Source organism: Pagrus major, chromosome 22 (genome assembly GCF_040436345.1).
Source record: "Pagrus major chromosome 22, Pma_NU_1.0".
Taxonomy (NCBI): Eukaryota; Metazoa; Chordata; class Actinopteri; order Spariformes; family Sparidae; genus Pagrus; species Pagrus major.
Window position 1 is genome coordinate 25365445 of NC_133236.1, and position 140431 is coordinate 25505875.

The following is a 140431-nucleotide window of genomic DNA, read 5'->3' on the forward strand; positions in this document are numbered from 1 at the left end:
CGATACCCTGCTAACGCATTTTACTTTTAGGAGCAGCAATATATATATTTATTTATTTTTTGTTTTACGTCAAAGTGCATCACGCCACCCCTGCCGAGCCATTACAGTCAACATCACCTGACAACATTCAGAAAAGTGCTCACATTGGTACTTGTAGAAAGGGGGGGAATACAAAGCTGACCTTTGTGCAGCCTGTGCAAATTGTGCCCTATACTCTGTCACACTCTGTGGATCAGATGAGTCATAGCCAAACAGCCTGGGGTGATTGAAGATGCGGTAGTCATAGCGATGGGAGTGTTCGCCGAGCCTCCTTCACAGGGAGCATCAGCCATTGGTCACCAACGACCCAAAAAGGGTCTCATCAGAACTCGTCCTCGGAGCTGTCAGCCAGCAGCATGGCCTGGTCCTGACGGCTGGTTCCGGGCTCTCGAGGTTGCTGCGGAGAAAAAGGTACACTTAATACTCAATACGAGGTCGATTCCTCAGCAGAAAGTGGGAAAAAAAGTAATAAGAAGTGGTATTGACCTCTGGCTGTCTGACCTTCCTCCTCTGGTGTTTGAAGCTGTTTCTCCTTTTGCGGTGAATCATCCTGATGCTGTAGAGGGCGCCGACGATTAGCAGGGCCCCAGTGATGCCAATGCCCACAGGGGCCAGCATCCCAGACACGTAACCCGCCTGCCGAGGGTGGATACGCAAAGGTCAAACCTGAGCAGAGTCGTAAACACGTCTAATCCAGGTAAATCCATTTAATCTCTCTTGAACCCCAAACTTGGTAACTGTAGTTTTTTTTTAGTAAATGTCGGAGGAGTAAATGGTTCATTTGTCATGGACTACTTTCTGCTGCGGAGAGACACAGATTGGGAGCTCTGGCGATTATTTATGGCAGCAGGATGGGGTGGGTGTGATTGAGTCAAAATAAACAACAGTGCCTATTTATGTGATAATGAAGGAACATGTCATCCAGTGCAACAATGTGGCTCACTGATGTGTTTTTCAGATATTTTGGACAACAATGGAGCTGTTCGGCACGGATGAACAAGATATATCAGGCTCAGGATACAGAGGAAATACCTGTTCTTTGGATCAGTCTATTAATTTGCTTATTTTCATGGGATTAGTCGGCAATTAAAAATATTGTCAGCTCTATTCTAAACACCATTTAGGGGAAAGAGTGAAAGAAATAGACATTTCTTGATGGACCACCAAGACTTTTCAAGGACAGCAGAGGGCAGTCTTACCTTCTCTCTGATCAGCTCTACCCAGCTCCGCACTGGAAGAAAGAAACAAAGACTTAGAAAGGAAACATCCGACCAAATTAAGCAGCTTATATGTTTCTGTGTTTGCGGCAAGTGAAGGTAGGAGTAGTAGTTTTCTTTAATTCTGAGGCAAAACAATGTGCTCATACTCAGCCCCTGGTTGCGTTGAACCCAGACAGGAGGTGGAGGGATGAGGCTGTACGGAGGCTGCGTCGAGGAGGTTTTAGGTGTCTCCGTTAGATCCTCTTCGCTCTCGTCCTCCACCGATTCCTCAGAGTTCTCATCGTCCTCATCTTCGTCCGTCTCCTCTGCGGGGGAACAAAGCAAAAATGATCCACTCAGCAGCACGAGAAGGGAAAAGATCACATTTACGATTAAGAATGAAAATGTAAAGTAATCCTAATTAAAATCAAATCATTTTTTCCGTTGGCGGTGAAATTCGCCTTACCCTCAGACTCCATCTCCTCTAACCCTGATGTGGACTTGTGCGCCGGATGATGGGTTGCCATGGTTACCGTTGTCATAGCATGCTGGAGGGAAGAGAAGGAGGGGCCGGTGGTGGGCAAGTCCTCCTCGATGTTCGGTGTCCTCGCGGCACCTACATGTCCCGAATCGCACGGCGCGAGGAGACAGCAAGAAAAGTGAAGGTTTTCACATACTGTGTACAACTGCAGCTGCGACTCACAGCTCATTTAATATGTAATAATGTGTGGGAGGTTTGTGATTTGTGCACAGAGAGTGGAGCTCCTGTTGGCGTGGACTTTGGCTTTTTCACTTTCAAGATCTATTACATGCACACGAACCTTAAGTGCCCTAGAGTGCCCTTCCAAAACATGATGACTGCCCTCTCTTCACTGTAAATATGTTATGACTTTCTGTGCACTGGTGCCCTTTTAATTTTTTCGCCCCTGTCCCTCAAACATCCTGATTCTGTCAATGAGTTAGCCAGACTAGACATATTTAACTTCGCAACCCCTCTGCCACTGCTCTCCCTCCGCTACCAGCAGATGAAGAGGGGATTGCCTTTCTGCTCATTGTTGAAGGGGGAATCATCCCTCCTCACATCACCTCTCTTACCTCTCTCAGAATGATCCTCCAGCTCAGTTCCGGCTTGCCGCGGTGAAACAGATGGACCCGACGAGCCGATTGGCTCCAGCAGCTCGGCACCAGACGTCTGCCAAGTCGAAGTCCAGTCTGGCATGAGCAGGGGCGGGGCACGCGAGGGCCCGTCGCTGTCCGTCTCCACCGTGTCCAGCTGGTCCAGGTCCACCTCTGACGGAGGCATGGCAGCGGGAGGCTGAGCGCTGCCGGGCACCAGCGTCACCGCTGCTTCTGCCGGTGCCCCCTCTGATGTGACATCTTCAAAAGGCTCGAAGATGAGAGGGAGAGCCTCTGATGACATGGTGCCCTCTGTGGCTTCATCCTGAGACAGCGGGACCACAGTGTCCACTGTAATCAACAGGAGAGCAGGGAGAAGACGAGGGTCAGGATGTGAAGCATGGTGTCTCGTTTTTAAAGGGCAGATTGCACTCAGAAAATGTTGTTTTTGTGATGGTGTGGGGAATTAAACATTTTTTAGATTCAGAAATACATGTATGGATCAAAGCATGTCAGGAAGTCAGATAAAGGCTGATTCTCTTTGCCTAAAGTGTTGTCAGGATTAGCTGACAGTCATTGTCTTGCAAAACAGCAAAGGTCACTGCTCTGGGGAAGGCAACGTTCAGCTTGGGTCTTCTCGCCATGCTGCATGTATTAAAGAGATCTGATTCACAACAGCGAGTCTGTAATTCTTCAGAGAATTAGCAACTCTCAAAACTTCAACAAGGAGAATTTCCATTACATCACGCTCGGCTCAATTCAGAGACTAAACTAGGCCAAACGAATGAGGACAAGTTCAGGGTCTTGCAGTTTTCTTCACACAAAGCTCTGCTGACAGCTCAAAATGTATATGTTTTCTATTGCAAAGCAGCAACCGTAGTCAGCACTTAGCGCTTTATGACAGGCTGCATTGAACCAGGTGCCTCTTTGGACATGCAGTTTTCTCATTAAGGAGCATCTTGCACTCTCTGGGAGCCGAGTTCACGGCGCAGCTAAGGCGCCATGAAAAGGGGGATTGTTTGAAAAATGGTTCTCTCTAGATAAGAGCTACCACAGAGGGGGCTGTCGCAGGGAAAAAAAACTGTCACTGGGTATCTCAGGCATTTCCTTTAGTCCAAAGCATTTCTAAAGTAGGCTGGAAAATGCTTATAAAGACTGCAATCCTTTTACATAATACAGTGTTGGGAATTGGGTTTTTTTCCGTGTCAGCTTCCATTCTATTGGGAGGAAGCTTCATCAAACAGACATCCCCCAAATGAACGTCGGGAACACATATTGGCTCAGACAGACTCCTTTAATCCATTTCCCTCTCCTGCCTCGCTGAATAATAACCTGCCTGTTTCTTTACAATAGCCGAGATGGGGGAGAGTGGAGGGTGGGAAAGAAAAGAGAAGAGGTTTTTACGGAGGGGTTGAATCCTCCCAAGACTTGTACAACACACCCCGCCACCAGCCAGTTTCCTGGCAGTTGTGTGTGTTCATTTTTTTTTTTTTTGTTCTCTCAGGCTCGAGTCAGGAATAGAAAGTAATTAGACTGCCACGGGTCCCAGCTGGGGTTCAAAGTGGAGCGTGGAAAAAGCGGGCGCCTTCTTTGCCAATCATCAAAGGCAATCTCTGCCACTAGACGTGTCGCTTTCATTTCCGCCTGACTTTTTTAATGAAGCCTCCCGAAACCCTGCAAACCCCAGCAAGGCAGGAAAATAAAATGTTGTGGAGGGAATTCTTACGGGGTGACAACGACTCCTTACCCTTGCTTTTAGGTGGGATTTTGTGTGTCTAAAGTTTGGGACACAATGAATTCATGACTAAGGAGGGGATTACAGAAAGTTCTCCCACATTTTCCATCACGCTTTTTCTCATTTTTCTGAACCTACCTCCACCGGGCCTCGCCGCCTCAGTCCACAGGCTCTCTGGTCCGTCCTCTCTGGGCATCAGGTTTGGTCCGATTTCAGGCAGCAGGGGGTCTGGGAGGGAGGATGTTGTTGCTCCATCGTGGCTCCAGACTGACAAAGGCGTGGAGGTCCGAGGGGAGAGGAAGACCAAGGGAGGGATGGGACTGTGGGAGGTCAGTTTCTGGATCGGTTCTCCAGGTTCTGTAGAGGACGGTAAGCTCGTCCCTAGGAGAGAATCACCATAGCCAGGTAGTCTTGTTCGGTCCTCCCCACCTTGGACTCTGCTGTCCCTGGCTGTGATGCTGAGCTGTGAAAATCCCTCTGGAGGCGACCTTGTGGTACTCACACCTACATCCAACTGCTTCCTCCCACCTGTGGGCTCCTTTTCACCGTCTGGATCAACAGGCAGCTCTGAAGCAGCCTCCGACTGTCTGTGAGCGTCTCCCATCTCAGATGCGCTCCCGACCTTCTTTACCTCGCTCCTCTGGCTGCGTGCCTCTCCGCCCGCCTCGCTCGGCCCAGATCTTCCATCAAGGCTGTCCCCGTTTTCTGTCTGCGTCACTGGATCTGTCCCCTCAGGCCGTCCTCCTCCTCCTCCTCCTCCTTCTCCTCCTCCTGCACCTACATTCAATATCACATGTTGTGTCTCTGAGGGTTCAGACTTTACATCTGTGCTGTGCGTTGACCCAACAGTTGTTACTGCGCTGGCGCACTGCCCGCCACAGTCCTGCGTGGGGTTGAGGCCTAGGAGGCGGACGGGGGTCCCATAGACGGAGAGTAGACAGGTCCAGGCCAGGAGGAGGCGATGGAGCGTCCCAAACATCAGCATCTCTTCAGTTACGGCTCAGTGCCTGCAAGAGTGGATGCAAATGACAGATGCTAACAGGCTTAACTGAGGTGTGAACAGTCCAACATGTGGACAGAGACACAAAGCAGAGGTGGCACGGTCTGGGTGGGAAGATGAGGTGACAGGACACATTACACAAAGTGCACAGCCGCAGATTAAAGTGTCAGGATGCGCGGGGAGAACTTCATATAGTCGGCTGTGATAACCACAGAGAACAGGATTAACTGTGCAGTCCTTTGCCCGCCTTCGCTTTGATGCTGCGCTGGCGCCGTTTTGAATAATTCGGAGAAGAAATTCCTTTTCATCTCAGACTCTTCTGTTCGTTTTTTGTATAAATAGAAGGAGATGCTAGGCACAGGGAGAGAGAGGGAGAGGGAGAGAGTCTGACACAGCAATCCTTAGCACCCCTCCGCACTTCACCTATAAATAGCAGCAGGTTTTCTATCCTCTAGGATCCTCTACAGATGGATCCATGAATGTTACATCCTCCCGCTGCACAGGCCTGCGTCTCCCTAAGAAAAGAGGGGGGACATTTTCACACACATGATGGGATTTAAAGCAAACAACTGGTGTGTTTGGCTTCACGTGATGTGGCAGCAGCGATCAGCCAGCGTGGTGGAGAATGGAGACAGACGACATGTGTGCTGTTGACAGGGTGACACCCTTTCACACTGCCTGAGTCAGACAATCATCCAGCCCTGATGATGATGATGATGATGATGCTGCACAGTCCAGCAGTGTCACAATACACCCCACTCCTCCTCCTCCTCCTCCTCCTCCTCCTCCTCCTCCTCCTCCTCCTCCTCCTCAGCTGGTGTGCACCCCTCAGTCCACAACACAATCCCTCGAGCATTCACACTGTAAACAAAATGCATCGTTCAATCACATTTTCTCCCCAAAAAAAACCAGACTGACCACACTGGAGCCTGATCACAAGCCTGACACCGACTCCAAAAACGCGCCCCCTCTCCTCCTCCTCCTCCTCCTCCTCATCCTCCCCCTTTTAAAACATCTTTAAAAAATCTTTCTATCGCATCGTCACGAAAAATGAACACAAGGTGACGATTATAAAAACCAAGCTGCTCTCACCTCCCAGAGTTCATGACGGATCGCCGTGCCTGGAGGACGCAGGGAGCTTCTCTCGCGGCTCGCACGGATCCAAATTGGAGGAGAGTGTGGTGGAGAAAGCAGGATGAGGAGAGGCTTGTTGTTGTGCAGCTCAGCGTCACCGACTCAAAGTCTCTCAGTCTTCTCTACGTATGTCCGCCTGCTTCACGAGCGCTGCCACCAAATGCCTGAAAAAACTGCAGGATTCAGTCAAACAGACATCTGCTGCTGACTTTTGAGCACATCTAGTCCTACTTTTTTTTTCCTGCACCCTTTTATTTTTTGTCTTTCGCTTTCCCCCCCTCGTCTCTCTCCCAGGGGGTCATGTGAGGCTCGTGGTGGTGCTGAATGGACAGCTCCTTCACCTCATGTCAGGGGTCGCCTGCTGCTCACTGAAGAAAAGCAGCAGAGTCACAGAAAAGTCAAATGTTCCTCATATACCAGGAAAACACGTCAGTTGCACGTGCTTATTAAATGTAATGCACCTGATAATGTAACGCATGAACATATTCACACTGTGCAACATCCCTGTGTGTATTACAGCTATGGGTGAAATTGTCCTCTTTGGTCATATCTTTAAGTAAAATGCAAATAGTGCATATAGTGTATATTGTCTTATTATTATTATTATTATTATTATTATCTTATTATCTATTATTACTTTTTCACGGTTCTTTTCTCGCTGCCTATATTTACATAATGTATTAATTATTTTAATATATAATAAATAATAATTTTATAATTATAAATAATAATATATAATGTATTAATTATTTAAATTTAATTTAGTTATCTTAATTGTTATCTTCAGTGTACCATATTATAATGTCTCTGTTGATGTATTATGTCTCTTCTGCAGTGTCTGTTCAATATGCACATTTTATAACTGTAATTAATTATTGAGTTTGTAAATTAGAATTTTCTACAATTACAAACTTATTTATGTATTTATTGCAACCCTTTTCCTTACAACTTTTGGAAGAACTTATTATCCTGTTTCATTTTCAGTGGAAGTCAAACTGATAAAGCTCTTCACTGCTGGTCTGTCCTTGAACACAGGGATCTTCAGTGCTTTAACAAACTAGATATATAAAAAAAAGATATGTACAATACACAACACAGCACAGCAATATATTTGCAATACTATAAATAAAAATAAGAAGTACTTTAAGCTAATTAAAATGAACTTTTCTGTACTTGTAGGCTATTTCTTTGTGAGCGCATTTTGATCAGGCAGCGCTGTGTGACGTCATCGCGTTTCTGAGGACCCAACCCAGCCCAACAGGAAGACAACAGACTTTTTCTTCATCCTTTTGATACGATGCAAATCTGCGGCTGTCAGCGCTAAGTATTGACAGTTTTTTGCGCCTAAAGGCGAGCACATTCATAAAATGCCCTTATTTGATGGGTTGGGAAGTGGAGGAGAGAAGACTGCGATCGTCATCGACTTAGGAGCAGCGTTCACAAAGTGAGTTAGCGTACCTTTTTTAACAGAGCTATTCGGGTTAGCATTATGCTAGCGTAAACTTAGAGTGTTATTTTTTATTTTTTAATGTGTCCTGGTGCTTCAGGTCTAATACAGGGGTTAAACCTCACCTACACATGATACATATTTGTGTATTCTGATAAAAAAAAAAAAATGCTGTAGCGGTGTTAGCTAATAAGCCACCCAGCCAATGCTGACTGGATATGTTTAGCTAGCCTTAATACCAATTTAGAGCTAAGATCAAATCCAATAAGTAACATTAACGTGAAAGAAAAACAACTGCACTGAACGCCGTTAGCATCTTAGCGAGCTACACTGCCAAATACCACTAATAATACGTTTCTGAAAACCCTACATGTTAGTATTTGGGTACATTTCAGACAATGAATGTGCTAATTTAAAGCTAAAGGTAGCTAGCTAAACTTTATCAGCACTTTATCAATAACGTGCAGGTATTAAGCAGCGTTATATTATGTAGATGGGAATTACATGACGTGAAGATTTAACTGCAAACAGCTAAATGAACATTGAATATACACTTGGTTTCATCAGACGACAGCAGATTGATATCATTTGTCTGTTGTTGGATGGACATTCACCTCCATGTTGACAGTTGTTTGTGTGACCTAAATAGTTGTATTTAAGAAGTAGGTAATCTGAAAGCTGTCTGGTACTAAAAGTCACATCACCATAATGATACCGTACATACCTCCACACATTTAGGGCAGTTACAGTGCTGCACAGTTTGTCATTACGCTGGACTTTTAGTCAAACTACTGTGCAGTAAAGACAAGACACCGGCCTGAAGCAAGTCACATGAAGATCAAGAGGACTGGTCTCTTCTCTTTTGATAATGATGTCTTTGTCTTCAGTAGCCATCCCACAACATTTGACACAGAGCTGTACTGTGATCTTATTCATATGCAACTTACTGAAGGAATTTTAATAAAACAATTTGAGCCTTTCTTCCCTCAAATCACAAACATGTGAACGCCATATTGGTGTGCATCATGTTTGCATGTTATGTGTGCACAAGGCTTCCTAATATTATGTATATGAGCCTAAAAAAAAATTGCTTTTTTTGCACATCGTGTATCAGCTCACCTAACAGTTTCCTTGTCTTGCAGATGCGGCTTTGCAGGGGAAACGGGGCCCAGGTTCATAATTCCGAGCGAGATCCGGAAACCGGGACAGCAACAGGTGAGACATCGCTGTCCTCTGCTGACGGATGTTTGGAAATTGCAATGTACATGTTGATGAGATCTGTAATGTCTCTCTTTCAGGCCATCAAAGTGGTTCAGTACAACATCAACACAGAAGAGCTTTATGTCATCCTCAAAGAGTTTATCCATATACTGTACTTCAGGTGAGACTCTGCTGCATTCATTATTTATTGTAAGAAAGCATTCAGCGTCTTTTTACAAAACATTAACATGGGAGTGGTCCAGCTTTGTCTAATTAAAGTTTGACACAATCAGGCACCTGCTGGTGAACCCTCGCGACAGAAGAGTGGTCATCATCGAGTCCATCCTCTGCCCGTCTCACTTCAGGGAGACGCTCACCAAGGTTTTCTTCAAACAGTTTGAGGTAAAAAACAAACAAACAAGCAGATCAGCTATCAAGTTTAGCTCTGTGCTCATAAAACTGGCAGTCAAAATGTGATTTACTCAGCAACTTTAGTTACAAGCTTAATAGTAAGTGTAAGCTACAGTGTGTACTGCGTGTTTTAAGTGTTATTATTTGACTGTGTTTTCCAGGTGCCCTCTGTGCTGTTTGCCCCAAGTCACCTCATGGCCATCATGACTTTGGGCATCAACTCCGCTCTGGTGATGGACTGTGGCTACACAGAGACTCTGGTCCTCCCTGTATCCTTTCACTGTCACCCTGGACCCTTAAAGGAAAACTCCCAACTCTTTAGGACATGGATTTATTTGCCTTCTTACCAGGAATTAAGTGAGACAGTTGATCAGTTAAATCTCTGTTAGTAATGCGGAGACACATTTAGCCTGGCACAAAAACTGGGAGCAGGGAGAAACAAACTAACCCCAATCAAAGGAGAGAAAGACAGTCTTAAACTGCGGTCACTAGCTTGACAGAATTCTTGCTTAAGTCTACTGCATTTAAAATGACTGTCTCTCCATTAATAGACCACTGACGTGTTCTGTAATTGATATTTCTGAATGTGTCAATGCAAAACAAAGGTTTTGGTGTGTTAGCTTTGCGACTGAGATTTGTTACCACCTTAACTGTGAAATCAGGTTTATGAGTGCACTCCTATTCTGCCAGCTTGGGAGGCGTTGCCTTTGGGAGGGAAAGCTATCCATAAGTAAGTAGCTCGAACAGATGTAAGAGCAGGGTGTGACTTTGCAAGTTGGTGTGCTGTAAAAAGAAACACTTCTATTTCCTGCTTGGCTCTGTGTTGATTGAAAGTGTTTTGGTTTTTGTTTTTTTACCATAAACTGTGTGTCTTTTGTTTCTTGTAGAGAATTAGATGGACTTCTTGTGGAACAGTGCACTGTGGACACAGACACCACCACTGGGCAGAGTGTACCAGCTGCCATTGGTAATTACAGAAAAATACCCCTGTGTGTCTTTGTCTTTTTAAATGGATAAACTCGGATAGAGACTGCTGATTTGTTTTGTAGGGCAGGGAGCAGGAAAACACAATGACTTTGACCCATTATGCATCATTTAGTATTCATAAGAAGAACTTGTTTCTCTGAGACAATCTGAGTGAACAGCATTCTCAATCTGTGAATTATACATATGCACGCAGTCTATTTTAGACTTTCTCTCCACACTTTTTCTCGACGGAGAAAACCAGACTGAGTCATCGTGTTGAGCTGCAGCCGAGTGAGCGCAGATACACACACATGCATCAATAATTAAGACAAGCCAGGCCCACTCACTTGACTGGACTGTTGAACGAACTGCATTTCTGCAGGAATGGCTGAGGTCTCTGTAATCAACCCTTTGTACTGTGCAGGGTTCAGGGAGGAAAAATGTCAGCTCAGAATCTGAAGTACATACAGGATTTGTGTATGAAAGTGGTGACAAATTCCTCTCGCAAGTTTCTTTTGCGGCAGTGTTCCAACACAAAGCAGTCATATTCGACTGTTCATTTGCTGCAGCGTCAGCTCACACATTCTCCAACTGCTGATTCAGCCTCGTCATAAATCCAAGTTGGAAGTGAATTCAGAGAAATAGCTGATTTATGCACAAGTGAGTCGAAGAAAATTAGATTCCACTTAATTTATATCTCTTTTTCATCTCTTTTTCTCCAGGGACCATCCCAGAGGAGACTGTGGAGGATATCAAGGGTGGGTTTGATTGAGTTGTGTCTGTTTTTTTTAATTTATTTTTTGAATTTCAAATCTGCACGTCCCGCTCGACTCCCATGAGAGTAATAGATCAGCTTCATTGTTTATTCCCTTCAAAGGCGGCGTTCCAAAAAGAAAACAAAAGAAAAGAGTCCAAACTTAACTATTATAGCAGCAAAACTGAAAATGAGGATATATATTCTACGTAGTCAACATCATTTGCAGGCTGCATTCCTTTGGGTTGATACACAAATGTAACTGTCTTTAGTTTGGTTGATGCTTATTGGTTTTGTTTTGTCCTTCCAGTCAGAACATGTTTTGTCAGTGACCTGCAGAGAGGCCTCAAGATCCAGGAAGCCAAGTTTAACCTGGATGGTACAGCTGAGGTCAGTGTCACATTGTTTTTATTCTATTTTTTACTAATCACCTCGTCTGCAAATCTATTTTTTGCATTAAGTGTTGGATTTATTTATACTTCCTCCTCCTTGTGAATATGTTTTTGCAGCGTCCAGCTCCTCCTCCAGATGTTGATTACCCTCTGGATGGTGAGAAAATCCTGCACGTCAAAGGAGCAATCAGGTAGTTCATCACAGATGCAGATAATTAGATGTTATTATTTAACAAACTTTGTATTTTTTTTTTTTTTTTTTATTCAGTGCATTCACATTTTACTCTGTCACTGTAGTCTCTCTGTAAAATGAAACTGCCTATTTTGTAACCCTTCTGTACGACGATACATTTTTCCTTTAACTTGCTTGCTGTCTAAACTGTGTCCTTGTTTTTTTTGTCACAAAGTTGTCACTCATTAGATTTTGTGGGTTTTTTGGGGTTTTTTTTCAGGGATTCTGTGATGGAGATACTGTTTGAACAGGACAATGAAGAGAAGAGTGTGGCCTCTCTGATACTTGATGCTCTGGTCAAGGTAGAGAAAAGTTATTCTTCAATGTGTGAGGGCAAGATGTTATGTTTATGATCAATCACTTTCTGGATGAAAGCAGTAGAAATGGGTTAAGGTCTTTCTTGAACAAAAAAAATAAGAGTCCCCTACTTTTACCTGTGGAAAAAACAAAATCTAACCATCCAGTTTTTGTTGGTTTGCTGGTTGCACCTCAAAAAAGTGATGGAAGTAGTTGTGATGAAAAAGAGAGCATGAGAGAGAAGCTCAAGTCATCCACACTCCACTTAGCTATGTATCGTGTAAGTTAGGGCTGCCAATAACGAAAGTGACGTCTTCAAATTGCTTCTTTTGTCCAGCAAAATAAAAAACCCAAAGAGCTTTAATTTACTGTTATAAATGACAAAGAAAAGCAGCAAATCGTCACATTTTAGAAGCTGGAACCTGCAAATGTCTGGATTGTTGGATGGCTGCACTGGAATCCTAATTCTTTTACACAAATACCACAAAATCCAAGGTCTTAATTGACTTATTGATGTTATTACAGAATCTTGACACCTCTTCAATTTACTAAAATAAAAATAAAAAATGGTTGGTTGACATAATTGAATTCGTATTTAAGTAATCTTCCCTTTTTGAAAGGTATTAGTTTACTCCTAATTATTCTGCGGTAAAGCTTCATTATCTTTGGCAGCAGGAATGAAGTGACCCAGCTTTGTGCTCCACGTAGGAGCAGCAGCAGACATTACACATCCTCAGACTGTAGCAGCGATATGTTTAAACCCCCTGCCTGTGCAGTACTCAGGATATATGGATATTGATATATGGTTAGTCTCAACCACTTTGATCCTACAGTGTGTATTTTAAGTGATTGAATTTGTGTGCATGTGTTTCCCTGCAGTGCCCCATTGATGCTCGTAAGGTGCTCTCCGAGAACCTGGTGGTGATCGGAGGCACAGCCATGCTGCCGGGCTTCCTGCACCGGTTGCTGGCAGAGATACGCCTCCTGGTGGAGAAACCCAAGTACAGCACCGTGTTGGCCAGCAAGACCTTGCGTATACACGCTCCACCTGCCAAGCCCAACTGCACCGCCTGGCTCGGAGGTCAGAGCTGAGATTTTGTTTAAATATTTAACTCTACCTGCTGAACTGAAGAAAAAAGATTTTTGAAAGAATATTCTCATATGAATTTAACGGCCCTCTCTGTAATAATACCGTCCTCTGCTCCACAGGTGCCATCTTCGGGGCGCTGCAGGACATCCTGGGCAGCAGGTCGGTGTCACGAGATTACTACAACCAGACGGGCCGCATCCCAGACTGGTGCTGCTTGAGCTCCCCTCCGCCTGAATCTCTTTACGAAGCAGGAAAGACCCCTCCTCCGCTCATGAAGAGAGCCTTCTCCACTGAGAAGTAGAAAAGCACTGTAACATAATTCAAACAATGTACTCTCCTTTACTCTACCTGATAGAACAGTTCAGTAATCTCAAATCTAACATCTTGTGAATGTGTGAAGTACAGACAGCGTCAGGTGTTTGTAATGTTAACTAGTCACACTCATGTTTTGTATGCACTGTTTTTGGACTGTCTGATGGTCAGGTGAGCTGGTTTCTGACCAAACGAGAACAGATGTCAGGATTTTAGGTGGTCACGTTGATATTCCACAAGCATTACAGGGTTCGAATAGTTCCTGTCCGTGTCCTCTGTCTCATGAGACGTCTCACTGAACCGGCTCACTTTCGTTCAATTTTGTTCTGGATTTTGTTGACACGGAAAAACACATCAGCAGAAAAGTTTCCGACGAATACCCAGTTAAGCTTCAGTCATCCATTAATCAGCAATGACAGAAAACTTTTTGGAGAAAACAGACGTTTTTCCAGTGATGTAATATAAAGTTTGGCGATCTGACTGTGTGGATTTAAACCGTAATGTCCCCTGGGGGTTTTAAAAGAGGAAAAAGTTTAATTTATTTATTGTTTGGACTTAATGAAGAGCCCTGAACACTAAAACAGTCATTTCAGCTAATTCACAGCTTTTTCTACGTACATCCACACAGTTCTGAGAAGCGGTCTCATCGAGAGAAGTAATTGAAATCATCTGTGTGTGTCGACCATTGTTATTGTTGTTGTATACAGACTTTAAAACATCAATATCATTGTGTTCTGTAACCATAAAATTCAACTATTACAACCAATAAATATTCAGAAGTCAATCAGACGTGCTGTTTCTGTCTTTTTTTATCCAACAATGGCGTATATTTAAAAAGAGAAAGAAGGTAATTTAAGTATTTTACAAAGAAAATGCTGATCGTCAGACGGGTGTTTCTGTTTGAAGAAAGCTTGAACACGAATCCGGTGACTGACTTGTGTGTTCTGCCATCCTGCGTTGCTGCCATTAATGTGGAACAGAACATTACATTAAAAAAGAAGTGAAGGTAAATGTAGAAAATGTTTTATTTCACGGGACAGCTTGCGTTCAAACGCACAGATATTGTAGGGAGATGTGTATAGACGCCAGCCTAAACTATGAACTACATTCTCATTTCATAACTCTGACTCATTTGTGACCTTGCAACCGCAGCTCGCTGACACAGATCCTGGCGGTGAGAACTGTAAAAACACTCAACTCACTCTTACTCATTTTCAAATAAGTCGAAGGTCAAGACACATATAGGGCTGCAGCTAACGACTATTTTCATTATCAAATCATCTGGCCATTATTTTCAAATGTCAAGTTGCTTCTTTTGTCCAATTAACAGTCCAAAACCCAACGACTCTTCGTATAGTATCATATATGACAAAGAAAAAGCAGCAAATCCTCACGTTTAAGAAACTGGAACCGGCAAATGTTTCACTGAAATGATTCATCAATTATCAAGTAAGGTGGTGATTAATTTTCTTTGGATCATTAATCAACTAAACACTCCAGCTCTAAAAGATAACACCGTACCCTTTATCCTTGAGTTGTGCCACGGGTTTAACCAAAATCTTCTCTTGAGTCCGACTATAAATCTTTACAGTGAAGTGTTTTATCAGGCCTCCCTTTTATTCTGAATATAAAACATTTCGGAGAGAAAAAACCGGGATGGCTGCCAGCAGCGTCCCCCTGGCTGTAAATACAAATAACACAGTGAAATGCAAACATCTCACCTTCAAACCAACAGAGCGCTGTGTTCATTTGTTTACACCAGCTTTACCTGAGTTTACATGAAAAAATCAAGGCACAGTAAGTCGCAGGCACCTTCAGTGGATCTAGAACACAAACCAGACACATTTCTCATGTTCTGCCTTCATCAGTCGGTGATATTGCGCCCCGGCTTTTTACGTTTGTGTTTATTTGTGCATTGGTTTTTGTAAATGTGGTGATGGCCAGGGTGTAAGTTATTCCAACGTTTAGATAACTTATACAAGAACCCCCCCCAACACGCTGTTAATGTGTGTGTGTGTGTGTGTGTGTGTCTGTGTGTGTCTCTAAATGGAGTTGCATCTGTTTGGCCTTTTGGGTCACATTCATCGCTCAGCTACTGTGGGCTTGGGAACCGGCAGCGTTACCCACAATGCACCTGCTGCAAAAAAACAAGTGTGGGAAATCAGATGGAGTTTGGATTTTAAAAACACAGGAGTAAAAATAGGCACAAATACTGAGCGGAGGAGAAGCTGTAGATGAAGCTGGAGGTGTGTGTCTGAATAATTGCGGCTTCCAGGCCAAAGTCTGTCTACGTTTCAGTTTCATCTGTTTCTGTTTTGATGTAGGGTCAAAAAATAAAGATGCGTCTGTTGAGCCCTCAACACCAGAGGGATTTTGAAGAAAATAAGCTTTGTTACCCAATTTCTGTCCTCAGATGATCCTTTTCTGTACATATAACTAAAGAAAGCCGCAGCCTCGCCCTCAACAGAAGACATAGAGCTGTATTGTCCCACCTGCTGCCTCTGCTCCAGCTGGGTGAAAACCTCATCCTCCCTCGATGGGGACTGGGACTGGAGCATCAGTGTGGTTCCCAGAGACAGGAAGCAGCAGCTGTCCGTCTGACCTCTGGCTATCCTACTGGGAGTCTGAGCGAGAGGGGAAACCCCCGGTAAGTGGGTGAGCCCTGCCTCTGAGGAGCGATGGCGCACCATTCATCGAGAGACCGGGAAGTACGGAAACAGTTCACACGCCCAAATCTGTCTAAGTGTTCACTTTTACTGATGAATTGTGACTTTTAATTATTAATACCCACTCGATTAAAAGATGTTTGATAGGTTTGGGTGTGCAAACTCTTCTAGGACTGGCTGGGCACATATTTGTTGTCTTTTTATGTTCTAGGTTACTGGGAATATTGCAGAAAAAGGTGCAATATGTAAGAATTTACCAGTTTAAGTATTTTTTAGTCAAAAGGCTTAAGTCCAAATGATGTAACAAGTCACTGGTGTTTAATGCACAGTATGTAATTTCTGCCACTAGGGGTCTCTTAATTAAAATCAAACAAAAGCTATAAGTAGCGTAGGATCATGGGAGTTGCAGCCACCATTGGCGATGAAAATCTATTAACAAGAAGGTAAGGTGTAAAAGTTTTATTCAGGCTGTTTTTGGTCACGTTTCACAGAGGTTACAGCGACAAGCGATTAAATAAAATGCAGTTACCTCGAGTAAACGTGTGTATTTCTCTTGGTTTCAACATTGTTGGAGACATTTGGGGTAATGTTAGTACGCAGCTTAACAAAATATGTAACAAACATGTTTCATACTTTATCTTTAAAGTCTTTTATGACACACCTGTGTTGATAAATGACATGTACAAGGTGACATGAGCGTCAAGCTGCTCCACCATCACAGCCTGCAAATGTGGTGAAAGGAGAGGGATCATCCATCTTGGTTATCTCCTCCATAGAGGCCGTTTTTCAACACACACACCAGCCCAATTATCCCATAAATCACACTGGCTGTGAAAAACACATCTGAGGCCCTGCTAATAAATGTAGGGTCGCCTCGGTGCTTGTCATTCACGCCCTGCAGAACGAGCAAACAAGAATTGTGACTGGTACCACTGCACCTGCAAGTCATTTTGGGACGTAAACATAATCAGGATTCAGTAGCGGCGTATTAGCTGTGACAGCATGTACAAACCACAAGAAAGCCAGGCAGCTATTATGTAACAGGATGGCTAAATTTATACAGCAGTTGTTTACAGGAGTCCTAGCAGACGTATACTGATGGTAACAGATATGGTATCTGTTGTAAACACACGATTGTGCATAAACATGCCAAGAGCAGGAATGAAGGAGGGAACATCAGAGACATTCTTGCAGCATCGGTGTTGATAACCTCAGATCTGAGGTTTGTGCCAAGACCAGACAGGCAACTCTCCGAGGGCCCGAGTGCACAAACAACACAGAGGAGCCAAACTGCTTAAACCAGGAACCGGATCCAGGAGTGGACCCGAAGCAGCTGTGTGTTGGCTGCAGAGATACAAGGAGCCCCTCACACCGTGGCCTCGCAGGACTGCATCATCATTACAGGACAAAGGAACGATTGGACCACCAAAGCACCGTATCATGGTGTAGTCGTGTCTCTGAGCTCCTGAACAACAAAACAGTAATGCTTGTGTACTTCATTTTGTGATGCATGCTGTACAGTTTTATATTTTTTTTATGATGACCATTAGTTTTTATTCATTTCTGCATCATTGCTGGCGGACCCTGCCACCTTGCATCCGTGTTCTGGGAACCTTATCGTCCCTAGTTTGAATTTCTTCTCCAAAACTATACAGACTGCCCCTTTAAATCAAAATTACTAGTATTTCCAGTTCCTGCTGCTTTCTACCTCTACTCCACTTCATGTAAGAGGAAACATTAGTAGTACAGATTAATATTGTAAAAACATGAATAACAAATAAATTAGGATGTATTTTTTTTATTATGTGAATGTAAAACTTTATTGATCTGGTGTTTCATTCACAAGCTACCAAGCGTTTTATAAATGCATTAAAATATGTGGGTGACATAAATCAACGTGTGTGTGTGTGTGTGTGTGTGTGTGTGTGTGTTAAAGAGAGAGACATGTGTTGATGACGTCATCAAGTCGTCAGGGTTTCCTATTGATCATCACTCTCAGCTGTATTTGGCGCGCGCTCTCCATCCCACAGCTCGCGCGGTCACAGCGGGCCAGGTCGGCAGCTCGAGGGCTGTTTCACTTCTCACTGAAGAGAGGAGAGAAGAGGGGAGAAGAGGAGAGAAGAGGAGACTAGAGGACAGGAGAGGAGAAGAGAGGAGGTAACTTCTCTTCGGCATCATGCAGACTTTTATCGGAGCCTCGCACCTCTTATTGGCTCTTCTGCTGCAACTCATACCTGCGCAGGTAATTCAACACTTTTCAAAACAACGACTTTTTCTAATGTGGCTGCTGTAAAAACGCATTTCCAGTTAAATGTAGCATTTTTCTTAGTTTCAGTCATTTATTACCGAGGTATTTCAACTTATTATTGATCAAATGTGACTTTTATTTTGAAATTCTGTTTAGAAGACAGCATTAAGGTTTTCCTTTTTAGGAGAGGACTGTCTCTTCTCAGCTAGCAGGACTCAGGACACATCTCCACACTCTTTTACACACTATCTGTATTTTGACTGGCTGAGCTCCATCATGATACCATCATGTATTCAGAGGGTTTGGGGGGACGGCCGTGTTCACAGTGCAGCCAGCCTCAGATGCAGCTGCTGCATATTACTGATCCAGGTTCAGACAGACAGAGAGGTGTGCACTGAAGATGTATCAGCAGCCTGATTTAGACAAAGTTGGCTGACTGACAGCTCCAGGTCCGTGCTCCCATGTGTGTGAAGAGGCTGTAATCCTCCTCATCCTTCTGGTTTCTTCTTGGTGTAACAGCATCTGAACGCAGGATAGGCAGATTGTATTTCAGTATCATCACACAGTGAATATACAGTGCAGTTTGGATTAAACATTAAAAAAAGAGATGTTTTTAATGTAAAGTGCAAACTAAAAATCTTATCACATGACAAGAGATGTGAGATGAGTTAAAAGTCACCTAAAAAACATGTATAATAGATTCATATCTTGTGTTTTACATTGTGTTGGAAAGTACATTAAGTACTGTACTTAAAGGAGCAGTATGTAGTTTTGGAGATGAAATTTGAATCAGAAGAGAAAGATCTTCTTTGACTGCTTAACTAAATAAACAAACTCTCTTTCTTTTCATGACTGGATAAACAAACTGACCTTAAAAAGGACGACACAACTTCAAACTGTTTTACTTTGTTTATATGTGGCGGACCCTGCCACCTTTCAAGCTTCAAACAGCATTCTGGGGACCTTATTATCCTCTGAGAACAGCTTGTTTATTCAGTCATGGAAAAAATAAATATGTCCTAGTTTGTATTATTACCTCACTGATGTTGTAAATATAAAAATTCTGAGTTTGAATTTCTCCAAAACTACGAATTGCCCCTTTAAATGAAATTACTTTTCCAGATCCTGCTGATTTCTACCTCTCCTCCACTTCATGTCACAGGAAACATTAGTTACTTTGCAGATTCAGATTAATAATGTAAAACACGAATAACAAATAAAATTAGGATGTATTTTATATTATGTGAATGTCAAACTTCATTGATCTGGTGTTCATTCACAAGCTACCAAGCATTTTATAAATTCATTAAAATGAGCTCCACCTTTAATGCATCAATTATTACAATCCAATTACACAATGTGTAGCTTGTATTCTGCATAATGACTAGTAAATTGAAATTAAAAGCACATTTTGAATGCAGGACTCTCACTTGTAGCTGCAGACAACTCCCCCCCACACACACACACACTAGCGTTGCTAAGAAATATTATTTTTGGCGCCACTGTTGCAAAGACGACCAGATCGTTTATGTTTTCCTCAGAGAAGCAACTACCAACAGCACAGGACAAAATGTGAGTGTATTCATTCAGTTAGACTTTAATGGAGACGTGAGAGCAGACGAGGCTTATAAGGAACTAATCTAAACTCAGAGGATGTCATTATTCTACCCTACATTACATCGTGCAATCAGCATTTAACATTTAATGAAACGTTAAAGCCAAAAACCTGTCTATTGCCTATTTAAGTGAAAGATCTGAGTACTTCTCCTTCCACTGGTACCACTGATTTTACAGTTTGAAGCAACACGGCGACGGATAAAGAACGGAAATGTTGCAACTTGTACTTTAAAGGTTGGTGCTTAGAAAAGAATAGACAGTTTAAATACAAGTTGTTAGAATCGATTCAAAGCTATGAAACAAAACCAATCCGTAGTTTGTAATATAACATGGATTGTCTGCTGGGCACTGTGTCGAGGTGTGTGTCAACCTGACGAGATGTCGTGAGCCCAAAACTCATTACACACACAGAAATGAATGATGGAGCAGGATTCGGCAGCCTTTTCTTTTTTCATGTACCGTTGGCTGTGGCTTCTGTACACAAGCACCTATTGATTCGAGGAATATGTGGATTTAGCCTCCAGAATCAGGAGAAGTGTATCTAGAGTTAGATAAAGATGTCCATCCATTAACAACTGGTAAACATCTATTTCTGTTTCTATGTGAGTGGAGGATCCAATCTGGACCCAGCAGGCGTTTTGATTTACGAGGCTCCGATGAGACTTTGGTGGCTTTGAGTGCAGTTAAACAGCAGACCTACTGTTTTTATTTTGTCAAGTATGAACCAAAACATAACAGTGACATTTAAAAACCATAGTTAGAAAAATAAGGAGGAAGGGTGGGGAAAGGTTGGGAGTTTTTTCAGCATCATAATAACCGGTGTGCATTGGCTTGGAGGCTTTTTTTAAAGGTCCACTTTTGCGGTTTCGGGATGGCCGCCAACCCGACCTGACAATGATGAGTTGGGAATGAGACTCAAAAATCAACTTTTCTTTCAAAGTGGACCTTTAGGTTCTAAAATTAGAGGAGAGAAGGAACAATGAGAGAGGAAATAAGAAAGAAACACAAGTTTTTCATGTTGAATGCTTTTTTTATATTGTTCTTTTTTTTGTTTGTTCCAGTTTTAGATGTTATCATGTCCAACTTCAGGCCTCCCCGTCACAACACTGTACTGTTCGTGCATGCCTGCATGTTTGACATTAATTACAGCTCTTGTGATGCATCTGGTTCTAATGTTGGATGAAGCAGCAGATGTAAAAAATCCCCCAATAAAACATGTGACATTTTGAAGACAGTTTTCCCATCAAAGTTCGCAGAGTGAGGCGGGGGGAGCAGCAGAGAGGTGAGGAGTCAGAAAAAGGAGATTGTTGATATTCAAAAGAAGCAGAGAGCCAAGATCAACTTTGCACTTGTGTTTCTGCTCAATTTGGTGTTCACAGATCGGGAACGTAGCCATTGTGAGCTTGGAAGGCTGGGTTGTGAGAACTTCACAAAAATTCATGCTGTGTCACGATACTGTTCAGTACTGCCTTTGTTTTATCTGTTTATTGTGTGTAAAAACTCCCATGAGGAAAGGGAGCAGCTATTCTTCGCTGTTATTCTTTGCATACTTTAACAGTTATGCTCTTTGTTAAAATAAACCTTCTAGTGTGTCAGAAAAATTGAGACATCGAGTGCATTTTTGGTATCGGTTGGCTCATTTTACTGCTTTTTGCTGACCTGCAAACAGTGACACAATGGTAGACTCAAGAATTCATGCAGCATCATTGTTTTTCCTGGACCCTTGTGTGTGTGCACTACTCTCATTTGAACACAAGAGGGCGCTCTACAACTGCTCAATGAACCCACTATTATTGTGACCACCTGCAGAACATCATGCTCTCTTCTCACCTCTATCAGTTTCCTAATTATTATCTGCTGGGTCTGTTTAACATTGCTGTAAATACTTTCATCAAATGAAATTAACGGTGGATCAATGCATTTTTTATGTACTTTGCAGATTTCACACCCTCCAGAAGAGGCTCACACAAGAAGTAAGGGCTTTTACACTCGATCACATCCCACTGAACCGGTTTAAAGACGTAAGATTCAACTTGTCTTGTAGTAATGCGGGTCCAGGAGGTGCTGGAGAAGAGCATGTGTCGGCCCATGGAGCAGTTGGTGGATGTGGGGCAGGAGTACCCTGGAGAAGTGGAGTACATCTACAGGCCTCTGTGCGTCCCACTTTGGCGGTGCTCTGGTTGCTGCGGGGACGAGAACATGGAGTGCCAACCTACCCTCGAACGCAACATCACTCTGCAGGTGTTGCAGGTGTTGCAAGACGTAACTGATCAGAAATAACTAAGGAAAGTTGTTAGAAATGCACTTTGTTCTCTTTTTCCTCTGCTCCTCAGGTGTTGAGGATTCATTCCTCGATATATATGCGTGTGGAGCTCACATTTGTGGAACATCAGACATGTGAATGCAGGTAAATCACTGAATATTTCTAATAAAAACTAAATGTTAACAGAGACAGCTCACTGTCTGTTGTTTGTCCTTTCCCCCCCGTTTTAGAGCCCGTGAGAATCTCCTAAATAATAAAAGGTCAGTGGATGAACATTTTATCTACCAGACAAGAACGCATCAATATCTTCATTGCACTTTGCTCTTCCCTGCACAGCAGCGGCGAGTCTATCACAAACAGACCTCGGAGGAGGAAACACAAGAAGACAGCGAAAGGCTGCAGCAAGTAAGAGATTGATTGCCGCCCTGTGGCAGACACACACACACACACACACAAACACACACAGTTTCACAATGTTTGGACATTTACAGCGACATTCATCACCGTTTCCTCCACATTGTCAGACTACCAAGGACAGATGAGATTAAACAGTATCACAATATATTGTCTGCTCTGTAGCTCTTCTCGTTGGCAGGCCTGCAGTCGGAGAGCACACGGTGTACATGTAGCACACTAATCCAAGGCTGCTCAGTTCCAGCCAAGGACTGCCAGTGTAAACATGTTGTCTAAACATAACCAGATTGACTTATCAAGAGTAACCAAAAAAAAAAAAAACGGATCAGCGGAGAAGTCACATTAAAGACACTATGCATATTTTAGATATGATCCCAAGCAGATTTTTAAAAGACGTTTTCCCCACTGTTGGTCCTTTTATTGAGTTGGTTATTAACGGTTCTTTGATCTCTGGCAACTTCCCCAGCATGCATTATTCAACCAATTCTGAAAAAATCTGATCACGAAATAACTATAGGCCAATTTCAAACTGGTCTCTTCTATTCAAAGCACTACAGGAAGTTATTGCAACCCAGTTAACTGATTTTATGTTCCCAATCAGGTTTTAGAGCCCATGATAACTGAAACAGCCCTTGTGAAGGTCTCTAACGATCTTCCTTTAGCTGCTGAAGGAGGCGACTGCTCCGTTCTTGTGCTTCTACATTTGACTTCTGCATCTGAGACTGTTGACCAAACCATTGTTCTGCCCCGTCTGGAGACCCTTGTCGGGCATTCTTGGTCATCTTAGCAACCTCCAGTTCCTTTCTCGGGAGTCCACTCTGGGCCTTCCTCTAAGTCAGATCACCCAGAACCATTGATTAGATAATCTTCCTGCCTGCCCTTGCAACATTAAATGTTGGATGTTGCATAACCTTTTAAAAGTGTATAATGACAAATCGGAGGTCATTGTCTTCGATAATCGTGCGACTGGAGAGTAAGTACAACACCAGCAACAGAGCTCAGAGTTCAACTCTGGCCTTAATATTGAATCTGACCAGGAGATTAATCCCAGTGAGGTTGGTATGTTGTTTGTCTGTGGGCTTCACTCTTTTCTTTCTCTTTGCTTTGGCAAGGAAAATTGTTGTGTAACCGACAGTGAAGGTGTTGCCATGCCCAAAATAAATAATGAATAGAGAGGGGGATTCATTATGAGGTTTAAAAGTTGAAAGCAGCATCCAGATTTGTAGAGCGTTATGAAGTGGTTCTGCTAAAAGGGTCGCTCGACAGACGTTACACATGAAGATTACTCATCCGTATATTAAATACTACTCAGCCTGTGAAAACGGCTGTATAATATCTCCTGTTTGTGGCTTTAGAGGGAGCTTTCTAATGTCTGTGGAAAATAACCAGGATGATATCATTTGGGTTATGGGCATTACGTTTGGGCTTGGAGACTGCAGCAGAAAGCCGGTGTGGGGGCTGGGGACATGGAGTCATGGTCATCTACGAGGCAGGGACACTATCCAGCTGATATACACCAGCAATTCTAGGACACCGGGCTCAAAACAACACAAATGCCCATATGTGCACTGAAACAGTTGCAGCACTATAATCTTTGCTCTTTTCGGCACCGGTCTTGAAAAGATGCATTTTTTAAAAGTGCTTCCAGTGTACGTGGTGTCAGACAAAATCTTTTTGTGCAACCGTGCGTTCTAAAAACACAAGGCTGAGATGTGCAAATGTGGTACGAGCAGTCCCAGTTAAGCAAATATATTGGGAAATCTTTGGTTATAATCGTTTTGGTACAAACAGGAAACTTTTTATGTCACTATCTCTCCACCATGAATCATTCTGACTTTTTCTCTCACAATTTTGACTTTCTATCTCATTATTGACTTTTTATCTCATAATTTCAATTTTTAATATCATAATTTTACCTTTATATCCCAGAATTTTCTTTACTTTTTTCTAATAATTTACTTTTATCTCATTATTTTGACTTTCTATATCAAATGATGACTTTTCTATCTCATAAATTCACCTTTTTATTTTATAATTTTGACTTTTTATTTTATAATTTAAATTTTTAATCTCATAATTATGACTTTGTATATCATAGTAATGACTTTCTTCTCAAAATTATGTCATATTTAATACTTTTTATGTCATAATTAAGATTTTGTATCATATAATTATGACTTTTTATCTCATAATTAAGACTTTGTATCATATAATTATGACTTTTTATCTCATAATTAAGACTTTTTATCTCATCATTTCGACTCAGTCTAAGTTTTCATCTTATTTTTTCTGTTATCTGGTGGAAATGCGCTCCATAGTTCAGTAACAATTGCAGTGATACGTCTGTTAACATACATATGGGCATGTGAGTATTGCTCTCAGTGAACCTGAATCGTTTCTGCGTCAAAGCTCCTCAGCATCAGTATTGGAGGCGTCACTAGTGGCTCAGTCATTGAAGCACATAAACCTTTCGCTCTTGGGGAACGAGGAACAATGGATGATTTGAAGTTGGGGGGATCAGTGCTAGGTCAAGTGTTTAAAGCAGTGACTAAAGGCTCTCACCATCTCCTCCGATAAGAAGAGCGAGGGGACATCTTAGTCTTAAAAGAATTGGAAAGAAATCAATTCGCTGTGTCAGCCTGTGAAGTTAAAAGAAAGACATTGGACCTGAGGTCATTGTGGGCTGCATTTGCTGGTGGTCTGCAGGTTTCCCCCCATTACCACAACTGTCTAGGAACCCGTGCGGCCACGTTGTTGTGGCTGTTGTCTGATCAAACGTAACGCTGCATCATAACCTGTCTCGGCTCCTATTGATTTGTAAACGGGGCCCCTCCACCCCGTCTTTAGTGGCCAACGGACCACACAGTTGCAGAGTTTTTAATTTCTTCCAGCAGATTCAGGAGTCACAAATTGTATGATGGCAGTACTGAACATAAACTGAGCTGGAGCACAACTTCCTACATAAACCCAGAGGGAATAAACATCCACTTTGATGGTTTCACGGTGGCCTCGGTGTTGTGAAAGGGAAGTTTTAGGATTTTATTTTCGGTGAAGGACATTTTGCCTCTTCACTCTGCAGTGAGGAAATGTCTCTCTCACACAGAGGCTCAGTCTTAAGGGACCTATGACCCCACTGTGCCCTGTAAGCCTGTTCAGTAATCCATCCATGTAGCTGTTGAAATTATCATTTGGGTGGTGATTTGAAGTGCTGAGGCTGCATTTTCACACACATTAGTGGGTCTCATAACTTTTACTTGAAATTTGGGGAGAAAGAGGTGTTCAAAGTGTACAAATTAACCCCCAAATCATCCAAATAATGTTAGAAAAGAGGTTGTAGTGAGTGACTTTTCAAATGGTGTCTCAAGATCATATTTAAAGCCAGTTTCAGGCAACGCGTCTCTGCTTAGAAACAGGATGGAAACCAAGATTTTGTCATTTTTTAAATGGGATTTCAGCAAATAGATGTTATGTAAGTGCTGTTAAATATGTAACAGGTACCTCTGATTGTTTCTCCAATGTTTTGATCTAATTTAATGATGCATTTTGAACAAGACTCTCTACGTGATGCCACACTGAGAGCAAATAATGATGTCCAGTAACCATTTCTTCCTATGTGGTGTCTGAATCTGGTTTGTTTGCTGTTAAATATAGTTTTCCTGTGGTTAAATAGCCACAAATCTACTGATGGAGGGAAAAAAACACTAATAAGAGCAGCAAAATGGAAAAGAGGCTCATGAATAATGTATAATCAATATGTAATAATTAACACCAAATGCTCTGCTGGCTTCCCGCTGGGTTGGCAGATTTGAAATTCAAATGAAATTTGGTGAAGTCAAGCAATGTTGGTTACAAAATGGACACAGATATATTTCACTGACAGTGTCTTTAATCGTTTATTTTCGTCTTTTCAGGTGCCAGTTCCCTCAAAACAAGATTCACTGATTCACACATCTGTCCAGAGCTTCATCGGAGGGGTGACAACAAACAGCACATCTGTGGATTGATCATCGAACTATTCATCTTCTGTCCAGTACATCTTTCCTCCTCCAAGTGCATCAACCAACCATCAGACTCTACATATTTTATTTTTCTGATATATCATCAAAGCACAGAGACTTTCACCACGACTTCATCTTCATCGTGACTTTTACAGGTCGACTCGTTATTAGAATTAAGAAACCAACTCCTTGCCGATACACATCTAGAAACTGAAAGCACGCGTGTGTGTGACTTCCTGTAAAGTATTATTTACTCGTGACGAGTTCATGAAATAAAATTCACTCCAACTACAACCAACCTCTGTGTTAATTCAGGCCTGGATGTAGGGGTACACACGAGCACACTGTGCAGCACATTGTTAACGAAGCACAAGGGGTTACTGTTATCCGCTTGTTTGTATTACGTTCACATCCTTTCCCTGACATGTGAGATGATAGAGCTGTGGTTGGATCCAACAGCAAAGATTCCTCTCCTGTAGTATCTCTCTTTAACAGGATTATGAGCCTGTTCAGACAAGACATTCAAGGGAAATGACTTAATCATAGGTGAAAACCCCCTATTCTGCTTTTTTGTTGTGAGCGCCATCAGATACTGTAACTACTGTAACTACTATTTTTTGAGAAAAGTACCCTGTGTACCCTAAGCAATACTTTGTGGCTGCACCTTCCTCATCCTCCATTTCATAGCAAGCATGGGGAGCAAAGTAGTGTTAGTTGAAGGAGCAGCATGCCTGCACGTGAGAACGTTTTGTTCTCATGGGCAGTGTTGTGTTTACTTCCTCAAACATGCAGCCCAGAGCGTAGGTTAGCTGTAGGCCAACCAGCCTGTTATGTAACACACAAGAACTAGAAACCACACACGTCACACAGAGTTCCCCGACAGTACATCTGAGATGACTGCATACTGTCCTGCACACACACACACACACACACACACACACACACACACACACACACCCTCTGACTGACTGCACGCCTGAACACAATGTCCTCAACTTGCCACACATTTAGCCGCGGTCACGTTTTTCAGCTGCTGGTTGGCGCCGGCCAATCAGAAGGCAGGAAGCTCTACCAAGTGGGCGGGCGTAGAGGCCAAAAGAATGTGACGTAGAATGGTACTCCAGTCGTGACCACGCCCCTAAAACTACCAAATATGGTCGAGCGTCTGTAACGAATATCCTTGCTCCTCGCGTTGTTCGGAACTATTATCCGTAGGTGAGCGGAACCGGACCGACCGACGGTGTTTACGCGTGTGTGTGTGTTTTTATATGTTGTCGCCCGCGGAGGACAGTTAAAAGTGCGAGCGGTACCGGCCGTTGCCACCGTGCTCCGCATGTGACCGGGGGAACAGGGGAGGGGCGGGCGGTCTCGTGCATTGTACCGTGGAACAGCGAGTTCCAGGCAGCGTCGCCGAGCAGCAGCAACCGCCACAGCGCGGAGGAGAGGTCGGCGAGACGGCAGCAGCACTTTACACGCTCCTACCCCCCCTCAGCTTTGAGGACAGCGACGCTGGAATACCACTGAAAAAGTACGTGTATTTATTTTATTTTTTTATATATATGTTTCTGAAATAATTCAGTTTCTGTACCGAGTGTGTACTTCGTGTCAGTTTAGGTGGCTCCGCTTCCCACCCTTGTTTAGTAAACGTTAGCATTAGCACGTAGCGCACCGTGCTAACTTTATTTATATTCTTTAGCTCAGTGTTCGCTCGCTTTTAGCAAGTCAGGCCGTCACGTATTAAGTGTTTAGACATTCAGCTACTTCGGGTAACTAATGTTGCCTTTTCACGACATGTACATGTAATATTCGTGGCACTTTTTAACACTCGTCAGCTTCATACGAGCACTAACCGCGTTTAGGAAGGTTAGCTATATTTGCATTTTAAGCTAATTTGATACTCCAGTATCCTACTTTATGACTGCTGTGAGTTTTAGTAACACAACGCCATATTCTGCAGGGTTGGGAGGCTTACATTAAAAGGCTATTCAGATACAGTTACTTATTGCCTGTTAGAAAATGTAGTCAGTAACGTAATCCAAGTATCACAGTATTAAAGTGTTGTAACTTTATTGCTTTCCGTTGTTTTTGGATTACCTCAATACCATACACATGCACATAAGGACTGGAAAAGATATATTAATAAGATTACTTTTACTCAGTCTTACTATCAAGTGTGTCTTCTGTGAGAATACACACCTGTGTATTTGTTTTCGTTAGAGACCAGAGTGATGTTTTGTGAGACTCGTGAGAAGTTGTCATATTTGCACATGTGCATGGTTACAGACTAGTATTTCACTATTCTGCAATTGTAATCCTGTAAGCAATCCCCTTTTTTGAATGTATCTGTGATATAATTATATCCCTTTTTTGTAATTTAACTGGAATACTGGTCCCTTTTCTGTAGTCTAATTACATAATCCTGTTACATATATTCCGTTATTCCCCAAGCCTTATGTAAAAAGGGTAGTTTGAATTGCAGCCTTTGATTTGCTAATGTAGTTGCTGTGAGACTTTGTCAAGCCAAGGACATTGTCAGTACAACAGGAAAAGAGATGAGTACCAAGAGGAAGGCAGAGAGTCACTCGAGGACAGCGAACAGACCTCGCATCATGAAGTCTGGAGGATCCCGGGCTGATTCAGAGAGAGACTCTGGATTCTCAGGTACGAGCTCGCTCTTATCACAATGTTAAGTGCTTAGATTATAATGCATCACTTTATTGAACCCCATTTACTCTTTTTCCTGGTCTATAGATGCTAGCTCAGAGCATATGAGCACAATGGACACAACAGACTCTGAGGATTCACCCCGCCTTGCGGTAAAGCAGGGAAAGAAGACCTCTGGCTCTGGTCCCCAGCCCTCTCAGCTGGCTGTGGTTGGAGGCTCCTACTCCAACCTCTCTCCCATGATCATCATGAACAACGTCCTCCTGAAGCAGGTAGACAACTTCTGCACGGTGAAAACCTTAACGCTGTAACATAAACCTGAGCTAATACCATTTTCTGTGTGCATGAACTTGATCTCTACTTCCACTTAGGTTCAACCCTCAACCTTTAAACCCCAGGTGGTGTTAGGGTCACAACAGAAAGGTTGTGGTCCAGATTTATTGCATCTGCGTCTGTCACGTACCAGTCACAGCTGTCTTGAACATGTCACCAGAAAAAGACTGAACATTCACATAGGGTCGAGACTACTTGCTGACCAGCAGCAGAAACCTAAAAGTAAAGTATTAGTAGCTAGAAGTGAAATTCAGACTCATTCATTAAATATTCATAAAAGTGGGAAAACCAGATTAGACAATGATAACCAAGAACACTGTGTTCAGTAGTGGGTTATTAAAGTTTTTATGACAAAGATTTTGATCTCAAACATGTTGTACAGCACACCAGTGGGCGTGATCTGTTAATCAGTAAACTCTGTGACAGCTGTGTAGTCTGTGTTTCACCTTTTTTATTTTCATTGAGCCAGTGAAATAGCTCATTTCCATCACAGCTTGTCAATGCAACGTGCAGTGCTCTTCCTATTTAAATATTATATTTATAATACTGACAGACACGATGATATGGGCCTTACCTGAGTCTGCAGTTGGTCTTAATGAATAGACTACACATCAGTGCACGTGATCCCAACCTCCTGCAGACTGGTTAAACGTGGGTGGCCAGACATCTCTTTGAGCAATGAAAATAATAATTTAGTGATATTGACGAACAAAGTGATTTCAGTGCCTCCAGAGATGAAGAGAGAACGTGCATGTGTGGGCAAGACACTGATACTGGTGATTATGTATTGTAATTATTATGATTTAACAGTGAAGTGTATAGAATTACACTGCAGACTGGAGTCTCTGGTAATGTAGACAATCAGAGACTGACACGTGACAGCTGACTCATGAATGGGTTAAGTGCATGTTGAATGCGTGGTCAGCATCATATGCCAATCCCCAAAAGGAGAATTAGTTGTCATAGAACAACTGTTCATGTTGCTATGTGACCATGACAAACAGTGTGGGAGGTGATGCTGAAAATATAACTGGTGGGGAATCAACAGAAAAATTAATGATATTGTTTGATCATTTTAGTAACTTGTCAAGTACAAATAACGAATGTGTTCACGTCAATATGTTTAGTAATTGTTCGCTGATTGTTAAGTAATCAATTTTAGCAGGATTTTCTGATTTGTGCAAATTTGTGGTTTGCGTTTGCCACTATTTCATAGTCTAATGTTTAATTGGTACTGTGTGTTCAGTGTTTTTGTTCTCACTTTGTATGTTGTGGCGTGTCACAGTTTTTAATTCATTTACATTGCGTCTCATTGTAAACAGCTAACAGGAAACACAAATGTTAAACAGGGAAGTGCTAATTAGGGATCTGCTTTTAAAGCTCTTAATTTTGACTCTGTGCCATTGCAGCCTGGAGATAATCCTCCTGCCCTGAAGCCCTGGGGGTTTAGTCCCACAGTGGAGGTGGTTCAGCCTGTGGTCCAGCAGCCTCAGGTGGTCTTCCTCCAGCCTGTGGTCTCTCGTCAAGCTTCTCCTGCTTCAAAAGAGGCCTCCTCTAGACACCGACGCCCTAAGAATTATCTACCAATCCTGAAATCCTACCCCAAGATTGCTCCACATCCTGGAGACAGCTCCAGTTCCTCAGGGAGAGGAACTGGTTCTTCTTCTTCCTCCTCCTCCTCCTCCTCAGGGTCAGAGAGAGGCAGCAGCTCGACCTCCAACCACCGGGAACACTGTCAGAGAGAGAAGCAGCAGAGAAGTCTGTGTGTCAGTGCCAGTAGCTCTGGCTCAACCACTCCCAGTCTTCCTGCTAGCCCCAGCCCCATGTCTCCTCTGCTCCAGAGCCGACTTTCTCTCCACACAACAGAAGCCAGTGCTAGCAGTAGTCCTGCCAGGGAGAGGCCTTCATCAACTGTCAGGCAATCAAAGTGTACCACCTCCCTGTCGTCTACTCACACGACCGGCTCCAAAAATGAAACGCTCCCCGTTGTTCCCTGGGGGGGTACCCAAGAGAGCAGCTCAGCAGGAGAACAAAACAGCAGCGACGGCGACAGTGATATAAAGAGGAAGCGCTTCTGCAACACTTACAACATCCTGAGCAAATCTGGCCTGCTAGACATCGCACTCCGGACAAAGGAGCTCCACCGGCAGAACCGACGCACACAGAGCGACCTGGACCAGCTAAAAGAACACACAGACCTCTTCCTTCAGGCTGTGTTTAGCGGCGATACCAGCATCTGTGTGAAGCTGCAGGCCAAGCTTCAGGAGGAAGACAAAGAGAAAGATAGAGAGAGAGCTGCTCAGACGAGTTTAAAGGCAGATTAGACCTAGACTAGTGCTGGACAGTAATCTGTTAGACTGAGATGGGGAGAGGAAGGCCAGGGTTGGGGGTTGGAGCAGGACGGATGGACCGAAAGTAATGTGCTCCACAATACACACCCCCACCCTAGAATCTCACACAGAGTATGCTGTGGCCTACATTTTGGCTGCCAGCTGCCTTAGGGCACTGACACACCAATCCGACCACAAAGATTGGGTGCAGATAAAGACTTTGTGTTGCCTCGCATTTTCTGTTAAAAGTTGCACGTGAACTCATCAGAAGACTAAAGCCTGAGGCCAGTTGACCGCCGGCATGCACAAATGTTCTACACCTGTGTGAGAGGAAATATTTTAGTCAGAGGTCTGTATTTGTAATCGAGGGAACGTCATGGCAAGAGAAGACAAGAAAACTACCCCACAGTCTTTCAGAATCTGTGAAAAATCCAATCAGGTGCACAGATTCTGAATTGGGAATGTTGGTGTATCCCCTTTTAAAAAAAAAAGTTTGAATAGATATTGTTCATTTTGCTTTAATGCTCCTTGAATGTTGTTAGCCTTCGGTCTTCAGCTTGTTGAAAAAGAACAAAATCACAAGTTTGTATGTTCAGTTGGTTCTTGTTCTAATTGCGTCTGTCGATGATACAATAAGCTCATTCAAACAGCCCCAGGTAGGGTTAGGGTTAGTGCTGTCAGTGAAGACACACTGCAGAAAGTATGGGCGGTGGCTGGCCACACACTTAGAGTGCTGCCCAGTCACAAGCTGTCGGCTTGGTGCATCTGGGACCTAAGGTCAAACGAGGCCACTGACCACAGCTCACTGTTAGACTCAATCTCTTCCACTGAAACTGCTACTCTGCTGCACGAAAATCTTTTGCCTGTCCGCAATCAAAACCCAAAAGCCCCCAGTTGGATCTAAGGCACAAAGGCATAAACCAACACGCAACTGTTTTTTTTTTTATTTTTTTTATTTGGTAAATGCACAATACAGGCTCAGAATCTGAACGCTTGATTAAAGCCCCTTAGACTGGATATTTAAAGTTGAACAGTACATGGCAAGGTGTTTTCATCTAAAACTGGAAATCATCTGTATGCTACTTCTAACAACCAGCTGTCTCCCTGCATGAATTAGGATGATCTTTCTGTTGTTACAACACTTTTTGATCATAGTAGCTCTCTAAGATGTGTTCCACTGATCCTGATGTGCTGTCAGACATCCCGTTGACAGTCACAGTGTGTACACAGTCCAAATTATTTTATACAGCAGGTACACTTATGTAACGTGGATGATTTATGACAGGCTTAAAGAGATGCTGTCATGTCACAGTGAATGTGTCCAGGGCCTCTTGCCAGTCAGCATCTTTAAATAGACGAACATATGCCTCAAGTGACTTTTTAGTTTAAAACTCGGTGTGAAAGATTCGGCACAGCCCGTTAACGGTTTCTAGTTTTGCATTCCCATCATGTTGATGGCAGCTAAAGTTCAGTGCAAACCGGCTGGAGGTAAAGCTCTTAACAGCCATTTAGATGCTTCCCCCAAAACATCCGAGGGTAAAGAGTGCTTCCTGTAGCTCAACCATATTTAACAGTGACTTGTGTGAGTTCTATCAGTTGTTTTTGTGAGTGTTTTTTTTTTTTATATATATACACATGGATGTAATTAAATGTGGCAATATTATCTAACTTAAGTGCAGACTTTTTCTGTTGTTAAATTCATTTCTATTTTCATTTGTATAAATTGTTCATTGTATGAACCTTTTTTTTAGACAACCATCAAGTCAGGTTTGATGAAGGCCAGTTGTTGTGCATCAACTTTGGGCCTCACAAGTCCAGATTAATAATATTTTGGGATATTTATAAATTATGGCCTTAATATCCAAACCCAGTGTTTGTCACAGGGTGTGTCTGAAGTGATTTCTGGGCAGAGATGAATGGCAGCTATGATGGCAGACTGCAAAAGTCTTTTTGTTTTAAGTTACAGTACTTGAAGAGCATTGTGAGGCACACTACCACTACCGGTGTCTACTATTCCTGCAGTACAGTGGTTCTCAAACTGTGGTGCAGTGGGGGTGTGGATGAGAGGGTGAAATAGTCTGCTGAAGCTATCGCGCTGACCTTTTATTTCACTAAAGTTGCACTTGGATAATTTTTTATGAGTTGCTTCCCCTAGCATTGTTACTGACTATGGTAAAATTGTGGGGTGGGGTCACGACAGAAAAAGTTTGAGAACCACTTCTATGACACAGCGATGCTTAATATTAATATTGTCAAATGTTTTTTTCTTTTCTTTTTTTTACTTCTATTATTTTCCTCTATAAACATGTTTTTGTATATTCTGTCTTTAACTCTATAATAATATCAGATGTGATGATAATGTACTTGCTGTGCTTATGTTAACTTAAAACGCCTCATGAGGAACATCTCAATTAAGGGATCATTTATTGTCTACTTTAGCAGTTTCTGACCATGTGAACATTAATAGTTAATTTTTAAAAAAAGTTTCTGTGCACTTGTGAGGGTCATGTGTTCTGTGATAAAATGTATGAAAGTGTTTGTCACACAAACTCAGACGTTTGGGTTCCTTTGTGAATAATTTGTGGGTGTTTTGCTGCATATCTTAGCTTTTGAAGGGACTGCGGAGCGGTGGATATTTTGACTCTAAAGAAGACATAGCAGATGATAAGATAGTCTGATTAAACATTAAACACTGTAAGTTATATTAGTCTGTTTCAACTTGGGGGCATTGTTGGATTGTATCTGACTCAGACGGCTTGGAACAATTTAGTTTTCCTGACAATGGAGTCTGCCGTTCCAAGAATTTTCTATTTGTAGGAAAGTTATGTAAGAGATGAATTTGTTTTTTAAACTTGCTTTGACTCCAAGTTAAATTCTTGACTTGTGTAATTCTGTCTTCTGCTTTCCCTGCATCTTGAACAAGCCCCTTGTGTCACCCCACTTTAATGAGTGCAATTAAGGCTAACAAGGGCAGCCAAACCGCCTCCGTCTGCAGAAAAACTTTGCAAAATATCAAGTATTAGTTTCTAATCCATCAGATGCTCAAAGGACCCACTGTTAATTGACAACGGCACCTTCATATGTTTTTTGTGTTTGTGTGTTTATGACGCATGTTCTCCAGATGTCGAACGTAGAAGCTGCAGTAGCAATTGGACATGTCATGACCATGCATCTCTTACAAAGTGTGTAACCTTATGACAAGGTTTTTTAAAAGCCATGGTTGGCTCAGTGCAGAACAAGTTTTGATGCATGGAAAAGAAAACCTAATCTTTTCATATTGTTGTAATATTTGTGCTGTTGTCATTGTAATAGACCAGACATCTGTTTTTCATACCATGCGTCCTTAATGAAGGCCTTATTAAGACACTGAACCAGGACAGCAGCAAGACTGCTGGCACTGTTTTTGTCTTTTGCCTTGACTAAAAACAAATGCCGGTGAGTTTGGGCTCTTTTCTACAGCAGAGTCAAGACTGTACAAATGCAAGTCAATCAGTCAGACACACAAACAGATGCTGTATTCTTGATATCGTTCTCAACGGGTCGCTGTAGAGTCTGAAATTCGATCTTGCTGTTCTGCTACTGGTTCACTGCCAGTGGAAAAAATGATGGTGCTGTAACATCAAAAGGGTCAGCGATGTTTTGGCTGATCATAGCACAACAACGGTGACCATGTTCAACCTTCTTTAAGAGCTTTCTTTGTTCGCTTCCATCAGCTTCTACCACAGCACATTTGTTTATTGAAGCGCAGGAATTCGACTTTGTTTACATGGATCTGCACTGCTGTGGCGACTCTTTCCTGGCTCCTGTCCACATGATTGACTATTGACTGAACTGCTGCAACAAAAAAAATCTCTGGACGCTCTTCTATATGCTACATGCTGTGCAATAGATTGTGAATCCTGTCGTCGTGATCATGATTATGTGTGACCACAATTTTTTCTATTTCATCTTTCAAAACAATAGAAGTTAATCAAAAAAGAGGAACGGGTTTTTTTTGTTCATTCAGTCGGACTTGTGTAATTTTAAAACACTGGATTTTGAGTGTTTCATTTAATGTTGGCAGCTTTGTCTCCTCAGTGCATTTCAGACTGCCTTCTTTCAATTTTAAAGATGCTGAACATTTCTTGTGATTGTTTTATCAAAATGTTTCAGTCACGCACCAGCAGTTGATGAACAAAACGATCATTGGGGCGAATAATTCCTTCAGCAGAATTCGGCATACTGAATGTAATGTGGCTCACTGGCAATCTGTTTTTTATTCTGAAAATTGTCAATGCAGAAAGTTGTTGAAATCCTCGTGGGACTTTCCAGTAGAGGATTCACCAAAACAGTAGTTTCCTGCCTTGCAGTTTTAAATGTCTGGAGACATGGAACTTGCTATAAACAATGATGCTTCAGCTTTACCAATCAAAGATCAATAACTAAGATTGAGGAAGGGTTCGTTGTAACTTGCTTTTTAGGGCTCTTTTTGTACATTTTAAGTTTAGAGACTCATTGCTTGTGTAATAAATGTCATTCCAAAGAAAATGTACTTTTTGCGTATGATGTTTTATTTCTCATTTCTACTGTGACATCTGTGTTTCTTACAGCACAAAAGGACAATATGAACACACGTGAATATGAATCCAATGCTTGGATTTTACGAACACGAGAGATTACACTCCAGGAGTCATAAAGCCTATTATGCATGTATTCCTCTGAAGTCATTGCGGAAGTTTAAGCTTCATCTCCAGGCATTTTATAAATACCGACTTCATTTGATTCAAAACGACGGAGCTCTGGATTGCAAAGTATTGACACCTGCTGCAGACGCACTGTATACTGATGAGTTAACATACTGAGGATTTTGATCTCTCCAGTGCACCTGCCCTCAATGAAGCATTAATTAAGAGACGCCACCAAGTGGAAACACAAATTCAGTTTTGAAAAATTTGATTTTTGGCTATTTTGCTTCCGTAACATGTCTTATTTCAGACTAGTGGAAAGAGAAAAAAAACATATTTAGGTGTTTATTTTAGTTCATTTATGCAAATTAGTTCATTATAGTTGCACATTAAATAATTTTGTTAATGTAAGTAATCTAGTTTCACGGTGATATCTATAAGGTAGATCCACCAGTTTCTCAAAATGAGTTTATTCTCAACTTTTGTAGCAATTACATCCATTTTTATTTATACATGTTTTATTTTTTTATACATTTTTATTTATACTTTTCCATTTCGCTCTATAATCTGAAGGTTATAACAGACGAGTTTGGTTAATTATCATCCATAGCCTGATTTCTATAACATTTTATCCCTGAAAACATGGATTTTATTTATTTATTTATTTATTTTCATGGCTGTTGACAGTATTTTCTGATTTATAGAGTGATGAAAAGTGATATCTACAGTTCCCTCTGCAAAAAAATGTATAACACACATCAAGAATTTCAATCAGACTGTTTCTACTACTCAAATTAATGCATTTTTAATTTGATAATGCATTATTTGCATATTTAAACACTATCAGAAAACTTGTAATACAAATAATAATTACAAAATAAAAAATAAAAACTCTACAGCAGGAAAGTGAAGTGAAGTGTGATTTCACACTTTAGCCGTTTTTAATCTTGAATTTCCAGGTATTTCGGGATGGTTGGATATTTATTTATTTATTTATTTATTTATTTATTTATTTATTTATTTATTTATTTATCAATCAAAGGATCAAAATGCCTCCATATCTTTCAGAGTCCAGTCTGGCCTTACAGTGTAGTTCACCCATTCGGCCACAAGATGGCGTCCATGACACAGGATCCCCAGTGTGGGAAACGCGGAAGTGTCCTAACATTGTTCCCTCAGAGACACCGTACAACAAACCTGCTGCTGCTCTGTTTTGGGACAATTATCCAGCTGCTCTCAGCTCTATTACACAACTGTTACAAGGTAAGCGAGTTCGTTTGACGTTATTTAAGATTTTATATTACTAAATACACGCACGGTGTACGGGCAGCGGCCAGGCTGTGACACCGGGCAGCTAACATCAGCCTGCTAGCCCCGGTAGCTAGTTTGGTAAGTGCTAACCCTGCTAGCTAAGTTAGCAGCGCAGCCTGTCATCTGTCTGTTTTTATCCAACAACTGTTCACACTGACGCAGTGCTGCCGTGCTTCAGCTCCAAGTGACACACGTACTTATTTGGTATTTCACTCGTAGCGACTCACTTTCAACTAGCAAAAGTGAGATGTGTTAATTTGACGTCTTGTGCTGTTGTTTGACCGCAGATTGTGCGATGGTTTTGACTCAAAGATGACCTGCCCCGTCCGCTCATGAACCGACTGACAATCTCACATTTAGTAGGTCAAATCTGAGGTGAGGATTGTCTTCATTAGACTTAAATCTTGGCAAATCAGTGTGGGTTTGATGGATCAGTGTTCTTCATTGTTTGTCCCACAGGCTCCACACAGGGTGATGCTTTCTGATGAGCTTGACTCCAAACCAGAGGTAATCTGTTGTGACCTGGAGTCAGACATGAGCTTCATATCCTGACTGTGCTTGTGTTGAGGCTCTTTTCTTCTTCTTCTTCTTCTTCTTCTTCTTCTTCTTCTTCTCAGCTGCTGGTGCAGTTTGTGCAGAACGCGTCCATCCCTCTGGTTCAGGGTCTGGAGGACTCGGAGTCCAAACACTCCTGCCTGCCTCTGCTGACCCCGGCTGAGAGCTCACTGTGCAGCCCGCTGGAGCTCACAGGTTGTCCCCGTCCACCACCACAGGCCAAAACACCCTTCAGTAGCACTCACAGCTTATTCATTGTCACTGTGACTGCATGTCACTCAAAACCACAAGTGTGTTTGTCACCTCCACTGTCAACAAGATACAAGATACCTAAGACTGTCTTGTTAATGGTATAGCAATCCTAGACCATAATAACAGCTTTATCACTCATGTCTGTGTAGTTATAGAAGCGTACATAACCCTAACTAGGAGTGGGACAAAGTATTGATACGACAATATATCGCATCGCTTCCTCTTCTGATACACTGCGGCCAAATATTGATATTTTTCTGATTCTCCTGACAGCATGACTCACTACTTCATAACTTCTGCAAACTTACTTACATGTAGTACTTATGTACAGGGATTGAAAAGATTTAAGTGAGCCATAGTATCCTTCTTTTAAACATTTTAACTCCAGAACTGTTCAGCTGTTAAAAAGCCATGAACAGTTGAATTTTTATTTGTATTTAGTGCCAAAAAGCCACAAATCTGAACTGTCAGAGTGAAGAACTGTTCAACATTAAAGGCCTCTAGTGAGGAAAGGCTTCATCTCTGCAACACACGTTCTGAATCTTTATAACTCCACAGATTTTTGTAATAATATGAAAACGATGGGGTCACTTATTTTGATTAACCTACAGTACAGAATTTTATCACCGGACCGTGCCGCTTCCATCGGCTTCAGGAGCTTCATAAAACTTTACCGGTTTCGTTCACTCTCACTGCTCTCAGCCACTGATGGTAGGCAGCTCAGTGAAAAAGCTCTAAAAAAATGTGCCACATTTTTTAAATTCAAGTGCAGCAGTCCACAACAAAACTATTAATTGTACTCTAAATTTGTGGATATTCTTCTCAATGCCCTGATGATTAGGATCACGGTTCCCTTTAGACTTGGATCACTGTTGCATTGTATTCAACCCTGTAATAATAAAACGAGCTCTGACAAGCTCCACCTGACTGACTGGATGGACAGATACCCCACCTATGACGTGTGCTTGTGCATTATTCCCTTTAATGCCATCTTAAAAAGGAAAACATTTGACAGTACATAACAACCTACCAAACATGACTTTAAACTAATTGTACCTGCCCAACAGTGTAAACCATAGTCTTATTTGGGGTATTAATGTACAGATAACATGTCTTTCTCCTCAGATGGAGGCCTGAGCCATGAGCCTCAGAGTTCTCCCTCCCTGTCAGAGTTCGGAGGCGTGTCGGAGCGAAGCCCGTTGGTGGTCCAGACGCACGCTCATCCACGGGCCTCACCCAGCCCCCCACCCATCCTCCATGACCTACAACAGTCAGATAGCACTTCCTACGTCCTGCTGAACCTTGCAAAAGGTAAATAAACAGTCCGAAATATATAGCCACCTTGAATAGTGTTTAGCACTTTTCCCTATTTTGTTACAGTTGAAGGATAACTTCACCCAAAAATGAAATGTTAAATGTCATTATCTTTTCATCCCCTTTCCGATGGAAAGTCGGGTGAAGTTTCGTAAGCCACAAAACATTTCTGGAGCTTCACAGCAAAACAGCGTTGCAGTGAAACAACTGAAGTAGATGAGGACCTGTTTAAAAACATTAAAAAACAGGCAGCCTGGTGTAATTCAAGTCCACGGAAGCCCCCAGGTCCTAAACTGATTCGAAAAAACTTTATTTCCACCTCATTCCTGTATGATGAATCACTCCCTGGTGGATTTCAAACATCATTAAGACAGAAGTTTAACATTAAAGCTCTAAATTTCCATCTTGCGTCTGTACTTTGTGTCCTGCACGGCTCTCGACTCTACGCGCGGCGCTGAAAAGAAACGAGGTGACACATTTTCATGAAGAAAAAAAATGAGGGGAGAATTATTTTGGCTGGGAGAAATGATCCTTGGCAGGCACATTCTCTTGGTTCATCAGCCCTTGGCAGCCGAGCCAAAAAATTAATTTTGGTTCCCTGACGTACACCTTTTGTGCAGTGTGCTGTGCTCTGCCTGCGACTCAGTGAGCTATGTGACGAGTAGAAAAGACTTTTCAGTCCACAGAATCACTTTTGTTACACTAAATTTACATCAGGATTAAAGTGAGATAGTTTTTTGGTAGCATTTATGTCTGTTTTCACCACGTCTGTTCGCCTGCATCCTCTCAGCCTTTCAGAATCTAACTTTAAAACCAAAATTGAGTGTGATGTGAGGACAATAATGACTTCAGAATCATGACCTAGAGAGGCTCAGGCCACGGACGATCTTGCAGAATAGTACATTGACAACTAATGTCTCGTTTCATGGTGATTCACCTCCTGCCTTTTGTTCCCTCTCAGGCATCACAGCCTCCTCAGAGTCGCTGATCTTCGCCGCAGATGGAGCCGGGGAGGACGACGACGAGGGGGTCTCGTCGGGTGACTACGGGATAGATGGCAGTGCTCCCTGGTATCTGCGCGTACAGGAGCTGGCACATGACAGCCTGATTGCCGCCACGCGGGCACAGCTTGCCAGAGATGCCAAGGCCAGCCAGGACGCCAGAGCTGCAAGTGTCACTAACGGTAAAGTCACTTTGTCCTGTCAACACAAGCAGAAACCGTTATAGAGATCTTTTATTCTGGAAAGTAACAACAAACAAACAGGCTCTCTGTGAGCAGTTGCAAGTGGCCTGTGTGTGACCGCTATCTGTGATGTAGTGATGAAAACGAGCCTGTGCACAGGAAGCGGCACATTTTTATGATAAGATAACATCCTGGTCTACTTTCAGCAGGCATCAAAGACATAAAGAAGAGAAATGAGGTCAGCGATGAGATGAAAATGTGGTGCAATCAGCACCGACGGAAACTGTGTTCAGCGTCTCATCAGAAGTCTCTCAATCAAAATAAATTTGTAGCTTCGTCTTCTGTCTGACGGCAAATATTCCGTTGTAAATGACACATTATCGTCAAACACTGATGATGTTTCACTTTGCGTTGTGCTGTGCCTGTCAGGATTTAATGTGCATTTAGTAAAATATGGTGAATGACATAATAATCAGCCTGCCAGCTCCGCCAAAGCTCATTAACAAGTTATATCTTGTGTGTTTATTCTAGGGGTCGACTGATACGGCTTTTTCAGGCAGGTGTTACCAATCAGATGTTGTTGTGTGCGAGGATGCTGCATCAGAGCCAAAGTAAAACATTTTTAAATGAGCTTATTTTATCAGCAATCTGATGAAAAAAAATGCAGAAAATCAGTTTGATAATCGGTCGGGGCCATCAATCTGTCTACAGCTAGTTTATTCTGCACAATAACCAACTGCTCCGAGTCATGAAACAGTCTGATAACCTAAATTGTGGCCCTATATTCAGTTAGATAAGAAGTTTGACAACTATAATTACAGCTAGGTTTAAAAAATCCATCTTCATTTGAATGAGCCTATAGTGATTCATAACATCAGAAGAATCTTTAAACGGGCTCTATGTAACCATTGTGAGAAATGTACGTGTATTAATCATTTATTCATCGACTCTCTGGTCTTTTTCATTTACTTACTCCTTCAGTGTCACGACATCTTGGTGGGTCACGAATTTTAGTACGCTGAAATCGCAGTAAAGGGCTCAACAATAAGGATTGCCCGGGTCAAGGGTCGACTGAAATTCAACGTCGGACCAGTAAATCGAGCAACTCACTCGGCCGATCTGTCATAAAAAAGAATCAAACTGGGAGTTTTTTTCCAGAGCTGATGATGAAAGAAGAGGAATCTAACTTCCTTCTCATCTCCTGCTGAGACTTGTAAATGTGCAGCACCGGTCCGGGACTTGATAGAGAGCGGTGGTGTGTAAAGACGTTTATGAGGTGAAGTAGAAGCAAATCCTGGAAACTCCAACTCCTACCATGTTTATAGTGAGATCAAACATGATAATTCCCTTTTAGCGTTTGTTGTTATTTGACAAGCGCCATTAAATAAAACGTTGAAAGGCAAGTGAAGAGAAAACCCTGAGCTCTCCAAACACTGTGGTGCTGCGATGTTTGCTATCAAAATAAAGTATGCAGGAGTTGTTTACTGCAGCTTCTTCACTCGCTAAAATCACTTCTTAATCTGTAGCTCGCCAGAAGTTATCCGTGCCTTCATCTCGTCCTCCTCCTCACCATGAAGCTCTCATCTCTGATCTAAGACAGACGCTGCCTTCCTACAGCACACAGCGGCGTAGCAATCTGTTGACCCACACCAGGAGTCAGGAGTTTCATCACAGCCCATTTTTGACTCCTCTCCACAGGCCGCCTGTTAGATAAAGAGTCTACCCGTGACATTCAAGGCACCGCGGCTCCGAGCTACTCCTCTGATCTTTGAACTCCCTCCGAGACGAATTGCAGCTGGAGGTCGCGGTTAGGAAAGTGATACGAGAGTGAGCTCTCATTCCGACGCGGATCCATTTTCCACGGTTTATGAGCTTCTTACTTAAATGCTGCTTCATTGTACGTGCTCTTTTTTTTATTTTATTGTATTCGCTGTCACACCGTCGTGGTTGAATTCCCAGCGTGCTGAAGAACGAAGCCTCAGTGTTTCCTGTCTTGAAGCGAAGGCAGTTCTTTTACTTGAGCACTTTTGAAAAGCGGCTTACCTCAGGTGATCGTGTGGCCTAGTTTGGATTCAGATTCAGGTGTTCTCTCATTACCTCCTTGTGACTTCTCCACATTTATCATTGGCCTTGTTATATTTCTATTAGGGCCAAGCGAGGACAGTTAGCAGAGAGAAGGGAAAAAAAATGTTTAGACTATGTGGATCCAGCCTTGACTGTCTTTGATATGATCTCCCATGACTAAGAAGAAGTGCTTTACACATTAAAAAAATAAGTCTTCTTCTGAGCCAGTGTAGCTGTTGAAATACTTTGTAGGCTGTTAGATAACATTCGACTGTTTCAGTGTGGGGCTAAAGCTCCTCTATCTGAGCCGGTGTAATGGCTGCCCTCCCACTTGCTTGCATTAGATTAGACGCGTTTCCTTCAGCAGCAGGGTATCAGTTATGGGTGCATTACTGCTGGCATGCTGTAAGCTAAATTGGACCTGTTAGAGGCATTCAAAGCGGGGAGTCCGAGTGATTGCATTCAGGGCTGTTTTCTTACGGCTGTAGTTGTCAGCAGGTCTCAGTCGGTACCTGATGATTGGCTGCTATACAGCCGGGCTCCAGCGGCCGGGCCGCCTCGGCACTCCCGGATTGTTTTGCTGCTCAACCCAGCCTCACTTCGCTCTTTTGGTTGCCTAGGTGACCACACACACGGCCTGACAGCAGACGGGGACAAGCCGCCTCGGACCAGCCGCCCCCTCTCCAAGCAAATCCTCCGCTGCTCGTTTGAGGGCTGCTGCAGGACGTTCACGTGGCCGGCTCATCTCAAATACCACCTCAAAACACACAGGTAACGCACAGTATGCACAGGTAACACACAGGTAACACAAGTAACACACAGTACACACAGGTAACGCAAGGAACACACAGGTAACGCACAGTACACACAGGTAACGCACAGTACACACAGGTAACACACAGTACGCACAGCGGCGGGAGATAATGGACCCAGGCAGCAGAAGCATCAGGATTAAACCCTGTGCAAATCCTGCCTAATGTGGACAAATTGAAAATAATGATGAAACCTTGCTTCTAACTATTTATACAAGTAATTACACAGTGTGGCTTTAGGTATTATATGTGCAGTCAAGTCTTAGCTGTTAATAGAAAAATACCAAGCCATTAATTATTATTATTAATAACAATTATAGTGATATATATCTCTGTATTCTTGAACTGTCAGACTTCTAGATGGGAAGAGGTGCGGTTTCTGTTCTCATTAAAAATTCATCTTCATCTAGTAAAACTTAAAGGATAAGTTCCCCTAAAAATTGAAAAGATAGTCATTCTCTACTCACCCTGATGCCGATGCAAAGTCGGGCGAAGTTTTCGTTGTCCACAAAACATTTCTGGAGCTTCATAACCAAACAGCATTGGATCGTTATCCTAAACGACTGAGGTAGATGGGGACTTGTTTTAAAACATAACAACAACAACAAAACAAACATAAAATGGCTCCATGCAGCTCGTCTGCTGCAATTCAAGAGCCCTGAGATCTGGCTGGTGTGAAAAGACAATGCACCTGCTTCAGGAGGGGTGAATGCTAATGCTCCTAGCTTAGCAGCTACAGTGAAGATTTAAGGTTACAATGGTTTTAAATCACGTCTTCTCAAATCAATTAGGGATCGTCAGGTGTCTAGAGACAAACGCCATTTTATTTTATTCATTTTTCCATCAGTTGTTTGTTTGGAGCCATTTTCTGTTGTTTTTTTGTTATATTTTATTTATTTATTCAAGTCCCCAGCTTCTGCAGTTGTTCAGCAGAATGCGCAGCACTGTTTTTCTGTGAAGCTCCAGGAATGTTTTATGGACTACGATACCTCACCTGACTTTCTATCGGGAAAGGGGTGAGGAGATAAATACTGAAGTTTCATTTTTGTGTGAACTTAGCTTCCAAGTGGAAACTGTAAGTGGCACAGTTAGCGCGTTGCTGTTCTTCTTCGAGACAGATGTGCTGGATCAAAGCTATACAGATGTTTTCCAGCTTACTCTGATCGCACAGTGTGTTTTCCACAGGTTGTTTGTGGTGGAGGCAGACAGAGCAGCCAAACAGGAGAAACACCAGCTGAGCCTTAGAAAGAAGTGTGCACTCATACTGCAGGAGCTCTCTTAACATCAGTGCAGGAAATCTATTTGCAGTCGCCCCGTCTGACCCCGTGGTGGGCTGCTGCAAAAAAGAAGTGTGTGCGCAGGAGACATCGAGCCTTGTTTTTGTTTGATTTCCTCGCCCTCCCAGGAATGACCGTATGTTCAGGTGCGGCGCCGAGGGCTGCGGCAAGAGCTTCTACGTGCTCCAGAGGCTGCAGGTTCACATGAGGACTCACAACGGCGAGAAGCCCTTCATCTGCAAGGAGAAGAACTGTGGCAAGAAGTTCACCACGGCTGGAAACTTGAAGAACCACAGGCGCACACACACAGGTGGGGGGGAAGCAGGAGATAGCCGCGTTAATAAAAGCCCAAACACGCTGGAAGCAATAACTGACTCAGGCCATTTGACTCCGCTCGTTTAGTGCTTCCTTGGTGCATCCAAGGCTGGAGATTGAAGAGTCAGCAGCGCTGGCGCCTCCATTTCACCGCTGCGAAGAGTAACCGTGCTCTGTCATATTTTATTTAGGGTGACATTAACATTTTGATGGTCCGTTCAACGGTCTGCTTCTCCTATCTAGGGACCAGTTAGCAGCCGACTAAGCTATACGCTGTTTTTGTTGCCCATATGTCTGGTAGAGAGGCTTTCTGTGAGCTGTAATATCCACTTAGTTGGATGAAATTTTATTACATTTTTTTAGCTTTTTGCATCAAAGTGGGACAGCTCCGCTCCAAAACAACAACAAAAAAGCTGCGTTCTCTACTTCCAGAGTGTTTTAGGCCGTTCAAATCACTTTCAGTAACGAGTTTTACTACTTTCAAGTCTTTGTGTTGCGAAGTTCAACCATATGTATGTGTGCGTGTGCGTGGTGGGTGGCCGCTTCCAGGAGAGAAGCCTTTTCTGTGCGAAGCAGATGGTTGTGGGCGATCCTTTGCAGAGTATTCCAGTCTCCGAAAACACATGCTCGTACATTCTGGTGAGTGAGTTTACAGCTGCACACCTGAGCGTTTGTTTTACTTTGTAATTGGTGTGCTACAGATATAATATATCCTCATGTGCCTTCTTTTTTTTGAAGGGATGCGTAAGTTTTGTGTCTGTGCTCCCCCCCCAGGTGAGAAGCCTCACCACTGTGGGATCTGCGGGAAGACTTTCTCTCAGTCGGGCAGCAGAAACGTCCACATGAGGAAGAGGCACGGCGAGGAGGGGCTCAGTAGTGAAAGCAGAGAAACAGGTCTTTCTCTCTTTTCTATCTGCCTCACACACACACACACACACAGTGCAGTAGGTGGTTATGCTAATCCTCGGATTATGTAGCTTCAAGCAGCCCATACATTTTAAAAAGTGCATAGAGATGGTGTTGGTTTAAGTTACATTTAGGAGCGTTTCTTGAATAATTGATGCCCTTCAGCACTTAAAAATTTATCATTCGAATTTTTAGTCTTGAGGGGCCGGCAGCTGAATTGTTCTACAGTGCACATATCGGTGAAAAAGCAGAGACAGCACAACCGTACCCGCAGATAAAGGCCTGCTAGGCGTCTTATGATGGGGTCAGAATCGTCTGAAAAGTATGTAATCACCAGGTAAAAATGGCACGGTAACTCAAATTGCCTCGCTCAAATTTCTTTCCAGCCTTCACCTTGCAAATTACCGAGATAAATGAGTGGATACTTGAGTTCGTCTTCCACCGCAGCTGTTTGAAATTCACTCAAGTTTTTGCTCCTTCTTCTGTTCTCGGTATCGGTTTCAGCACCTCTTCAGATTCTCAACGAGCCCTTTACATTCCAACATATGGTCTAATTGTACAAAATTAGATTAAATTAGGTGGATTTTCAGCCGTGGAACAATGACAGCAGACAGTGCGTTTGCCTCCTGGTCACATTTTTTCTGTAGCGGTGGGAAGCACCGCAGCTGAATCACCACAGAGGAAACGCTGCCAAAGCTCTAATTATAAACAGCACATTTATTCGGGTCAGTCTCCCCAAAGAGGCTGGTCTTTTGTAAAAAGAGGAGCATAGGAAGACGCCGCTTCACAGCAGAGGGGTAGTTTCTGTGTTATTTATACTAACTAGATGAATTATTAACGCGGCCGTGTTGGAATAAATACAGGCCTAAAAAAAAACAGGCAGAAAAATTTATAAGAGTCAAAAGGTAACGTAGGAAGTTAGAGATGTGCAGGTTTCACTTGAGACATAGATTTTTTTCTTTTTAACTTACAGTCAGACTGTTAGCTGCCAGTCCTTTTAAAGATGGTGGATTAAACGCAGCGTGTTCATTGTTTTGCGGCTGACAGGAGAGGCCCTGACACAAAGCAGCCTGCTGGAGGCAGACGGCGAGAACATGACATCAACCGTGGAGCCCATGAATCTTCACCACGCCATGCTCAGATCACCAGGTAGGTGTGAGCGCACGTATGACAGGAAACCCAACATATACGGTGTGGACAGAAGACATGTGGCAATACAGTAACCCTGCTGTAAAGAAAATGCTTTAGTGCAGCTCGCAATGTTAATGTCAGAGCTGCTGAGTCAACTCGTGGTGTTGCTAATGTCCTGTTAAGTGTTTTTCAGTCATTGTTACTCAGTCCAGCTTTCTTGTGTTCCTCTTGTTGTCACGACTTTGTTTCAGATTCTCCAACGTAGAAGCGACAACTCAGACAGCAGCTTTCAGGCCTCTTTGTACCGTAGCTGTGTTGTTTTTAATGCCGATTGTCAGGGTTGAAACAAACAGCTTGTAGGTAGCTTGCTGTATTTAATGATTCGAATTGGAATAGAAGACATTTGTGACTTTTTCTTCTTTTACAACACTTCTTTGTTTAGCAATATCATTTCAGAACCTTGCAAACAAGCTTATAAATTACGACTTTTCACAGAGTATACCTCGCACCAGCTCATATGTGCATATGGTATCGTGATGCTGTTTATTCTCTTTAGATGTTCATCTCCGACTCTGTAAACAGTCTGATTAACAAACCCCTCCCCATCTGTCCTGCCTCGTGTCTTCTCGGTTGGGCTCCTGCTGTTCATCCCAGATACGCTGCTAAAATTGTTGGTTCCAACCCAACTATGATTTACTAAACTCTTAGACCATCACTAATAGCATTTTAAGAACTGGAGCGCTCACGACTGTTGTAACATTCAATAATTGGTCCCATTCTGTCAGATTACCAGGGCTTCAAAGTAAATCTTATGAATCTTTTGATGTTACATTGGGCTGGGCGATGTGGCCTTAAAATAATATTACAATATGTTTTTGGGCATATTGTGATAAATATCTTGATATTTTAAAATCTCCTTAAAAGCAAAATATATAAGTGAAATATCACAATACGTCTGACCACATACCTCGATATCAATATGGCCTCAATATCGTAGGGACGACTATCGGCATTGCCTTTTATTGAAATCATAATTTTCTATTGAAAATGAGCTGCTTCTCCAACAGTTGATGTATTTTTCAGTTGTTTCTTTTATTATAATTTTTTAATGTATTGTTTTTGCTTTTTGCCTGATATAAGTTATTATTTGTGTGACTGCATTTTGTGTAAACTTCATAAATAATTTCTTAACCAAACACTGGAGAACTGCGCTGGTAAAGTCTTAACAAATAGCAAATACAGACCTTTACTTAACTGGCATTTACTGTTGTGTTGTGTCATTTTGTCCACACTGGTTGTAGCACACACTTAAAGTTAGATGTGTATTTAATATTGGTGTATTGTTATTATGTATGTCATATTGTGGTAACATGTTTGTTGTAAAACATGTATCTATTGGTCCCCATGTGTCCATGTGTAAGGCCTTTAGATAATATTCAGCCCTCTTTGACTCTGAATACTTCTTATATAAACAGTGTCACATACTGTACAGTACGTCCTTCACGTTCTCCAAAACCGACCTGTCAGCATTAAAACCAAAAGGCATAACCAGGCGAAGTCTTGCAGAAACCCAAGGACAAATATATTAGTAGTTTTCCCTGAAGGGTCTTTGATGTTTTGATGACTATAGCTAAATGTAGGTACTCACAGAAGTCTCACTATTAGCTCGCATCCATTCATGTTACTTGTCTTTGTGTCTGTCCCTCCAGGCTCTGCAGACTCGGTGGTAGTCCTCTCTCAGCCACATGAATTGGTGACCATGACGACCGAAGGCCATGCATATGGAGAAGATGTGGTGGCGCTGCTGTAGTCAGCCACGAAAACAATATCACACACTGCCTATTTCAGCGCTACACTGGCAGTCACAGTGGACTTCACATAGACATCTACTTGTAAATAATTTAACCTCTGACTTTCTCCCCTGTAGATATCTGTAATTAGCGATCGATAATGGTTTTATTTTGACAAGTGAGAAATGGCAAAGTTTGTACAAACAACCTTTTTTCCTCAAGTTTTTGAAAGCAAATACTCCCAAAGAAAATACTGAGACGGGTTTAAGAGTTTATGAAAATATAATGGCCACGCATCGCTATGCGCAGTATCATTGTAAACACAAGTCTGGGATTGAAATTCAGTTGTGATGTTCACCGATGAAAATGAGTCTCACTGATGGGATCGACTGTCACACTGATATGAACTGGGCACACGTCCATTATCCTCGTTACTAATCACATTGCAAACTGCTACATCACACTGCTGCATGTAAACGCTGGTCTTGCACAGCAGAACCAGCCTAACAAGCCAGACCACCCTGTTCATCAGAGTAAAACACACAAACTAATCCAATCCAAACTAATTGTTTGCCCAGTGTAGCCCACAGCTGCATTAACTCGGCGTGTTATTGGTAACATCTTTCACTCAAATGTCAACCTCCAGTGTTCTCTGAGTAAGGCACACATTGCTCATCTACAACTCAATATATTAACATTTGAGAAAAATAGCTTTTTAAAAACAAAATTAAAGAATTACTCATGAGGTTGAATCTGCCATTATGAAACAAACAGCAGATGTCTGGGGACGTTAGATAAGGTGGCGCACACTGCTTCGTGTTTGTCTTTGAGCATCGCCTGAATCAGCAGTGTTTGTTCCTCCCTTCTCCTCAGTGGATCTTCAGGTTGTGGAAGTGGTCCAACGTGGCGCCCAAAGCCCAGCTTGACTCCACGTTGTTCACTTTCTTGGTCAACTAGGAGCGAAAAACAAGACCCAACACCAAAATCACTCAAATGCCTTTTGTATTTATTGAAATAAAAAAGTAACAGAATTTTTTGTGTCAATGTACTTTTTTAATTAACTTTTTTATATCGGAGCACTTTCTAGTAGTTTTTCTTCCGATGCTTCATTCACCACCTTTTGAAAAATGTTCCCTCCCGTCCTGTTTACTGTACGAGCGAGGCCACGAACCCTGTTGATTATGTTGTATAGAGCCGCCTCACCTGCAGCACCGTGCTCTCCTTGAAGCCGAACCCGTCCTTGAGCAGACAGGTGATGTAGGTCAGGTCCATGCACAGGAAAGAACTGATGGGAGGGTACTTGGTCATCTTATTGCACACTGAGCGGACAAAAGGGGAAATCATGTCTATTAGGTTGGATAATCAGTCATCTGTATTCAGCTGAGAGGGTGAGGGCAGGATTTTCAGATAGCAGCGAGGACGCACGTCCAGACTATTGAGATGCGCAGTGCGTCTCAAGTAGAGGGAGCTGCAGATCTGTCACTGTAACGATGCATTGCTTTGGCCATCTTACCCTCTTTAGCTCTCTTCTTGATGTCTCTGACCTCCAGCTTCCCTCCTTGGACCCCATCTGTAACAGCGAGTGACTGGGAGTCATCTTCCTCACATTTTTAATGCTATACCATTAATTACCAGAGCAGATATACACGCACGTTTCTATAATACTAATAACAGCTGGTGCCCTTTCAGCTCAGACTGGCAGAGGATAGCAATTCCTCTAATAACTACACACCTATAGCTCGTCAAATCCACTGAGACAGGCGCAGATGACTCACAGTGTCCTGCCCCTGTCTAGCAGTGGAATGGGTAATAACATCCTGCTGGGTCTGTATAATTATGTAAGGTGTGTGTGTGTGAGTGTGTGCTAACCGATAAGGCCGGCATCCACCGCTCTGTCAAAGTAATAAGAGAACGCGTAGAACACATTGCTGTCTTGGAGCTCATACGGCTGATGAATAATCCCCTTCACCACCTTAAGTACTTCCTGATAACAAAGCTTGTATCCTGCATAACCTGGAGAAGAAACGGAGACAGTGGTGTGAATTATGCATCTTTTGTTGGAACAACAATATGAATTGATGTGCAATTCACCTAAGTCCATTTTAATGGGCTTTGGAAACATTACTGCAGGTTTTAAATCTTCACTTTCAGATATTTTTCTACCTGTGAATCTCACTCGGAACATTTGTAGCCTGCAAAAATCCTGGTTTGGAAAATGTCACAATGATATTCAAAGGGACGTTTTAAATCGTTCACACATACAGTAGCTTTGGATTTACTCGACTCAACCACACTAATTATTGCTTTTAAGTAAACCGGATCTTACCGTCTGGGTCCCCGCTCACTTGATAGGTCAAGTCTCCAAAGCTCCATTCATCCCTGAACTTCTTTGGCAGGCAGGAACTCTTAAACACTCGCCACTCCAACCCTGCGAGAGCACACACACAGCCCCTTTAATCTTCTAACTGGCTCAACAGGCTTCACACCTGGTCAACGCGGTCTGAGTGTGACTCACGAACTCACTAACACAATTTTCTCTGCAGCCCTTTGGTGATTCATCTCTGGGTCTCACTTGAATTGTTTATTAGAAAGAAAAGACTTGAAGTACATCCCAAAAAAAACATCCTTCTCTGTCGTTGCCTCCTTTAATAGGCAGGACGGAAAAGAAAAACACCAGAGAGAGCACTCGGAGAACTGACTCACTGTTGTGTCTCGTTATCCGTAAGAGACACGCTCACAATGAACACACTGACCCCGCAGCTAATTGCACCGGACCACCTTTTCCTCATGTTCAGCACAAGTACCTTCTGCACCCAGAGCGCCCAGTGTGGCCAGCCGCGCTGCCATCAGTCCATGTCCAAGGTAACTGCACGAAGACAAAGGACGGTTACACAGTTACAAAACCAACCAGGAACAGACTGTGTGTGCAGTCAACAGGCCAAACGAGCAGTCTGCATATTATTCACATCCTAATGACTCGACAGATAATCGAAGTGTTCCTAATTAAAAAACATCAGAGTGAAGTTGCAACAACAAAGTCAGTTGCATTTGTGTTATTAATTTTATTGATGCTACCGCAAATAATAATAGGATTACTACGTTCTATGAAACATTAATTAAATTCAAGTGGCTTTATTAATCATGACGGTGTACGGTACAATGTTGCCAAAGCGTAATAATGTCAACAATAACGATGATTAATTATCAAATCTGTTACCTGTGAGTGTACAATTCAAATGTTGAGTTGAAGATGTCAAATCTGGCAACGTAATCAGCAACAGGAACACTGTCAATGGTTTTCTGTAATATGAAGGACATAGTGAGTTAATAATCACGAAAGAATTTAAAGGGACAGTTCAACCCAAGATCAAAAATACATATTTTTCCTCTTGCCCGTGGTGCTGCTAATGGCTCTGGATTGTTTTTATCTGAGTTGACAAGTGTCAGATACTGGCCATGGAGATGTCTGCTTTCTCTTGAATATAATGCAACTAGACAGCACTCAGCTTGTGGTGCTCAAAGCGCCAAAATATTCCACTTGAAAAACTCAACAGCTTTGTGTCTCTCCAGACATCATGAACCCGTTATTCAAGATAATTCGCAGACCTTGTTGTGAGCAGTTTCATGTGGGAACTATTTTCTTTCTACTGAACTACACCCGCCAACAATGTCGAAGCATCTACTCATGGACGTGACGCTGGCTAACTGAGGCCCTGTTCACACGTACACAGATATTTTTTTTCAAACCAAAGCTTTTTGGCCTTCCATTCACACGTAAACAGCGTTTCAGGTCACTGAAAAAGGGGCTTTTGAAGAACTCAGACACACGTTTATCAGTGGAGTACTTGAGTTTGTACAGTGATAGAATGGATGTTATATTGTTTCTTATTTTTATAAGACACAAATGAACATTGATAACATTACAGCTGCTTACAATGTTTTGCTGACAAATTATCCAAGAGCACTGCGCGAAGAGCAGTCACTTTTCCCTGCCTCGTTCATTGTATTTTCTGTAACAAAGCAACCAAGCGTAGTATACAATCTGCTTCCTGTTTTCAACGGCATGCGCATGCCCAGTGTAAGCGAAGGGACACAGGATATGTGTTTTCATGTGTGTCATATGAGATGGTACCTTGAGTAACCGGGGTCATGATTTCCCTAGAGTTTTTCCAAAAGCTGAGTAGCATCTATTTCCATTATACTGGAGAGAGGGTAGATATCTCTACCGCTAACATCTTGAAAACTCGGAAACTTACACCAAAACAATCAAGATGGATATCTAGATGAATTAATAGCACTAGAGATAAGAGGAAACATATGTATTTTGCATTTTGGAGTGAACTGTCTCCTTAATTTGTACAGAAATATCTAAAAATGCAAACACACAACTGACCCTCAGTTTTGGCAGGAAAGTGATCTGCGTAGATCCTCCGCCAAGATCCAAGATTCCCACCGTTGTCTTGGTTTGTGCTTTCAGGTGACCTGAAAACATTTCAGACAATAATCCGGCAGCCACGACAGAGAAGAGCTAATCGGTTAGACCTTAGATGCTATCTTCAAAAGGCCTATGTGCAAACCCAAAAGTAGAAAAATCCCAACACTGAGCCTGATTAAGATCAGAGCCATCCCCCTGAGGCAACATAGCTATATAAATTCAGCCTATATTTGTGAACCAGGCTCTCTAAAAAGACACTATGACAATTTCAGACACTACGTTTAAATTTAGATGTACAGTAGCTGAGCTCATATAACACCATAATACCAGAAAAGATATTCAGTGCGTGTTGCAGACCATGTAGACGTGTGTTTACAGTACTCACCTGTCAGAAAATTCACCGATATCCAAGCTAGGATTCCTGCATTAAAGAGATAAGGAAACACCAAGAAAGCAGACGTTTCAGGTGGAACGCACAAGCTCATTTTAGAAAAGCTGACGACAAATGCTCACTGAAATTATAACGGTTGGCACAGGCGGAAACATGTGCAAACACGTGAGTAAGAGGGTGAAATGCTGACAGATCAATTACTGGGGGACAACAGACAATAACAAATTTTCACCACGTAATTACAGTCACAACAACTTCGAGGTAAAGAGCAATTAAATTTTCTTAAGCGTCATCATAAACGACGGCGATAATCTACTGCAATTTAGCTAAACGTCTGCAGTAAACAACGATTCCTTATAGAAATTGCACAGCACACTAAAAGTAGAACAGAAGGATCACTGATGCCACCTACAAAGTAGTGCAGAAACAACACGAGTGGCTGCCACAACTGACGAATGTGCTGCTTGTCTGAGTAAAGGGTGGGCAGGCGTTACCTTCGTTCGTGCCGTTCATTATGCTGACACTGTTGTCTGGAACCAAAAATGGAGATTCGTCAAACACATGTTGAACCTGAGGAGGAAGAAGAAGAGGAGAGGGTGGAATGAGAGAGAGAGGAGGGAGGGAGAGGGAGAATGAGAGCCGAGGAAAGCAGAGAAATGGCCTTAATATTATCTACTGTAATAGTAACTCATCCAGAGGTGCCCTCTGCTTGAAGGGATTAATTAATTCCTTCAGGGGGATTAATAAAGTATCACTTATCTTCCAAGGTGCCCCAGGGCCATCCATTACTATCTTATCCCCTCCACAAGACCCTTCCACTCTAAGCTCACACCACTCTGATAACAATTCTCTTCCTTTAGTCTCTGTGCCACCTGCCGTAGCACTGAAACTGTTTCTGCCTGCTCCTTCCACGGATAAGAGGTTGCACTTTCCTTTGAAAGTGTCAGACACTGTAGCACCCTACAATTCCCCTATGATTAAGCACTGCACTCTACTTTACAGAGATCTCAATGGTGTGTCATGTCTCAGCACTGTTGCGCTCTTTTTTGTTTTTACCTGCTCCAGAAGAGCCTGGGCTTTATCTGGGGACAGCAGCCGAAGACCAGCTGTGGCTCTGAGGACCACTGGAGTCCTCTTCCACACCAGACGAGGTACAGTCTTCTTGGCCACCTTCAGCAGCATCCTCACTGTGTGTCCGCCCTTTAAAAAACAGAGACAATGCTCACTGCTCGGATCTGGCTACTGACAACAGGGTGACTCGGTTAGAGTTGAGAAAACACTTCACTTTGTTTGTCATTTTGCTTTTCTCACTTCCTACTTCCTTTGATTAGCAATGTGATCCCCTGCAGAGGGAAGCTACTGGCAGTGTTTCTAAACACAATGTAGAGCCAGCAGACCTTTCCCTCCGGCTCAATGTAATTGATTAGATTTGACAATGAACTCACCATTTCAGGGGAGTCGGCATATGCTGACAAACCCGGCTTTATGGAATGGAACATCTCATTGTCCAACACAGGCAGCTCTGCTAAAAGATACAAGATCCGCCCACATCAAATATGCAGCAGCTATTAAAAGCATTAAGACGCCTAAATCTGCTTAGCGTACACATGCTGAATATATCCCCTTATTCAAGATGAGGCATGTCGACTGGAATCTGACAAAATAGGATTATTACTTCACAAGTTAATAAAGTCAAGTGTAACCTATGTGCCCTGAAGCTGAAATGGACAGGTTTACAGAAGTGAGAGGCTGTGAGGAAGCCTAAGGAAAGGAATAGACTACAGAACAGCTTGTTTGCATTGAAAAAATCAATTGATCTTTTCAAGTATTTCACAGACATCCTTGCTGCAGTAAATACACACGATTTAACCTGCCTTTCACCCTGAATGTTGATATCATAACACCAGTAAAAGAGCAAAGGAAAGCAGGTCCTGAGTTACCTGAGTCACTGTTGATGAAGGTGTAGACATGGATGCGTGTGCCTGTGCTCCCTGCATCAAACATCACCGCGTAGAAGATGCGGCTGTGGTTTGCTGGACGGCTGAGAGCGGGAAGGATGCTCCCGATGCTGTTGGTCAAATCCAGGAGAGATGTCTTGACCTGGGCTCGGCTCAGCCCCGCGACAGCCAGCAGCACCAGGAGTAGAGGCAGCCCGGTGAGCTTCATCTTCACTCTGGAGAATCAGCGAAAAACACAACAGGACTTCTTGTTACAGCACTGTTATTCTATTAAATTGTGTTGAACTGCTCAAAAAAAGCAGCTCACACTGTTGCTGATTAGCATCGGGCGATGTTAAATTACAGCCTGACAAGCAACGGAAGAGTACAGAGCAATAGAGTTATTTACAGGAGGTCATTTGACCACTCCCTGTCAGACTTTCCAACCAACCACAGAGACATATCCTAAAATTAACCTCTGTACCTGCTGAGTCGACGCCTGTGGACAATTTAGAAAACATCACAATTTCACCATGTTGCACTGCCGATGCTTTAGTTTAATCCTTTGATCTTGTTGTTCGATCGATGCACAGAAACTCGAACACGTCTCGACATCCCTCCAGAAAAACTCAGATATGTAATGTGAGGAATTAGGATTTCTTAACAGCCTCAGTCAGGTATGCTCTGTGTGAACCCCCCCTGCTCAGACACAGTCACCCTGCTTACTCAGACAATTAAGAGAGTGAAGATATTTTTACTTTAGAGATATGACTGCCTGTGAATCCCACTTTTTCATTTCAAGTAATTTTCTTGCACTTTTGTCTGGTGCAAGTTACAAAAATTTATAGAAAACGCTTCAACTTGGAATCGATGTCATGACTTTACAGTTTAAATGGCTGTGTAACAACTTGGCCTCCTGGCTCTGTCCCTTTATTCTGTTATTATTTATTAACTGCTGAAATGTTTCAGAAGCTAAGTGATAAAGAGGACGAGAATTACTATAGATGAATTCCTCGCAGATTTATTTGCCGAGTGCACACTTATCAAGAGGTCATTTTCATCGGCCGCCTGGGTATTTGTGCACTTGAAGCTGCTCTCTGCAACAAAAGATGCAAATAAATCAGCCTTCGTAAATTTACAAAGGCCAGTTGTGTGTGTAAGGTACTGCAAAATGTTCTCGGGAATTTTGTGCAATCATAAACTTGCCTTGACCGTCTCATTGAGGAGTCACATATCTTCAGTTTGTGAAAAGAAAACGAATTAAAAGGCGTCTGTGACTTATGCAACTACGGTTCTTACTGATGTCCCCGGTGACTTGTATTGATTTTCAGTGAATCTGTGGCTCCAGAATGGACTGTATGCTCGGAGGCACAGCGAGAGTTGGAACTGTGTCAGCCTTGGAAAAGAAAGAAGAAAACCTTACACGATTCACTCAAATCTCTTTATAATCCTATTTGGTTTTTGCAACATTTTTAGAAAACTTGCTTGACGTTCATAAACAGCTTAAAGCAACATTATGTAACTATTTTACCTTAAAATAAGTTCAAAATCATGTTTATGCTACAGTGAGTTGTAAAAGAAAGAATGCTGCCTCTGTCTAGTTTTTAAGGTTGACTGCATGTGCACTGTTTTTAATTTATTATATTAGACCCTTTTTGGTGGTTTAGGATGCTTACAATGCCGGATTGTTCCCGGGCTGCCTCCCTTGATACTTAATTTAAAAAGTGGCTTGCCAGACAACGGCAGCTTTATAACTAAAATAAACTCACTTTTTACTGTCGCAGCAACAGAAATGAACCAGAAAATGTCTGCATAAATATCTACTGCTACAATAACCATAAACTTAAAGGTGCACTGTGCAGTTTTGGAGAAGTAATTCAAACTCATGTAACATTTATAACATTAATTAGGTAATAATAAAATGTCAACAATATTTATTTAATGCGTTTCTATAACTGAATAAACGAGCTGTCCTCAGGGGGGAAGTAGGTCCGCAGAAAACTTTTTTGACGCTAGAAAGGTGGCTCCTTTTACTGCTTTCATACGGACCAAAAACCCCACTAATATCTGCTAATATCTGGCTTTTGTCTTCAGTGTATCTCTGCTCTGATGAAAACACCTCACCCAGGTAAACGCGGTGCTATTCAACCCTCGCCAGGCATGATGCGATGCTGTATGTTGAAGTTAAGGCTGCTGGCTTGGTGATACTTTTCCATCCATCTCTGTTCAAACAGCGGCAAGTTTGAAAGAGAGACTGACGTAAAAGATATTTAAAAAGTGACCACGTTGGTGACAGATATGAGAAACAAGTGAGATGTCTCACTCCTTGGCAACTTCCATTACAGCACCACAAAGAAAAAAAGTTGGCTAATTCAGAATTTTATGGATTTACTTGACTGTAAGGTCTTCTGGTTGTAGTGTGATGAGGTATATGATCTGTTACTTTACACTGTACTCTGCTTTTCCATTGCATTTGTGATGAGTATATGAGTATATATGCTTATTTTGTTGAAAAAGTGAGACGGGTCCTGCAGATACAAACAAAGTAAAAGAGAGAGGCACTGTGTTTTCCTTTGAGGAAAGTTTGTTTATCCAGTTATGAAAATCAATGAATGTAGTTTTGTGAATAAAATCTGCATAGTGCACCTTTAAAAATCCACTTAGTGTAAGTGAACAGGAGCAGGATGTGTCATCAGCCAGCGTCCTGTGGCTGGACGTGAATAACTTAACTCTTAACAGAGGAGGCTAACGTCATAACATTAACAGAGGACGTACTACATTCAATTTCTCCCAGTTTTCACTGCTTGCTAAATATTTCCGATAACATCCCACATTCAAGAGACGACAAACTTTAGTGTCAGTGCAACGTCACGTAGCAACAGCTAGCTTCAGGTTTATAAATAGTCTTTTTAAACCGCTAGCTAGCATGAATGCTACACCGCGGAGCGCTAGCCGGCAAAGTTTCCCCAACGAGCTAGTTTAGTTACAACGAGCTAAAAGCGGAGACAAAACTCCAAACAACCGTCCCGACAGCATTAAAAACACACGGTAGAGAAAGTGTAGCTGAGTTACTGGAGTGTTTTCTGGACGGTAAACACGGTCCGAGCTCACCATGATGACACCGGCGGCTCCTCTCCTCCGTCGCTCGCAGCTACTAGCTCCTCGTGACGTCACCCGTGTGGTGATGACGTCGTTTGGAGCCTCGTGCGAAGCTGAGAGCAAAACAAAACAGCCCACACAGAGGTGAAAACAGGGGATGTGTTGTGTCAGTGTGGGTAAAAACCAGTCAGTGGTTGATTTTCTGCCATCAGCTGCATTATTTCTGATGTTTAAGACACAAAAAAAAAACATTTTCAACACAACCAAGAATTCACCAGAGTCAAATTAGTGTCTTTATTCAAACAGACTCAAAAGTTATTTCTTTTTTTTTTTTTTCAGCTTACAACTTCAGCCACATGACTTGATAGACAACTCAAGGGGACACAGCTCATACTGTAACCGCACCACGACTACTAACGGCTTCATCACAGGATTTTCGTCAAGAATAATCAGATGTCCAGTCAATGTTGCGAACACTGCAATTTAACTTCTCATCTCTAAAAAACGATACAGTACAAAACCGTGGACCTCTATGAGACATACAGAAGACATGTTAATCCCGACACTGGATAGTTTACAGTAGGATATACATTTACGGGACAAAAAAAAACTCAGAAACCATTATTTCAGTTTAAGTGGAGTAACAGAGAATGGGCGTGTCCTTCATCTATTGCAGCCTTTGTTCTATTTTTATCTACATTTCAAGTATCTACATAATGCTCTCATGAACAAAAGAAAACCACAGAGGATACTGGTGGAAGACTGTCACTGCTTTGAAGGCAGAATCCCTGATCCTTTTTGACATCTACTGTAGATTTAAAAGAAATGTGACACAGCAGAGATTGAAAAAAATGTAACATGATTAACCAACTCATCGCCACTCGATCCGAACAGGAAATGAAGAGGAGAAAACGGGTACAAAACAACAAATCCACAGCACCATTCATTGCATCAGTCCAGTTCATCTCCCCACGTTTGTTTGTTTTTTCTTTTGCATTTGTGTGCACTTGTGCAACGACACTGTCTACGAGTTCAAACAATCACCAACCAGTGATCCCCCGGTGTGAATATTTCTCAACAATTAAAAAAAGGACACGTAACCTCTCTTTTTCCCCAAATCCTGTCCTTGGGCTTGGTCTTAAGGCATATAAGGAGTCATTTACAGTAATGCTGGATGTGCTTTTCAACTTAGCGTCCCATGGTTGGCATTGTAACAGCTGGGCTCGTCACAGTGGCATCCTCAGCTTTCCACTGCGATGTCACAGTCTTGATCTGAGTGTAGAACTGGATGCCCTGGTGGAGAAGAGACAACTGCTGTGTCAGCTATCTGGGAGATGATGCAGAGTGTTTTTTATAATCCAACACATGACGAGCTGCTTTTGTAGTTTACCTGCTTGCCGTAGAAGTTGGTGTCTCCTCTGAATGAGCCTCTGGAGCCAGTGAAGGAGAACATGGGGAGGGGGACGGGGATGGGCACGTTCACGCCAATCTGTACAAATGTATACACACATTAATATGAAATCCCACAACTGCTGCAGGGGTACAAATACACTGCAAAACCTGCCCAAAACTGTGGAGGGGGGGGGACTGGATAGTTGACAGTATGTTTAAAAGTCAAGTGTGACAGATCAATATAACGTATTTTCAGCTTTACACATATACTTCACGGTCCTCTGGATTCCCTTTAAGAGTAAATGTGAGCGAGGCATACACAAATAATTCCTTTAGGATGAAGGTGGTGAAAAATGATTTCCTCTCCCTCTCTGCATGAGAAATGCTGTTATACATTTAAAATAGTACATGGACTCCACTGGACCAAAACTATTATCACATGGACTCTGAAAAAGACTTGCAACAGTCTTTCCTAAAATATTAAAAACTGTTTTTGCTTTAATTATTCCTCCTGTTCAGACTAGCCCTTACTGACGCGTCTCCATGTACATCTGGCATATGCACACTGCGTATTGATTAAAAATGGACTTAGAAAATCTTGGATGCACCTAAAGGCACTATTCCTCCGTGCCATCAAGTCACTCCAATAAATATTCAGACATTTCACACGAATGACGTCCGTTTCCTCTTTTTCAAATCACTACACCTCCCATATAAAACTGTTTACTCATCAAAGTCTCGTCCAGGTGACTCACCGAGGACCAAAATAACCGACCGGAAACTAACACTAAGGGTGAGCCATTTGTATCCCAGAATATATCTCCAGCATCCTTTTAATTCAGCCTTTAGAAAAGCGTCCCTCACCTGGCCGACATCCACTTCGTGTGTATATTTCCGTGCCGTGGCTCCATTGGTGGTGAAGATGGCGGTGCCGTTGCCGTACTGGTTATTGTTGATTAAAGAAATGGCTTCGTCGAGGCTTTCAGCCTCCAGGACGACAAGCACAGGCCCGAAGATCTCCTCTTTATAACATGTCATGTTTGGCTGGAAAGACAGCAGAAGCGTCACATCAGAGATTTGTCCAGAATTTAACATCATCTGCAGCTTGTGCTTTAAATGCATTTAGCAACACTCACATCTACTTTCTATTTTAATATGTACCATGTCTGACACCCAACACTCATAACAGGAAGCGGGGATGGGTGGTGCAAATTGTCCCTGACAAAGCAAGACATTATTAGATGATGATTTAATATGGCTGTACTGTGACGGCCAACTTGTCTGGGCAGGAAAATCTGCCTCAAGTCCAAAAATTTATAGAGTGTTCCCAATTTTAGGCTTCAGAGTAAAAGCATTTTATCAGCTTTCTTAACCTGGAAAATTACTTCCATCTCCTCAGGATAAACTGTAGGTGAGCTGTAGAGCTTTTTTAACCTGTGCGAAGCAATATTAAGTCTAACAGCTGTGGGAACAAAAGATGCTGAAATGTAATTTAAAATGACAACAAGAATAGTGCAAACAGACTGAACTGACATTTACAGGCATTCATGCAAGTTACCCTGAGCAAAGGATGCGTTTTGTTCTTCTTGTTATTGGCCGATTCCAATTTCCAATTTTTAAAACTCACACCTGCCGATTCTGATTTTGGTCAATTACGATTTTCTTTTCATGGACTACAAGCAACAGTATACAAAGATTTAAAAAAAAACAACTCTTCAAATAAAGTGCTCTGTAACTAGACGGATCTTTTTTGTACAAACAAATAATTAATTGCAGTATATCTCACTTGATCTAAAATGTTATGGTATCTTATGTTATAGCAAAACGCTATTCTATTGAGTGGCCTGTTAGTGACATGGGCATGCAAAAGCATGGGAATGGGAATTTAAGTTCCCCCTGATAAGCGCAGTGAAACGCAGACACACACAGCCCGCAGAGGAAAAGAGAAAGGCGCTAGAAAGCGTGACTGTAAATAAAAGGCATAACGCAGTAAAAGACTCTCACACTGAGTTGAAATGGAAGGAGTGCACATAAATTACGTAAATAACATAAAATATTTAGTTTTCTCTCTTTCAGTTCGGGCTGGCGGTCCTGTTGGTGGGGAGCAGACTGCATGCGTATAAATGTGACCAGCACAAAATCTGATATATCTGACACTGATTGGCCGGTCGCTGGTCAATCCGTGCATCTCTACTTTTTGGTGATTGATAAATAAATACGGCCAAGCCAATTCCTACCGTAACATTGGACAGGATGGTTGGTCCTACAAAGTTTCCGTTTTCATAGCCTTTGACGTTGACTTTTCTTCCGTCCAGCAGCAGTTTGGCACCTTCGTCCACCCCACTCTGGATCAAAGACTCCACTCTGGCTTTGGCATCGGGAGAGATCAGGGGCCCCACATCTGCCCCAGGCTGGTCGCCTTAAGGATACATAACAATCCCCCTTATAAATGGACAGTATCACGCTGCAAGATTTCATATCAAAATGCACAAGTACAAATACTATTTTAAATGATTAGCAAATTTGTGTTGACACTACAGTTGCAGCGGTACACCGTGTGATGAAAACTGAGATGTCTTACTATTCACATTTGCTTATCTACAGTATTGAACTCTAGTGTAATAGTGTTTCATGTCTGTCAGCAAATATCATTTTGTGAAATTATAATAAAGAAAACTTGCCCGTTTTGATTCCTGTCATTGTAACTGATAACCGTGTAACGCTGTATATGTCATACCATGAATCTGTGATATTTTTTTAACAGCATCATGAAAATCTCACACCACTGCAACCCCAGTTGACAGTGTTACTAGTGAAGTTACCTGCATTAACACGCAGTGATTTAGAGCGCTCCACCAGCTCTGGGAGCCATTCACGAGAATCCCCTACGAAAATAGCAGTGGAGAGAGCCATACAGCGCTGGCCAGCTGCTCCGAAGGCTGCGCCCACCAGCTGATTGATGGTATTCTCTTTGTTGGCATCGGGCATTACCACACCGTGGTTCTTGGCCCCCTGAAATTAGAAATGTGGGACACGGCTCTGTAGGGTTTCTCTCCAGTTACACAGTAGGACATCAAACAGATGCAGCACACTGCCAATCACATATGTTACAAATCTCAGCGATCGACAGCTAAGCCCAGAGCTGTTGTCTTGGTAACAGTAATAGTGGGTATTTTGCACCATATGTTTTTACCCATAACAATAGGAATATTTAATAAGTGGGTTATAATGGAAAAACAACAACTTCAGTCTAGTGAGACTGATGAATCCCTGATGTAAAAGCACTATATGTTTATTCTAAGGTTGTTAATATGAATAAAAAGGAGTACTGGAAGTTCTGTGTACCATGTTGGACTGCACTCTCTTGCCGTTCTTGGATCCCCGCTCGTAGATGTACTCTCCAGCTGAGTTGGAACCCACAAAGCTGATGGCTTTGATGGCCGGATGGTCACAGATGAAGTTCACAGCTACACAAAGATACAAACGGATACTGTAAATCCTCTCTGTTTCATCTGCGCTGCACCCTCGAGGCACAATATAAGAGTGCAGAGATTCAAATCCCCTCGCCTCCGCCACCTGAATTACTTACACATATAGGACGCACATAATATGGAAATTTCCTATCTACATATTTGCCAGGGGGTATGTGATTAGTCTTTGAATCATCCTCGGACCTTTCCCCAGTGCTCATTACACACACCGATCATGTGCGTCTGAATGAGCAGGGACACACACATACACACACACTCACCTGCGTGCTGGCCATGGATAATGTTGACTGTACCATCTGGTGCCCCGGCATCCTGGAGCAGTTTGGCCAGGAGCATAGTGCATCCTGGGACCCGTTCAGAAGGCTTCATCAGGTAGGTGTTGCCGCACACCATACCGATGGGGAACATCCACAGAGGAATCATGGCAGGGAAGTTGAAAGGGGCAATGCCGGCGCACACACCAATGGGCAGCCGGTAGGTGTAAGTGTCCATATCCTTGGTGATGGAGGGTAAGGTCTCTCCCAGCATGAGGGAGGTAATGCTGCAGGCATGCTCGACTACCTCTGGAGGATGAAGAGGAAGAGAGGTTGAAGTAAATAAATAAAAAAAGGAAGAGATAAACAAATAGATGCATCTCTAGAAATGAGAGTTATTGAAGATGATGTGCTTAAATCCAAAATGGATGATGCATTGTAATGTAGACATTAATCACCGTCTTACTAAATAAAAACAGTTAATTGATTTTGTTTCCCGATGAGCAAACTGTAACTTGTGAAAACTTCAAGCACCATTGGCTCGAGCACTGTGGGAAATCTAATGCTGGCAGCACACCTGCAGATGTAGCCTGTCTCTCAGCTGATAAGTTCAAAGTCAGCATGCCAGAATAACTCTCGAAAACTGGCAGCTGTACCAAGCACACAAAAAAAGACACTTTGGCAGCTCTGTCTTGTAATAACCAAAATATATCTTCCTTTATTTGCAAGTGTGCATGGCTTTTTTAATTTCTCAACATGGCTCTTGTTAGTGCAAGTGCACCGCAACGAGGGGAACTGCATAATTATCTTTATATAGCATGCAACTAAAAGCAGCGCCTGCAAAGTGTTTACATAAAAAACAACTAGGTAGACACACTCCAACATCAGGACTTAACGATGTGATGCTGCAGGGATGCTGTTTCCAGAAGCTTTGTTTTGTTATAATTGGGCACTTTGAAAGCCTCTTTATGCCAATATGGCCAAAACAAGAACTGTTGCTCCATTATTAATTTAAAAGTGAAAGTCACTTTAGCGAGCAGTGTCTGGTTACACGCAAATAACAAATAACTGCCACTTCGTTCGCGCAGGCAATGACATAAAGGATTGCTGCAGGTAAAGACTTTTCATCAGGAGATACAGATACGATAGACAATAGGTTGAGCAGCGGAATTTGATCCATGCTATATATTCACCAGCACTCCAATTTAATCAGGATATCGAATACCAAATGCACACAGGGAGGTCTAAGCTTTACTCACGGAGTCCTCTGAATACATCTCCCTCGGCGTCAGCGAGAGTTTTGCCCTGCTCCAAGGTGATAATTTTAGCTAGCTCTTTCTGAAACAAACAACAGAGGAAAAAACAGCTCACGATTAATAAAAGACATCAACGAGGTAAAAAGCAAAAAGATAGACACGTACAAACCACTTCCATGGTCTCTAAATTGTTATCTTAAAATAAAAACACAACAACAGGCAAAGCAGGCACAAATTTCCCTACAATGTTATCCTTGATGAGCTGCTGGTAGCGCAGGAAGATTTGCTGCCTGCTGAGGATTGAAGTCTCCGACCAGGAGTGGAAGGCTCTGGAGCAGGAGTCCACAGCTGCCAGCATCTCCTCCTGGGTAGCTTTGGGAACACGTCCCACCACCTCATTAGTGGCCTGCGGAGCAGAAGACAGTTCATACCAGACAAGTTGATTGAGAGCAGGGGAAGTCATTACTTGGTATTACTGCATGCACATTAATTCATTAATATTGATAACAATGTTTTATATCGTTTATATTTAATGTATTTTGCATGCTATAATCATCCAACACACCTTTCTAGAGGCTTATACCTGCTACTCTACAGCGGAGCTGGACTTTTAGAAGATATAAAACAGGTCTGGTTGTGTACACAGGGCTCTGATTTCTCTTACTAATAAAACATCAGAAACTGGCAAAACAAGACTTATTTTCCCCTCAACAACGTTCATAAGGTACCATCACAGAGTGGCACTGGTTATTTGGGGCAAGCATATATATATAGAGGTCTTGTTACTGCAGCCACGTTGGAGTTTGGATATAGTTCAACTATGAATACTCACAGGGTTGTGAATGTCAAGCCATTCAGACGTGTTGGACTCCACGAACTTGCCATCGATGAACAGCTTGGTGGTGGGCTAGAGGATCAAAGAAGCATATGATTAAATCCCTTCCTGCCTCATTACATCATTGCTAAGTTCATTAAGGACATCCATCAGTCACCACAACATACGCAGTGGCTTTCTGAAGGATTCATTTTAAGTCTCTTTAGTTTCTATACTTTGAGATGTGGATATTGGTTTTAAAATTCAAGTTGGTCTGATCAGACTTTTCTAAACCGAGTCCTGAGGGTTCAGAGAGTCTCCCAATCCCATAATACATACTAATTCTCAGATGGTTTTGAGTATGTAGTGTGTATGTATAACACTGTACTTGATATATGTATTTAGGCCTAGTTTTCTGTCACTTTTAAACACATATGTGGTTGCCTTCAAGGTAATGACGCACCTGGCTTCTTCCCAGCCCGACATACCTGTGTTACCAGTAAGTCACGTTTAAAGCACTGTGCAAATTGTTTTAAGAGTGTGTTCATACAGCATGGACCTTTTAAAAAAAAATGTAAATCTGCACATTCATGTGATCCCTTCTGCTAACATTTTGGCTATAAAATACTAAGCTCTGTAACAAATATTTCTATATCTCTAGTATTATCGCAGCTGAAGATACAGCACATGTTCCACAACAGCTCAAGATACATAAGCACTGGAATAGTACTAAAATGAAGTCAGTATGCATGCTATCAAAACACTTTTTGAATGTGCTGTTGATGTACATTTTTGTCCCACAATGCAATGAACAAAGTAAATGTTAAAGCTTATAGAAGGCAGTCATTATTTGGAAAAACAGCTCACTCCCTGCGATGTTTTTTGGCAGCGCCTTGATAAAACATCCAATGGTATAAGTACTACACATTTTATGCAAAACAGTTGGATGCTTTCTTTGATACCAACTGCAAAAACAGTGATGTTTTGAGACATCTCTATGCAGAGCTTCTTGCCGCGAGTACTGGAAACCTCTTGTGCTTTAAAAATGGCACTTATTGGATTCATGCCTCAACACAAATCCCAACTTGTAGGTCTAAGTAGCATTTATTTGGCTTAATGTCAGAACTCTGACATTATAGAAACAGTGAACCCTTACACAGGGAGGTTTTGCTTACTAAATAATTTCGAGTCATAAATGTACCCACAACCATCCAAATCTGGAAATATCTTATGAATAGCCCATCTAGTAAATCCACCGGAACAGTACAAACAAGATATTATAGTAAGGAATACGTCATGACGGCCACGCGGTTAACTCAAACAATGAAAAGTTTGTTTTATTGAAATGTAAAGTCTCCACTTGGTCACACTGCTTCAACAACAAAATGCTAGGGATCCTTACCATAAATGTTTATTTCAAGTAATGTATATAACCCAAAAAAAAAAAACCGCTGTGTGTGTCCAGTATCATTTGGGCTGTCATCTTAAAGATCTGTCATTTTATCTTGTTTCTGTTTTCACTCTAATCTCATGAGTCTATTTATCTGTACTTACTGCTGTCCTTGTGCTGCTGTAACAACCTATTAAGGCTTATCTAACTTATAATCTGAGAAAACAGGATCAGCTCCATTTTGAGTTTCATGGCACAGGAACAAATGCATGTGGATTATATGACGTCAATAAAACAAACTTGTGTTGCTTTGACATCGTGAGGTCGTGAATGATGAAGGTTAACTGCGTGATGCAACATAAATGTGGCACATGGAGACCAGACTGGAGAGCCTGTGGTGAACACGTAACATTCATTCATTCATTGCTGGGTTATGAAATCCTGCGAGGCTCTTACCACCGAGGAGGCGGAGTAGCAACGACCCAGCTGGAGGGGGACCTGCAAGAAATAAAACACCACCAGAGCATTGGGTTACTCAACTTCAGTTCATATTAAACCCATTGTTTAATACAAAAACAGCCATGTCTGACGCACACATGATGCAAATGAAACCTTGCCCTCACCTAGCCAACTTTAAATTGCACATGAATATTAAACACCTGCAAACCAAGAGAAGTGGGTTGGGTGCAACGTGCCTGTTGGACAACGACTTTGCTTGCTAGCTAGCTAGCTTAGCTAGCAGCTTCTAGGTTGTTAAGCTAGTTTGAGTTGCAAACGCGTCAAACAAAACCAACTGTTCTGCAAAACACGAGCACGAACGCGTGTTACCTTTTTATTCAAAAGGGAGCGGAGGAGAATCGCTGCCATTGTGGAGTGTCGGGTTTCTCTGTTTTTGCTCCAAAGCCCTTCAACCGACCCACAAGACACACGGGAGCGCTGCGAAGAACTTCAGCTAGCTAGAAACGCGGAGGGATACACGGCCGCGATCTACGACACATCAACGGCTCACGGCACCTGCGCGCATTGATTTGTCGATCTGCGAAAGCCTCGCGCGGCGGCGGCATTCGCTGTTTCCGCTCGATGTGGGCGGGACATACTCGATTTAACCGCCAATCACTGCGCGTAGTTCACCAACCGCCCCAAATTGGAACAAGCTGATTGGCTCTTTCTGCACATACACACACACACACAGAGAGACTGGCGTTGACACTTCTTCGGGAACTTTGTTGTCAGAAACGGGGCCTATTTGTCTCACAACGTCCGAAACTTCCCGTTAAAACTCACTTTTTATACATATATTTTAACGACTAGACCAACTCTGCTTTTTATACATTTATACATCTGACGGCAAACACTTACAAACACCTATTGGCAGGTAACAGTTTCCATGGCAACATGCTTACAGGCAACACGGAGTTTCTGCAGTGGAGTTGTCAGGATGTCGGGAGATGGATCGAGTCCGTCGGATTTCCACAATACAAAGTATGTTAACATTCACCTGCCTGAACAGAGACGACACAACAACACAACAACAATGTTATAATGATGATAATAATAGTCGTTTTTGTTTTTATGTCGCAGGCCTGTTTCACAGAGAATCTCATCACTGGAAGAAAGCTGATTTATGTAAATTGCAGCCACTTGCCGAGACTCGGAGTCACAGATTTTAAAGACATGCAGGTATGAAGGAGGAGGAGGAGGAGGAAGAGGAGGAGAAGGAGAAGGAGGTGGTGGGAAACTTGAGTTTTTCATTCGCCTTCAAAAGAGAGATTGATGTTACACTGGAGACTTGTTTACATATCAAAGATGGAGGCTCACGCACTGTTCAAAGCGCTTTCAACAGGCCGAGCAACACCAAGATAAAGATTTAAAAACTATGTGTGCTATAAACCCCACGGGCTGCTCTGAAATCACATTCTGATGTAATTTAAATATCCTGACTCGTAGCATTTGTTAGAAAAATCCCACAAGATATCATTTTCAATAACCCAACAGCACACATACCTCTTATTTTTGCCTCCTCTCTCACATCTCTCTAAGTGGACTGTAAACACGAGAAAACTTCGAGTCTAGTCTACTGCGTATCCCACTTGGCACTTGAAAGCCCCCCTTTCTTTGAACAGTGTGACATCCAGTTAAAGTTACGCGCCGTAGCCGAGCAGACACCTCACGTAGTCCGTATCACATCTATATGCTGTTTACAGTGAAAGCAGGTGTTTTCGCTCTTCTCCCCCTGAGGTCAGAGCTAAATTGGCTGAAAGTGCCCGCATGCATTTAGCTCTGCATTACTGTAGAGACATCAAACCACACTCGGTAAAGAGTTGCCTCTATTGAGTCAAGATTTCTTTCCATTTACGCTGCAAGTCCTTTGATGCTTTTGTTTTTGGGAGTGTGACCCTGTGCTCGTTTACTATCTAAGTGCGATCTCCTTAAAAGGACTAGACACTCCAACTCTCAGTGGGACTGCCTTATTATTATAAAGGTTAGATGCTGTAAACATACACTTTATCAAAGGACTCAACCCCGTTGTGCACCCCCGCAGGTCATCTCCGCTCATGTGCGCGAGCTGCTAGGGATCGCAGAGACCCCGTGGAGCCGCAGCATCGCTGACCCTCCGCGGGACGTCAGGCGCCTGTTCCTGGAGGAGAAGAGCCGGACAGGTGAGCGTGCCGACAGCCTCACCTACCAGCAGTTCCTGGATGACACGCGCCAGTGAGCCCAGCGTGAATCACAGCAGCAAAGGAGCGCAGAAAAAAAACCAGAACATGTCAGTGCGGTTTCACATCCACCACCTGTCAGCAGCGCGTGATGACTACGATGACACACTCGGAGTGGGTCACTTGCAAAGGTTTGACATTAACACTTCCCACCAGCAGAATGCTTGTATGTTGTTGTGGCTGGTGGAAAATCAGATACTCTGCAAGGTTTTTGGGTCGTCCCCCCCCCCCCCAGAAAAAAATCAGAAATGTGAAATATTTAAATTCCCGAACACTTGGGATAAACCATTTTGTTTATTTTTGTATAAAACATTGCTGTTTTCATGTTTCACTGGATGTAATGACAGAGAATAGGGATTATTAAAGGATGAGTTCACCCAAAAAATGACAAATCGGTTATAATCGATTCACCCCTAGAACGTCTAAACATATTTCTCAAGGCTTCACAGCAAAACAGTGTGGCAAGCATTCTCCTAAACAAATGAAGTAGATGGAGACTTCAAAATGTAAAAAATAAATAAATAAAATAAATAAAAAATAAATAGACTTTCTTTACACCCTTTTTAAAGCTGGAATCTTCATCGTAGCTGCTAGGCTGAAAGCATTAGCGCACACCCCGTCTGAAGTCGACGCACGGGCTCGACCGCTCGTCGAGGGTGTAAATAACGTCTTGGATTACGCCATGCTATGTTTTCGTCTGTTGTTTTTTACTACGTTTCAAAACAAGTCCCCATCTGCTTCAGTCGTTTAGGAGAATGCTGCAACGCTGTTTTGCTGTGAAGCTCCACAAAATGTTTTGTGGACCACGAATCTTCACCTGACTTTCTATCCACATCTGGGTGAGTAGATAATGACTGAGTTTTCATTTTGGGTTGAACTTATCCTTTAAACCATAACGTGAGAAATCTATGCACTCTAATCTTTTTATTTACGTATTTACAAGTAAACTTGGGTGTGCAGCAGGGTCATTTGTTTGCCCTCCTCCCCTCGTCTTTCCTTGCATCCTATCTTTCCTCCTATCGTTTTTCCTTGCCTTCTCTCCTCTTCTTTAGATCAAAAAGTATATATTGTAAACACTGTCCTGTCTGAAAGGAAGCTACAAGCTACCGAGTGATCTCCCAACAACGACTGATTTCACTTTTTCATACATGTAACATCAATGACTCTGCGCACACTATAAACAGCTTAGATAGCTCTTGCCATTTCAGCTCTGGATAACTACACTTAATAGGCTATTCTCATTGATCTCATGTTGTAACTGGATGGAGCTATTGATCTGCAGCAGAAATCCTCAGGGTACTTCTGTGGATGACAGCGAACAGTCATTTCAAAGTGCCAGGAGGCCCCCGGGAGCATGTGTAAGGTCATTGTTCTTTGGAATAATAATAAAAAAAAATACAAAAAAAACTCTGAGTCTGCGAGGAGACTCCCGCGCCTCTGTGCTGTAAAAGACTTATGAACATATAGGCTACTTTGCCAACTTGCACAAAAGGCCACAGGATCATTGCATCTATCAGATAGTGATGGGTCGAGTGCCAAGCAGACCCACGGGGAGCCAGGGCTTTCAGTTTCAGCCAACTCAACACTTTCTTGCCAATAATCTATGTAATACATGCAGGGATATTCAGCTATAGGCTGCTATATTTGGCACAAACTAAATGCACCCAAGGTTTTCATCTAAAGGAATGGATGGATTTGCAATAAAAAAAAACTTGGTTTATCATCTAACTTATTTCTCCAGCATGTCTCCTTTTTAAAAATTGAATTTTTTTTCAGAGAATATTATAGGCCGACTGCATTTTCGTGCAGCGGGGTTCAATCTACATGAATAAATTATGATGCCTTGCCTGCGAGATAGGCTGGGAGGCACTGCATCTGTCTATGCACACAAATGGTCTCTGTGCAGCTCGGAGCGCACTGATTACCATTCCGAGCACAGCACCTCTGGTCAGAAATGGAGCCGGGTCGGTGGTTGACAGTAGTCCGGGGGCAGAGGGATGAGGAGGAAGGAGGGGTGGGGGGCCATATGATGGCAGCAACCTTTCAGTCAATCTGGATTAACTCGCACTGAGCCCTGCGTCGCCAGCGAAACCCCCCCCTCCCCTCCCCTCCCCTCCCCGGTGAAAGCGATACGAACATCTGGCTGAATTCAAAGCAGCTCCAGTCAGTCAGTCAGTCAGTCAGTCACAGCTGAGCTGGGAGATATTAAAGCAGCCTGTCGCTACAAAGGCGTTTTCTCTTCTGGAGGTGCATACAGGCGGATGCGCAGTAGAGGCGATCCCGCACAGCTGCAGCCTCGAAGCCGCACCGGGACCCTGCAGGTTGCGTTTTTTTTCTCCCAGTGTTTTTCTCGAAAGGGGGGGACGACGAGTTGCAGTTTCTCCGGTGCGAGGGGCTAATCGGAGAGGAGTCGTCCTTTATCTGCTCGTCATGGATTTCTTGAAGGGCATCGCCGGTTTCGCAGGCCGTCACATGTTATAGGAGCCAAGACGCGTGTTTCGGGACACCTGAATTATCTCCGAGAGAGAGGCACCGTCGGTCCCATTTTAAGAAGGCAAGCCCCGCTCTCAGAATGCTCTCAGCCCTCCGGGGAGGAAATCAGCTCAAACCCACCCTCCTCTGACTTGGCTTCATGTTTCATCTGCAAGGTAAATTCAATATTTTATGGGCTGGAATTGAATTGGCGCCTCTGAACTCTTTAGGGGGGGGGGGGGGGGTGAACTGTTTTTTCAAGAGGCGCAATATTGACTTGAAGTACTTCTCTCAGGACCCATTTGACAGGGTTCAGATTTTCCCTCGTGACAGGGGTTGTGGCTGTAACCCACCAGCCCAGGACCTGTACCGCAAGGTCAAAAAAAAGAGCTCTTCAATTGCCAAGGAAACGCCATCAGATCGCAATTTTATTCTACTTGGCTGCATCCTGTGCTGCTTTTTCTCTCCCTACAGGTGAAAGTGAGAATCTAATGTGGCCATTATTCAGCCCCGCTCAGTCAGATGCATGCAGGAAAAAAAAAAAGATTGATTTCAAGATGTGAGGTGTTTCTTTGTTTTATAGTGGATTTTATCAGCACACGGGGTCATGTGATAGGCTGCTCTGTGCTGTAGCTGGTATGCAAATCAGTCATTAAGGTGTGATTGAGTCTAAATTAGCCCTAAGTAAGAAAATTGATAATAGGATGAGTGTGTGGGCAGGGGAACATGTTGCCAGGTGACTGATGGAGACAGGTGAAATGTGGCCCCAGTGATTTTTTTATAAAGGATAATGCTCTTGTCTTATGTCGAGTGTTAGTTATCAAATATCTTATTATTCATGAGTGCCCGAGGCACCATTGTAACTGCTACACCAGTGAAATCAGGCCCACGCCTCATTTTGCTGCTCCTATTTGCTCTTACTGCTATGTTAATGCACTCAGTGATGTAGCCTCTGTGCTGCTACCTTCCACTGATAGCAGAGGAGTGATGTGTGCCTCCTGAACACCGAGGCTGCTCTGCAGACCAGCTCTACATTCACTGACCCAAATTTTTAACTCGCCTCCAAAAGAGCTTTTGTTTTGTGCTGAAGAAGTGCTTTGAGACACTTGGGATTATTTAACAGTCGCAAACTTGCCATGCATGCGCACACACTCGGTCCACATGCAGCATGTATGTGTGTGCATGTGCTTGTCCGAGAGTTGCTTTCCCATTACACAACACAATAGAGAAGATTATGCATTATTTAGCCATTTTGTTGCTGTGTGAGGTAGAAAACACAGGATCCTGGGGGTCTGTGAAAGACGGGTAGTGAGTCGATGGATAGAGTGATCGAGGATTTTACTTGAGCCGCTCTTATTCCCTCACATTTAGACTGTAACGTGATAAAAGCCCATGTAACAGAGCATTAAGAGAGGAAAGGATTTTGCGTCTTCTTACACTTCCTGTACCCGATGCTGCACCTGGGAATTGGCCCATTTGAAAGTCTACAAACCTGCAGGCCCATACCGTGGAGAATATTCACTGGAAGAGGCCAGATTGGTATTCAGAAGCGGTGTTCACGGACTCTGCGTTCCTCTTTCCGGAAGAAAATCCCTGGCCATAAGCCCCCTCACATGAGGGCACGTCACAACGGTGCGAGAATTAAGATCCGAAGTCAGTGTTCAGCATTTAAATTTGGCACATTCAGCCTCCCGCTGTAACGCAAGGCGGCATGTAAAATTTGTGTCTTTCGGTGTTTATTTGTTGGACTGATGCTCCAGTTTCGAGACATCCAGCTTATCAAGGTACCGCTGAAATTTTCCTGTGATAGCGTGTGAAGGAAAACACTCGGAATTACAAGGGTGAGTTGTAAATGCTGATGAACAGCACTTCTATTGATGCAGCGGGGTCTGCTTAGTATGCTATCCCCCTGGCACACACACACACAGATGCACACATTTCTAACACAAAAGTGTCTGAGTGAGAAAATAATTTCAACTACATCAAAGTTCTACATCAAGTCATTAGGGGTTTTTATTACACCGAGACTGGAGAAACAGTAATAATTCAGTCACTCCAAACATTGAATCCAATGTTCAAATTAGCTGAGTGCACAATCTCCTTTCTTCTCATCACGACCGGGTCAGAAACGGTACAATGAGTCCGCTATAGAAGGACCTCGATTGTTGAGGCCTTTTCTCCTCCAGAGCGGACTCTTTGTGTTAAATATTAGCAGGTGATCTGAAAATGAGCCACTGATTACATCTCACCCAAAACTGACGTTTTCTGTGTTGCCATGGCATCGAGGCTGTCACCCAAGAGCTATCGCATTCTAACATTGGCAGACTCGGTAGGAAAAGAGTGTCACCGCACATATCCACATTCACAAACACAGATGTGTTAGTTAGACGCTCCATGACTGCATCAGTGTTTGGTCAGGATGTTTGGACTCGGGCTACAGCGTGCGTTTACCCGGCAATGCATTTTCTACCAGCTCAGTCACAATATGATCCACTTCAGCGGACTCGGCCGCTCCATTTGGTCTCATAAAGCAGGCAGGCTGAGGACCCATTTCACTGCTTTGTCGATACCATTTTACCATCATGTTGCAGCATCACTTTACCTCCTTGACACAACAGAGCGTATTTTTGGCAGAGAGCAAGCGTCCGGCTGCTTCCTCCCAGAGTAACCCAGGTGAGACGCTGCCTGTGTGCCATCGTGTCGACCTGCATGGAGGCATACCAAGCAGACTTCATCTCATTAACTTCCTCTCGCAGGCCTGCTTTCCCTGATTCCCTGCCCAGACGTGGATTGCAGAGGCTTTCTCACATGAGCGCGAGCATAAGTTCGACCATCTGAAAACATATCCCCCATGACCTCACCGGCCGATTGGCATGCAGTATGCTGCATAAGGCTTTTCTTGGCGAATGCTGCCCTAGGGAGACCATGGATATCCTCTCCTACAGTATGCTGCTGCTGCTGCTGCTACTGCTGCTGCTGCTGCTGCTGCTGCTGCTGCTGCTGCTGCTGCTGCTGTTGCTGCGCATGAATGTCTGTCTCCATTGCTGGGGGTTGTTGTGTAGTGAGCTACCTCTATTAGGCACAAATCCACCACTGGTGTGCGTGTGTGGGTGTGTGCTGTCAGTCTGTTCTGTTCTGAGGGCAGGAAGACCTGCTCAGAGGTAGTAAATGAACATTTGATTGACTAAGAAGGAGATTATGGTTAACGCATCAGTAGATTATCTGTTTTCTTGTTTATATGTGGACCTCCCAAGTCGCCGTACTATAATGAACAGCCCAACCTGGGAGGATAATGATTTTCTGGGGAGTGACATTTAAAGATGAAGTGCATGATTGATGAATGCATTGATTGATTATCTACTTATTTGTTCGTGTACCTGATGAGTGCAACCTGTTATGCAAATCTCCGCGAGCAACCATAATTAAATGCAAATTAGGGAGACGGCGACAGATATTTCCTGTCCTGTCTCACCAGCGAGAGGGGCTGTCCTTTTGTCCTCACAGAACGAATTTTGTAGGGATTACCGTTGCAACCATTCTCTTCACGTTTGGCTGAGTTTTCAGCGGCAGGGGGAAAAAAAAGGCCCCATCTCTAGAGAGTGAATCAATATCACGTCTTCAGCGCCATTCGAGTCTGGAAGTAGCAGGTCCTCTCCGCCTCATTGCACATCCAGAGGCCGTGCCATTCAGAGTCAGAGCAGAAGGTGGTTGGCACGCCAGCATGAGCACACATGCCTACACCTCAGCTTTTGAACACTCTCCTCTGATGCACACAGACACCTAAAATAGGCATTAAAGTTTCCACACATAGCTTTCGCAGCCCTGCTTGACACTGAAGTCATCTGCCGCACTTTAAGGAGATTCATGACAACATTTAATAATGACTCCACGGACCGTTTCTCAGCAGCCTCAGATCCCTGCAGCACTGCCCCCCAGACTACAATCCACCAAACAGGGCTCTTGTGTGACTTGGTGAAGTTGTCCCCTGTAAAAATGGGTCGAGAAAGACATTGATTCATTGCTGTGTTATCAGCAGTATTCATGAAAATGTCTTTCCAATGATATCATTCCTACCTTTGCTATTAGAGGCCATTTTAAGGCGACCTCTCTCCCGCCTCCTTGTCGGGCTGTGATACATTTTACCAAGCTGTCAAAACACAACTGCAGTCAGTGGATGCCACCAGGCGTCCTTCACTCCTCTTCTCACATTAAAAACATGCCCTCACATGGCACGCATGTCACTCCCATCCTGTCTGATGTTCTCTTTACTTGATGATGTTTACCTCATACTCCAACTGTCAGGGTTATGAGCTGTGTGTCGTAGCAACAGAGACTTTTGAAGCATGAAGGCGCTCAGTTGGCAGGCCCTTTGCTGAGACAAGATTTTTATGCACACACCCCAACACCCAGCGTCGACAATGGAGGCATTATCAGCACACCACAAAACGCTGTAATCATAAATCAGCCATTCTCTTCGGTATTTAAAGGTTAGCCTTTACAACAGTTGTGGGATTGGATCCCTTGTTCCCCGTGTTTGATTGGATCGGTGTTCCTTTCTGTGTGCCGTAATGGGACACCCAGAGGGTTGAATATTGCATGTTCAACCAAAATGACACTAAATTTCAGTTCTAAAAATAATCGCAGCGAATGTCACTCTCGCTCTGGTACATTTTGCGGTGCACCTGCTGAGCTGTGATCTGATCTCCACTGTCTTAGTTTTATGACATGCTCTATCCCTGACAAGGTCTCAGGATTCATCAAATGGATCCCTCCTTATCCCCCATCTCAGTTGTGTCATAAGTAAGAGTAGCAGCAAGAGAGAGCAGAGAGAAAATCAATAGCAAGGCATAGCACATCCTTGCCGAGGCACTGGGCCCAATCATCCCTTTCCTATTGGCTATATGATCCTGGGAGATATCAGTCTAATTCTGATGAGGCCCATGACTGCCGGTCTAGACTTTCATCCCTCTGTACACGAACATAAAAGGCTGGGCATTATCATATCAAAAAAGTAGGATTGGTGGAGCAGGGGCTAGAAAGAAGAGCTGTCACAGAAATCACACAAGATTACTGGGGAGGTTTCACTCTCAAGTTTGAAGGTGAATAATTAGTTTCATGTCTAATTGCACAGCACTTATTGTTTGTTCAGGCATCCACTTACTTAGCTTCCTGCTTGGAGTTTGGAGTCTCCGTAAATCTTCGCTGTGAGCTGGCAATAATACTGTTTCTAATCTTCAGCGTTAAAGAGCAGAGTCCCCTGGTTCACAGCTACAAAATTGACGGTTTGATAAAGATGATACAAATTCTGATCACAGATTTCATGCTTGTTCTTTGACTATCTAATAAATAGCGTGCCTCTCTCTTTCTGTCTGTCTGCTTTGATCTGTTGTAGGTGTGTTAACCTGACTGAAAAGCCAAATGGAGTCTCTCCTGGTTTATCTGATAGTCCTCGGCGTGGCTGTGAAGGCCCACAAAGTTCAGATCTGCCCCAAACGTTGCGTCTGCCAGATGCTGAACCCCAACCTGGCGACTTTGTGCGACAAAAAGGGGCTTCTCTTTGTGCCCCCGAACATTGACAGGCACACGGTGGAGATGCGTCTTGGGGATAACTTTGTAACCAGCATCAAGCGCAAAGACTTCGCTAACATGACCAAGCTGGTAGACCTGACCCTCTCTCGGAACACCATCGGCTCCATCACGCCTCATGCTTTCAAAGACCTGGAGAACCTACGAGCCCTTCACCTGGACAGCAACCGACTTGGCCGCATCACCAACGACACGTTCAGCGGCATGTCCAAGCTGCACCACCTCATCCTCAACAACAACCAGCTCACCCACATCCATATTGGGGCCTTTAACGATCTCACCGCGCTGGAAGAGCTGGACTTATCCTACAACAACTTGGAAGGTGCGCCATGGGTGGCCATTCAGAGGATGTCCAATCTCCACACTCTCAATTTGGACCACAACATGATCAGCTACATCCCCGAGGGCACCTTCTCTGGGCTGCAGAAGCTCAAGAGGCTGGACGTGACTTCCAACAAGCTCCAGAAGCTTCCTCCTGACCCCGTTTTCCAAAGAGCAGGGGTCCTGGCCACCTCTGGGATAATGGGGCCTACGTCATTTGCGTTGAGCTTCGGAGGGAACCCTCTGAGGTGTAACTGTGAGCTGCTCTGGCTGCGGAGGTTGCGTAGGGAGGACGATCTGGAGACCTGTGCCTCACCGCAGCACCTCGCAGGACGCTATTTCTGGACTGTTTCAGAGGAGGAGTTCCTGTGCGAGCCTCCACTCATCACCAGGCACTCTCAGGTATAACCTCGAAATTGAGCTGTGCACTGTAAGACTAACAGTTACTACTGTTATACTAGCTGAGCCAGACGGTAGATTTTGTCCTAGGTAATCCGAGGTGGCACTCCGTGCTCTCTTTGACTGTCACAACAAATATTAGTTTTGCAATCCAGATGAGTCTTACAAGACTTGTGGGACCCATCAGCTCAGCTTACTGAGTATTGTAAAATATATAGGACTTACTTAAGAAATGTAATCAAATGTTGGCCTCTGGAGAGTTTTTAGATAAGTCTTTTAGCAGGATTTTCAATTTTAATAAAACTATTTGCAGGTTTATTTGCGGGATCTGCAGCGAAGCCCTTATTACACACTGAAAGCTTACAGTGATTTAGCCCCTGATTCATGCATCCAAACAAAATTATCTGATCAAATCCTTGCCAAATAACTACAGCTATATCATCTCATTTACATGCAGCAGACGTCTTTTGCATAATTGCAGAGAAAATTATCTTTCACTTGGACTCCATCCCCCGTATACAGCAATGAACTGTCATATTGATTATCCTGTCTTCACAAACATGCTAATCCAATAATATGACAATGATCAATTGTTGATTATATTTACGGGTTATATTGCTTTAAAAACACAACATCATCAGTATGAGCATTAATTATAATTATACTAAACTCACAGCACAAACTGTTCGGCCAAAGGTTTTTTTTTTTTTTCAGTTTTGGGATTCAGTACATCATCCAGTCGGTATATCTGTGTATTTTACATATGCTAAAGTCCTCCCACTAACCGCCTTTCCGCACTCTGCTTCAGGAGCTGCGAGCTTTGGAGGGTCAGAGTGTGACTCTGCGCTGTAAGGCCAGGGGCGACCCTGACCCCATTATACACTGGATCGCCCCTGACGGACGCCTTATGTCCAACTCCTCCAGGGCCGCGGTCCACACAGACGGCACATTGGACATCCTCATCAGCACTGTCAAGGACTCTGGTCTGTTTACACCCTCCCCACCCTCGTCCCCCAGCGGCTGCGCTTGTGTTGTTTACTAAGCAAAATTGGTTGTTTGTTTTTGTACACAGAAGACTATAGGACTTAAGTATTTGTCTACATCAGTTGATAAAGTTTAGAGTGTGAGTGTTGGCTCACACTCTGATTAAAGTCACAGTGGAAACGACAAATGACTTTTCACCTGGTTGGATAAATTTCTTACTTTTTTCAACAAAAATACACTTTAACACCCTCAGTTTTAGTGATTAAAGCAACACATTAAACATTTAAACTTCACTTCTTTGATATTTTGGGAAATATTTGCTTTCTTGCTGAGAGCTGAATGAGAAGATTGATACCACTCAAAATCTGTCCACCCCCCCCCCCCCCCCCCCCACCTTCCTTTGCATTCACGTCAAAACACAGCTGTTGTTTGAATCATCTGCCCCCATCAAGTGGTAGCCAGTGGCTGAATTGTACAGTAGAGGCCCAGCATACTGCCCTTACATAAGCCAGCTATTAAAAACGTTAACCTTGCTAACAGTCAACTTTCAGGATTTTACACAGAGATAAACAAAACAATCAATTTGGACCCAACACGAGCTGAGCTATTTCTTGGCTGGGAGCAACCTCGTGGTGATTTGTTATTTTTACACAAAGGTTTTCGTTGGAATTAAACAAAAGGGATATGACAAGTTTAATTAGTGAGCTTTTCGGGTGCTTGGAGGCAGATTTTGTGCCAGACAAGCTCGTTCTGTTTGAAATGTTAAGCTACGCTAACCAGCTGCTGGCTGTATAGCCTTATTTTACCAGATATGTGACTGATGTAAATCTTATCATCCAACTTTCTCCAAGACAGCAAAAAAGTGTATTACTACAGAGCAACTGTATTCTCAAACGATTTTTTTTAATTTTTTTATCTTGTATGCACAAGATAAAGAAATGTCATCTTTCAGGACTTTTCGGGGCTCCGCATAGTTCCCAAATATCAAACTCTTACTGTGAAAAGGATAAGATATGTTTTTTATTGTAACTTCAATGCCTGTTTTTTCCCCAGTAATACTTATCTGTATCTCACAACGAATACTGGGGAGGATAATAATCTAATTAGTTTCTGTTCCAGGTTCCTTCACCTGCGTGGCCTCCAACCCGGCAGGTGAGGCCCAGCAGACGGTAGATCTGGTCATCGCTAAACTCCCTCATTTCACCAACAACACCGTCGCCGAGCAGGAGCCTGACCCCGGATCATCAGATATCGCCACAGTGACCAAGACGGGGGCGGAGGCGGGAGGGCTGCCTCTGGGGAACGCCAAGACGAGCCAGGAGAAGAAAGTGGTCATTGCTGAGGCCACGTCCACGTCGGCCGTGGTCAGGTTTAACTTCCAGCGGAGCATTCCTGGAATACGCATGTTCCAGATTCAATATAATGGCACCTATGATGACTCACTTGTGTACAGGTAAACACAGAGACATGACCGGCTTCGACTTAAAATACCGGCAAAATAACGCAGTTTAATCCAGTAAGCAAACCTCAATAGGAATAAGAATGTATGCAAATACACTTAAGCTGATTGGGATCATATTCTAAAAAATCCCCTGACCCGTGTTTTACCTTTATATTCTCCTTTGAAGGCCTAAATCCATTCGAATATTAAGTCATTAAGAACTGGCCCTAGCTGTCCTCATGATTATTTGTGCTGCCTATTTATCCCATCAGGAAGACAGACTAATGCACGGTATCTGACTCCTTATTCCTCGACTGATAATCCCCCCCTTGCCGGAGCGATCATTTATTATGTGCAAAACCTTGATAATGCTTAATCAACAAAATCAAAACAGAATGTCAGCACCACTGATAGGAGATGAAAGAGCAGTTTTACAAAAAGCATCAGAGGCCTCACACATGCCCGTCTTAGGAACCGCCGTGCACAGCGTTTCTTTCATCTCTACCCTGTTTCACTCCTTATTTAGTGCTAATCACTGTGATATGATAGGACCGTCGCACAGACCTCTTTCCTCCGTAGGAAATTCGAAGTCAACAACCCATATGGCGTTCAGCAGCGGCTACTTAATTCAGGAGACATTAGGGAAACTCTGTAATCCTGATGTTGTGAACAAACAGGCATCCTGCCTCCCCAGTGACTGAAAGCAACCTTTCATCAGTGATGATGCTGGAGAGAATAAATCAAATGTCATGAAAGATTATGCCCAGACAGATCTTAAATAGCCTCCTGAGAGATGAATGATTGTCATGTCATTTCATCCCTACAAAACAATAAGCCGGATAATCTGATTTGCTTCTGTCTGCTTTCATTTAACCCTCCCTAATCTATGTCAGAACTCACAAAGCTTTTTTTCTCTTCACAGAATGATACCTCCGACCAGTAAGAGCATCCTGGTAAACAACCTGGCGGCTGGGACGAACTATGACTTGTGTGTGCTGGCCATCTACGATGATCAGGTGACCTCGCTGACCGCCACCAGGGTGATCGGTTGTGTCCACTTCACCACAGAGCCACAGTACCTGAGATGCCATTTCATGCAGTCCCAGTTCCTTGGGGGCACCATCGTGGTTATCATCGGAGGGATTATCGTGGCCTCAGTTCTCGCTTTTATCATCTTCCTCATTGTGCGCTACCGGGTGTGTAACCAAGGAGATGCAGATAAGGTCAGTTTGGCATGATTCCCTCTGTTTTGTTCTTTTGTCTGCTCATTATTCCTGTAGATATTGAAACAATGGTGTCTAAAGAATTGCTGTCATTCTTTTCTCTCTTCACATACTTGTCTCCTGTCTCCTGTCATGTCAGGCTCTCGAGATGGGGGATATTCGGTCACTGAGCAGTGACGGACAGCTACAAGGCTGTGGGATTCCTAAGTCTCTCTCCAAGCAAGTCCTGCGTCCAGAGAAGAATGACAAGGACTCCCTCAGAGTTGCCCTGCCGCCCCCAGAGCCAGCCAAGCAGCGACCGCCGGTGGTTGTAGCCTCCACCAAACCCACCGTCCCGGACTGCACTGTCTCTTCCTCTGCTGCCAGCCACAGCTGGCATCCGGCCTCCCCAGGCGCTCCGAGGCCCAAACGTTCCAGTGCTCCACCAAAACCCTCAGAGGCTCGCCGGTCTGAAGCTCAGGCAGACGTCGAGCTGGATAACATGAACCGAAATAACTCCTCAGAGGTAAAAATAGCCACTGCCGTCGCTCTGGCTATTCCCGGCCAGCCCACCAAATGGACTACCGTTCCCAGGGGCCCACGGCCCCAACAGGCCCCTCAGCATTACATGACTGTGCCTGCAGGTGGAGTGAGAGTGAACCGCAGGCACTCCATTAACGCAGACTCATACAGGGAGCGCTGCTATGTGGCCTACCCCAAAACTGGGGCCAGTCTGCGCTCCAAGCGGAGCCTGTCGATGAGCGGAGATCTGCCGCAGCTTGAGAGCACAACAAACATTCACCGGGCCAGAGACAAGCTCTCCAGGTCTGAGTGGCTTCTGGAGAGCACTTTATGATTTGGAGTTTACGACCAGTGTTCGCTTGTTTTCTTGGATTGGATTTGTGGCCCGTTGTGAAACCGACAGGGATTTTATGCCTTGTTTTGAGCTTTTGTGCTCTCTGTTGAGGGACCTGTGAGCTTCTCTCATATATTTGGGTGCAAGGCAGGCGTACAGGGTTATGGGAAACGTTTCACATTTGTTTTCTACCTTATAACCTATCAAAGTCTTCTTTATAAGGACATTTGATCAAACTTTGAGGAAAGGCACAACAATGTATAAAAAACAACTTCATGTACAAAAATGTTACGTTGTGTGAGATACTATATATCTCAACACGACCATAAGTGTTCATGTGGTTTTGAATGCAGTAACCTGGATATACTGTATTATAACAAAGACAGAAACACGCAGGGGGTGGGGTTATTATACTCGCAGTCTCATTGCCTGTTACTTAAAGTGATACAATCTCTGTAGACTTTGAACATGATTCTTGTCTCCAGCTCTACAGACAGACGGCGACATGTCTTAATTACCTTGGCGGTGGTTTGGAGAGATTACGAATGTGCTTTTACATCCCAGAGGTGTTGGAACAGAATGTAGTAGACAGACAGCGCTCCATCTTTTTCATCCCGACACCCTCAAACGCAGCACAATGCAGTACTTTTGTGGCACAAGTTGACTCAGCCTAATACTGCCCTCCGGTTTGAATCGATACATTTTTATCACATAATTACACAAAGACTCAACTCTGATAGGATTCCTGTCGTGACTGATTGGAGCGACAACTGAACCAAACACCGACAGCACGACAGGTGCGGGGAAGTAATCTGATATCCCGTGTGGATGAGAATCTGGAGGAATGGTTCATCTCCATATTTTTTACTTCCTGATGTTTATCGAGTCTTGCTGATGACAACCATTGTAAATTAACTTGTCGATGTAAGAGAAACGATAATCACAAATATGGGAGGACGTCAGCTCTTGATTTTGCTGTTGTTTCTGTTTGATGTTTACCAGTATAAATAAACCAGTGATAAAAAAGGGGACACACTCAGACTTATCTCATTTTCAGCTCGCTTCGTCAACTCTGCCCACCTCAGAATTAGAGAGCAGCGCCTCTACATGTATGTGCAAGTAAACTATGTGGGTATGTGCAAGTGGAGTATGTATTTTTGGCCTAAACGGCTTCTCATACCTATGTGCTGCGAAGTTGTTGCGGAACAAAAACAACACATGCATCGCTTAGTTCAGCAAGCAGCCTGATGAATTTGGGGGTTTAGGGAGTCTTGCAGCAACATAATTCCCTCTTTCTGTGCGAGTGGTGGACCTCTGACAGATCCCTGCCCTGAGCCCTTGTGTTTGCTCAGAGAGAGGAGGGAAGCAGATGATGAAAAGAGGCCACGCTAGTCACCGGGGACGCCTCTCGCCTGCGCATCTCCTCGGACGGCAGCCACTGCAGAAACCTGCCGCAGGAGAGGTTTAACACAGCCTCCGCAGTGGGAACCCGTGCACGACTAATTCTACAGTTACAGTAATGTGTCCCTGATAGCAGGGCTGACATGATATGCATTATCTGCTGGAACACGAGCTCTGATTCACTGTGTGTTTTGGCAGCCTGATTGATTTTCATACACATGCACTGGTGTATGCCTCTCAGCAGCATGAAAACCTCGAGGGATGCAGCATATCGGTTCAGAAATACAGCACAGTGCGCGGAAAACCTTTTAAAATGAGCTGCACACAGTGTATGTAAAACATGAATTAATTGCCGTCACCCCAAACAAGCTGGATTCGAGCCCTTTTATTCATTATTTCTCGCTAATTATGGGTGATTAAAATGCTGAGGAGCTTGAACCTTGGTTCAGTCTTTGGCGAGAGCCAGAGGTGTGTGTGTTAATAATAGATGCATTTCTGGGGGGGGGGGGGGGGGGGGGGTAGATGGAAGGTTTTTGTGAAACAAATACGCCGAGGAGGGTTGGGAGGCAGCAGGGGTGAGGAGGAAGAAGAAATGGAGAGCGAGGTGCAGAGAAGAAAAGCGAGACAGCTCAGACGCGGGGAGAGAGAGACGAGAGGAGGAGGAGGAGGAAGAGGAGGGCACGGGGAATGTAGAGCGAGGAGTGCAGGAGACGGAGGAGAGAGCATCCTTTGTGAGCCGGCCATGCAGCCGCTGGCTCCTCGGTATTCAGTGCACCTTTACAAAGGGGACGAGGGGAGAGGAGGGGGGGTGAGTGTCGGTGATAGACCTCGTCTGGAGGTCTGGTGTGAGCCCTGCGGCCAGACCAGAACAGCACACTCCCGTTCACAACACTGACCTGCTTTCCAAAAAAAAAAAGTGTTTCCTGGCACTTGTCTCATCTTCTTCATCCCCTCACCACCATCTGAACCCCCCCTCCACCTCCTCCTCCTCCACCTCCTCCCCCTCCTCACTGGTCTACTGTCTTGCATCATGCTGACTCACTTCGCTCAACTGCAAGAGTCCTGCAGAACTGAACTTGCCAGTCTCCCCGAGTCTGCAAACACACACCGGCCAGTCCCTCATCCAGCCTCTGCTGGTTTGATATGCAGCTCAAACGACGCCGTGGGTCAGAGTGATCGTCTGAGGCATCCTGATGAACCCTCCCCCTCCTCTCCTCCTCCTCCTCCTCTCCATCGTAGCGTCAATGTTCCACTGATTAAATTCATTTTCTGCTGTCAGTGCTAATGGGCTTTTCATTCCTTTGTGTGAGTTTCAGTCGGTTCTGACAGAACGAGTCCCTTTACAGAGCACTTAAACCAACATGGTCTCCGACACCACAATTGCCTGCTTTTAATGACAACAATGATGTGTGTGTGTGTTGGGGGGGGGGGGGGGGATCACCATCATTGGGGCATTGATGTGTCCAATTTGTGGTCAATTGTCTTATTTAAAGAGATCGTTGGGCCTATTTTCACAAACCAAAGAGCCCATTAGAATCACAGTTAGAGAGAGGAGGCTTTAATCGAAGAAGACTGAGGTCCTTCAACAAGTGTGTTAGCACCTTTGGCTCTCCGAGCTGCAGCTCAGTGTATCATTATCTCTCCTCAGCGGGCGGCCTGAGTGACTCACACATGAGACTTTGTTCCCGTGGAAAGCAGCACAATCCCAGGGAGAGCATGTAGAGATGGAGACAGGGAGACAGAGAGCCTGGGGGCCAGATAGTGAATCCAAAACACAACTTGATATCAGTCTTAGATTGGAAGAGAGGAGGTGGACAAGCACGGTGTAAAATATGCACAGGCAATTCCAAAGAGTATGCATTATTGAGAGGAGTAAATGGGTCCAGGATGAACATCATGGCTCATTAATAGTGAATGTGATTACTGTTTCTGGGAAAACAGCAGTCTGTGCAAAAGAGGGGGAGATAATTGAAATGGTCAAATCTAAACTAAAGACTTCCTTGTTTACTCAGCACCAACTGTTACTGTCTGGTCAAACTCGTGATTAAAGCCGATAACTAATGCCGCCGAGTGTCCTGTTATGATGCTGAGTGCTCACACTGACATCTTGACCAGTGGTCCGCTTGTTAGAGAAAGGTTTTGGACTCATTCATTTTTTATGATCTCAGCTTTTGAGTCAACTATGCTTCAATTACCAACTGGATTTTGACAAAGCCGGGAGAGAAAATGAGTGAGCTTTTTTTTTTTTTTTTTTTTTAAAGAGTCGGGCTGAGTGAAGGTCACGCACCACGGGGTGCTGACTGAGTGGCTCAGCGCTGCTTGACACGCACACTTACAAAGTGCCACCGCGTCATCCCGCAGCACAGACGCCAGATTTGGTTTGACGTGAACCCAGATTATCGTCCGAGGGGGTTCCCACGCTGAACCAGCAGATGCTCGATCCTCTTCCTCTCCCCTCTCCCGCAGCCTCCCCCCCTACTTCAGTTACATATGCTCCAGGGTGATGGACGACAAAGAGGATGTCTGCAGTTTACACCAGACGCACCAGGCACCATTAGGAACCATTTTCTGCCCATTTGCCTGATAGCTGCTATCGCTTATAGAAGTGATTTGCTCTCTGTCTGTGTCCCCAATGATGGATCCCTCATTGATCTGCCCTGTTAAAGATCACTAGGAGAGAACAGTGCAGCAAACCAAACAGATGTGCCAGTCAGCTCCCAAACTATCTATCAGCTGCTGGTGAAAGGAGGGAGGGGGGGAACAGTTTAAGCCTCTTTAAGGATCCCATTCACACTGACTTACTAAAAGTGCTTATGTTAATCGTGTTATCGCTTCAGGCTCCTGGTAATGGAGGATAGGAAGCTGCTGGGAGGTCGAGGGCCACATCATTTTGCTCACCAATCACACAAGTAGTCCTGAACTATTTCATGTTCCTGCTCTGCATCTCACTTGCCCATCAAATCAGTTCTACATCCACACACACGGAGACACACACACACACATCTGCATGGCTTTGGGGCTTTCATAACCAGCTCACACAAGGATTATGGATTGTCTGTGTTTCTGTGTGCTAATCTTATTTATTGCTCAGAGTGATCTCATCTAAGTGTGCTTGTTAAGTTGAGATATCAAACCAGGCTGTCACATTAAAACATGAGTTTCACGCTAATTGGGCACCTAAAGCGTACATGTGAACACACATTGGAATCTGGACAGAAAACAACAGTGCAGTGGCCCCTCAGCCGTTGTTTGATCAGTTGTCACCAGCTGCAGCTGATGGGACAGAGCCACTGTTGGTGAAAAATTGAGAATGTCAGGTAGCTCCTCATAAACGAGGCTTTAAAGGTCTTTTGATCTGGCTGTGACCACATTTGATGATGTAGAACCTGCAGGCAGATCGCATCTCGGCAGTCAAGAGATTTGAAATGGCGATGCAACGACTCTGAGCTCCTTTGAAGAGAGTTCCACCTTTAGTGACCGGGTGGAGCAAAGCGGGGACGTGACAAGGATCCCGAGATGAAGCATTAAAGAGGTCATAGTATGCTAATTTTCAGGTTCATACTTGTTGGTCCTAGTATAATCGGTTTACATACTGCAATGTTCAAAAAACACATTATTTTTCTCATATGGTTCATTGCTGCAGCATCCATTTGCACACTGTGTCTTGAACGCTCCGTTTTAGCTACAGAGTGAGACATCTCGCCTCTGTTCAATCTTTGGTGAGAGTTGCACATGTGCATTACTTGATGGGCAGGATGTAGCCAATCAGAGGCAGAGTAGGGAGGGTCATGCCGAGCAAGGTAGTGTGATCTAAAATTACGCCACTACAGCTGGTAACTATGGCTGCGGTACAGCCGTATATATTTTATAATATACATATATAGATATATTTTTTTATATAACTCCTGTTACATAGAGACGCACATACATTACTGAAGTAAAGGCTCGACTCCAGACCAGGCGTTTCAGGCAGTGCAGGAGCAGCGTTTTCTGTGGGAGAGAGTAACTCCCTTTGGCGTGGACTTTTTCACTTTGCAGATCTTTTACATGCACAAAAATGCTCCATAACACAATAAAGGAAAGACAAAACCCCCCCCCCAAAAGCATAATATGACCTCTTTAATCAAATAAAGGTCGATTTGTGATTGGCATGTGGTGGCGCAGGGGAGAGAGATAACAGTGCAACCTTCACGCACATCTGGACCAATCAGATACAGCTGAAGAACATCTTACTGTGCTGTAAAAACACGAAGCCATTAAGCACTGGGCAGACAATGCCAAGTGGCAGATTACCTGAGCACAAAGTGATTGAGCACAACCTGGCTGATGGATAGAGACAAACCTGGCAACCCAGACATCGAGAGACCGAGACAGTCTGCCAAAACCGAGACAGAGCATCTCTTAGTGCCACGCTGCAGCCTGTTTAGAGGCAAAAGGAGCAAGAGCTTTACCAAAATAAAATCCGACACACTCTCAGACTTCAAAGCACTCTCGTTATTATAATACTATGTTGCAGGGCTGCAACTAATCATTATTTTCTCTCTCTTTTTTTCTTTTTTTGTATTTTTCATGGGTGGAGGAAGCACCCAAAGCTTTTACTGGAGTTAAAGTAGAAATACAACAATGTCAAAGTAAATCAGTACACGTAAAAATGATAAATGAATGTGAAGGTACCAGTTTATTGGCAGCAAAATGTAGCTGAGGGGTTGTGAGGTGAATAATGAGGTAGGAAGAAAAGAAAATACAAATTTATGCTCCACAAATTTGTTTGTGTTCTTTTCTTTAATCTTTGCTTTTGGAGAAACATTAGTTAAATTGACATATTTGGGCCTCAAACAATCTGAGAAACGTGACAAGGAGCCCAATTAGACACGGCTGATTGCGATTTTACCATATTTTATAAACTAATCATGATTTTTAAAGGTCCCATATTGTACAAAGTGAGACCTTCATGTCTTCTGTGATTATAAAGCTGGTCTAGGTGCGATATGAATACTGTGAAAGTATCCAAAGGCTTAATCCACAGAGACATGTAAACAGGCTGTGATCAGAAACGTTACCTTCAAACGAGCCGTCAACAGTTTGGTGAGGTTGTGATGTCACAACTGTACAGTCACCGCCCTCAGCCATGGTCCAGCAATCGCTGTTGTTTAACGCTCAGCGTGCTTTCCTAAACAGAGAGCAGGGGTGTGGTTAACAGTCGGACATCATCCGTGACCATCGCAACCAGACTGCTGTTCTTGCAAGATCAACATCATTAGCATGGACAGCATTAGCACGGTTATTAGCAGGGATCGTAGTAGCACTCACATATGTTCTTCTCAGATTCCACTATAGCAATACGTCATTTTTCCATTTTAGCAACAGCACAAAATCAAGTTATTTATCAAAACAGTGTGGCTCATCAACACGTTCAGGAAATGACCCAGAAAAATACGATATATCATTAAAAATGCAAAAAAATACACCGGAGTGGGGCTTTAAAGAGACAAACAGATACAACAGATTGCTTCAAACAGGATGAACAGAGGGGCTGCAGTGACGGACAGCAACATCATGTGCTTTTTGAACATTGAACGTTAAAGCATGTAAATATTTTTTTCTTTTTAGTAGACAGCCAAAAATAAAAGTATGAACCTGAACATATGGGGTCTTTAATCTAATTCTGCAAAGCAATAATAACTACAGCTGTCAGATAAATGTAGCAGATTTATTTAGATTTCTCTCTGGAAGGAAAGTGGAATAGAAATTTAAAGCAGCATAAAATGGAAATACTCATGTAAAGTACAAGTAGCCCAAAGTTTGTACTTAAGCACAGTACTCGTAGAGTGAAAGCACTTCAGCAGTTTCCATTACTGGAATGAGTTAAAGGATAAGTTCACCTCAGAATGAATGTTCAGTCATTATCTAAGTGCCCTCATGTTTGATGGAAAGTTAGGTGTTTTGTTTTGTTGTCCACAAAACATTTCTGAAGGTTCACAGCTCTCCTGAAACAAATTGAGGTAGATGGGAACGACGGAAGAAAGGTGTAAAATGGCGCAGATCTTCTGGCGTAATCCAATTCTCTGGAAGCCTTGAGACTATAATTACACCCTCGATGTGCGGTCGAGCTTGTGCACCCACTTCAGACGGGCTGCGTGCTAACGCTTTTAGCCAGCAGCTACAGTGAAGATTCCAGCTATGATAAGGGTGTAAATAAAATCTTTTTAAATCATTTTGGAGTCTCTGGGCTTCCGGAGACTTGGATTTAACGAGCTGTATGGAGCCACTTCATGTTTTTGAAACAAGTCCCCATCTATTTCAGTTGTTTAGCAGAATGCTGCAACGCTGTCTTGATGTGAAGCTTCAGAAACGTCTTATGGACTAAGACTCTTCACCTGACTTTCCATCAGCGTGAGGGTGAGAAGATAATGACTGAATTTTCATTTTAGGGTGACGTTATCCTTTAATGATCGAGTTTAGGTGTGACACGATTGTGAAAAAGGCTCATAATCACATCTTGAAATTGCTTAATTTTGTCCAACCAACACTTCAAATCCAAAGATTGGATTTTATATCATCTTGACTTTGATGTAAAACAGAGAAAAGCAGCAGATCCTCACATTTGGGAATGGGGCCAACATTTTTTGGCTTATCTGTATGATAAACGATTAATCAATCCATTAATGATGAGCTGGTGATTCATGTGCTGTGTATTGAACATAGTGCAGTAATGTGCAAAACCATATGTAGCCTTTTTTTACATTCTGCATTGCAAACCTTGTGCAACCTACTTCTGCAACAGTGCAGTTAATTATGGCAGTGCCGATGAAGCAGTTTTGAGTTTGACAGACAGGGCGAGGATGAGAGAGGAGACAGGTGTACACGGATGGAGGGAGACTGAAACTGAGGCAGAGGAGCCGGGGAGAGGGAGAAAGGCAGTCTATATTTAGGCAGAGAGGCAGACTCGGAGAGAGAAAAGAGAGCTGATAAGAGGAGCAGAGGTGAGGAAGAGGGTGAGGCGCAGAAGGAGTAGGAAACTGAGAGACGAATTACACCCTGGCACTGTTCTTTGGTGTGACACTCGAGCAAATAGAGATGGAAACAAAAGCCCAACTGCCTTGACATTTAAAGCATTCAAAGACAGCGTTGTGATGTGTAACCGGTGTTGTACACGGCTCGAAAAAATTCCGCTGTAGCTGTGCTGACAGGGTGGAGCGCCGGGCTCTACGTCTGCAGCGGCAGTCCTGGTATTCAGGGGGTATCTCAGCCTCCCTCTCTCTCTCTCTCTCTCTCTCTCTCTCTCTCTCTCTCTCTCTCTCTCCCTCTCCTCTGTTACCTTGGCAACATATTTTCTGCATGGAAATAGCATCTCTCGCTGTGCCCACCGTGGAGAAAAAAAAAAGAAAAAAAGGCACTTGAAGAGATTTAAACGTGTCCAGAACGGATTTAAGTTCAGAGATTTGACCCGTAGATTGGATGGAATTGAGCTGTGCTGTTCTGCATGCCTTGGCATCAAATTGGCTGTGTGATGGAGCAATGGTGGAGTTAAGGATAATAGTCAGTGACAGGCCTCCACTATGTGGGACTGAGGGTGTAGTTGAAAGTGTATCTGAGTCTGCAGGGAAGATTTCTCACCATTAAATACTTGACTTAATGTTGGACACAGCTCCCACAACGTACTGTTTACTCCGGTGCTTGTTTGCCTTATTTACATCCAGCAGCACGTGACTGTGTATTTCAGCTCTTGACAAGCAGCGCACAAGCAAGAGAGAAAAAATCCCTTGCAGAAGTGTTATTAAGAAATGTAAAATAAATAATACACCACAGAGGGGGTGAGGGTAGATCTGTCAGGATTTCCTGATTTAGTCTCCACTTGCAGATGAAGATTGGAGGGGGGAGGCTTTAGTGCAGCAAACTGTAGGTAAATCTCAACGCCGAGGCTGCCTTGGTGACGCTGAAGCTTTGTTTGACTTGCCACCCGTGCAGCAGAGATGGAGACGAACTAATGAAAGACAATCTAGGCGTGGAGACTGCGGGCGAGATCTCGGCAAAACAAAAAAAAAAGCCAAGACTGGGGCCAGAGCTGCATGCGGAAAGCAAGAAAAGGGGAGAAGCATCCAGGTTAACACGCAGCACAGAATTAAAAATAGAAAACACACACACACACACACACACAAACACACACACACAGGCATACATACACAAGTGCTTTGACTCCTGGGAGAGAGAAGCCATAATGAAATAAGCATCTGAAAGAGAGCAGGTGTTGGAGGCTTGACAGACTTCAGCTGCATAACAAGTAGCGCATTTACTCTCCCCTGCCTTTGTCAATCAAAACAAGCAATCCTGTGAATAAATGCTGCCTTAGAAAAAAAAAAAGAGACAGAGACCCCCATGTGGAATCATGCTTGAATCAGCCTTTACATACTCACACATACGCACACAGAGGGAGGGTGGACTCACACCATCCCTCCACTCAAACTTGGTCTCAGGTAGAGGGGTAAAGAGCGTCTGGTTGTGAATTTTAAGCAGCGAGTCTGAGCTGTGTGGAGTCTAAAAAAGCCAATAAGACATCAAGACCGCACCGGAGCTGAATCAATGTGTTACCATAGCAGAAACACAAAGAAACGCAGCGCCCTTTTGTTTCTGTCTTCCTCTCGGATCGTTCCGTGTGTCAGACGGAGAGGACAGAGTCCTTTGGTGACGCTGTAGGCGCTGAATGAGGATCAGCACCATGGACAGCACTGGCACCTGGGGGACGACATGAGAGTGTAGTGCCAGAAGGGGGCAGCAATAAGAGGTGAGGACGGCCAGGATCAGGGCAAAGAGCAGGATCTCCAGGACGCTGAGGTCGACAGTTGTGCTTAATCCTGCTGGCTGAGCAGAAAAAGGGAGAAGGATTTATTTGTAAACTGAAAAATTGCAAGTGGAGAAAAGGAGGGAAATTCCAGCGAAAGTCTGTTAGTCAAAGACGACCGACTTATTTTTCATTCCTCCAGAAAATGCACTTTAAGAAGCCTGTGGTGTGTTTACTAACCACATGAGTGAAGACTCCGACGGGGGACTCTTCTCAGGCTTGTCATTTTTAAGGGAAAAATATCAAGCGTTAAGTGGCTCCAGCTTCTCAACTGTGAATATTTGTATCAGTCTTCTCAGTAAAAAGAATACCAACACATCTAAAACACATCAACGTGGACCTTTTAATTAACTTCTGACCTTTCATAGGCCTAAAACCTAATTAATAATTTGGATTAGTAGATTCAATTACAAAATGAATGGAAATATTTGTTGGCTGCAGCCGTAGATTTATGTGATATTGTATGTTTTTTGCACATTTAGTACGAAACATAGGCCTGGTGGCAAATATTGTGCTTTTTACTCCACTACATTCATTTGATAACTTTAGTTACTAGTTACTTTGCCGATTACATGTATGTATCAGATCCCATATTTGGTCAGGCCAATAATTGCTCAACCCCTTGTATACAGTACATAAATATAAATATAGAATAAATATATGTATTATTTACTTTTACTTGTACTTTTGATAGTTAAATACATTTAATATCAGATATTTTCAAGACTTTTACTCAAGTAATATTCATATGAGTGACCTCACTTTTACCAAAGTAATATTTTATCTTTAATCTTACCCCTGAATGACTTTTGGGTTACTTTTAACAACTAAATTTTTTTTCCCATGATGGATTATTGAAAGGACATATGAGCAAAAGTTAAGGGCCACAGCCTCCGGGGCCGAGGATTACAGCACCATTACAGTAAGCATGAAGAACGATGATGATGCACTGTGACATCCATTAGTGGGAGAAGTATTCAGTGCATCACTTAAGTAAAATTAGCAATATATATATGAATACTCATGCATTAGAAATTGTACTTAAGTAAGCGAGTATTAAATATAAAAGCATGCAGAATGACTGGTGTCAGTGTTACATCATTGTTTAATCGGCTCTTTAATGCAGACGTATTAACATGTCAGCAGTATTCTGATGTTGGAGCCAGCCTGCTTGAGGTGGATTTAACTTTAACTGCTTTATATTCTATATACAATGGAGTTTATGTCACAAACTGATCAAACAGTATGTGTTTTTTTCATGTAAAATATCTAGCTTTATTTATATTAATGTTTGCAACCTGCAAAGTCAACAGTAGCCTAACATTCGTGTTCAAATACAGTGGAGTATGTAAGTCAGAATTATATCTTATCACAGAAATACTCAAGTAAAATACATTTGTCTATTATTTGATGTACAGTACTTAGTTGAGTCTTTAATTTTTCCTGTGGGGGACCCCCAGATGCCCAGAGCTATGTGGGCGCCCACCGATGTTGACTCCATAGCTCCAGCCTTGATGTGAAAGCTGATCTTAATACACGACTGGTGTGAAATTTAATGAAAGGCTTTCTCAGATAAACACATTCACAACACAACAGTGTGATCTGCTTTAATTATGGTTGTCAGTGGTGGTAATATTAGGGCTGCAATTGACTATCGCTTACAGTTATTTTTCTCAAAGCTATTGTCTGTTTAAGATATTTAAAAATGTGAAAAACACTGATTACACTAATTTCCCAAAGCCCTAGTCTTTCTTTACATTTCTCATTTTATCTTACTGTCAATGCAAAATCAAAAGATATTCAATTTATTACAAAGACAAGCAGCAAATGCTCACATTTGTGACGCTGCGATTACACAATGTTAAACATTTTTTACTTGATAACTGAATTTCGTGATTTAATATCAAAAGATTTCCCAATTAGCTTTTTAAATATACCTTCAGTTGTATTCAAAGGGGTAAAATATGCCAAAACATGCAGCACAGACTCTGTGTGTCAGAAGGAAGTCGTCTCAAACGAACAACAAAAGGATACACTTGTTAAAAGCTTGTGTATATTTCCACAGGGTTGGAATGACCCAGTTTATTGTGGGCAGTTGAGATACATGTGTGTAAATATCAACAAAGGAAGTTAATGGTTGACGTCTGTACATTACATTCTAACAAAGAAAGTGATGGTCTCGCAGTCAAATTCAATGTGCTCTCCAGATACTTCAACTGAGTCACGCTCCGAATAAGTTTATATTACTCATTCATCTGTGTAAAGACAGTTCATAGAAAATATAAAGCAACTCATGACTAAAAGTTTAATTGGTTAACACTTTAAATCACACCTCTATCTATGTCTACATAATTTCAATACAGCCATACAATACAAGTATACAAGGTTATTTTGTGGTTAGAGAAAAATACAACCAAAGGTATGGAAATGCAAACATACAGCTGTTTTTTTAAACTTCTCATACATGTGAAACAGGTCACACAAGGCCAGGAGGCCTTTTGTATCATAGGTACGATCTCGTAATGCAGGAGGGAAAAAAAAAAAAAAAAAAAAATCACCATTGTACTAAACATAGCCTGAGTCAAGTGTACAATATGCACACTTGAGGAAAATAAAAGCTATGTGAGAAAATAAAAATACTAATAGATTGCTGCTTCTCTCCTCACTCTGGTAAAAATAAGTCTCTGATGTTTGTCCATGAGTTCCATCTTCTGGCAGCCGACTGCCACTGGAGAAACAAAGGGACTGTGTTGGCTGGGGCTTCGGGGAGTAATCAGTGTGTTCCTCATCCAATATGACAGCAGAAGAGAGGGGGACGCAGGACGACTAGCTGAATTTCAGTGTTTTTGAGTTTGTTTTTTTTAATCCATCAGATTTTTTCATATAAATCAGTAAGTCTCAAGCTTTTCATTCCATCTTTGAAAGAGGTTTCACGTGTGCCGCCAGGATGCTGCTCTCTTCTTTCCTCCAATCGGCGTGGCCTGACGCTGGTGGATGGGCTCTCATTGGTTATTTTTGGCTTTGGCGTGTGTGAGGATGTGGGACTTTAGGTTGGTCGACTGCGCGAACTTCTTATTGCAGCCGTCGAAGGGGCAGACGTAGGGCCGGTCTCCAGTGTGGATCCGCACGTGTGTGCGCAGGTTGAAGTCCAGAGAAAACCGTTTCCCGCAGCCTTCAAAGGTACACTGAAAGAAGACGAGGAGATCGGAGGAGTCAGTCTTCACATTGATCATGCAGCAGTGTGCCTCCTGGGCTTAACTGACAATTTGTTAAACGTCTCCCTCAAACACCGACTGTCCAATCACTCTTGAACTCTTGCCCCTTGAATTTTAAGAAGTTTAACACTGCAGCCAACATTTATGTTTACGATCTCGCTAAGAGGATTAAAAAACTAACAGGATTCCTTGGTCAATCTGGGTGTTTAAAAAATGTTATTTCATTTTAGTTGTTGGCCTTTTAGCCTTTTATTGGATAGTGCAGCTGAAGAGAGGCAGGAAAGGGAAGAGAGGGCTGACATTCAGCAAAGGGCTCTTGGTTGGACTCAGCCTGAGTAGCACACTATTGTTTTTGTCTTAATGTTAATTTTATGTTTTACTCGGCTTAATCTATGTTGATGTATTTTATGTCACATATTATATTGTCTCCGTTCAAATGTTTTATGACTCTTTTGCATGTCTGTTCATTCTACATAGACAAAGTCTAAAAAAATAAATAAATAAATAACAAAAAACTCCAGCCAACTCACCCAAAATACATCGGTGTTCATCCTTTAAGTCTGTTCTCTCATCATGTTAAAGTAAAAAATACATGTTTTTATGTTCTCTTTTCTTTTTGTTTGTTTTTACTCGTTACTTTCAGTCATTATTCTTGATTATTGGTCTTAGTCATCATTATAGTCACTGTCTGATGTGGCTGCTTGTTGACGTCTGTCTTAATGTTAGTTTTATTTTGTATCATGTGTATTATTCCTCAAAAAGCCTCCCCAGGGACAGGGAAGTCAAACTAGCCACAGCTAGAAGACTGATCCACGTTGCATCAGTTGCATGTTAATCAGATGTGACAATGCCTACATGTATTGACCCTGTCGAATAAACTGATAAAAAAGATAAATGCTGTGTGATGGCACTTCCTGAGCAGCCACACAGGGTGACGTAAGAACAAATTTACAGTCTGAGCTCACATTTTCCCTACCAAACTGCTACGACACTGCAATACAGAAACAATCCTGAATCTCTTCTCAATCAGTTGGTGAGTGTGCTGACTTTTCACCTGTAGCAACCAGCTTCAGTCTGTGTTTTAGCACAATACTGTGTTTGTAACATGATACATCGACCTTCATTTACAGGATTCTGGTTTTAAGATGCGAGCCAGATGGAAAAGTTGTTTTCCACCAACTTATGGAGCTAATGTTAGCTCAATTAGAGAGCTACTTAGCTACAGCTGTTAGCGTCAGCAGCTGTCATTTCAGCCCGCAAAATCGACAGCTGTGGAGCAGCAATGAGAAGCCTGCTTTTGTCTGCATCTTTTTGAAAACAAAGACCCACTGTTTCAAAACACTTTTGAGAACTGGTGGTTAATCTGCATCGTTATCATTGAAAGCCACGTATGTGCAAGAAGAGACGGGCTTTGGGATTGAACAGCAGCCAATCAAAACGAACAAATTTAAATGCCAAAATACCAGCCAATTTACATTATTTTGATTGAGATACGTTAGTGTTTATAAAGTGTACAGTTCATGACAGAATTGTGGAGCAGGTTTTAAGATCAGGCAAAGTTCTGCTTGCATTCATTACTGATGGTGATATATTCAGAACCCCATGAGCCAACATTTACATATCATCCCATTCTCCGTAGCTTGATTTTGGCTTCAAACTGTGATGGGCTTATGTGCTTAAAATGTACAAATATAGTGAGTGTATCAGTATGCGGAGGAGTGTGAAGTTCGTCCAGATGCCAACCTGGAAGGGTTTCTCCCCCGTGTGAACAAGTTGGTGACGTTTGAGTTTGGAGCTCTCGACGAACGCCTTGCCGCACTCGGCGCAGACGTGCACGCGCGGGCCGTGGGTGTGGAGATGCTTCCTCATGGCTGAGTTATCCCTGAACATCTTTGTGCAGCCCTGGGGATCAGAGAAAGTGCAGAACAGAGTTGACAAACAGCGCAGACGGGCAAATAATGTGAGGTTCTTTGTAGCAGGCTTGTAAACTGTGAAGTGCTGCACCAAAAGGGGTTTTGTTTCCTTGTACACAAATATAAATGTCAAGTGTCCTTGGCATTCTCTGTTGTTTCTGTTAATCAGGTTTAAATCCTGAAAAGATGTGGCGCTGCCTCTTTTATTCCCTTGAAGTGCTAATGTACCTTTAACAGCTTCAACCTCCTTTACATTAGCTAAACACGTCGAGTTCAGATGAGGTTTGATTGTTCTTGTAAGTACATGAAAATCAATTCACTCAAGTGCTTTTTTCACTTTCAAATAAATGTTCAATTACACAGAAAGCAAGACTATCAAGCTATTTACTCTTATTTCAGCAAAGTGGTGACAAAGCTCCTTTGGGGACAAAATCGTTAAACTCACTTTATGAGGGCAAGCTATCGTCCGGGGAGCATCGTCCTCTTTGACTTTCCTGGGCTTCATCCTGTTTAGAAAAAAAAAACAAAAGGGCACATTTTGAAGCTTTTAAACAAACAAAAAGGAACACAACATCCCTGTAACACAAACACTCATGTCATCTGGTAGTCCTGTTTTTAATGTTGATTTTTTCAGTTAATCAATAACCAGTATCAGTAAGAGCGAGTCTGTTTGAGCAGATGTATCCCCACTTGACATTTCACCCTGTGATGAAACATGTTAACAGGAAAGTGAAGTTATTATGGTAAACAGTTACATAATGACGCTGCTTTCCATTTGGATGACCTGCACTTAAAAAAGCTAAAAAGCTGAAGTGGTTAGTTGATTAATCTGCAACAATTATAATAATTACTTTTTGTTACAGCTCCTCAACTGTTCATATTAGCTTTTTTTAATCTTTGGTTTTAAGCTTCTGGTTGAACAAACAAGCCATTTAATTGTCATTTTTTAAATTATTTCCTGACATTGTACAGACTATACAATTCAAACAAAAAGACTGGGTGAATAATCAGCAGAAAAAATAATAACTGCAGCCTTTCTTCTTCTATATCTATCATTATTTATTGCACGCTGGTCTTTTAGCACAGAGTATCCCACTTTTCACACACATTGTTTGAGTGTGTAACAAATAAATGACTGAATCTTAAAAAGGGGCATCATGTAGTTTTAGAGAAGAAATTCAAACTCAGAATTTTAATATTTACAATATAAATTAGCTAATAATGCAAAGTCAGGAATATCTATTTTTCCCATAACTGAATGAACAAGCTGTTCTCAGAGGAAAATAAGGTCCCAGAACACTGTTTGAAGCTAGAAAGGTGGCAGGGTCCGCCACATATGAACAAAATAAAACAGTATGAAATCAATGAAGATCTTTCTCTCCTGATTAAAATTTCTTCCCCAAAACGACATAGTGTACCTTTAAATCTTGGGAGTACATTAAAAAAAAAATCTGTTTCACTATATTTCACCTTTGTGATTTAATGGGGCTTCACAATGACTGTCTCCTCAGGAAACATGTGTTTGCATTCGGGAACCAGTTCTGCACCAGAGACCCGGACACACACTCACCTGGCAAACTCAGCCAGCTGTTTTGGGTCTGAGAGGTCGATCCCTGGGATGCCACCAGGGGGAAGCTTCTTCCCTGTCATGTACTCGGAGTAATCCGGAGGGGAGTTCTCCCCCACGATCTGCTCCTCCACCACTGACTCATGGTCAATGTCTTTATTATCATCTAGAAATACATTACAGAGACTGAACCGATAACATAGTGGTTTTTCCTTAGCTACAAGTCTGAGGGAGGGCAAAACAACCTGCAGCTGCCTCGGCCATCAGGATGTACTAAAAGCCACATTAGTGTTGCATAATTCACTGTACTGTAATATTCTGCACATTATCCATTTTGCACATTGTGTTTTGCAGGTTTCTACATTGTAAAGTATCAACAAAAGCTAATAGTACCTGAAGCTGAACATGCAAAACAACAGAGGATGACATAAAGACAAGTTAAGTTAAGCAGAGCTACAACCAACAGAAAGGAAAAATATTAAAATTTATGTTCATTTCGACTATAATTTTACTAAAAGGTGAGATTTTTGCAAGTACAGGAAATAAAAGCTGAAGGAAACATATCTAAACCCTGGCTGAGAGACATGCACTTGTAATTTACATAAAAAAAATATATAATGCATCGGCAAAATAATGCATGGACTCCTTCACTTTAGAGTAAAATAAGCAAAACATTCAAAGTACAAGTACTTTAAACCAGCCAGCAGAGTGCACTAAAAATAGCTTGTGTCCTCAATAACAACACGAACAGGTAAACTGTCAGTAACACGCATCCTGACCAGATTGTGTCTTCACCTGACCTGTGCAATATCACGAGCACCCTCAGATAAATCTCTCCCCCCCCCCCCCCCCCCCCCCCCAGGGACTGATTGATCACCCACAGATCGATATTACTCTGCTCGCAGCAGCAGCTAGCCTGACGCAGACGCAAAGCTGAGCTACCACCGACAGCTACCAGAGCTAACTGCTAACCCGAGCGGACCCTGACTCACCATTTCACGCACATTAAACGTCCACACGCTTCCTCTGACCCTCCGGCGGTACTTTAGATAAAGCTAAGCCCCATTTTCTCCTCAGTTTTTGCGGCCTGCACACCTCTCAGACCGTGCTACCCCCACACCCCCACCTCCAAACCCCCCTCAAGCACCGCCGCCATCTCTGCCTGACCGCGACTATCGCCATTTTTTCGGGGCCGCCGCCATACTTACTCGTCTCGGGGAATATGGCGGCGCCCAGCAACACCTAAAACATGGCCTCCCTTCAAAACAAAAACATTTCGCCGCGGTGCGATCGGGGTTTCGCATCGAAAACGCGCGTTATTCGTCGCTTTTCGCAGCGGTGCGACGGGAGCAGCTCCAGGAACTAGTCTGGTGCAGCAGGACAACGCCCAGGCGACGAGGCCTCATGCAACGGCTAACAGCGGTTCTGACAGAACAACAACCGAGCCCGGCGGTACTTACCCGAAGCCCACATCGTGACGGAAAACTCCCCCTCCAGTGTCTTTATTTGCACCTGCTTCTGTTCCCATTTTCTCCCGCCGGCCTCCGCTCCGCTTAAATAGCTCTTTTTGCCCGCTTTCTTGCCACCGGCGCCGCCGCCTCCCCGTTTCACCCGACCCACCGAGCTCTTCCCGGCCACGGTCACCAAAGTCTGCTCGATGTACTCGTCCTCCACCCCCGGAGCCGGCACCGGGATGAGGATCTGGTCCTCGAACCCGCTGCCGCCGTCCGTGTGTAGGTCCGAGTCGTCCCCGCCGACCACCTCCTCCCGGGTCTGGACCAGGATCACCTCCTGATGGTGGTGGTGGTGGTGGATCGAGTTGGGGTCGTCCGTGACCAGCGGCTGGAGCGCGATCATGGGCTGCCCGTCGTCGTCGTCGTCGTCGTCGTCATCCCCGCCGACCACCGTGGTCTCGATAGTCTCCACCGGTATCGTTTCCACCTCTATCTCGTGGAGCTCCACGATCTCGGCCGGCATCTCCGAGCCGTCTGTCTCAATGTACAGAGTATCTCCTGATGCCATGTTGAATTCCGCCAGCTTGCCTCTCTCATTCACGCCGTGTTGTGCTCCTTTTTTTGGGACCTCACAAACACACTCACACACACCCCCGGCGCTGCTCCTGCCTCCGTCTCTGCTCCCTCTTCTTCGATAACAACTCTCTTCACTCCGTCCCACGCCACTTCTCGTCGCCACTATGCTCTCCAGCCCCCGAAACATCGCGAGACTTGGGGTGAAACCCACAGTGCTGCTGGTCGAGGTGGTGGTGGTGGTGGTGGTGCCAGGGGGTTCCCAAACTGTGTTGACACGAGGTTTAGTTATATTTATCACAAAAAAAACTGTTATCTAAACCAGGTTTCTTTTTTAAAAAAGAAGATTTTTCTTTTATAATTGATTTAACGGGTAAATTACATAACGACTGATCAAAGTGTTCTAGGAATAAGGGATGTAATTAGGCCATTATTGAACTTCAGACTCAGTCAAATGAGGATTTTGACAGTGAAATGTAGCAATATAAATAGCAGTTTTCCACCACACATGATTAGATCCCAGTATTATATAATAAAAGTAGCTTTTTAAGCTGGAAAACCCAAGTATTCATGTTGAATGGGATGAAATGGAAAAGCAAGCTTTGCAAATCCAGCAAACTTTTTGTTTTCTTTCAAAAGAAAATGTTAATAGACCTGATTGATTGATCATTTAACTGGTTTTACTTTACCTTTTTTTTTAACAGAAACTTGCATTTTCCCCCTCATCAAATAAAAGAGTTTATTAGGAGTCAAGCTTTAATTATCAGTTCTGTTACCTCAAGTATACAGTATGGCGATAAATCAACTCTGCGCTCGCTGCAGCACTTTCGTCTATGATTAGATCAATAGAATGATAATCTAAATATAGTGACACTGACTGTGGACATATATGGGTGGCCAATTAAAGGACAAACACTGCTGCTGCACTGCTCACTATGGGCTCAGTCCTCCCAGCATGATGCATCCGTGTCCACACCTCAGTCAGTGATGATGCTTCAGCAGATTTTGCAACCCTGTGAATCACACTGCACTTTCTCAAGAGTTTGCACACTTTATTGACATTGTAGTCTGCAGTGTTCTGATCAACCCGCCCAAATATTGTGTGTACACGACAAAGCTGTGGCTATTATGTAGCGATTTTAAAGGTGCACTGTTTAGTTTCGGAGAAGAAATTCATACTCTGAATTCTAATATTTACGATATTTATGAGGTTATAATGCAAATTAGAAATATCTATCTTTTCCATAACCTGATAAACAAACCCGAGAACACTGTTTTAAGCTAGAAAGGTGGCAGGGTCCGCCACATATAAACAAAGTTAAACACCACAGACCGTGTTGTCTTTTAAAGTCATTTTGTTTATTAGCCATGAAAACAAAAATAGTTTATTAGTTTGTTTAGGCATTAAAAAAAACAGTCAATGAAGATCTTTCTCTTCTGATTAAAATGTCTTCCCCAAAACTACATAATGCACCTTTAAGAATACGTTTCAACAATGTAGGTATATGCTAGAGCTGATAAAGTATGTTAGTGTTAAGAGGCTGCAGCAAATAGGGAACACAGCAGAAGCCTGTGGTTGAATCTGTGAAGTGGTGTTATAGTGAATTTTACATATGCAGAAAATTACAACAATGCTTTCATAAACACCCAGTAGATAAATAAACTAATTCATACAGAATGTACGACATTAAATAATTTGGGTTCATCTTTTGAATCTGCTTAACAGATATTTTTGCAGGATCCTACATTGTGTGCAACACTCGAATAACACAATAAGGTTGCACAGAAGCGGCTCAGATGTTTCACACTTCTCGGCGCTGCACCAGCTGACATTTATGGCACCTATTCAAAGAGCCCGTGTTTCTGTGCTGGAAAAGAAAAATTACAGTCGGACAACAAAAAAGCACCAGACAGCCAAACAAGCACAAAAGGAAAAGAGACGGCCTCGTTTATCCAAGACATTGTTCACAGTTTTATTTGAATTCATTTTAAACTTGGTGCGTTTCTTTTTTTTTTTTTTTTGTCGTTGTTGTCAAACCAGGAAGCACTTTGTCATAAAAGGAGAGAATAAAATGAACAATACTTCACCATATCCTTGCAGCCAATAAACATTTTATTAACAACATGATCACAAATACTCTAGTGTATTATTTAATTTTTTTTTTTTTTCGTTTATAAGATTGCAATATCCAAAGAAGTTTATTCCACCCTCGGTTTTTCAGGTCAGAGCCTGTTTTTTTCTGCCGTGGTTCCACACATATCTGTGTTGGCGAAAAAGGATAAAAAACCTTTTTAAAAAAAACATTTCAGGTTATAGATGATGAGAAAAAACACTTTTTGGATGTGCTTGCAACTGTATCTAAAACAAAAAAACAAATGAAAACAACCAATATAAAATACAAAAGGCTGACATAAAATGATGTGCAATAACAAAGATCGACATTATCATTACTATCATATTCTCATTATCACTTCCTCATTGTTACCATTGCACTCACTACACTACTACTACTCATATTAACAGTACATTGACAATCATAAAAATGATAGTGATGATAATGAAAATGATAGTAATAATAATAAAAAAAGTCGTGAAAAAACAAAACCAATAAAATAAGTTTTATCCATTTTCCTTTGGGCCGAGGACAGAGGGCGAGCTGGGCGAACGAACAGACAGAAAATGTTAAGAAATCAGAGTAATCAGTGCGAGAGTGTGCCCCGTTCACGTCCATCTCTCCCAACAAACAAACCTAACGTTAACACAGACATGTCTGAGGTGTTACAGCAACGTTGCTGCGTTGCTTCAACACCACAGCTGAAACAGGATGAGCAGATGTCACAGTTTGGGCCTCCGTTCCCGACTTCTCTTCCTCCTCCTCCTCCTCTTCCTCCTCAGGGCCACAGCAGCTACTGCAGGGGCAATGTTTTCGAAAAGGTGGTTCATGTCGGGGAGTGTCTCTGAGAGATTATGTCGTGCTAATTCGACTGAGTTCATGTCTAATGGCTGCAGACAGAGGAGAGAAAACAGGGACAAAGTTAGGTTTGATAATGCAGCACAGATTAATAAAAATGCTCAGTACATAACACCCAGTTTACATTGTTGTCAGTGGGGACATGAGGTGACAGTTTAGTCATGACAAGCTGGAGTAAACCTACATATCCTGTGACACCAGCTCTGTAGGGAGTGTTATGGAAAATGTAGGATCCAGTGTTTCTGAAGCTTGATCTACAAAACAGACTAAAAGTTGGGATAATCTGGGCTTCTGCTGCTTCAATTGTGGGCGTTCAGTTTAAAGAGGCAGTGAGCGATTCTGGAGAAAGATAGTTGATTGTTGAGGTTGTCAAAATTGTGGTATTTGATGATGTAGGAACGAGATGTGTTGGTATTTATTGACCTAAGAGTTGGACTCAGTAATTAACCTTTTACCAGAATCGCTTACACAAAGGGAGTGTGACCTCGGACTGTGTTAATTACTCCGCTACATCTTTACTTAGCAAATAGTTGCTTGCTGCTATATTAATGTTCAAAATCTCATATATGGCACCTTAAAGATCTGTCCCCTGAGTGAAAGAGTAAAGACAGTGTATAAACCACAAATTGACTGCAAATGACCCTGTCAGTGATACAGACTGACAATGTCATAAACATCTCTGTGCTACAGGTTGTTTATTCCTGCATTTTCTCTGTGTGTGCCTATTTTAAACCATTGACTGACAACGTGATCACCCACAGTATTCATATTTGTCCTTGATGAGTCATCACATTATGAGTCAACATTATCATTACATCGTCTTTCAAAACATGGTACCTTGGTACTTAATCGAATGAATTGTCAGTTGCAGTTTATTAAGGATTAGTCTGTAAAGTTATTATTCTATACTGTTATTCTACTGTGTGATATAATTATATGTCTGATAAATGTGCTGCAGTCAATATAACACAACATTTAGTCGATTATCAAGATTATTTTGTAATAAACTCTAATTTTAATTACAATATGGTAAAAATATATGTATCAGGATTTTTTGTATTGCAATCACTTGTCATAATAAACACTTGATTCTATAATGTACAGTAATATTTATCCTTTGGTAATGTATTATTATTATATATTGTATAATATATGTCTAATAAATGTGTTACTATATGTGTCTCTATAATGTTATATTCGTGAGTTAATACAAATGTCAGGTCTGCAGAGGATATTATTCAGGAGGTTTTAATTCTACATGAATACATTCGAACACACTATATTTAGCTAATTCAGATGTCATTTTATTATAGTTACACAATCAGTGTAGCTGCATTATCCATTCATTTATTCACAATGACACACAAATGACTGTCAGGGCTCTGATAATGATTCTTATAAGTGAGCTGTTGATGGATCCAGTTTCCATGTTCAGGTTTCTGTGACTCTAGTGCGACCTAGTGGCCACAGCCCTACATAACGACCCGACTCCCCATCATCCCACCGGTTGGATTTTCCAATTAAATAATCATTAGCATAAATTAGCAGCGAGACAGTGTTCCTAAATGATGACTGATTATCCCTCGTGAGCGTTTTTCAAGAGCAAATTAAACATACCATCAATGATTTCATCCTTCACTTTGTGCAATTCACGAAACACCTCTTCCAAGATTTCCTGATGGCGGATAAAACAAATAGATACAGATACATCAGTGTTCATAATACATCACATATTTCTTTATTCACTTGAACTCGCAAACCACTTCTGACAGACAGATTATTTTTGTTGTGACAGGCCAAAACATAAGGGAGATTAAAAAACACACATCGCTCTTTCAAACTTTGTCTCGTGGTTGGAGTTCTGTGTATTTTCTTTACCTGTTTCATTCTGTCAAGGTCTAACGAGTCTGTGTCACTGCCACCTCCCCCGGGCCGTACCCTGCACGATACAGAAATCATTCTCCGTTAGATTCACTGTCACTGTTCTGCTTCACAGACACGTATCCGATGGGCTGTGCTCACCTTGAAACCATCGACCTGTCTGCGGAGTTAGCCCGGTCCCACGGCTTCTTTGCACCATCTAGACGACAGAACAACCAGCAGGGATTCACTGATATGTCAACATAACAGACAGATAGACCGATACTCTCTGCTCAGTCATCATAATCACCACCATCATCATCATCGGTCTCCTTTCAAGTGTTTTGCTTCACCAGTTAAAAAGAAGCAGGAGGAGGTTTTTCGTCAGATAACAAAAAACACAGATGCATTTTGTGACGTTGTGATGTAGCTGACTGCTCAGTTTTCCCCACCTGTGGCGTTCTGTCCACTCCGGGTGCTGGGTGACGGACAATTTGGGTCATCCTAAAGGCAGACGCAAGGATTAATAAGCATCACAATCATCATCGCCTTCAGCAATCCCACCTGTTTCCTTTATCTGACTGCAATGTTCATTATTATGCTCGTCTTATTACCACAACATTATCATGATCCCTACCGACACCAGCCTAATGAATCAATAACCACCGCTGTTTTCCATCCACTCACATTTTGGCTGTCCTCGGGCTTCTCTGAAGCTGCTTTCCTTCTGGGGAGAAAGAAGAAGCCTCAAGTAAGATCAGGGCATCTCATCCAAACCCATGAAGATCAATCATTTAAACAAGTGTCGTAATAATAGTAATAATAACGCCTAATGAATCCTGAACCGCACATCGATTAAAGGCTTTAATTATCAATTATGTCTAACTGTGGCCGCAGGATATCAATGCAAAATGCTTTGTGGTTTTCTCAACTCAGTGCTCTGACCTTCGCGCCAACAGAGCGTTCATCTCCTCCATCAGCCCTCCTCCGCTTCCTCCACTCGTTCGGTTGGCTTCGTTTTTGGCGCTTTGAGAGCTGCTGTCCTCAGGCTGAGGAGAGGAGAGGAGAGGAGAGGAGTTCAAATGTACTTGTTATTCTATGATATGTACAAATATTAAACTTTTCAATTATGTCAGTCAGGTCTGGTGAAGATAATCCAATTATTTCCTGCCTGACTTCATCAAAACATCAAAGCGGCAGTGATAAATTGTTGCCTCACTCTTTGAACGCGGCGCAGTTTGGCTCCGGCGATCATAGCGGCAAGACCCGTCTGGGCCGGGGGCTCGTCCCCGTGAATCCCTCCGCCCATGGGAAGCGGAGGTGGCAGAGGAGGCTGGGGCGCCATGGCTGAAGGTGGCGGAGGTCCCGGCGGCGGTGGAGGAGGAGGAGGACCACCCATCATTGGTGGAGGCATCACTGGGGGGGCCACGGAGAGCACAGCAGGGTGGCCCTGGAAAGGAGAACCTGGAGGGGAAGTTTGACACGTGAAGTCTCAATCTGTCTCTATGTATCTGCACTCATAACTGTGAAAAGCACTTTGATGATGAAAACCTATCTTACTGTATAAACTCCAGCTGACATGTGCTCTTTTATGTGAGTACCTGAGTTGGACGACCGTCGCTCCCGCTCCATGTGCGCCTGCATCTGCTGCTGCTGCTCCATCATCTGCCTAAAGGGACATGACGGAAACACTTAATATCACGAATGTCACGCCTTTTCTGTGATTCTGCCACTTCATTATGCTCCAGGAGCAGTGCAGCCAAGGAGAAAAGTCCCCCTGCTGAAAATAGTAAAAGTGGCAAGTAATCTAATAAAGCTCCAGACACGGTAATAACAGCAGGATCCCCTGGGCAACAAGTGGTGACCAAACACACAGCACACAGAACAGAAGAAGTTAAACACATTTCCCCTTCATGAAGTTTCAAGTATGGAGCATGAATGATTTATTTACGACCAATATTCACTCTCCTTTCAGCTCCTCCTCTCAGACTAAATGCTCAGTTATGTTCAACAGCAGGTCGCTAACTTTGTTCGCCTGTTGTTTTGTGCTCTCAGGTAGTTTACAAGGGATGTTAATGATTAATGATTCATCGATTAATCAGAGGCAGGCACAAATACCATAAAACAATATTTTACAATAACAGATTACAGATACTTTCTTTTCAAATATATCCAAATAAAACACAAAATACTGCTATGAGAAAATGTATCTAATTAAAATACAAGTAATTTGTCATTTAAAAAATGAACAGTGACGGACAGGAGTGCCGTAATTAAAATAAAGTCATTACTTTGTGTTATTTCGCAGCTTTAACATCTTAAAGGTGCACTACGTAGTTTCAGAAAAGAAATTCAAACTCAGAACATTTACATAAATATCTAGACAGTTTGTTTATTCAGCTAATTCAGTCGTGAAAATCAATCAGTGCATCTTTCTTTTCTTTCCCTAAACTACACAGTGCACCTTTTCCCCCAGATTCCCTATGTTTACACGTAGCAGCATAACATTATCCCAGCGTTTGAGCGTCAGTTGTAAGCTATTGCCCAGAACTGGTAGAGGAAAACAAAGATTAATGATGCTGATGAAGGCCTCGTCAGCAAAAACACAATGCCCTTTTCTCTCCAGCTGAACAACAAAGTTGAATGTAATGAAAAATATGTCTTTCTTCGTAGCTTGCTGCTGTTTAAGAGTTTACTTCCAATGACTTGATTATTTTCTGAAAAACTGCATCTAAACTGTGGCAGATGGGCTGATTTCCTCTGTTGCTGTCATCGCGCTGAAGGCAGCTTTGATTTGTGCAGCTTGAAGACTTTACCTGACACGAAGTCACCTCTCTGACATCTATATAACAACTTTTTTGGCATTTCTCGACACTTTCCCTTTGCACCTTTACAGCACGAAGCAAACGTCTATCTCCTCTACTGTCCAAACCCATATCGCTCTCTCCTTCATCTCCGTCCATCTCCTGCTCTCCACCTCCCTCATCTCCCCTCACATCTCCCGTCTTTGATGTGAGAAGCATATGTATGTCACGACTCAGGAGAGGGCGAGAGAAAGGAGACAGCTCGTGGACAGGAAGTGGAATTTTCCAGCTGTGTGTTGGAGAGCAGAAGTGCTGAGTTAGCAAACCTCCCCGATGTGACAGCAGTGCGCGCAGCAGGAGCAGAGCTGCTGAGCAACACTGTCCTGCGACCGCCGGAGAGAGTTGAATTAATTTGCATCCGCTGACACACAAACACACACACACAAACACATGCACACACAATCCCGAAATCCACGCGCATATAAGCACACAATCTCCCCACACAATCAGCGACCTAATCCTTTGTGCCAGAGGTACAGTTTAGCAGACACGGGATCAGAGAGAGCCGTAACTCCCATCATATTTGTTCTCTTAAGCCCTGGCATTTGGCATTTGGATGAACCAATAGGCTGGCCTGAAAATAGGTTTAAAAACAGCAACAAAGACCTAGTTGTGTCTCTGAGGAAGAGCAGCCACAGTGGGGAGAAACGCAGGCCGTTTGGTAAAGCGACGGATCATTGCCTCAAGCATCGTTTCAAATAGTAGATTCAGAAGAAGGAATGTGTTTTAGCCCTCTTCCTAAAGCTCACAGTCTTTATCCCACTGTTAACCACTGGAGTTTCAGTCCCATGAGGGGCGGCAGAGGGTATTAAGGGCAGTAGAGGGATGAAAGAGAATAGGAATAAAAAGTCACTAAGGCCAGTCTGTCCGCTTATCTCAGTTCATATTCTGTGTGTGTGACAGGTTGTCAGACACATGCGACCGCACTCGCTACCATAATCCTAACCTCTAAACTCGTTTTGGACCGAGTTCGCTTAAAGTTCGCCCACCAGGCCTGAGGATGATTTCGTTAAATTTTCCCGAACGAGCCTTCCTACAGTACAAGAGGTCTCACAGGTAAACATCTTAGAGGCAAGGCGGTAAATGTCACATCACTGCGGGGACGATCTAAACGTAGCTCGCAATCTTTTATCTCATCCTTTGGAGTATCGCTGTGAGTCTGAAAAAGCGTTTTGTTATGAGCGACGGGATCCTTCATGAAAACACAATGTTCTGGCTTTATTGGAAAAAAAAAATGTGATGCCTAAAATCAGAATCTGATGACAGCTGTGGGGCTGTTTGCTTATGTTGCCAGGCTGCTTTCAACCTAGTCCACAGTTTTTAAGCATTCAAATCTCACTTTATATTCATATTTAAAGGGGCTGTAGTTCATATTTTTATATTAACAAGGCAACACATGACTAGTGTGTGTTAAGAGGGGCCACTAGTAGTTACATATCAACAGAGAATTATCACCCGACTGCACTTACTGTCAGCTTTTACGGAGCATTTTAGCATCTGCCAGCTTATTGTTTTGGTTTTAGAGCCCATAATGGTTTACTTTTACCGCTCTCATATACTGTATAGTGTCATTTTCAGAAGTGCACCTGACCCGACCCGCCTAGCACCAAGCAGCAGAGACTAGCTGGGGAACGTAGCCAGATAATTCCCTCAGGAGTTCACGGAGAGCAAAAGGAGACTGAATATTGGACTTACATTCACCAGGGTTGCTTCTGTATCTGCCAGTTGTGTAAATTATCACCTCTTTGTGTTTACAGCTTGTTGTGTTCACAAAACAGTTAAAGGACCAGTGTGTAGAATACACACTGATACTTAATGTTACAGACAAGTACCGAAGATTCCCGTGGACTTTTTCATTTTTACCTCGCTCTCTGAGCTTCTATCTCGTCTGAAGTTGGTCCATTCTGGACTTGGCGCTGGACAGCCGGACCTGAAGAGGAGAAACAAAAGCAGGGAGAGAGAAAGAGAGAGAGAGAGAGAGAGAGAGAGAGAGAGAGAGAGAGAGAGGGAGAGAGGCAGAAAAAGTGAAGTTGAGCTTAATAATCCATTATGAGCTGTGTTCTGTTAATTGAAATTAGTCCCAGTTGAGACAATTAACCATCAAACGACAGGGAATTAGTCGATCATTATGTCCTCTTTCTTCTGTGATGAGTAATGTGCAGTGAAAACCATATTAATCCCTCACTCTAGGTGAATTAACATAAATTGATTTATCCACTTGTTCAGCTGAAGAAGGCAAGCAGCAGAACATAAGTGTGGGTGCGCACAGGAGCTCCTGTTACCCATAATGCTCCATTAGGGATACATGGTAGAGATGATGATACCACACACACAAGCATCAGCCAGAGATCCATGTGTATTTTTCTGTGATGACACCCAACTTGCTGGCGTGTTAAGTGTTATGGAACGTACAAACAGAGCGTTGAGCGGAGGTCTGGAGTGTGTTTGAGCTGCTCTCTCCGAGCAGATGGCCCTAAAATTGAAAACAGAGGAAATTCTGTCGTCTGCGCCTGCAGAGTTATTAACAACACGCTGCTTCACGGCAGCTGCACACATCTGCTCTTGGAGGTCAAAGTTCACAGACAAGAGAGACCTGACTACAGACTGTGGACGATTTTTTTCACCTTTCCTCTGGATGAATCTGTCACAGATAAGAATCGCAGCTGAAGAAACAGATCATCTCTCCTTGTTTCATCAAAATCATCTCATCTGAAGTCAGTTTATTGATGTAAATAAATCACAGGAGGATCAATATCAAAGTTTCGCGACTCCCTCTTGTATCTCACCCCTCCCGCTCATGACGCCATTTGAGCTACGAGGCACTTTGCGATGTAATCCGTTTAACACCATAAGTGAGATCTGCAGATAGGGAGTGTAATTAATTGGAGACACGATAAGACAAGCGCAAGAGGACGTCAACTGAGGGATTACAATCAGATCTGTGTGACTCATCAGTTTCCAGTGAAACCTTTTCTCATCACTGAACTCCTCCTGGGACAATATTAACCTTCATTGTTCCTCCTGAGGACAGCTTCAGAGGAGAGGTTCAGGATTTACGCTCACTTTTGTGTTTTGGCAAATGGGATGAAGTCTCTGTGAAGTTACAGGAACAGAAGATAAACCTCATTGATTTATGATTCCTCTGCTATTAATCACTAACGGAGAGCTGTCGTCAGTGTGTACAAAACAAAAAACACTGTTGTTCTTCGTTTGGGTCTCTTCCAAAGACAATGTCCCCTCCGTCGTCTAATGAAAGGAACCCCTTACACAACACTTTCACAGCTCGACACAGTCGGGCCCTTTTCAGGGTCAATACCCGGCGCCGATACTCTCCGCCGCTCACGTCTCTAATGGAAGTGACTTTCTGGCCAGCCGACGGCGGTAATGGCCGCCGTAGATCAAGTAATAGAAACCTAAAAATAACACACGACGACAAAAGACCTGACTCACGACTATTATCAGAAACCTCATCCTACACACACACACACACACACACATTTACATATCACGACTGTGTTCCTCTCAAACACCATAATTCTGCAAATACTGCATTGATTATTCAAATACTGATTAATCTTTCATCAGAATAATTTTTACAATACAGTAAATATTGGTTATGTCTGCTATCAAACACAGTCTTCTGTCACTTTACTTCTTACATCTCAAAACCCGACATTCATTAGTTAGTTGTGTCGTTACGAGGTGAAAGTCTTTGGCTGACACCAATAACAGAATATGACACATTAAAATGGACAAACACATAAAATACAACTGCAGACACGAGACTGACTGGATTCAACAAAAGATACAAACAGGTCCTACTGCTGCTGGCGTTATGTTGCAGTGTTGGTCCACTACTTAGACATGATTCAAATCTTTTCTTTTCCCGTCAGAAACTTCACTCTTATTTAATTTTTTACTCAAATAGTGTCATTTATTACAGATGAAATCACTCTGCTGCCGAACCAGACACTCAACAACTGTGGATTGTCTTACAGATAACGCTCAATCATCAGAGAAGCTATAAATAGTGCCTTTTATTATTAATTTCCACTTTATTCATTTAAATTAATGTATGAAATCTGTCTGCTCAGACAGCCAGAAAGATAATGGAAGCAATTGTTCTTCTTTCTTACTCTTGTAGCTCAATAACTTTAAAATGGGCCATTTTTTTGTGTTAGTGAAGCTGATTTTTATACATTTACTTTAACAAGAAAAGAGTAACTTATTACTCACAGTACTTTTACTGTGGTAGAACACTTTAGTACCAATACAGGACAGAAAACAGGGAGTTGATTTACATTATCTGTGGTAAAAATTAAAAAAAAAGGTGACTGAGACCTTCAATATGAAACTATAATTCGGCTGCACACCTGTTGGAATGAACACCACAACCTTTAAATACACACACACACACACACACACACACATAAACTGAAAATAATAACTGTCATGCAGAAGTTCAGACACACACACACACACACACACACACACACACACAGAGCTTTACTACCTACATGACATGCTGAAGAACAGGAAGCGGCTGTAGCAGATACAGAGGCACTGACAGGCCCACTCCCCGCTGACCATCTCTCTCCTTCAGCTCCTCTTCCTCCCCCTCCATCACCTCCCCCTCTCTCTCTCTCTCCCTCTAGCTCTCTCTCCTCACCTGCCTCCCTGCTTCTCCTCCTCCCCTCCTCCACACAGCCACAGTATCATCTGTCATCTTCTCGTAACCCATACCTCCAGGCAGCAGCAGCGCAGCGAGCATCTCTGGTTAATGTTTCAAAAGGTCGGGTTTGTCTGTAGGCTGCGCTGCCTGATGCCACTCACGCACTCACGCACACACACGCACACGCACACGCACGCACACACACACACACACACACACACAGATATTACCGCCAGCTGATCCACATGCATCTCTGGTTCAGAGCGAGCCTCGTACTTACAGAAAGTCATGTTATATTAAAATGCCACTGAAGAAATGGAGGCGTTGTGTTTTAATGACAAGCTGATATTTCACCTGGCAGCCAGAGGTTGAGCACTTTTAACTCAATCAAACATATAATCGCTGCTAAAGATGCAAATCAACATTATTCTCGTCCTCAAAAGAGTTGAAGATCTTACCCCTAATCTAGAGACAGCCCAGTTGCCAGAATAAAATGTTGGCTCTTTGCTTTTTTGCAAAAACCTTTGTACATTTCACACACGTCGTACCAACGTTTCTACGATACGAGTCATATCACGTTCAGATTACATGAATACAAGCTGACTTTCTTGTCAGTGAGAACTCGGCGATACGGCTGCCAGGTCGAGACACCGCCGTTTGAGACGGTGTGTCAACATTCATAAGCGTGAAACAACTGGATGTTTTTTCCCAGACGTCAGGACATTTTTCAGCCGTGCTACTGCCAACAAAACTGCATACTTTTGAAGAGGCGTTTGGACAATTTGCAGTTGCGTTTGCGGTGACAGAACCAGGGCAAAACATGGTCCTTAACTGCCTTAAATATTATTCATGTAATTGTTGTTTGCCTACATATATAATCATGGGATTATGGGATACACAGGAAGTACATTTCCAGTTCTGTGTTGTTCACGGACACATTTAGCGATGGCAGTCTCCTCCAAGAGTATTAAAGTTATATAACATGGACCATTGTGAAGATTTTTGTGGCTCGAGTGGTCTCATTCCCTCTCGGTTGTGTGCAGTCAGCGAGGTTTGTTCATCAACATGTTTATGTATCGTTGTGCATATTTGTTATGAGGTTTCTACAGACTCTCTGCATTTGTATTTGAACAGTTAACTGAAGTTAAAGGAGACTGATAATGCTTTTTTTGTTTTTTTCCTTTCCTTCAGTGTTTTCTATAAAGATTTTGCTCATGTAAAAGATCTTGAAAGTTAAAAAAAAGGTCAAAGTCCGCAACAACAGAAGCTCCTCTCTCCCACAGAAAACACTGCTCCTTAAAAGCCTCGTCAGTAGCTCCGCTTTTGACATTTAGCAGCTAGTTTGGCACGTAAGAATTGATTTAGCACAGCTGCTCTGTTGTTTTTTGAGCAATAAACCATGTAAACCTATTCTAGTAGTAACCCAAAACAAAATTATGAACCTGAAAATGAACATAACATGTCTCCTTTAAGGCAATTCATCCATCAGTAACAGAGGAACCAGGATGTTTTGAGTTTCCTGGTGTAAGTGAAATGATCTTCTCCTAAACCCTGACAAGTGTTTTTTGTGCCTAAACCTAACCAGACAGTACAGTGTCAAACCTGAACATAAACAACATATCTCTACTTTGCAGAAATGTACATTGCCAACATTTTTTGTGCCTACTGGTTGCGGCTCGCCACATTCAAGAGGGCCATTTCACACTCACAGGTGACAAAAAGTGTCTTTCTGACCAGGCATGACTCCAAACACTTTCTAAGTTTATCGTTGCCCATCATTCCCACCACAATCCACAGTATTTACTCCAGTGTGAGAACAACACTGAGGACAAAAGGTCAGGTTTTGACCTTCTCACCACTAGAGGGGGCAGACACACTGGTTTAGAGTGGAGGGAGAATCACACATCAGACTGATTTTGGCTTACAAGGTGTGAAGGTGTGTTATAAAACCACTTTGAGCACACAGATGTGCTGAAAACAGATGCTTTGGCACGAAGAAAAGAAGAGACACACATCAAAATACATGACTTAGTGTCCTCTACACACACATACACAGACACGAAAGCTGCTATTCATGTGTTTTCTTCTGTGTGTGTGTGATAGCGTTGATACCCCCTGTGCACGCAGATTGTATCTGCCTTATGCAGCTGGCGTCAGTGCAGCATCGTAGCGAGGCTGGTAGCATTAAGGCTATCAGTCTATCTATGTGTCGAGTGTGTGTACCATTTCTCTTGTGCGTTTGTGCACTCGTGTCTGGCTGCTGTCACTCGAGCCTCTTTGTTCCCCCGTCCTCGTGTTATTAGGCAGATGAAAAGATCTGCTCTCTAGCACGGGACCCGGGGGAGATCTTCTCAATGACTCATTCTAATTAAGAGGCTGGAGGGGACTGCAGGGGGAGACACACTGCTGCTGCTGCTGCTGCTGCTGCTGAAGTAATGACTGGCAAGCTGCGATACTCACTCTGCCTCTCTGTCTCTCATTCTATCACTGCCCAATTTATATTTGTCTTTGTCTTCCTCTTTTCTTACTTGTATGCACACACTCGTGCACGCACAGAGCTCAAGAGGACGCCTGTCTTGCATGTATATTCACCACTGGAGTAAGTCTTTAAATAAACCTGGCTGATGAAGCGCTACAATAGATATTCTTAGATGTGATCGGTCACGGTGCATTTAATCCATTATAATTGCGCTCTGACACACTTGACACACGCTGCCTCATTATAGGTCAGCATTTATATTCAGTTATTAAGTGCTGAGGGTGCTGTGTCATAACTTATTTTCCAAAGTGCCCAGTAGAGGGAACTAGACAAAGTGAGGCTGCTCTTGCCATAATATCACAGACTTGCTGCTCAGTTTAAGGCTGGAACCGACCCTGGATACCAGGAAACTCTAAAGCAGACATGTTATGCTCATTTTCAGGTTCATAATTTTATTCTGGGTTACTACTAGAATATGTCTACATGCTTTAATGCTCAAAAACACACCAGTTTTCTCATACTGTCCAGGTCTGTAGCTCTGTATTCCCCCTCTGTCTGAACCGCTCTGTTTTAGCTCCTGTCTCTTTAAGGCTGAATACCCAGTCTCCTCTGATTGGTCAGCTCACACATGCCTGACCCAGCACTGCTAACAACAACAGAGCAGCTGTGCTAAATCAGTGCTTACATGACAAACTAGCTGCTAAGCATTAAATTATGCAAAAGTGTGACGTGGTGACGTAGTGTGATGTCACAGAGTCGCAGAAGTAAAGGCGGGACTACTGACGAGGCGTTTCAGGAGCAGTGTTTGCTGTGGGAGAAAGGAGCTTCTCTGAAAAAATGGAAAAACATTAATAGGTCTCCTTTAATTGAGCTAAAATGACTGTTAAACTTAAAAAACCACAGCTTCTGGCTCGATGTGAGGCCAGAAGTTTATAAAAACAATATTAATGAAGTGACTGAGTCCCTAAAAGCATAACTGCAGAGAGCAAATTGTCCAGTCAACCTTTTAATCCGTTATGGACTATGTGATTTAATTTATACGCACTCTCCTGCCTCCACTCTGGATGCAGCTTTAGAGCGCTTCAATGAGAGAGAACGGCGCCGCATACTGTTTTTCTACAAAGCACTTCTTGGCAAACTACCAGGATATCTTTAATGTCGTCTTAACTGTAAATCACGTAAACACTGCGCTAGTTCTCAAGACTGTTTCCTCTTCGAAAATCACAAGGTCAATACTGAGAGTGGGGAGCTGGCTCCAAAACACTGCCACTGCTCCACACAAGAGGAAAACCATGTTTTATAATCCGGGCTTTCTTGCAAAAGACTCTCAACAGCGTTCCCTGTTTTAAATACATGTTATAATAAATATACCGATGTTTCACCCACTCAGGTGTTTCCACTATTTTTAGCCTCCTTGTAGGGGGGCATGTACAGACTGTGCTTGACTGACATCTTTCCGACCGTGTGATTAGCCGCGTTGCCTCTGTTCGGGTGGGAAAAGTGACACATTTATTTATTATTTCCATCGGTTTGTGAAGTTTTATGAAATTACAGCATAGTTTCAACCAACTTCAATCGAAGCAGAGGCCTCATGAGACGGAGAAAACACGCGCGGGTCTGCAAGCTTCGTATTTACTGCTGTTATTTTCCACCACCAGTAAAACTACATAGAACTGTTACTGCTCTAATATGATTTTTATAAAAGGATAATGACATGAACTAGAAGCTGATGCCCCACATGGCAGAAGAAGAAGTCAGGAAGCTGTGAACTACAGTGTAAGACAACATGTGTGACATGGCAGCAGCGGTATAAATCGGTCCGTCAGTGGCTTCCTGCTGCACTCTGAGTTTCCGCTGCATTATTGATGTGTTCCATATTAATATTTCGTTGGATTTCTAAACTACCGCGTCAACAAAACAAGTGTGTGAGGAATAAGAAAAGTTGTCTCTCTTTGTAGAGGCCAGCTCACCTGACCCCGACATGACCTATATCGTTTGTCACAAAATGTTTGCGTGAGACACCGAGGAGAAACACACCTCCATCCTGAGCGCTGAGGACGTTGAGGGCGAAGAGCATGGCGTTGGAGAAGGTGGTGGCCTCCTCCTTGCTGGCGAAGTTGAGGCCATAGACCTGCCTGGCGTCCCGCCACTGGTGGAAGGTCGGGGTGGCCTGGTTGTACTTGAGGCCCTTCACTATGGAGTAGTTGATAACCACCTGTGAGAGAGGAGGAAGAGCATTTATCTTTAAAAAAAACAACATTTTTCTTCTCTCTCTGAGGGATGATACGCATCTACAGACAGCAGGCCGGGAGATAAACACACGATCGCTGTTCTCATAATGTTACTGGCAGAAAAAGGCCTTTAAATGCCAGAGAATTGATGGCCCGGCTCTGTGTTTGTGTTTTGTCATTGAAAAACACATTCAGAGCCAGTGTTCAGCAGCTCAGCTCATAATAGACTTTGGATTTGTCACCTGTCACAGGTTTTATGTGGCTTACATCATGAACTGTGATCTGGAGCAAACAAAAATATTACCATCGGGTTTAAAAGGTTGGCTTTTGTTTTACATCACTCATACATGGTGGGTACATGACAACATTTCCAAGCAAAGGAGAAAATAGATTTTAAATAAAGGCAGCAGTCCTGTATTTTATTTATCTATTAAATTATTACTTTATTTCTTTATCTTTATCTCCATTATGTCAGTTGGATTTTACTTTTTAATTTGGTTAAGCCCGATATCGTGTCACGTAAAGAGCGCCGAGTACTAATGAGTGTTTTCGGGAGGCTGATGGAGGGGAAGAAGGAGTCAGTCGCGGCAGAACGGGGAAGGATTAGTGCTGCTAAAGACCTCTAATGAAACACTAGGGTTCATGAACACACACAAACACACACACACAGACTCTGACCAACAAAAAGTGTTTGTTTGCACCTGTTTGTGTTTTAAACCACCTCTATTATCTCCTATTAAATTCTCCTTCACTGACAACAATTATATCTTGCATGTTACTTCAAAAGAAATCTCACAATCCCAATCTGAACAGCCTGAATGCTGCAATCCTCCCACAGAACGATGAAATCTGTCTCTCTGGTGACTAAACATAAACTCCACCTCTGCTCCGACTGTCCCACACGCCGTCATCATCTGTCAGTTTACCTGCTGGTCCTGCAGTTTGACGCCCACCACTCTGAAGGTGTTGTTGGCAGTGTTGTGGTAGATGTTGATGCGGCTGAATCCCTGCTGTCCGGGCTTGATGGGCACCCACTTCTTACTGGTGTCATCGTAGACCATGACTGAGGCCCTCGCCTGGCAGATACTCTGCTCGCTGGGGGACAAAGGGGAAGGACAAGAGACGAGGGAGGGAGTTAGTTTTGTGAAACATACTTTCAGTAAGATCAGAGGAGAGTTTAGCAGCGTGTTGTACAGCGGTGTGTTGTACGTGTAGATGCAGAGCTGCCCTCATGAGGTTACTGTGTGTAGACATACTGTGTATATAATTATGATGTTCCCTCTATGATGGATTTCACATTCTCTGTAAAATGACCTTCAGTGTTTCAGACAGACCTCCACTATTATGGAGGTATGAAATTGCCAAAATCAAAAATAAATAAATAAATAAATGACTCAATAAATAAAGTTATATGCCATTAAATGCACCAAACATAAACTGAAAAATAAATATAAGCGCAAAGCAATCTATCAAATGTGACTTTTGTATTAATTCCCCTATTTATTCATATTTCCATTGAATTTTATTTATGTATCAATTAATATTTAAATGTATATATTTTGGTATCCTATTATATTTCCTTTGCATTGTGCCGCTATGTATTTCCAAAAACGTATCTTTATGCATTTTCTTTTTATGTTTTTTAATGCACTGCTGCTTCATTATGCTAATGAGGGGGCTGTCAATCAAAACGTGTCATAAATAGATACGTTAAAAAACATAAATACATTTAAAAATTAATATGTTAATAAATCAAATGGATAATTGAATGGGAAAAGTAAGAAGAAAATAGGTTTATTAATACAAAAGCTGATAAATAAAATAATAAAAAAACATAAATATAATTTCATTCATTTATCTATTTATGATTTTGGCAGTTTAAATCCTCCATACACTCTCGCTGCACCGTCACAATGTATGAGTTTGAGATACAGACGGGTCATAAGGTAATGTAAAAGATTGGAAAAGCAGAAAAAACACATGTAGTAATATGCATAAAACATTTTTCTTCTTTAAAAATGTCACACTCTTTAAAAATGTCACAACCTGAGCAGAAAGAATCAGTGGTTGAAGCGTTCACACCTTCTTGCATCTGTAAGTTCCCAAAAAAGATTGATCATCTGAGCAGCTCTCAGCTGGCAAATAACAAATCTGCAGCGTGCAGCTGCTGCAGGGTCAAATCCTCCTTTAACAGCAGTCACTGATGTCACTGATGTCACTGCTGCTGTCTATTTGTCAGACGATGTAAGTGAGATAATTACAAGACAACAACTCAGTCTCCTAATCCTGCGTTACACTAATGGTCTAATCCAAATGTAATCAAGCGCTTGTCCAGCATCTGTTGATGTCCTTAATGAGAGGCAATCGTAATGTGTGTGTGTGTGTGTGTGGCCTCCAGTGTTGTGTCTGCCTGCCCTCCCATCTGACTGCATTTATCAGCCGACTGCAGCTCTGACCCTCTCTCTCTATATTTGCCCTCACTGTAACAAACACACATCGACTTTTCCATGTGTTTTTCTTTTATTTTTTTTACAAACGACAGAAGCCACGCGCTGGATTGCGACAGAGTGACGAGGAAAAAACAGAAGATCAAGGTGGAAGTGTGTGAGGAGGAAAAACACAGAGGGGGGAACAGAGAAACATTTCTGACTTGCAAATGAGATTAACGAGAAGAGTCCCATCTGTGTCTTTGCCTGTTTGCCAAGCTAAAATTAGTGGATCAACCCCTGAGGCTGAGTGAAAGAGCTGCGTCAGAGAGGAGGGGAGGAGGGAAAAGTCTTGGCTTGTAGAGAAGTGTGTGGACGCAGCATGAAGTACAGTGAGAAACGGTGCGGTGCATCTTAAAGGATGACACTTAATGGATATGATACAAGGTATAGTTTGACTTTTTGGGAAATGTGCTTCATTAATTGATATAACTCTCATGTTTGTACAGTGCGAAGCTGGAGACATGATTAGCTTAGCTTAGCATACAGACTGAAAGCAGGGGGAAACAGCTAGCCTGGCTCTGTCCAGATGAGCGTGGTTGTTTGAACTGGTGTTTTTTAGCCACACAAGCTACATGTTTCGGGATGGTGCAACCACGTGATTGAGATTTGAGTAAAATATGAACCTAATCACCAGAATAAATGTTAGTTAAGTACGTTTCTGCTCAGCTGCTCTGCTGTTGTTAGCGGTGCTAGCTCAGGCGTGTGTGAGCTGACCAATCAGAGCAGACTGGGTATTCAGGAGGGGGGGACGTTAAAGAGACAGGAGCGTTTCAGACAGAGGGGGAATACAGAGCTGCAGATAATGACCTGATAATAACCCAAAATAAAATTATGAACCTGAATATAAGCAAAATATGTCTCCTTAATCAAAAATGTATTAAATGTAAGTTAAACTACTTTAACAGGGTACCTAGTTATCTGTAATCTATTACATTTCAATAGTAACCTCTCCAACGCTGCTACTAAGCAAATGTTGCTATGCTAACACACTAAAATACGATGAGGAACATGGAAAACATCTGCTGAACATCAGAATGCGTCATGCTCACGATGTTGCTATAGCATTGTTGCTGGCATTAGCATTTAGCTCAAAAGGCCACTGTGCTTCAGCGCAGCCTCACAGAGCCGCTGGCACGGCTGCAGACGTTCCTGTTTGTGTACAGATTAAACAAATGTGTTACAAAGTGTTAATTAGTGAGATTTATAGGTCTTTCAACGTTCCTGCTAATCGCCTCCAGGCTCTAGTTCTACACTTAACATACAAACATGAGAGCGGTGTTGATCTTCTCATGCAATTCTCTGCAAGAAAGTGAGGAAGCCGATTTCCCAAGTTGTCAGGCAAGATTTTAATGCATCGATACTCTGGTATAGAAATGACTTCGTATGCCAAGGTAGCATCCCTAATTGCTCTCTGCAAGCTGCTGTGCCTGACTTGTGCACGCATAGCATCATAAAAAGCGACCTATCCTTTCTGAAGATACTGTAAGTATTCATTAAAGGAAAGCAGGAGACTCGGATAAAGAAAAGAGCACTAGCTTTTTCTTCTTTCACTTCAAAGCACACTGAAAGGAGAGCAGCAGGAAGCAGCTGAAACTTGTAGGACTAGAAGCCATTGAAATAACACACACACACACACAGAAAAAAGAAAAAAAGCTTCATATAATACCCTGCTGCATGCATTTTAAGCTGGCGGTATAAATAACTTCCTCCCAGGTCTCCACACTCAAGTTATCTCACATTAGCCTTTTTTTTTGAGGTGCGCACACTCGAAATCAGCCCGAGCACCAGCAGGGCAACGATGTGTTTAATTTATTTTCTTTAACTTGTCGACTCTGTTAATTTTTAAAAAGCCGTTCTTGGCAACCAGCTCAAAATGGCATCGAAGGCCCAGAAGCATGAATAAATGAGGGTTCTTGTGCTAAAAGAGACTCGAGAAGGGAAAAAAAAAACTGGAGAAGGAGATGGAGTGGTGGAGAGAGAAAGAGAGAGGCAGGAGCTGTGAAGGAGCTGAGGCAACAAGGAAACAAGTTTCTCTGACTGACAGTTATGGGACGCACACACACACACACACACACACAAACACAGGAACGTATAGTGAGGATCGCTCCACGCCACACTCGTTGAAAAATTAACAAACGCTCCGCAGGACATGAATAAATCAGATGCTTCTGAATTCACCTTGACAGCACACGCTCACATACGGACGCGCACTCTAAATGCCATCCTCTCTGGTCCGCTCATGGCCGGTCTGCGCTACAGTAAATTCAAGCTGACAGAGACAGACAGAGAAATCTCAGAGAGCTTCTCAGGAATCGTCTTCCACAGAAACGGTCCAATCACACATGCGGGGGAATCATGCACAAGTGTAAAATGTGCTCGCTCACCTTTAAAAACCCCATCCTTACTTATTAAAAAGCTATTGGGCGTGATGACGCACATTTTGGCTTCGCTCTTATATTCATAACAATGAAACTGTTGCATTTAAATCCAGCTCTCATGCACAATCTCATCCCTCAATGACTTCGATCATCATAACGTAACATTGACAGTGCAGGCAGAGGTGACTGCACCGTAGGCAACTGACTGCAATCCATGCTGAGCAACTGCATGAAGGAGAAATGGTGTTTCACCTCTGTGGCTGCTGATGTGATGGCTTGGTGTATCTGACATCGCCATGTTGGTGTTGTTCCTAGCACATCATCAGTAATGCTGCTCCAGGACAATTACGTCAACTTCTAAAACAGCGATGAAAACTGCGTCTGGAGGAAGCATCTCTGACCTTCTGAGTTAAGTTTAGGACTTTCACTGAAGAGACTGGGGATCATATCCTGTTTATTATACTGTTCACTTCTTATTTTCTGTTTACTTTTGGTTTTCTGTCCCTGTTTGGTTAGGTTTAGGCAACAAAAAAACTTGGTTAGGTTTAGGCAACAAAAAAACTCGGTTAGGTTTAGTAAATAGACTCACAATTTTAAACGTGTTTTAAAAGATAACTTCTCCATGATCATATTCTTCAGTCTTTTCCCCTGAGTCGCTAAGCTATGACATCACAAAGACCTGATTGGTCAGTTTTAATTATGGTCCTGGAGCAACACCAACATGGCGATAACAGATCGTGCGTGATGGATTCGCTCTGAACTGAAAAGAAGTCATTAGGTAGTGGAGTCAAACAACACACGACACCGAGTGAAACTCCTTCAAGTATCCCAGAGTGACTCGCACGGTCTAATTTGTTGCCTAAAAGACTTTAACACTAAATAACATCATGTTGTCATTATTCAAATATTTTGCACTGGCCTCTCAGCATCCAACCTCTTGAGTTAATAGGTCCGTGTGTCTGTCTGAGGTCAGATTAACGAGGGTCTGTAACGAGCACATGAATTATTCATCCACACTGCTGCGTGTTTGCAGGGTTGAAAAGAATAATTATTGCTCAAAACCATTTTTTTCCGCTTTTTCGTCTTCCTCCTACAAACTCCTGCACACACACACAAACACACATCCGGTTGTTCTCCTTCAAGTCTCAGGTCACTGAAAGGTTAATGGGATGGCCGTTACGCCTAAAAACTTTGCCTCTCTTGCACACACACAAAACAAAAAGTTATGTTTTCACACAAGTCTGCAGTAAACAGCTCAGTGTTTTGCATTTCTTCCATCATTGATGAGGCTACAACAGTCTGCTCACACCTGGACCGCTCTAACCAGCAGAGTCAAGACGTCAAAGTGTTTCGTTCCCCTCTCTCTATTTCTGGCGGCAAACTTCCTGCCTGCACTAAATTTAAGCTGCTGACGTCATTTCTCTGATCGCAGATGAACAGCACAGCCGTGAACTGTCAGAGATTTTGACTCACGCAGGAAACCCAGGTAGAAAAGAGCACATGCGTATGCAGAGGAGAGAGAATTATTGCTGGAATATAAACATAAAAACCTCCCCAAGCATGAAGCATAATTAGCACTTTGATCCTCTCTCCTGCTGATGACTTGCCAAAGAGGGAGGTGGAATTTAAATTTAGCACCATATCTGCTTGGTAATGGCATTTTGCGGCGGAGCAGAGGTGGAAATTCCCACATTTTCACATAATTTATCGCTGTTGTGTGAATCGGTTTTTCCGTCTCTGACGTATGAAGTCATTTTCTATTCCGAGATTCCATTGAAACCACTGAGGGGCGAATGTTTCGACTCTCTGAGCGGATCTCATTCATTTTTCTGTCTGTTCATATGAATCAGCACCAGCCAGAGGGCGAGTGGGTTCGCGAGGAATTTTAATATCGGCTGCTCTGCGTCAAGTTAAGAGCGAGTTTGGTGGCTGCGTCTGTAACGTTGACTGTGTTACTGTCACTCCGTCCTCTGGTGAACGTCTGCGCTGCTCTTTCCTGTCACTGTGTGAGTGTTTGCACGTGTCAGTCGCAGCCTGTCTCTTACACTAATCCGCGTTGTCAGACGGACCTCGCGCACGTCTCGGTCCACGCAGCAGGCAGCTCTGCGGCTCTTACACCGCCCTGCAGACATCACAACATCAAAGCTATTGTGCTGCTCCACTTTTCCGGGGCCGCTGCGCTCAAGGCAAGCGGTGCGCCGACAACAAAGAAGGATCGGCCCCCGAAATAGAAACGCAGACACACACATCGCTTGCATGCAAATTTTGTGTGTGTACAGTCACAGTACAGATTAATGTTGTTCGGTTACGCTCCACTTTGTGTGAATGAGGACCGCAAAGTACAGGAAGTGACTACAACCAAATGATTTAGTCTGAAACAGCTGATGTTAGCGTGGGGGAGAATATAAGGGAATTGAAATTATTTCCCACAAGGCAACATGATCGTACTCCTCAGTTTTACCTGCAAGTGTTAGTGCAAAATGTAAACTGTGCCCCTCCACCTCATACATGTGGTGCCCTTTTAATTTTCTTTCGCCCCGGTCCCTCAAACATCCTGAGTTCTCCACTGGCAGAGACAAGGACACAGAATCTGCATCTCAGCTGGTGTTTTTACCAGTTTGTGACACACAACCTCTGATTACAGTCAGTTTTATGTGTTGCCTAGCCAGCAGTTTGCCAGGCTGGAGTAGAGGATATGGATATGCTCAAATATCACAACGTTGACCTTTTCAGAAAGATGGTTGAACGAATGAAAGAGGTAGGCTGAGGACCGGAGCCTTTCTATATCGCCTGTAAGAAAAGCTTTGAAAATAGTTTAAGAAAGGATGTGAAAATCTGCTGGTTGCTGCACAAAGATGAAATGTTAAAACATCAAGATGCTCACTTCTCTTACAAGAGATTGCCGTCAACCAACCAGAGATTATAACTGACAAACTGAGCCAAAGGAAACTAAATCAAATGCAGGCTGACTTCATCACTTCCTCGTCTCATATCTGAGCGATGTTGACAGAGAGCTCAAGATGAAATCCGTCACGATCCATAATTTAAGATCCAAACAAAAGCTTCAATCAGACACTAACTAACTATCAAGGCCATAAAACGATGCAAAAAGCACATTACATACTGTGAACCTGGAACAGAAACCAAATCTTTGGCCTGTCTCTGCAGGTTACGGAAAAGAAATACACAATCCAGCCGACAAACTAGCTCACAATATTGTCCCTGAATGGAAAGTTGCCAGTGGGGAGTCATTAGGAGATCAAAAAAATGGCCTAAACTGATTTAATGGATTATCTTATCCAGTGATGCTACTGCCAGAACAAGAGGTTAACACAAAGTAAACCCTGTGTGATGACGCATCACCAAAGAGACGTGAAACAACATAAACACAACTAAATATCACTGTGGACATCATTATACTGTCAGCAACACCAGCACGCATTAAAACAGAGAGGCGACAGGCTACAGATTTGAAATATAGTGAAGAAAATACACTTTAACTAAGCAGATAAATGCACGTAAACACAACAGCACTCACACACTGCCCACACTTGATGCATGACACCACTTCACCTTGGGTAATTGTAGTTAAATGGCACGTATGCGTACTGTAATTGAGTGTGCTCAGTCATCAGTGAAGATGACTATAAAATACACACACAGAGAGAGAATAATCGCAGCTCTTATTCTGAAATTTAAATGTGCGTAATCTGTAAAATGAGATTTAGATTCGAGGGGCCGTTGCTGAGACACTCGCATGTGATTTGCAAACCAAATATTGGATCCTCCTCTGAGATTTCGAGCAAAAAAAAGCCTCAGTTCAATCATTACAAACCGCAGCAGCGGTCTTGAGACTAGACGAGCAGCTGTGTTATTGCCAGACTTTAAGATTTAGATCCAACATTCCTGGTTAATATCACTCTCTGCTGCTCTGGTGGCTCAGCCGGCTGTGAGTTTGGGTTTTTTATCTTTATATCTCTGCTTTCATATTCATTGGATTTTAAGGAGAGTGGTACTTTAAGTCCCTACGAGTGAATAACAACGCATAAATTCAATTTACGATGTGACAGTTTTCAGCCAAATGCTTTTAAAATCTTTATTTTTGTCTACTACTGCTGCTGATTCACTGATGTAATAAAGATGTTTTTTGGGTTTGTGGTTCAGTGGCAATGAAAGATGAGAAGAGAGGATCACATAAAGTGCCTTTGTGTCCCGCAGTCAGCTGCTTAGAGGGAACGGCCAAATCCCGAGAGTTAGCTGGCAGAACAATCGTCACCACAAATTGTTTGTCTTTTTTGTCTAACGCCTTTTTACTAAACGCTCTCTGTTTTCCTAGACGGGATGAGAGTGATGGAGAATCCTCCGCCTGCAAAACCGGCCAAGACGGGCTGCGCAACGAAACTTCTTGTGTGCACGCAAGTGTGTGTGTGTGTGAGCATCTTCTGCATGAAACATCAAAGCTGCATAAAGCAGAAAAAGAACAGCTGACAGCTTAAACATTTATAAGCGTGCCAGGGCAAAGCTACATTAGCAATGAGACTGAGCCCGAGCTAAACCTCAGATTTCATAGAAAATGGGATAAATTGTGCTAAACCGACACTGTAATCCAACCACAGGGGCCAGTTGGCATAATGAGGAGCCACTTTGGTTAAATGACATTAATTTCTGCTCCCATTCGAGTCTCCAAACAAACTTCTATCGGCCGTTGTTTCAGAGACCACTACACAGAAGGAGTTTGTCCCAGTTGCTGCTGCTGTGAAACTAGAGCTTCGCTGTGTTGGATGTCAGCCACGTTTGCTCTGCAGAAATGTTCAGACAGTTTGCTCTTCTGTAACTTTGCAAGATGATCAAGAACTTTTGACATGCGAATGTATTCCCCGCGCATGAAGAATTACACAACAAGGAGTGTGGAAGGGGCTCGCAGCAGGCAGCAGCGCTAAAAAGGAGGTTTTAAAAGAATACTGTGTGGTTTGAAGAGGCTCTGTGGAACAATATGTAGCAATTTACGAGTATTAATCAGTTTTTTATCGGCGGTATTTGAGTAGATTGTAACGTAACATGAAAAATAAGACCCTTCCCGTTTCTCTCAGTTGTCTATACAAGCTGTTGGATAATTTAAGTCGTTTAATGCAGCTTGACTGTGGTTTAAATTCCACAGAGCCCCTTTAAATACAACAAATATGAAATGTCCTAATAAGTTAAACAATTACTTAAACTTAAAAAAAGCCAAAAGCTTTTCTGTTCCAGTCATCAACAAGTCAGCTATAGCCTAGGCTACATTCACCTTAATAAACTTTAGTCACAAGTGTTCCCAAAACTGAGCTAACTAGCTTGCTGAATGACAGTTAGCTCCTATAGCTTTTTCCTCTCTTCAATAACTTTCTATCTTGCTAGCTGAACGCTAACCATCCCTGCAAATAGCCCCAAGCTCACCAAGCGGATCAAATGTTTCATGAAAAAGCACAGTGCCCCCTTTTCTGCTGTGACAGGGCCTGTTATTAAAAAACTAAAAAAAAAACAAAACTATGATTTCAATAGGCTACCCAGAATCTGAATTTAACAGTAACATGGAGGAATGTGGCATTAAAATGGAGGTAGAAATAGCCTTTTTACAACGGTCAGCTGAGCTCTGCGGGACACAGCTGCCCTACGGAGCTTAGAAAAGGCAATAAAATACAAAATAAAAAGGCAATATACTCACTACAATTACAAGTTTTAATTAAACTAATAAAGTCCAATATTCATACATGAATGGAACGATGGTCCCTCCCCTGTGAGCTACTACGGAGGATTTGTGGCTGCCTGAGCACAGAGTTTCTTGCCCCCAAACATCATGTTTGTAACAGTAGAAAAACTGTGCTGTGGTATAAAATATAAAAATCTGACGAAGTTCACACTAAGATGCAGTATTTAAAATCATACTCCCAGGAATACCTCAGTTCATCCCAACAAGGAAGGAGCAAATAAATAAAAATGGCATTACAGTGTGTGTGTGTGTGTGTGTGTGTGTGTGTGCCCCTATGTTTCTGTCCCACGATATAAATCACTGCGTGTTTATGTGTGGAAGCATGTTTATGCGTATATCCGTGAAAAATGGTGTAGAGGAAAGTAAACTGTGTGGCTGGTTTGCAGGCCGGTTACATAAGCGTGCTGCTTGCTTGCGTATTTGAGGTTTTGGTGGTGAAGGGGGGGGGGGGAAGGGGGGAGGTGGAAAAACAAGTGAAGCAGGGAGAGTCAGAAGAGAGAGAAATGGGCGAGCGCTGACAGCAGACTTTCAAACAGCCTGCCGGCTCTCATACAAACAGTTATAAAACAAACTGAATTGCTCAACTTGCAAAGGAAAAGTCTAAAAATAGCAGCTGGCCCCGGCTGAATTAGGTTAAGAGTTGTGCAGACGTCGTCCTCGCTCACTGTGAGCTCGTGGAAACGTTATGGTCGAGGACGGTCTGACAGAGACGACGGTCGTAAGTCTCCCACTGACTATTAAACAATGCCTCACAGAGAAGCTGCGGCGTGACTCAGTAATAGTTGTTATTGTTAGACATGACGCTGCACATTAGTACCCAAAATAGAACAGCGGCTTTAAAACTTCATCTCTACGGACCAACAGTTTTAAATCATCTCGCTCTCTGGCCCAATTTTTGCAGGCTATTGTGCAAGTTAATCTGGTGCACTGTTTTAGACCAGTGACACAGTTACAGGGACATTTCCTTCAAAACCAACACAGTAAAGCCAGAAAATAGCAATTTAAAAGGAATATACCAGAGTTCTCGCATGTTTAAGGCCAGGAGCAAATTGCATGTATGGCAATGTGTCCACCGCTTCGTTCCAGGCAACGTATCTCAACAACAATTGGTCTGATTGCCGTTAAATCACGGTTAAGTTACGGTTCAGGAGACTTGGATGTATCACGCTGACACATTTACTGAAGCTCGATCAAGAAGAACAGGCATAAGCATTACAAGAGCATTGTATAGTGCCAGATTATGTGTGATGACTGAATAAAAACACTACTAATACTACGACACCTGCTAAACATCAGCGTGTTAGCATTGTGAGCATTTTAGCATGTTTGTGTTAGTACAGTCAGTCCAACAGAGACGCTAGCGTGGCCTTGTACTTGTTTAAATTTGATGAAAGGTGTGACTGGTTTCAGTTTATGTCGATTTGGTGGAAAAAAAATCAACTTTCAGAGACTTGAAACTAGTCGGCTGGTTGATTTAAATGCCTGTTAGAGGCACTGACATTTAAGAAGCGGTTTTACTGCTCATTCACATAATCCTTTTTAATGGTGTTGTCAGAGTTGTTTATGGGGTTTTGTCAGCACCAAAGCTTGTGTTTACTGGGAAAATAATACTGACATTTCTGAGCATCTTAGAAGAATCCATCATCCCCAGACAAACAGGGACGCTTGGAGAAAAACATTAATCTGTCTTTAAAATTTGGGTAGATTCGTTCAAACACAGACACGTTTTTACTTTTAGCAAATATATTTGAATTCTGACCCCATTTTCTAACCAACCATCAGGCTTCAAGACTTTAAAGAGGTCATATTATGCTAATTTTCAGGTTCATACTTTTATTCGGGGGTCCTGGTAGAATAGGTTTACATACTTTAATTTTCAAGAAACACATTATTATAGCATCCCTTTTCACACTGTGTCTTGAACGCTCCGTTTTAGCTACAGAGTGAGACATCCAGCCTCTGTTCAATCTTTGTTGAGAGTTGCACATTACTTAACGGGCAGGATGTAGCCAATCAGAGGAAGAGAAGGGAGGGTCATGCCGAGCAAGGTAGTGTGATCTAAAATGACGCCGCTACAGCTGGTAACTATGGCTGCGGTACAGCCGTATATATTTTATAACATGTATATAAATATATATATTTATATAACGCCTGTTACATAGTGACGCACGTAAGTTACGGAAGTAAAGGCTCGACTCCAGACCAGGCGTTTGTGGGAGAGAGTAACTCCCTCTGGCGTGGACTTTTTCACTTCGCAGACCTTTTACATGCACAAAAATGCTCCACAACACAATAAAGGAAAGACAAAAACCCCCAAAAACGCATAACATTACCTCTTTTGCAGTTACTTCGTTGTGTATTTTCGGTGCCGTCCACCTCTATGTGATGTGACGTCCGCTACGAAGGGTTATACACAAGCATGCTAATGAAACAGCATGTTTCTGAGTGTGTGTGTGTGTGAGAGTGTTTTCAGCTTGTGTGTATTTGAATGCATGCCACAGCCTGGAGACCCTGCAGAGATGACACACACACACGCACACACACACAAACGCTGGACGTCACACGCACACATAACAAACACACACTCCTAGACTCTAGTGCCGACTGCTGAGACCACGCAAGAGCACGCTAATCTGTTGGCATGACAACTGGAGTGGAATATTCGCTTGGCCTAGAAAATATGGCTGTGAAGAAAAGATGAATGAGCAGTGAGATACGGATGAAAAAAAGAAAAGAAAAAAACAGCAACATAAGCCTTCAGACAGTCGACTCCTTAATTACAGACGCCGATGTCTTTGCAACAATGCTGCGCAGAGTCCTGTCTCATCCCCTCACCATCAAAGTCTCACGTGGCTGCAGCTGTGTGTTAGCACGGGTGTATGCCTCCATAGGAGTGTGTGCGACGTACCGCTATAGGATAATGTATGTCGCCTCGGAGGCAGACGCTACACACTCTGCAGACCGTACACACAATTTTTTTTTCCGTGTCTGCTGTACATGTTGCCTTTGCTTTGGGGGGGGGGGGGGTTGTTATTCACTGTTCAAACCGCTAATAAAGCCTTTAAACATCTCTGACAGTCCGCAGAGGTCATCTGGGACGGCCGAAAAGGAATAAAGCCACATTCTGGCGCCATAAAACAGGTTTGAGTTTATGGTTTATTTCGTGCTGAGAGCCTGTGAAGAGAGTGCAAGGATGAGGTTTCTTTTACTGCTGCTCCGCATGATCGCATAAAGCATTTAAGAGTTTCCTCAACCCCGAGCGCTAATGCTGAGAGTCTGAAAAAGCAGCACAGCAGTAGGAAAATCTCGTCGGGGAGGGCAGATGCAGGAGGGTTTTTTTGTGGGATCAGGTGCTCTCTTTGGCCGATAAACGCAGGTATTATGAAGTGCGATGGACGAGGAAATCTTGCCTAAGATACACGTAGAGTTTAAGTGGTGCGTTAGCGGTTCGAGGGAGGATGTTTTAATTTCGTCAGCAAAATGGCGGGTACGCGAGGTCGAACACAGAGCTTACTTCGGACGGTCTTAACTCTTAACTGCTGTCCTCGCGTCGTCTTGTTCCCTCCTGACTTATCCTCCCATCACCGAGAGATGACGCCAGGCGGAACGAGTGAAATTAAAGAGGGGACCGTCTGACCCCGCTTGGCTCATATCAGAGAGACAGAAGAAGAGTGGAAAATAACTGAGGCTCTCAGCACCGGAGGATTTAGTCTTCGGATGGTCCTTTATGTCTCTGCAAAGACGGCCAAATCCTCTGACATAACAGAAGCATCGGCAGAGACAACACATGGTCAATAGATCCCTGATGAGTTGACTGCAGTCCTGAACAAACAAGTTAATCTGCTGTGAACTCAGAGCAACCGAACACACAGCACAGATTTGATAATGTGCAGGCAGATGAGGTATGAATCCTGCAGGTGCATGAAGATCACTTTAAAGAATAATCCCACATTATGGGAAATAATGTTATCTGCTTTCTTGCAGAGAGTTAGATGAGAAGGTACCCCTCTCATCAAAACACCATAATCTACAGCGTGTCACCTGAGGCACAGGTGCTGTAGTTCGTCCAATCAGTAGTCATCCATCACTCTATTGGTTTATTCACCTGCTGGTAAATGAGGTTATGTGATGTCTGAAAACAGAAAAGGACGTTAAAGCCACCATGAATTACCTGAAAAAAGATTATGGATGCCTTCAAGATCACGATCATGATCACCTGGTTAGCTTAGCTTAGCATAAATAAGAGGAACAGGGAAAACAGCCAGGTTTAGAGGTGCCCAAAGATGTATTTTTCAACTTTGGACAGAGCTAGGCTAGCTGTTTCTCCAGTTTGTGCTAGGCTAAGCTAACTGCCTCCTGGCTCAAGTTTCATATTTAGCCTATCAGACACATGACAGGCTATGAGAGTATCTTCTCATCTTACTCTTAATAAAAAAGCAAACAAGTCTATTTGTCAAAATGCTGAATGTAAGATATGACCACCTGTCGAAGATAGCTCCAAAATTTTAGGGGGAAGCATGAAAGCTAACTGCTGCTCACTATACTCTTTGCTGTAGCTAGCTTTGGTTGTAGCAACTAGCTGCCATTAGCAAGGTAGCTCAGTTAGCCCTACAGTGGGCAATAGGACTCAGCTCAAACATGAACACAGCTCGACACGAAGACTGACGGAGGTGAGCTTAACGACAAGGGATTCAGTATGGAGGCGATTTACAGCGGACTATGACTGTGACTATGACTCCAGGTACGAGCAGACAAGGCAGGCGGGGACAGGACATCACCTCAGGGCTAGCTGGTTAGCATGCTAACTTCAGCCGACACACATATACGTCTTTGACATAATGTCAGCACTGTTTCTTCTTGATGTTTGTTTTGAATGTTTTAAACTAAAATATTTCCTACACTTTAAAGGACATTTCATTTCTGATTCATGTTCGGCATTAAAGGCTTCAAGTCCAGCAAGAAGCCAGACATTCCTGTCTAGTTTGTTGTTCGTGGGAATCTTGATCTCGGCTTAATGAGCATTTGTTGGAATGTTTAATACAGGCCGTGATGCCTCCAGCTGTCCTCGTCTACCTCCAGCTGAAGTTATGTGCTACTGTAAACGTGTAAGAGGGAAAACTTTGTCTGCGTCGACCGCTAAGTGGCCGCATTCACGTAGAGAGGCAGGCGTTCTCCCAATCAAACCCAGGCATGAGCCGCCGAAATCTAATGGCTGGGCTGAGACGTCCGACCCCACGCTGAGAGGAAGAGAGAGATAAAATGAGAACGAGCACCAGGGGAAAACGAGGAACAGGGAAATAAAGTGAAGAGCGTAGAAAGAGGAAGGGAGAAGAAAAATGAAGACAGAGAGGAAGAGATAAATCTAAGGAGGCAGAGAGATACAGATTATAGGGAGCACAGAGGAGAGCGGGGGTGGCTTTAAATAAAAAATGCATGCGTCTCCGCAAAATTTCCCAGCAGAGAGAAAGACTGTAGGTGAAGCGCCTCGCTGAAGCATTAACGCTCAGGAGCGTCTAAAAGAAACACTTCCTGGTGCCTGGAAGCAAACGAGGACGGAGGACAGAGTGAAGGGAAGTAAGGAAAAAAAGGAAGCTGCGGAGATGCCCCGAGGCTGAGCGCTCTCTCCCCTGTGATGCCATTTAACTGCTGCTACTTACTGTGGAGAGTCACACACAAACACACATGCACATGCACAAAAACAGACACGTACGCGGCGCAGACATGTTTACATGTGATCCATTTTACAGTTGAGCGTTTGCTGAAGGCCATTAGGTTAAGTGCTCTCCATTGCAGACTACAGCGGGACCTGATAGTCCACATAAAACACACTCACAGGCTCCTGTAATTGGCCGGTTCGTCCTCTTTTTCGCAAAAACACGCACAGCGCCGCAGCGGACATGTGGGTTTATGCGGCTCCTGTCTGAGCCACGAATCATCAGTCAGTGGACTCAACGACCCAGAATATTTCACAAATTTCCGGCAGTGCTTTCTTATGTTTGACATGCACGTGCGGTGGAGTCCGTCTCCAGTCTGTCAGGCCACGGTGCACTGAGGGAATAATACAGACATTTGATCTCCTCTGGGAATCCTGAAAAACAGACAGCACTTCCATCATCGCAAGACGTAATCCTCAAGCAATAACGTACATTACAGCAGCTCTTGGATTGAAGTCAAAGGCTTTCAAGGTGAATACGAGGAGCGAGCTTCCTCACCGTCTTCTGGAAGGAAAGCTTAGATCAGAATCATATTTCCTTGTTTTTTACCAGAGGGTATGTTGAGGTAAATTACCGTACAGTGACCTGGAAAATGATCTGTCTTTTGCAAAGTTGACTTTGAGAACTCGCTCCTCCGGCTGACACAAGTCCTCCAAAGCGGATGACACAAAACTGCAGGTCATTTGGCGATAATGCCTCCGAATCAAACCATTTGAGCGAAGAAACAAAAAAAAAAAGGTTGATTTGGGTGAGGTTAGGGAAAGATCACGGTCACAGTTAAATGACGCTAATGCTGACTGTCATCATGCTACTTCTGCCTCTGTTACTGAGACACAAAAGTCATAATTCACATGGACACAAGACGTCCTTGTCAGTTAATGTAACGTAGGTCCTTTTAAATATTTGATCATGCGACCAGTGCAGTGCAATGTCAGCTGACAGTGGAAAGACCTAGCTAATCTAAACAGTAGGAAAACCAGCCAAAATCATGTTAGCTCAAGTAGCTATTGCTAATGTGGACAGATGTTCCAGCACAAGAAGACAAATTTAGCAATATCACTATGTGGATATCACACCTGAAGGGAAACTGGCTAACAGTTAGCAGGCTGTAGCACAGCAGCATAGCTAGCAGTGGTTAAAATGAGCCTGAAACAACAAGAGATATTTATTTTTGTCTCCTGGTAATACTTTTTTAAAATATTATTAAAAAAATTCAGCCCATCCTCACCAGAAAAACAGACGTGTATCTGTGCAAGGAGCTTGTGGCTGCAGTAATCAAGACGCTAGCAAAGGAGGAAGTCAGGTGTCGAGTATGAGGACAACGTTCACGTAGGGAGGAGTTTGGGGTGAATGGATGGGTCAAACACAACCAGACATTAGCTAGCGTACCTATTTTAACCCAAAGCATTTTCAAATTTTCCATTTCACACTGCTAACCTCGCGGCGGTAAAGGTCACTGGTCATTTTGGGAGTCACTGGCGATCGACCTCTTCAGTCGTTCAGTGATGAGACACGTCAGAACACATCTTTCTAGTATTTTGTTTTTGTCAATGAACATAAGACATGAGGCCAAATAAAAAAAAAAATATGAATGAACTGCTTCAGAAACAACAGATACCGTTGCGCTGGATCTCCAGCATAAGACACAATCGCACACATTACCGAGAAGGTCGGCTTCTTCTCCCTGTGGAGCTTGAAGAGGCAGTGAAGCAGAAGATCTCTCTCCCTCCATGTGTGTGTGTGTGCATTTCTGTGCATACATGTGCTGTACATGTCTCTGCTGCACCGGTTGTCATGGTTATCTGGCCATACTCTGGCTCCATCGACTTCGGTCACCATGGAGCCCGGGGTTGGCTCTAATGTCCCAGCATCCTTTGCATATGTTTTTCCAAGGCGTGTGCCACACCAAAGCCCCACCAAAAAAACCACCATCGTACATATTTCATATTTTTTCCTACAATCACTCCTTGCTCTTCCACTTCCTCCCCCATCCGTCTCACTGGTTCCCTCTCACATTTACAATCCACTCTCTCTCTCTTCCTTTTGCTTAGCTTTGCTTTTCTCACCATCCCCCCCTCGCTCTCCTGGTCTCCTATGTTCTCTCCCTCTCATCTCGTTTCCCTCCTCTGCCTCTCGCTTTCCCTCCAATCTTTCTTCTTCTTCTCCTCTCACTTAGATCTAACGAGCTCACCTTGCTAATAACACGGTGATTGACACCGCTGTGTAGCTTTGTCCACTTCCCGTTTACTGCCGAACTAACTTCACCAGCGAGGAAAAACCCGACAAGTGATTAATCCGTGCAGAAATGTATTTACGTTGCAATAAATTCTCTCGCTGCTTCTGTAAGTGAGTATTCATTGCATAAAATCTGATTTGTGAAACATTAACATTGCTTAAGGGGCCTGGATTGGTTTTATGAAAACACGTCGCACTTTTTAATCTTTCTAATCTCTGCGAACGCTCACAGTGTGTGTGCATGTGTGTGTGTTGGTTACATGTTCTTCCTCCAGCGAGGAAGAGGAGAGGTGTGAGGCTCAGCCGGAAATGTGCGAGACTGTGTTTTTTCCGTCGAGGCTGCCGTCTGCACGGACGCATCAAACGCTGATATTTGCTGACATTTCCTGATGTTTGCTGATGTGGACGTTTCAGAAGAGATCACTGAGGTGCGACTGCGGTGGATCGAACCTGTTTGTTTATTTCAAATAACCCTTCTGTACTGTTAGACAAACAGCAGGCATGACTTGACAACAGCACATTAGAGTTGAAAATGTGATTATTTAAGAGTTGTTCCAGGATTAAATTAAAGCGGGTACGGACTAATTAGAAAAATGGGCTTTCTCCCGGTGATGCCGCCCAGCTTGGACTCCCGTGGCGCCATCGGGGAGCTCGGCCAGGCCGTGATAGTGACACACTGTAGCCCCATAAAGCTGCTCCAGCCTGGAGCACCAGCCAAACTAAAAGCTGCTTAGTGGGGCGAAACTCTGGCTGAGTCCCTTAAAGCTGCACTAATCAGAGCTGTTAGAGGAGGAATCGGCAAACGTATCGCACACAAGATTACAAGAACATCTCAAAACATGCATGCAAGGATGGATGGATGGATGGTTGGATGGATGCAAGAACAGGTGGCTGAGGAGAAGGTGAAATAATTGTGAATGTGTGAGAGAAAAGACAATTATCTTCTGCCACACAGCATCAGGTCTGACTTCTTGCACGCCCAAACGCAACAGCTCCATCCGGCACAATTACATCTGAACAAGACAAAGAGCGGGGAAGCTGTTGCATCTCTGAGCATGCGTCCTCGAGCGCTGTGCAACCATGACGGCAGGCGTCGGCTCGTGGATGCAACAAGCCACCCTGAGCACTTTCAGAAAGAGGGGCAGAAAAAGAAAAGAGGCGTAAACGCAGAGAACAAAAGAGCCACAGAGGCGGCCGACGAGAGGGCTACAGCGGCCGCGGCGCCCCGGGATGGCAAATATAACACAACTGCTGCACTGTCAACCCCTCTGTCCAAACTTGGCAAGCTCCTCCATAGGCCATCAATGCCCTCTGCTTCTCCCAGGAGCATAACACTTTCCTGCACAGCTAGCTAACACATTAGCATGCAGCCCCATCCCCCTGCAAGGGCAACCAGCCACTCGCAGCAGCACTCATCATACACAGGAACGCTTCATATGCAGCAGCAGCAGCTGGGGATCTGCTGGAAACGACAGTCGAGATGCTCTAGCTTAAATTTTTGGGTGGATCCAAAAGGCACAAAGCAAATGGAGACAACAGATCTGGGTGTCTCCAGTGATGGATCTCTTGGAAAGCCTACCTGACTTTGAACTCAGTGAGCTGTGGTGGTGGTGGCTGCGCCCCCGGTTCAGCGCAGTAGATCTGGGGGAAGTAGAATCGGTGCGACTGAAGGTTGATGTCCATGGTGTCCACGCACAGGTCAGACCTGTTTTGCGACTAGAAAAATGGAGGAAAAAAAAAAAAAGCTTATTTTCCCTTTTGTCTCTCCTGAATTCTGGCCGCTGACACTTTCGCTAAAGGTCGGAGTTCAGCCGCAGCATCCCAAGTCACCTTCTCCCCAAGTGGTCGCAGGGCTACAGAGCGCTACCGCCAGGAAGGCATCCCCCTCCTCTTCGCCTCCACCGTGCACAGAACATTCAATCACCTCTGCTGCCCGGCACCGAAACAGGCACACTAACCTA

The 140431-nt window shown here is 43.1% G+C and overlaps 10 protein-coding genes across 18 annotated transcripts in view; 6 read left to right on the forward strand and 4 right to left on the reverse strand.

Moving 5' to 3' along the window:
• The first annotated feature begins 7493 nt into the window (after window positions 1-7493).
• Window positions 7494-14113, forward strand: actr10 (actin related protein 10). Its single transcript, XM_073493272.1, has 13 exons — window positions 7494-7667; window positions 8813-8885; window positions 8969-9051; window positions 9164-9272; window positions 9443-9550; window positions 9944-10011; window positions 10169-10248; window positions 10970-11005; window positions 11312-11391; window positions 11511-11584; window positions 11846-11927; window positions 12802-13003; window positions 13132-14113. Exons 1-13 carry the CDS (start codon window positions 7591-7593, stop codon window positions 13311-13313), a joined length of 1254 nt encoding a protein of 417 aa, XP_073349373.1. The 5' UTR covers window positions 7494-7590; the 3' UTR covers window positions 13314-14113.
• Window positions 14114-18058: 3945 nt separating this feature from the next.
• LOC141017597 (vascular endothelial growth factor A-like) lies at window positions 18059-26824 on the forward strand. Of its 2 annotated transcripts, none has more exons than XM_073492298.1 (7): window positions 18059-18232; window positions 21795-21828; window positions 21900-22096; window positions 22189-22262; window positions 22349-22378; window positions 22455-22523; window positions 26444-26824. In XM_073492298.1, exons 1-7 carry the CDS (start codon window positions 18167-18169, stop codon window positions 26472-26474), a joined length of 501 nt encoding a protein of 166 aa, XP_073348399.1. In that variant the 5' UTR covers window positions 18059-18166; the 3' UTR covers window positions 26475-26824. The 2 variants fall into 2 exon arrangements, with proteins under 2 accessions (XP_073348399.1, XP_073348400.1); XM_073492299.1 differs by having other exon boundaries at window positions 22458-22523.
• A 628-nt stretch (window positions 26825-27452) lies between these two features.
• cipcb (CLOCK-interacting pacemaker b) lies at window positions 27453-36388 on the forward strand. Of its 2 annotated transcripts, XM_073492297.1 has the most exons (4): window positions 27453-28058; window positions 29030-29191; window positions 29282-29466; window positions 30937-36388. In XM_073492297.1, exons 2-4 carry the CDS (start codon window positions 29083-29085, stop codon window positions 31849-31851), a joined length of 1209 nt encoding a protein of 402 aa, XP_073348398.1. In that variant the 5' UTR covers window positions 27453-28058; window positions 29030-29082; the 3' UTR covers window positions 31852-36388. The 2 variants fall into 2 exon arrangements, with proteins under 2 accessions (XP_073348398.1, XP_073348396.1); XM_073492295.1 differs by lacking the exon at window positions 27453-28058 and having other exon boundaries at window positions 28078-29191.
• Window positions 36389-37695: 1307 nt separating this feature from the next.
• znf410 (zinc finger protein 410) lies at window positions 37696-50462 on the forward strand. The gene is made up of 12 exons (XM_073492706.1): window positions 37696-37784; window positions 38120-38207; window positions 38292-38339; window positions 38450-38582; window positions 39765-39950; window positions 40915-41136; window positions 43821-43971; window positions 45418-45599; window positions 46154-46243; window positions 46379-46498; window positions 47558-47659; window positions 49351-50462. The coding sequence occupies exons 3-12, from the start codon at window positions 38307-38309 to the stop codon at window positions 49449-49451; spliced, it is 1320 nt and encodes a 439-aa protein (XP_073348807.1). The 5' UTR covers window positions 37696-37784; window positions 38120-38207; window positions 38292-38306; the 3' UTR covers window positions 49452-50462.
• entpd5b (ectonucleoside triphosphate diphosphohydrolase 5b) lies at window positions 49695-59393 on the reverse strand. Of its 4 annotated transcripts, none has more exons than XM_073492710.1 (14): window positions 59306-59393; window positions 56198-56430; window positions 55703-55779; window positions 55314-55457; window positions 54752-54827; window positions 54252-54287; window positions 53825-53913; window positions 52649-52731; window positions 52236-52297; window positions 51758-51859; window positions 51301-51444; window positions 50945-51001; window positions 50635-50750; window positions 49695-50384 (listed from the first exon to the last, which is right to left on the reverse strand). In XM_073492710.1, exons 2-14 carry the CDS (start codon window positions 56421-56423, stop codon window positions 50301-50303), a joined length of 1296 nt encoding a protein of 431 aa, XP_073348811.1. In that variant the 5' UTR covers window positions 56424-56430; window positions 59306-59393; the 3' UTR covers window positions 49695-50300. The 4 variants fall into 4 exon arrangements, with proteins under 4 accessions (XP_073348811.1, XP_073348808.1, XP_073348810.1 ...); XM_073492707.1 differs by having other exon boundaries at window positions 55703-55782; XM_073492709.1 differs by having other exon boundaries at window positions 55703-55782; window positions 59267-59341.
• Window positions 59394-59573: 180 nt separating this feature from the next.
• LOC141017571 (methylmalonate-semialdehyde/malonate-semialdehyde dehydrogenase [acylating], mitochondrial-like) lies at window positions 59574-68856 on the reverse strand. Its single transcript, XM_073492268.1, has 12 exons — window positions 68719-68856; window positions 68347-68388; window positions 66519-66593; window positions 65931-66092; window positions 65690-65768; window positions 64437-64739; window positions 64031-64152; window positions 63508-63697; window positions 62923-63104; window positions 61550-61729; window positions 60684-60782; window positions 59574-60586 (listed from the first exon to the last, which is right to left on the reverse strand). Exons 1-12 carry the CDS (start codon window positions 68755-68757, stop codon window positions 60482-60484), a joined length of 1578 nt encoding a protein of 525 aa, XP_073348369.1. The 5' UTR covers window positions 68758-68856; the 3' UTR covers window positions 59574-60481.
• Window positions 68857-69076: 220 nt separating this feature from the next.
• Window positions 69077-78496, forward strand: LOC141018522 (sterile alpha motif domain-containing protein 15-like). 2 transcript variants are annotated; one of them, XR_012180725.1, is made up of 4 exons: window positions 69077-69372; window positions 69472-69570; window positions 70433-70738; window positions 78472-78496. XR_012180725.1 is itself a non-coding variant. In XM_073493526.1 (3 exons), the coding sequence occupies exons 1-3, from the start codon at window positions 69286-69288 to the stop codon at window positions 70604-70606; spliced, it is 360 nt and encodes a 119-aa protein (XP_073349627.1). In that variant the 5' UTR covers window positions 69077-69285; the 3' UTR covers window positions 70607-70833. The 2 variants fall into 2 exon arrangements, 1 of the variants encoding a protein (XP_073349627.1); XM_073493526.1 differs by lacking the exon at window positions 78472-78496 and having other exon boundaries at window positions 70433-70833.
• lrfn5b (leucine rich repeat and fibronectin type III domain containing 5b) lies at window positions 78409-84897 on the forward strand. The gene is made up of 5 exons (XM_073493525.1): window positions 78409-79388; window positions 80194-80368; window positions 81489-81822; window positions 82733-83033; window positions 83173-84897. The coding sequence occupies exons 1-5, from the start codon at window positions 78498-78500 to the stop codon at window positions 83866-83868; spliced, it is 2397 nt and encodes a 798-aa protein (XP_073349626.1). The 5' UTR covers window positions 78409-78497; the 3' UTR covers window positions 83869-84897.
• An 11258-nt stretch (window positions 84898-96155) lies between these two features.
• Window positions 96156-102964, reverse strand: yy1b (YY1 transcription factor b). Of its 2 annotated transcripts, none has more exons than XM_073492270.1 (5): window positions 102264-102964; window positions 100807-100957; window positions 99682-99742; window positions 99067-99225; window positions 96156-97293 (listed from the first exon to the last, which is right to left on the reverse strand). In XM_073492270.1, exons 1-5 carry the CDS (start codon window positions 102823-102825, stop codon window positions 97111-97113), a joined length of 1116 nt encoding a protein of 371 aa, XP_073348371.1. In that variant the 5' UTR covers window positions 102826-102964; the 3' UTR covers window positions 96156-97110. The 2 variants fall into 2 exon arrangements, with proteins under 2 accessions (XP_073348371.1, XP_073348370.1); XM_073492269.1 differs by having other exon boundaries at window positions 100807-100969; window positions 102264-102950.
• Window positions 102965-105699: 2735 nt separating this feature from the next.
• The window catches only part of evlb (Enah/Vasp-like b), a 47163-nt gene continuing 12431 nt past the window's right edge, over window positions 105700-140431 (reverse strand). Inside the window, exons 2-13 of one of the 2 annotated variants that reach the window (XM_073493139.1) lie at window positions 120835-121003; window positions 119715-119892; window positions 112390-112456; window positions 109264-109331; window positions 108882-109126; window positions 108608-108711; window positions 108350-108386; window positions 108115-108166; window positions 107825-107882; window positions 107681-107741; window positions 107420-107477; window positions 105700-105834 (exon numbers count right to left, since the gene is read on the reverse strand). In XM_073493139.1, the coding sequence (XP_073349240.1) occupies window positions 105797-105834; window positions 107420-107477; window positions 107681-107741; window positions 107825-107882; window positions 108115-108166; window positions 108350-108386; window positions 108608-108711; window positions 108882-109126; window positions 109264-109331; window positions 112390-112456; window positions 119715-119892; window positions 120835-121003 (1135 nt within the window). In that variant the 3' untranslated portion in view covers window positions 105700-105796. Of the gene's footprint in view, window positions 105835-107419; window positions 107478-107680; window positions 107742-107824; window positions 107883-108114; window positions 108167-108349; window positions 108390-108607; window positions 108712-108881; window positions 109127-109263; window positions 109332-112389; window positions 112457-119714; window positions 119893-120834; window positions 121004-140431 lie in introns of both variants that reach the window. The other variant, XM_073493138.1, reaches the window with a different exon arrangement.

Excerpts from the sequence above, each read along its gene's own strand:
- LOC141018522 (XM_073493526.1), top strand. The coding sequence starts at position 69,286 with ATGCTTACAGGCAACACGGAGTTTCTGCAGTGGAGTTGTCAGGATGTC. Across the intron at positions 69,373-69,471 it reads TCGGATTTCCACAATACAAA|GCCTGTTTCACAGAGAATCT; the intron begins GTATGTTAACAT and ends TTTATGTCGCAG. Across the intron at positions 69,571-70,432 it reads CAGATTTTAAAGACATGCAG|GTCATCTCCGCTCATGTGCG; the intron begins GTATGAAGGAGG and ends GCACCCCCGCAG.
- actr10 (XM_073493272.1), top strand. The coding sequence starts at position 7,591 with ATGCCCTTATTTGATGGGTTGGGAAGTGGAGGAGAGAAGACTGCGATC. Across the intron at positions 10,249-10,969 it reads GAGTGTACCAGCTGCCATTG|GGACCATCCCAGAGGAGACT; the intron begins GTAATTACAGAA and ends CTTTTTCTCCAG. Across the intron at positions 11,006-11,311 it reads GACTGTGGAGGATATCAAGG|TCAGAACATGTTTTGTCAGT; the intron begins GTGGGTTTGATT and ends TTGTCCTTCCAG.
- LOC141017597 (XM_073492298.1), top strand. The coding sequence starts at position 18,167 with ATGCAGACTTTTATCGGAGCCTCGCACCTCTTATTGGCTCTTCTGCTG. Across the intron at positions 21,829-21,899 it reads AGAAGAGGCTCACACAAGAA|TAATGCGGGTCCAGGAGGTG; the intron begins GTAAGGGCTTTT and ends CTTGTCTTGTAG. Across the intron at positions 22,379-22,454 it reads AATCTCCTAAATAATAAAAG|CAGCGGCGAGTCTATCACAA; the intron begins GTCAGTGGATGA and ends TTCCCTGCACAG.
- znf410 (XM_073492706.1), top strand. The coding sequence starts at position 38,307 with ATGCTTTCTGATGAGCTTGACTCCAAACCAGAG. Across the intron at positions 41,137-43,820 it reads AGCTGCAAGTGTCACTAACG|GTGACCACACACACGGCCTG; the intron begins GTAAAGTCACTT and ends TTGGTTGCCTAG. Across the intron at positions 45,600-46,153 it reads CCACAGGCGCACACACACAG|GAGAGAAGCCTTTTCTGTGC; the intron begins GTGGGGGGGAAG and ends GGCCGCTTCCAG.
- cipcb (XM_073492297.1), top strand. The coding sequence starts at position 29,083 with ATGAGTACCAAGAGGAAGGCAGAGAGTCACTCGAGGACAGCGAACAGA. Across the intron at positions 29,192-29,281 it reads GAGAGACTCTGGATTCTCAG|ATGCTAGCTCAGAGCATATG; the intron begins GTACGAGCTCGC and ends CCTGGTCTATAG. Across the intron at positions 29,467-30,936 it reads ACAACGTCCTCCTGAAGCAG|CCTGGAGATAATCCTCCTGC; the intron begins GTAGACAACTTC and ends GTGCCATTGCAG.
- yy1b (XM_073492269.1), bottom strand. The coding sequence starts at position 102,825 with ATGGCATCAGGAGATACTCTGTACATTGAGACAGACGGCTCGGAGATG. Across the intron at positions 100,970-102,263 it reads CGTCACGATGTGGGCTTCGG|ATGATAATAAAGACATTGAC; the intron begins GTAAGTACCGCC and ends ATGTATTTCTAG. Across the intron at positions 99,743-100,806 it reads CAGCTGGCTGAGTTTGCCAG|GATGAAGCCCAGGAAAGTCA; the intron begins GTGAGTGTGTGT and ends TTTTCTAAACAG.
- lrfn5b (XM_073493525.1), top strand. The coding sequence starts at position 78,498 with ATGGAGTCTCTCCTGGTTTATCTGATAGTCCTCGGCGTGGCTGTGAAG. Across the intron at positions 79,389-80,193 it reads TCATCACCAGGCACTCTCAG|GAGCTGCGAGCTTTGGAGGG; the intron begins GTATAACCTCGA and ends ACTCTGCTTCAG. Across the intron at positions 80,369-81,488 it reads CAGCACTGTCAAGGACTCTG|GTTCCTTCACCTGCGTGGCC; the intron begins GTCTGTTTACAC and ends TTTCTGTTCCAG.
- entpd5b (XM_073492707.1), bottom strand. The coding sequence starts at position 56,423 with ATGAAGCTCACCGGGCTGCCTCTACTCCTGGTGCTGCTGGCTGTCGCG. Across the intron at positions 54,828-55,313 it reads CCCAGGCTCTTCTGGAGCAG|GTTCAACATGTGTTTGACGA; the intron begins GTAAAAACAAAA and ends CTTCCTCCTCAG. Across the intron at positions 51,002-51,300 it reads GGTGGATGCCGGCCTTATCG|ATGGGGTCCAAGGAGGGAAG; the intron begins GTTAGCACACAC and ends TCGCTGTTACAG.
- LOC141017571 (XM_073492268.1), bottom strand. The coding sequence starts at position 68,757 with ATGGCAGCGATTCTCCTCCGCTCCCTTTTGAATAAAAAG. Across the intron at positions 66,594-68,346 it reads GCTACTCCGCCTCCTCGGTG|CCCACCACCAAGCTGTTCAT; the intron begins GTAAGAGCCTCG and ends TTGATCCTCTAG. Across the intron at positions 64,740-65,689 it reads AGATGTATTCAGAGGACTCC|AGGTAGTCGAGCATGCCTGC; the intron begins GTGAGTAAAGCT and ends TTCATCCTCCAG.